The sequence below is a fragment of the Cyprinodon tularosa genome, unplaced genomic scaffold (genome assembly GCF_016077235.1).
Source record: "Cyprinodon tularosa strain WSP-4 unplaced genomic scaffold, ASM1607723v1 ctg63, whole genome shotgun sequence".
NCBI classification, from domain to species: domain Eukaryota; kingdom Metazoa; phylum Chordata; class Actinopteri; order Cyprinodontiformes; family Cyprinodontidae; genus Cyprinodon; species Cyprinodon tularosa.
Genome location: NW_024039374.1, coordinates 1,344,269 through 1,451,850, shown reverse-complemented (window position 1 = coordinate 1,451,850; position 107,582 = coordinate 1,344,269). Strand labels below are relative to the sequence as shown.

General features: G+C 40.1%; 2 protein-coding genes across 10 annotated transcripts; one reads left to right on the top strand and one right to left on the bottom strand.

Annotated features, from left to right (window-relative positions):
- The first annotated feature begins 476 nt into the window (after positions 1-476).
- Positions 477-30,451, top strand: atxn2 (ataxin 2). 8 transcript variants are annotated; one of them, XM_038308101.1, is made up of 26 exons: positions 477-931; positions 4,050-4,080; positions 4,273-4,332; positions 4,684-4,755; positions 7,402-7,552; positions 11,174-11,188; positions 15,422-15,546; positions 16,856-16,947; positions 17,114-17,302; positions 18,433-18,599; positions 20,538-20,786; positions 21,687-21,872; positions 21,975-22,148; positions 22,766-22,873; positions 23,025-23,095; positions 23,186-23,550; positions 24,246-24,309; positions 24,412-24,549; positions 25,109-25,126; positions 25,668-25,734; positions 26,467-26,660; positions 26,749-26,875; positions 27,017-27,208; positions 27,294-27,499; positions 28,693-28,870; positions 29,727-30,451. In XM_038308101.1, exons 1-26 carry the CDS (start codon positions 822-824, stop codon positions 29,753-29,755), a joined length of 3,378 nt encoding a protein of 1,125 aa, XP_038164029.1. In that variant the 5' UTR covers positions 477-821; the 3' UTR covers positions 29,756-30,451. The 8 variants fall into 8 exon arrangements, with proteins under 8 accessions (XP_038164029.1, XP_038164028.1, XP_038164036.1 ...); XM_038308100.1 differs by having other exon boundaries at positions 25,668-25,740; XM_038308108.1 differs by lacking the exon at positions 11,174-11,188.
- A 4,419-nt stretch (positions 30,452-34,870) lies between these two features.
- sh2b3 (SH2B adaptor protein 3) lies at positions 34,871-105,359 on the bottom strand. 2 transcript variants are annotated; one of them, XM_038308071.1, is made up of 8 exons: positions 105,049-105,359; positions 76,658-77,809; positions 47,879-47,980; positions 46,730-46,818; positions 39,268-39,359; positions 38,941-39,155; positions 38,673-38,850; positions 34,871-38,453 (listed from the first exon to the last, which is right to left on the bottom strand). In XM_038308071.1, exons 2-8 carry the CDS (start codon positions 77,777-77,779, stop codon positions 38,095-38,097), a joined length of 2,157 nt encoding a protein of 718 aa, XP_038163999.1. In that variant the 5' UTR covers positions 77,780-77,809; positions 105,049-105,359; the 3' UTR covers positions 34,871-38,094. The 2 variants fall into 2 exon arrangements, with proteins under 2 accessions (XP_038163999.1, XP_038163998.1); XM_038308070.1 differs by having other exon boundaries at positions 76,658-77,806.
- Between the last annotated feature and the right edge of the window lie 2,223 nt (positions 105,360-107,582).

Below are 107,582 nucleotides of genomic sequence, written 5' to 3'. Positions count from 1 at the left end.
TTTAAGTCAATAAAAAAAAAATCATGCCTTTAATTATATTTTCTTCAGTTTTAAATGTTAGTTTCACAACCCTAGTCATAAAGTTGATAAATGATGCCTACATGTCTCTGGTAATTTCATTAAGTGAATAAACCTACTAGCTGTGGGTAGTTGTTCAGTAGTGGCCAAGTAGTACCTGACAGCTGTTCATGCTGTTTATACATCTGGGTTTTGTGCGTTCGTTCGCCGGCTCACGTGGATGCAGCTAAGCAGCCATTTAAGAAAACACGGACTTCCTGAAAATAGTCCCCAGAATGTCTCTAAAATCTTCTGAAAATGTATTATTTATAGCCATATATTGGCTATATATATTCAATTTAAACATGTTTTTAGCTTTATAATAAAAAAGCAGTTCTAGAAGTGCGTGCATAATGAGTTGAATGTTAGGAGTCGTTGCACCTTCCATATATCCCTCCGCTGGTTTTTGTCCCCTTTCAGACTGTTTTGGTCTTTTTGCTGTTAGCAACACGGAAAGGAACCGAGCTAGCTGTAAACTCCAATTTGAAATAATCGATTTTTTTTTTGTTAGGATTTCACATCACATTGACAAGAGGTGTGACGGATGTGTAATTTGGAATGATCCATTGAAGTGTGTCGTTTTAGAAAAAAAAATTGTCCTCTGTTTTAATAAGATTTGTTGAAATTGCTAATTTGGCTAGACACTGTTAACTAGCTAGCCACGTTAGCGAGCTGTCACATAACCGCACGCTGCCGCATTGTTAAGAAGTTTCTGGCCTTCAACTGATTTTTTTTTTTAAGACGTCGACTTTTATGGGATCACCATGTCAATGAAGGCCGGTGGAAATCGAGGCAAGCCCGGTGGGGGCAACGCGGCTGGTGCGGCCGCCTCGGGTGCTGGAGGAAGCGGCGGGGGAAGACAGAATTTGGGCAGGTCTGTATGAGATCTAAAGTGGAGGTAAAAAAAACGCATTGAATAGCGGTGGTTTTGTCGGCATTTCGTACTACGGACACAAATACGTCCCGCAGCGGTAGTTTGAAGAGATGACACTCGTGGTAAGTGGTCCAAAATTAGTACGCGTGTTAAGAACGCTATGCGGGCCGCGAGGCGTTCTGCAGCTTTGCTAGCTAGGCCTGTCTACCAGCACTGGTCAGTAATGTTGCAACTTCAGGATAACGTTTCACCCGAAGCCCGTTAAATAAGAAATGTCATGACCATTTATTACACATTTTAGCCATATCTGGACGAACACAACCACGAACCACATCCTTTCCCATGTGTGTAATGACGGGGTCCGTAAAGTTGCTGATATCAGTTACTGTATCAACCAGGTATTAATTAGCCACCTGACAGCTCGTGGTTTTGTAATTCAGGACACTTGCGTTTTTTTTATTATTATTTTTGTAATATAGCTGACTCCTACGTTACCGCAACATCACTGCAACATTGACACTAAACTGAAATAAAGGGGGGGGAAGGAGTGTGTGTGTGTGTGGGGGGGTGTCATTATGCTGACCGGCTGTCAACCTTGGCGTGGCTTTTCGTGGGAAATTAGTGTCCTTGAAGCATGACTTTCTGTCCACGTGTTGTTCTGTGACGAGGCTTACATACAACCCCTTGATGCTGTGATTTCTATTTTGTTGTAATTTCTGTGGGCGGCTGTTCACCGGTCACTTGGAGCCACTGCCCATTTATGGCGCAGGCTTGCTTTGCTGTAAAGCAATGTTGAGCTATAGAGATGAATGCGGACTACAATTCATTCTGAATTGTGTGGCTCATTAAGCCCAGCAGCATTACTACGTAGGAATGTGTTTTTTTTTCTTCAAATCTAACGGAGCTCTCTATAAAAAAATAAATAAAACAACAACAAAAAAACAACCCTCAGTTGTAAAAGGTGCATTCAGGGACATGGTTGCTAAAACATATCTCCAGCTAATTCCTGTCTGATCAACACAAACAGGCCACTTTATTAGGCACACCTCACGAGTACCAGGATAAACCTACTTTTTTGTGTGTCAAAGAGATAAAGAATGATGGTTTGACACATTCATCTGAGATTATACCCTGGAAGCTAACAGCTTGCACTGCTGTTTCAAGAAAGCATGATGCATTAAGTTTTAGACCCTGCCGTCCAAATGTTGCAGTTTGAAAATGAAGCCCATCCCCAGCCTATGGTCTAGCAATGATAATCTGGGGTGAATTGTCCTTAGCTGACAGGATTAACTTCTGGCTTTGTGTTTATTTTTGCTGCTACCACTTCATCTGCCTCATTGTTGTGATTTCAGTGATGCTACTGCTGGCTTTCTATCCATTTCACACACCTGTCACTCACTGGAGACGGTTGTGTGTGAAAATCCCAGCAGGTCAGCGGTTTCTGAAATACTCAGACCAGGCGTGTTGAAATTCTCCGTCTTCTACATTTGGATGATTTGCTTGAATTTCAGCTGGGTTGTCTGTCCACCTTTGCAGTTGCCCTCCAGCAGTTAATTCATTTCAGGTTATTTATATAGTGCCAATTCGCAACACATGTCATCTCAAGGCACTTTACAGTTCACCAGATCATGCAGTCAAATTGATTCAAAGTTTTCTACTTAGGGAAAACCAATTGATTGCATGGACTCATTGACTCTAAGGCAATTCCTCACACCTACTCACAGTTACTCCGGCTCAGCATACCTGGATCAAATAATGACATACTGATACCCCTTTCACACTTGCCGAAAAACCAGTTTTAACCCTGGAATATTTGGCTTTTAGTGGCAGTGGGAAACCTTCACTGACCGTGTCTACCCAGATCAAATGACTCAGGCGACTCGGCTCTGATCAGCATGCTGTAGGAACATCAGACCCGGGTCAACCCGCTAAAATATGTGATGACTTTGAGCGCAGCGTACGTACGTCACATCAAGTTTGTCACATGTTAAATAACAACCCCAAACAACTGCTTGTATTCAAGAAACATGGCGCATAGCCCTGGCAAGATCAAGAGATTTGTGAGCTGCTTATAACCCACGTAGAAGAGGAGATTCGTTTACATTTAGTGTCCTCAGGACGGACAACATAGGGAAATAGTAGAAGAATATGCTACGTCCCTGTTGCTCTCCATTTTTTACCTCACAGATTTCCATTGCACTGTCGACATGAGCAACGCTCACCCAGCGTGATGCCGTCATCAGACATGCAGTGGTGGGAGACGTGTCCACGCAGCTTGCCAGCAGGGGGTTAGACTCGGCTTTTTGGTCAAAATGGGGAAAAAAGCCAACCGCCAAAAACCTGGGTTTTCCGTTTGAAAGCGGCTTTAGAGGGACTTTGTAGAGCCTGACTGCATGCTATGGAAGTAATTCAGGCATGATGTCCCAGCATCGCATCTAAGTGTTGCAGGACACTTGTCCCCAAAGTCTGGAGTTTGAGCCTCCTGATCTGATGGAACCTCAGGATATGAACTGTAATTTACAGTCAATGACTTCAAAACAAATAAAAAGAGGAGTCATTCATGCTCACCTGCAGTTTTTTTTCTATTTGTAAAGCTGCATTATATATTGAAATTGAAGTGATTGCATCGATACTAAGTAGATTACTGCACTTCTAAATGACTGCAGTGGTTTACTGTCATTAAAACTCTGCTTTGAAATAATTAATTTGGCCTCTTGGATAGACTTGCTTTATCCTTAATAACCAAGAGAGTAAAGCTTCCAGGGAGCGATGGGGACATCATTGTGATTGTAAGAAACAGATTTTATGTTAAAAGCAGTTTTTTTAAGTTTGAGATCCTGACTAGATTGTTTTAGGTCATTCAATTGCTTCAAGCATTAAAAAAAAAGGTAGTTTTATGGCAGGAATTCATCACTCAAACCTTTTTGTTGGTTGAATCATAAATCCAAAATTACGGTTGTCGTTTAGATTAGGTTGAGATAAAACTGGATTAAGGGATTGCTTCTGTAATTGCTATGGTTTTATAGCTCATTTTAAACATTTCAAACAGCTTTGTGTTTGGAAAAATGTTGCAGGTATTTCATTACCTTTTCTTTTTTTTCTCTTTCTTTCTTTTTAGGGGAAGACACAGTGGCAAAGGCCCTGCAGCAGTAAGATAACTCTTCATTTATTTTGAAATTACTACTTTTCTATTTATGTTTATCCTTATAAGCTGTTTTTATAGTAAAGGTAGTTATCCAAAAAATACTGCATTTTCAGAAGTCTGGTTAGGACCAGATAAATGGCATGTGTCCCATTTCAAATCCTCTTCCAGAATCTCAAAAACTGTTTCTGCTCTTTAGGTGATTTTCAATGGTGTGTATGCAAATATGAGGATGGTCCATGTTTTGACTTCAGTGGTGGTAAGTTTAAAGTATACTTATATAAAATATGTAATATTTCTTTCCTTGGTAATGTTACTGGAACTTAAGCAGCTAAAGGTACAAATGAAAAGCTACAGGGCTCATTCTTACTGTAAATGGTTTGAGTCAGCAAAACTGCACTTTCTCTTTTACCACATGCTGGTAGTTCAGAATGTCTACACTGCGGTAAACAACACTCAGGACAGCTTGTACCATAAGGAAGGCATATCAATCATTTGCCTTAAAGCAGATGGGCTCGTTGAACTTGTTATTTCAAAGAGTATATTTACGTTAGCTCTGAGCGAATCATTCTTTTATATTTTGACCGCTGACCAGCTTATTTGTTCCCAGGGGACCAAATGTGAGCTGAAAGTAAAAAATGGAGCAGCATATGAAGGAGTATTTAAGACATATGGTCCAGAGGTAAGGAAAATCACTTTTTTTTTTTTTTTTTTGTGACACTAATGGTCTCTTAACTGGATCTGGACTGGAAGTTGGCGAAAATCTTCTAGGAATTTCTCTAGTTCTCTGTGCTGCCTCTACATCTGTTGTTATAATAGATATATTTCAGTAGTTTTAAAACATGTTTTAAGATTAATCAGGAGACCAACTTTCCAGTGCCTAAAAGCAGCTTTATGGGTAAAGTAGTTTTCTATCTTATTTTTGATAGATACAACTCCATAACATTTGTTTCAGAGTTGTGTTGCAAATATTTGCAGCAATGAGAAAATATTTAATAGAAATAAGCTTAAATCTGAATGATTGTTTACATGTAACTACAGATCCTGAAGTTATGTAAAGAAGTGGAAAACATTGTTGATAACCCTTTTTAATGCAAAACCCACAATGGTCACAGAAATAACTGGAAACTAAATTGTTGCTAAATTAATAATAAATAAAATGGTATGAAAATGGAATGAGTCAGAAATTGGTTTTCAATTATGCTTTGATAGAATAAAAAACAAACAAACTCATGAATGAAAATGATGGATCCTTTATTTTAATATTTTGTTACACAACCTTTTGTGGCAATCACTGCAATTAAATAATTCCTGTGACTGTCATCAGACTTCTATTCCTCTCAGCAGGTATTTCGGTCCACTCCTCATAAGCAAACTGTTTCAGTCATCTCAGGGTTTGCACGGATGCCTTTTCCAGACAGCATATTTTAGCTCCTTCCAAAGATGCTCAATAGGATTTAGATCAGAGTTCGTAGAAGGCCGCTTCAGAATAGTCCAATATTTTTCTGTTAGCCATTCTTGGTTGTTTTTAGCTGAGTTTTTTGGTCATTATCCTTTTGAGTACCCATGACCTATGACTGAGACCAACCTCTGTGACGCTGGGCAGCACATTTCTCTCTAGAATCCCTGATAGTCTTGAGATTTTATTGCACCCTGTAGAGATTCGGACACCCTATGCCAGAAGAAGCAAAGCAGCCCCAGAGCATTACAGAGCCTCCTCCATGTTTATCAGTAGGGACGGTGATATTTTCTTGATATGCTTCATTTTTCCATCTGTGAACATGGAGCGAATGTGCCTTAGTAAAAAGTGCTGTTTTTTCTCCTGTGTCCATAGGACCATTTTCCCAGGAGCTTTGTGGTCTGTCACCATGTAGTTTAGCAAATTCTAATATGGTGTGTTAATGATTTTGTTTTCAACAATGGCGTCCTCCTTGGTTGTCTCCCATTAAATCCACGTTGTCTCGAACAATAAAGGATGGTATGATCTGACATTGATGTTCCTTAAGCTTCAAGTTCACCTTTAATCTATTTAGAAGTTTTTCTGGGCCCTTCTGTTGCCATTCATATTTTCTGTCTCTTTATCTTGTCACTAATCTTTCTTCTGTGGCCACATCCAGGGAGGTTGGCTACAGTCCCACAGATCTAAAATTTCAGAATAATTTGTGCAACTGAAGCCACAGGAACATTAATCTGTTTGGAGATGGTCCTATAGCCTTTAAGTTTACCATGTTTCTCTATCATTTTATTTCTAATCTCCTGAGTGAACTCTCCTTCACTACCTCTGGTCCATGTAGTGTGTGGTACACAACATGGACCAGAGGTAGTGAGTATTTTATAAGAGTGTAATGATTTTTGTCCAGACCTGTTCTTTTATGAGTTTCTTTTGAAATGAGGGTTATCAACTAACGAGGCTTATCAACTATTTTGTCCATGTTTGTATCTAGTATCCCTCAGCCTCTTTAAAAGGTGTATAAGATAAGTAATATTTAATCCCCTAATGGTCTCCTCCTTGGTACTAACATCAGTTTTAACTATTAGATTTTCTCCAGGAAATAATGCAGTAGTCTTGCTTTCCCATATGTTTACAATTTAATTGGTCAGTTTTTCTCATTTTAAGACATTTTTAGATTAGGGTGATGGAAATCCTAAAAAATGGACCAATTTGAAAGTGTTTGGTATTTTTTCTTAACTTGCTAATTTTGAAATTCTTGCTGTCTTATCTTTAAGTTGTTCTATATTCTAGCTATTTGAAACAAATGCGTTCCAAGCAATAAATAAACTATTTAGTATCCCGGAATATGTGAATAATAATTGAAAATAATTTTTTTTCCCAGTATGCAAATATTATAGAAGGAACAATATATAAGACCTGTAGGATCAGGATGCTTCTTCAGCCTCCACAGGGAGTACAAGCCACAAAAGGTTGCTGCTGAAAAGGCTCGCAGAGTCCAAGCATATTAACGGAAAGTTGAGTAAAAGGATAAAAAAAAATGAAGTTTGTTGAGGACTGTGAGCAAAGCCCTTTAAAGAATTTAGGGAGACTTACCAGGCTGTGGCTGGAAGTGGGGCCTCTAGAGGCCCAGTGTCTGAGCAGCTGTCTACCAGGGGTACTTCATCTTTCGTATTGTAGGGGATCCTCATGAGAAATTGTCACCATCTCCAAAAATGCAAAAAAAATGCTGAATTTTAAATTCACTTCCTCAATATAATACGTCTTTGATTCAATTCTAATTTAAGTAGCTACTCCTGTAATTCCCTTTTCATGTTTTTATTTAATTTTTTGTGCTTTATCCTTGATATTTGATTTGATTCGCATTGTCTCTTCTAGTGTGACCTGGTGTTGGACGCAGCCCACAGAAACAGCCCAGAGTCCAACATAGGCCCCAGGAAGGAAGATATTGTAGAAAGCATAATTTTTAAGGCTTCTGATGTTGTAGTGGTCACCTTCAAAGACGTGGACTTGAATTTCGCCAGAAAAGGTATTGAATGTTTTTTGTTTGTTGAATAGATAGCCAAAATTGATCTAATGAGCTTTTATTTACCAAATGTTCAAAATAAGGTCCAATGAATCGCTATTATGACATACACTATATTGCCAAAAGTATTTGCTCACCTGCCTTGACTCACATATGAGCTTAAGTGACATCCCGTTCCTAATCCATAGGGTTCAATATGACGTCGGTCCACCCTTTGCAGCTAGAACAGCTTCAACTCTTCTGGGAAGGCTGTCCACAAGGTTTAGGAGTGTGTTTATGGGAATTTTTGACCATTCTTCCAGAAGCGCATTTGTGAGGTCGCACACTGATGTTGGACGAGAAGGCCTGGCTCTCAGTCTCCGCTCTAATTCATCCCAAAGGTGTTCTATCGGGTTGAGGTCAGGACTCTGTGCAGGCCAGTCAAGTTCATCCACACCAGACTCTGTCATCCATGTCTTTATGGACCTTGCTTTGTGCACTGGTGCACAGTCATGTTGGAAGAGGAAGGGGCCAGCTCCAAACTGTTCCCACAAAGTTGGGAGCATGGAATTGTCCAAAATGTCTTGGTATGCTGAAGCATTCAGAGTTCCTTTCACTGGAACTAAGGGGCCAAGCCCAGCTCCTGAAAAACAACCCCACACCATAATCCCCCCTCCACCAAACTTTACACTTGGCACAATGCAGTCAGACAAGTACCGTTCTCCTGGCAACCGCCAAACCCAGACCCGTCCATCAGATTGCCAGATGGAGAAGCGCGATTCGTCACTCCAGAGAACGCGTCTCCACTGCTCTAGAGTCCAGTGGCGGCGTGCTTTACACCACCGCATCCGACGCTTTGCATTGCACTTGGTGATGTATGGCTTGGATGCAGCTGCTCGACCATGGAAACCCATTCCATGAAGCTCTCTGCGCACTGTTCTTGAGCTAATCTGAAGGCCACATGAAGTTTGGAGGTCTGTAGTGATTGACTCTGCAGAAAGTTGGCGACCTCTTCGCACTATGCGCGTCAGCATCCGCTGACCCCGCTCCGTCAGTTTACGTGGCCTACCACTTCGTGGCTGAGTTGCTGTCGTTCCCAAACACTTCCATTTTCTTATAATACAGCTGACAGTTGACTGTGGAATATTTAGGAGCGAGGAAATTTCACGACTGGATTTGTTGCACAGGTGGCATCCTATCACAGTTCCACGCTGGAATTCACTGAGCTCCTGAGAGCGACCCATTCTTTCACAAATGTTTGTAAAAACAGTCTGCATGCCTAGGTGCTTGAATTTATACACCTGTGGCCATGGAAGTGATTGGAACACCTGATTCCAATAATTTGGATGGGTGAGCAAATACTTTTGGCAATATAGTGTATGAGCAGTGGATTGTTGTCTGTCTTCTCTGCCCTGATGTGACTTTGTCACGAGTTACATCTTGTGTTGCTGCTACTGAATGGCCAGGCATTGCAAACCCATTTGATCTATTGATTTTCTGAAGGTTGTGAGAGTGCATCAAGGACATTCTGGGTTGAACAAGTCTGCTTTTTGTAACTGATCTTATTCCTTAAAATATGCATTTTCAGTGTACCGTATTTTCACGACTATAAGGCGCACTTAAACGTCTTTTTTTCCCCTCAAAATGTGCGGTGCGCCCTTTGGTGCGGTGCGCCTTATGTGTGTTGTAACTGCGACTTTTGAGACCACCCCATTGAGGAGATGATGAAAGAGTGGCTGAATGTAAGGAGACCAGGTGTTTTTTTTCCACTCATCACCATCGCTGTTAATGTGTGACTCCATGCGTGCCCATCTCACAGCTGATGTGAAAAACATGGGGAAACAAATTAACGCTGTGCTCGCTGTTCAACCGCTCGACATCCGGACCCAGCAGGTGCAGCAGAAGCAGCGAGTTTACATGCAAAGTCAATGGTTGACGCGCGTATAGGTGCAGCAAAAGGTCCCGCAGCGCGTTTTGAGCAGCAGCCGCAGCGCCTCCGGAGCGTTAGTATCTGACGCACCGCCAACCCGCTGCTGCTGCTCGAGATGGAAAAATTGAAGTTTTGCTGCTGGACGCACCGCATCAACCAATCAGAGAAGCTGATCTGGGAGCTGACAGCGAGACAGACACAGCGCTCTGATGACATTAACGCAAATGAAAAAGGCTGGATGAATGAGGAGATGATAAAAGGCAGGTGAATGTGAGGAGACCAGGTGCTTTTTTCCACGCATCACCATCGCTGCGTGCCCCTCTCACAGCCGATGTGAAAAAAAAAGGTGAATCAAATGAACGCTGTGCTCGCCGTTATCCCGGGGGTCTGACAGAGGAACTTCAACCGCTCGACATCGGTGTGAAGCGGCCGTTCAAAGTAAGGCTGCGAGCGGCGTGGGAGCGATGGATGACAGATGGAGACCACAGTTTCAGGATAAGAAGGCAGCGCCGGGCAAGTTACGCCACCGTTTGCGGATGGATTGTAGATGCTTGGACTAACGTGTCTGCTGGCTCTATTGTTCAAGCTTTCGCAAAAGCCGGCATTATTTCTGAGGAGCCGCGCTGCACGGAAAGTGACTCTGACAGCGAAGATGGGAAACTGGCATGTCTGATTTAGCGCAGCTGTTTAATTCAGAAACAGTGGATGATGACTTTGATGGGTTTGATTAATACTTTGTAATAAATACATGAATAAAGCACAAACATACTCAGTTTTGCTCCCGCTCTATTTTTCTACCTGAAAACTTAATTCAACAGCAGCCTCTGGGCGGGTCTCCTCCTCTTCACCGCGGTGGCTGGCAGGTGTTTTCTCATCTAAATAATCTAAATCTTGCAGCTATATTTGCTGTGATCAGGGGGAATAAAGTAGTTTTAATATGTTTTTAAGTGAGAAAGGCCACCTGAAAACTTAATTGCAGTCAGTTCATCCAGATTATCTATTTCTGTCGGAGGCGCTCAGACCCCCACATACCAGCGGTGCACCGACAGCAGAAATCCCTTCAACAGCAGCCTCACCGCGGTGGCTGGCAGGTGTTTTTCATCTAAATAATTTAAACTGCAGGCACCAGGATACCGGCAATAAAAGCGAACATATTCCGTCGGCAGGTTTCAGGATTTTAAGTTAATTTAGGAGTGATCACAGCGCTGTGTCATCTGCGATGTGTCTGTCTCATGGCCAGCACGCAGGTTTGATTAATTTGTAATAAATACATGAATAAAGCACAGTCATACTCAGTTTTGGGCCCGCTGTATTTTTAAAATACGCAGTAGAGGTATTTAAAGGTAGTAGAAGACATGTACCTGTATATAAAAAATGCGCCCTATAGTCCGGTGCGCCTTATGTGTGTGTTAAATACAGAAATGGCACACATAACTGAGACTGCGCCTTTTAGTACGGTGCGCCTTATGGTCGTGAAAATACGGTAATATATTGTTTTGATGATTGTAGATTTAAAAGAACAAAGAAAAAGCTTTTTGGTTCCGTAGCATTTTTGTCAGGTAACTATTGATAACAAAAGGAAAACGAGAAGGTTTTCATTTAAAGCTTTGACCCATTGGGTAAGAATCTTGCATGTTAGTCAAGAAACTGTCGGTTTGTCTGTCTTCCATCTTCTGACTCTGTCATTTGTGTGTCTCTTCTTTCCAATGGTCTAGTCTCTGCTGACGCAGGTAATAAAAAGCTTTCCTTCTCTCAGATATTTCTGTTTACACAAACATCCACACATTCAGATCAGACTATGATTAAACATATCAGCTTGGGTACAAATAACACTAGTAGATGCTGTATTTTGAGGTTACTTAATCTGAGAATAAATCAGATTTAACTAAATAGGGAAATCTAATGAATGTCATTCTTGGTGCATTTTCTATCTAAAAACATTTCAGTCTTTGGTTTAGATGTTGCTTTATGTGGCAAAGTCCTGCTTGCCTGACATACCTGTATAAGAAGTGACTCAGGTGCTTGGTTTACTGGTAAATGCTAGAAAATACGAGATGATCTAAATAGTAAAAAAAAAAAATTATTGTGAATTATGGGCTCCAAAAATGTTTGTTTTGAAGGATTGTTTCTTTACTCTTGTTGAAAAAGCAGCTACAAGTATAATGATTGTTTTCATTCGCCTTGTAAATGGCCCTTTAACTCCATTTTAAATTAGGGATTAACTCTGTCTGGGTGGATATTGATATCTGATATCAATTGGCATTATAGCTAATTAGTTTTCTGCTTTATTTAAAAACCCACAGCCCTTTGCTGCATCCCAGTCACTGTCACATGACCAGACAAACCCCTCCCCCTTGAAAAACAAACAGCTGCTAGATGTAAATAAAAATCCGCCTGGTTTTACTGCACTCACCCATTAGTATAAAAATTACCTGAAAGCGACACCTTGAAGCTGGTATTTTGCTCATCTTTTCTTTACAGATGTTTGTTGAAAATATAGCATTGCCTGGATGTGCGATTTGTTTTGAACTCGTAGGTCATAAAATTGACTACAGTGAATGCTTAATTTTATTTCTTTAAACTCTCTGTATTTGCAATCGATCATCAAGTCTTTATAAAAGTATTCACACCTCTATTTATAATTGTTTTTTTGTCACTTGCTCACATTGAAACCACAAACCTCCGTGTATTTTATCGCAATTTTGTATGGTAGGCCCACATAAAGTGCAGTGTTGGCTTCCCACCAACCTGAACGTTTTGATGAAGCCCTGAAAATTAGTGATTCTCTCATCAGACCAGAGAAACTGATTTAGTGTTCACTGGGACCCTGATGTGGCTTGTGGCAAACCTTTTAAAGTTACTTGAACACCAAATATCAGTTCCTCCACGAAGATTCACCACTTTGTTGCTCGATCAAATAACCCCAAACCCCCTGAAAAATAATTTTTTGGCTTGGTTATGATTTAAGGAAATTTTTGTAAGATCTGATTACTTTTTAAAAGTAATGTTTTACACACTTTCCTCAATTTGAAAGAACAAGCCATGCCAGAGCCCTGTAGCACATCACAGCCTGTGAGCTCAGTGTCTATAATGTTTCGTCTTCTCTGAAGTCCTCAATTAACATTGGATGATTTGGGATGTCAAATGTTTATATAGGGGATTCAGGTAGATTGTTCACTTTATGCTCATCTATTGGTTTCTGATTATAGAACAAGAATATAGGGCCAGATTTGGGCTGACATTAGATGAGCTCTCCTTTCAGATTAATTTAGTCTTCGTGTAGAACGGTATAAATACTGAATCGAACTTCATTTCTATTAACAATAAGGTGACTCTCCATTGGGTTGTTTCTACCAGCTTTTTTTTTAAGGCTATGTGAATACCAGTATATTGAAATATCATTAAAAACTTTCTTTGCTTATTACTTTTTTTTTTTTTTTGGAGGAGTTGATAATGTCAATTGTTTTAATTTGTATAATCAAGAACTGCAGGCTTATTAATATGTTTATTTTATATATTTTTATTATATAATAAAAAAAAAATATATATATATATGTATATATATATATATGTATATATATATATATATACATATATATATATATATAAAATCCCATTTGGATGCTAAGATCCTATCCAGATCTGTCTGACATCACTGCTGCCAAGCAAATGTGAATGATACGCGCTGCTCACCTTATCAAGGCTGCTCTTTAAAAATGAATTGTCTAGAAAGCTGTTCTAAACGAAATTTCTTATGTTTACACTTAGTGTTTACCCACATAATGACAAAATAAATCAGTCTATGTACAGGTGCTGGTCATAAAATTAGAATATCATGAAAAAGTAGATTGATTTCAGTAATTCCATTTAAAAAGTGAAACTTGTATATTATATTCATACATTACATACAAACTCATATATTTCAGATGTTTATTTTGTTTAATTTTGATGATTACAAATGACAACAAATGAAAATCTCAAATTCATCATATCAGAAAATTAGAATATTGTGAAAAGGTTCAAAATTGATGGCCCCTGGTGCCACACTCTAATCAGCTAATTAACTCAAACCACCTGCAAAAGCCTTTAAATGGTCTTTCAGTCTAGTTCTATAGGCTACACAATCATGGGGAAGACTGCTGACTTGACAGTTGTCCAAAAGACGACCATCGACACCTTGCACAAGGAGGGCAAGACACAAAAGGTCATCGCTAAAGAGGCTGGCTGTTCACAGAGCTCAGTGTCCAAGCACATTAATAGAGAGGCGAAGGGAAGGAAAAGATGTGGTCGAAAAAAGTGTACAAGCAAGAGAGATAACCGCACCCTGGAGAGGATTGTGAAACAAAACCCATTCAAAAATGTGGGGGAGATTCACAAAGAGTGGACTGCAGCTGGAGTGAGTGCTTCAAGAACCACCACACACAGACGTATGAAAGACATGGGTTTCTGCTGTCGCATTCCTTGTGTCAAGCCACTCTTGAACCACAGACAGCGTCAGAAGCGTCTTGCCTGGGCTAAAGAGAAACAGGACTGGACTGCTGGTGAGTGGTCCAAAGTCATGTTCTCTGATGAAAGTAAATTTTGCATTTCCTTTGGAAATCAAGGTCCCAGAGTCTGGAGGAAAAGAAGAGAGGCACTTCATCCACGTTGCTTGAAGTCCAGTGTAAAGTTTCCACAGTCAGTGATGGTTTGGGGTGCCATGTCATCTGCTGGTGTTGGTCCATTGTGTTTTCTGAGGTCCAGGGTCAACGCAGCCACATACCAGGAAGTTTTAGAGCACTTCATGCTTCCTGCAGCTGACCAACTTTTTGGAGATGCAGATTTCATTTTCCAACAGGACTTGGCACCTGCACACAGTGCCAAAGCTACCAGTACCTGGTTGAAGGACCATGGTATCCCTGTTCTTAATTGGCCAGCAAACTCTCCTGACCTTAACCCCATAAAAAATCTATGGGGTATTGTGAAGAAGAAGATGCAATACACCAGACCCAACTATTCAGAAGAGCTAAAAGCCACTATTAGAGCAACCTGGGCTATCATAACACCTGAGCAGTGCCACAGACTGATCGACTCCATGCCACGCCGCATTGCTGCAGTAATACAGGCCAAAGGAGGCCCAACTAAATACTGAGTGCTGTACATGCTCATACTTTTCATGTTTATACTTTTCAGTTGGCCAACATTTCTATAAATCCTTTGTTTTTATTGGTCTTCAGTAATATTCTAATTTTCTGATATGATGAATTTGAGATTTTCATTTGTTGTCATTTGTAATCATCAAAATTAAACAAAATAAACATCTGAAATATATGAGTTTGTATGTAATGTATGAATATAATATACAAGTTTCACTTTTTAAATGGAATTACTGAAATCAATCTACTTTTTCATGATATTCTAATTTTATGACCAGCACCTGTATGTCCGTGTAGTGTACAGTTTCTGCGCTGTTTGATCGAGGCTTGCTTTGCATGAATGAATGCAGCTGTGTTGCGTGTTCAGGAAGCCAAGGTTTTTTTCTTTTTTCTTTTTTAAATCATGTTGAAATTGATTCTTTCAGATTCACTTTTTTAATTGAGTCACTGTAATAAACCACTTAGAAAAAAAATATGTTATATTAGCTAAGCCTTTATAGTTTGACCTGCCAAGGTCTGTTGTTGTGTCGTAGCTGTGAGGGCTTTATGGCCGAAGCTCTGAAGGCATGACCTCTTTCCTGCTTGTACAATGCGAATGCAAACATTTGATTTTACATTGTCAGGAACTTTGTACCTTGTAGGGCTGCTGAGATCCTAGAAAATAATAATAAAAGCTAGGAAAAAAAAACAACATAAACATAAATGATAACTGATTCATGTTAGAACACTATTTTAGTGTTAACATTATATGCTGAACACTGATTTAGAGTTGTTTTGTGAGCAGTGTTGTCCTGTACGCGCTGTAATTTTGTTCTTTTTGTGTAACAGACAACTTCACCGATGCGGCGGTTAGTGGTCGAATTAATGGCGAACATAAAGAGAAAGACCTGGAGCCCTGGGACGGGGGGGACACTCACAACTCGGACAGCCTTGAGTCCCTGGATACGGATGTGGTGAGATCAATCACACAATTCATCAGAGACGGGTTTCCATCAAACAGTGGTGCTGGAATAGGGGGGTATCGGGAAACTAGCCACCCCGCTTTTCAATCCGTTTAAACATTAATGCAGGGCAACCTGACTAAGCTGGGTTTGAATTTATATAAAGATCTTTCAGGTCCTATCATGATGAAGTTAAAGACCACCACCATTATCACGTGTGTGCTGACACAAACAACAATTTCTTTGGGGGTTTCTTTTAGAAGAAATTGAATTCAACCTGAATTCTACACTTTCAACTTGCTGCTCCTCCATCTTTTCCTCTCTTCTGCATCACTTTTTTTTTTACATACTGCATCTTATATATATCTAATTTATTTATTTTTTTATTTTTGACAGGGACTGTGTACATTAATTAGCATTGCTGCAAATGCATCAGAATTAGCCTAGAGGCTATTTTTCATCTTTTGTCCCTGGACAGATCTTAAAATTGTCTACCTAAAAATACAACAGTAAGAATTGCACTCTGGTGTAGCATAAGGTAGAATCCTGGTGGTTTCATCTTTATATATTGACTTTGTGCCGATGTAGCCTCTATTCCTCCTTTTTTCTGCTCCTTTGCCACCTGTCTACATTTATGGATTGGTTTTGGCCCTTATGAGTAGGAAGAAACTGCAAAAAAGCAGTGATTTAATAACACCAGTGATAAGGTCATAGCGCAAAATAACTCTGCTGTCAAGTCAACACATTTGCATAATGAATATGCTGAACCGGAAGATTCGACAATTCTTTGTGGAAAGTCAGATTTTTCTATAATCCACTAATGCTGCAAATAATTGCTCTGAAACGGCAGCTTGCAGGCTGCAGACATGATGACTATGTCAAGAAGAAAATGGGCCTTCGCTGTCAGTCTGAACATATTTGAAATGACAGAAGAAGAAAATTAAATGGGCTCTATAACCTAAGGTGGGTTGGAGCCAGAAAAACATTGCAGTAACTCCTGGCATCTGGATCCTTCTAACAAACTGTAGCAGACGGCTAAGGTCTGAACATAATGTCTATCAGCCGTTCAGTATCTTTTCACCCAGGATGCAAACCCACCCAGGAAGAGACAATGGGAAGGAGGGTTCTGGCTAAATCCTTCAGATTTTTCCTAGGCCTCAAAACCGTGATAAACTACATATCCAATTCATCGTTTGGTAATTGGTTATGTGGGCCCTAACAGTGGTTCTGATCCACTGGTTCACACATGCACAATGCATTGGAAACAGCTGTCCCATATTTGAATAATGAATTTGCTTCTCTTTCCCACTTTTGTTTCTAGTCAAACGGATGGGACCCGAACGACATGTTCAAATACAACGAAGAGAAATATGGAGTCCTGTCTACTTATGACAGCAGCCTGTCCACATACACGTAAGCATCATTTAGTGCCCAGTAACTCTCACCTAAGATCTCCCAATATTTTAAACAAATAACTGCATCTTCCGCTCTACATTAATCTACATGTCATAGATCTGCTAATCAGATTTGAGTTTCTTTAAGCCCCGCCTTGTTCAGTCATTGTTTCGCCGCTCTACAGGGTCCCCTTGGAGCGGGATGACTCGGAGGAGTTTCAGAAGAGGGAAGCTCGTGCTGCCCAGCTGGCTGAGGAGATAGAGGCCAGCTCTACATATAAGGCCCGGGTGGCTCTGGAAAACGATGAGCGCTCCGAGGAGGAAAAATACACAGCTGTGGTACGAGGGGAGAGGGAGACTCACATGCTCAGCAGGTGAGACGATACACACATGAAGAACTTTGTTTTGTTTTGTCTTTAGCTGCAGTTTTCAGTTTCTTTTCTATTATTCGGTTAATTTTCCTATGCAGTGGGGGACTAAAAATCCCAAGAGATGTGATTTGTAGAGACAGCGACAGTCCTCTGAAACAATGTTGTGACTCAAAATGATTGGAGCCACATGTGAGCAGGTAATAAATCGATTCAGCCTGCAGCAAACAGCTCCGACTTGTTGTAAAATGTGCTACAGTTTTCACCAAAATCAGGGGAGAATTGTTCCCTGTTGTTTTTTTTGTCCTCTGCAACATTAAATTATAAAACAAAAGGCTCAAAATCTATACTAAACTATTTGACCTTTGCCTTCGTCAATTAAATCAGAGAGCTTTTTATCAGGGTTTTTACATTCATGAATGAATCAACTGTTTAGGAAATTTATCCACAAATGAGGAGCAGCAATTCTGTAATTTTTGACTGCAGCATCTTTTCACTGGGCCAAAGGCCACGTTTACTGGGTATACCTGGGGAGATGACGCTAATAAGAGGGATAAACATTTTGTTAAAGGTCAAAGGAAACATTTAGTTTTCCTAAAATAATTCATCCACCAAACATCCAGAGTGATGCAGAATAACAGAATTAATATTGCTGAAAGATTTATGGTTTATAAATCATTTAAATACATTTTAACAGGTTAATAATATATAATTATTCTGGCAGTAAAGGATTCTGCACCAACATCCACAGTGGAATGAAGATGGATAAGAGAGAGATTAAATGCTGCCAGATCCTAGTAGCTCCATGATGGAGCAGAGAAATGGCTTCTTCTCAGAGTTACGTTTGTCAGATTAAAGACAGAAAAACAAAGCAACATAAAAGGCTGAAGATCCTTTATTTTTGAATGTTGCTGCCGACATAAGGTAGCAAAGGGGTTCAGAAACCAGGCAGATGAAGCCGCCTTCCTTCTGGACAGGTTAGATAAATGTTCAGTTGACCGGGCAACGACTGGCAAATCAAGAGTAGGGAAAGCACAACCGCACCGCTTACCGCACCGCATGTTAGGCTTCATAAGCAATCAATTTAAAGAGGATGGCTACAAGTTTAAGTCCTATGTGTGTTTGTGTCTGTTTAGAGAGAACAAGTACATTCCTCCGGGTCAGAGGAACAGGGAGGCCATGTCATGGGGTGCAGGACGGCAGAATTCAACACGTCTGGGTCAGAGCTCAGCTGGAGCGTCAGCCTCTCGGCCGGGACCCCATGACTACAGTCCAAACTCCGACCAGAGGGTGGTGAACGGAGGTACTTGACCACTACGGATTATTCAATGACTGCTCAGAGAGTTTTTAATTTGTGCATCCGAAACATCAAACACCTTTAATTTTTGATAAAACCTCGTTCTGTAGCAGCAGCGGTGAGATTGTAACTCTGAAATAACCAATTTAACAGTATTTGATGAGTTAAACTATTTTAGAAATAAAGTCTATGGGCAGCAGTAAAATAAATTTGTACCACTGATGGCATAATAAACAAGCAATGTTTTTGCTTTTATTAAAACATTGCAGGTTGTTGTCCGCTGGCTATTAAACTTTTCAGAAAACATTTAAAAATGTTTGGATAGAAAAGTCACAGTAAGGCCTACAGTCTGTATCGCTGGTCTCTCTGCCCACCCTTTTTAGAAAAGTGTTTCAAATTTCAATTGCATACCTCACCGTCTTTTCATGTAGTTTAGAAAGTATCTTGGAGTACGAACCATCGGGCATAAATGTCACTCTCCTTGCAAGCACAGAAAGCAGCCATCTTTTTCACCTTGAAGTGTAAAAGGGGCCTTTGACCTTTTTAACCCCAGAAAAAATGTCTGGGTGGAGACATCTGTGACAACCTATTCAGCATTTGGCCCATCGTGACATCTACAGTCACGATGTCTGGGGTCTGAGTCGCTTCAAAATCAGTCATTTTCACAAAATGCAGACACACAAAGACAGGTGATATTAGATACTTATAGAGGGTTACCTGTGCCTGTACCTTTTATATCTTATAAACACAGAATAAATGTAATATCTATATAATGAATTATACGGGCTCAAGTTGCTGGGCTATATATATATATATATATATATGTAGATATATATATATATATATGTAGATATATAGCTATCTTACAAAGAGGGTATGTTATCAAAAGAAGTATTTCATGTTCCTGTGATGATTTGGCTGCTTCTCTCTGAGAAATATAAGATAACTTCTTCCTGGTTTTCTTATACTCTGATATCAACTTTTTTTCCTAGAAAAGTTGTAAATAAATTTCCAAAGTGTTGCCATGTATATCCAGCACTTTAGGTGAGCAATGGCAGCCCCACCTTTCCATCAGGGTTTCTATAGCAACGGGCCCTAGTCTCGCCTCTTTCACTTTGATGGATGTTTGACAGTTTAGAATAATTCATGGTGTGTTTCAGAGCCAGAACAGGAAATGATTTATTAAATATAATTACTTCATAGAATGAAATCATTATATAGAATTGATATAATTAATTAACCCCTCTAAAGAGGTAGTATTTTCATCAGCATTAGTTTGTCTCTGTTTTTAAAAAGTTATGGATCAATTTTGCTGAAACTTTCAGAGGTGGTGTGTATTGTAACTTTTAGGGGAAATTAGCTACTTGAGGAGGTTTTGAGGTCTTTCTGTTTTGCTTTATAGTTTTAATAAATTAATAACACATTTGTATAACTATTTCATAAGGTATTTATTCATTGAATTTTAACACTCAACACCCTCCGTAAATACTATTAATGGCTTTAATTAAAGTTCTTATCTCTAATATTTGAGCACTGTTTATGCAGCTATATGATGCTGTTGGGCCGATGGTGCATTTTTGTTGTTTTTTCATATTAATTATCAATTAAGCCATCTTAAATTAGCACATAGTATAAGGTCACATTGACCTAACAGTTTGATTCAGTGGAAATGCATTTTCAGATGAATGAAAGGTATTACATGTTGTTCTTTGTTTAGAAAAACAGTAGAAATATTTTACCTTTTTTTATCTTGTGATCTGAAAATTTCTGGAATCTTGTTTTTTTTTCCATTAATGGATTATTTTTTTTTTTTGCTTTGGTTTAAATTAAATTCCTATGTTGCTGCTGTCATGTTTATCAACCCCTTTCCTCGCTGTTGCTGCTGTGCATTGGTTTTCTCCCACTTTTTGTCATTCTTGATCATTTTATCCTTGCCTCTTTTAGGTTCATCCCATTGGCCCTCACCTTGTCCGTCTCCCTCCTCCCGTCCCCCCTCTCGTTACCAGTCTGGCTCCTCCTACCTGCCTCCTCGGGCAACCTCGCCCGCCAGGCCACCCTCCAGACCCCCCTCTCGACCTTCCAGACCTTCCTCTCATTCATCCCACCCCTCCTATCCCTCCTCCTCATCCTCATTTCCTCAACACGGGCCCACGTCGATAGCCTCCACTCTGCCCAAACGCATGTCCTCAGAAGGTATCCACATAGGCTGAGGCCATCTGTGCAAAAGCAGGAAATGGAGGTTGAGGGGGCGACTTTAAATTGAATTCGAACTCCAGACCAAATTGTAGAAAGTAAAGATGAAAAATTTAAAAAATCCCTTCATGGATAAATATACCCAGATGTTTTGTGGAACCAAAACATCTGGGAATATTTTTTTTTATTTGGAATTTGATCTAGAGCTTCCATCTAAAGAGTTTGGTAGTAAACTAAGCTGCGTCCTTATCAGTGTGTGAGGCCATTTCACCTCAGCATGTGGTGTTCCGAGGTTTGTGTGTGTGTGCTGGTTTCCTGTTTCTTTACACTATCTCTAAAATTAAAGAACATGTGAGTGAGGCACAAAAAAAGCCAGGAGCTGGTCCTTTAAAAAAAAGCTTCATTTGTTACCAAGATATAAACTTATATTTGACTCCCCTTTATATTTATAAAACAAATACATTTGGACACAATTAGCCCCAAAACCTGTGGATGACTGTGGTGCGTTCAAAGTTATCACCCCCCAGTTTGTTTGTTTTTTTCATTCAGCTTTGAGTTAGTGTTAAAATTGTCAGAGATACAACTTTTTCATTTGCTTTGCTGACTGATCTGTAGTTGCTGGTATTTATATGCACAGCTCTGTTCACATTTTCTCACCTGGTTTCTTTTGAATTAAATGTACTCATGGTTTCGCACTTCTGCTGCTTTCCTCTGGTTTCTCTCCCCATCCCCCACCTCAGTTATCTGGGCTTTAAAATGTTTTGTTGGTGTATTTTTTTTTGTTTTTTTGTCACTTGAAAGTAGTTTTGTTTTTTACTAACATGCATGTCCTTATGGTTTGATGTGACCTTTGTCTTGGGGATCACCATGCAGTCTAACAGGACGTGCCTTTATCTGCAGGTCCTCCGAGGATGTCTCCAAAATCGCAGCGAACCCCTCGTGCTCACAGAGTTCCACCTTCACGAATTAGTTCAGTCTCCACCGGAGTGGACTTGGCTTCCCATAATCCACCGGTGGAGGTTTCAGCAACACCTCCAACCAGGAGTAGCTCCTCTGGAGGGACCTGGTCTTCGGTGGTCAGTGGAGGTACAGAATATTTTTCATGTTGGAGATGAGGACCAACTGATTCCTAATGAAAACTTTGGATTGGGGCCATTTTATTGGAGGATGTTTCTCTTCTCACCTCAGCTCACAGACCTCGGTCTCCACGCCAGAACAATGTGGGTCGAGCCTCTCCCGGCTCCTCCTCCCTCTCCTCACCCCTGCAAGCAGCTCCTGTAGAAAGTGTGACGTCACTGACATCAGCTTCCACTGCTGCTGCTAGCCCCGCCCCCAACACCGCCGCCTCTTCATTAGGAGATGGTGAATACATTTCAAAGATACTTTATTTAAAGAAAAAAAAAATCCAATTGGATCATTTATTTGACTGGGACATTTTAGCATCCTAATAATTAGATGTTCATATAGTTGCTTCAGTCAGAGGCGGCTCCTGAACCGCTGTAAGACGGATGCCTTCAGGAGTCCCTTCCCATCCATCAGCATCAATTTGTGGGAAAAGAAAAACAATGAAATGAGCTGCAGCAGCCTTTTATTTATTCTTTATTCAGGTTCATGCATCTAACTTTCACACCTCTGCTTTAAAAAGCAGCTTACAACAAACAGTCTTCTGCCACAGAGTATTCTTTCAAATGTTTGAGATGAATTAATGCAAGTTGCGATTTTTTTCTTTTAGAAAGAAGAAGAAATTGCTTTCTTCTTGCCACTTTTATGGGGGTGCACAACTAAAAGTTGTCAAATGTATTCAAAAGGGGTTATTTAGGGGTATTGGAGTGATAGGGGACTGATGGAGAGCCACAGTTTTCAAAGGTTGTTTCTTCCTAAAAATGTAAATTTTCAACCTCATGGAAAACTTGAAATATAAATGATTTTACAAACACTGATGTTTTTCTTTGGTTTGGACTTGTTTTTATTCATAATAGCTAAAGAATGTCGTGTCCAGGAGACGAGACAATCATCTCCTTCAGCAAACAATGAGAACATGAAGCCTTTGGACAACTCTCCAAGCATCACAAGACCACTCTGTAAAGGTACAGTGTGCATCGCACGCCTCAGATTAGCCGATTTCAGTCCCTTTATGCTTCATCATTACTAACGTGTTACATTCAGTGTTAGCATGAAGTAATTTAGGCAGCTCTGCTGTTTTCTGAATGTAACTGGAGTTTGTTTCTTCACCTCCAGGACCTCCTTCTATGGCAACTGACCACAGAAAGCAAATAGATAATTTGAAAAGATTTAGTGTGGATTTTAGAGTAAGTATGTTTCTGTGATGCTCAATAAAAAGCTAGTTTTAAGCTACGTTTCCAGATGAAATAAAAGCACCTCTTTTATTTTTTTTTTAGTTGCAACCTAGTTCCAATCCAGACTCTGCCTTGGACCAGATTATGACCAAGACCATCAGAGACCCCTCAGATAAGCCAAAAGATCTCACACTGGACAAAGCCTCTGCAGCGGGACGAGATGGCACTGAGGAGGGGGTTGCGGCGCTCGCTGCTGGCAACTCAGGAGCTGGGCCCGCTTCATCCACTAGTGCCACAATCAGCAGTAAACCGGGCAGCCCTGCAGCGCCTTCCCCGTCTCCCTTAGCTCCTGACCAGAAGCGAGGGGGGCAGGATGTGACATCACAAGGAGTTCAAACGACACCCACATCCACACTGAGTGGATCCAAGCATGAAGAAAAGGAGGAGAAGAAAGAGGCAGTACAGGAGTGAGTGAGACTGAAACCATCTAACAGCCCTGAATGGAGTCCGCTTGCTTATATCCATTATCTGTTTTTTATAAAGCGCCCCCTGCTGGTATAAACCCAGAGCTGCTTCTGGTTGTCCTGCAAAAACCCTAGTGCAGCTTTTTTAGCCCCCCTGTTGTCAGTAGTTTTTACTTACTGTAGGAGCAGATCAGTCACTGCAGAAATCAGGTTTTACTATTTCCAAAGAACGAGATTAGAGCTGAATGGTCTTTAGCATGTTGTGTAAGCAACTATAATGGTTAGTGATCTTACATCACAAAAAATGCTCCATGTTTATGTTCTAGATAATGTAGATCCTCTGATTTCTGAAAGTGTTTTTGGATTGGGGCCCAATTAGGCTTCACTATGTTTACCATTGCTGTTATTTTTTGAAAATTTCTCTGTCTTAGCATCTTGCATCCCGAATTAAATCATAGACACGCTACAGTTTATTAAAAGGAAAATTAACTCTGCTCACTTCATACTTGTAGCTGGTACATATTGATGTGTTCCAGACTGGTTGAAGATAAAAAAAAAATCAAATTGATGAACAGAAAATGCATTTCAATGGAAAAAAAAACCTAAATTCTCTACAGAGCAGCTTTTTGTGTGCAAAACAACCATATTTTTGTTCTAAATGATCTTTTTAATATGAACCTTACTATCTGTTTTTGCAGTCAAGTAAGAAAATCAACCCTGAACCCAAATGCTAATGAATTCAAACCCAGGTTTAATACACAGGTCAGTATGTCTGCATGTAGTAACTTGACCCAGTGACTTCAAAGAAACGCTCCCAAACTTGGATTGAACGGCTTCTTTTCATCTGTTTGTCTCATTCCTCAGCCTAAGCCGGCCAACACCCCAACGCCTCCTCGACCACAAGGCCAACCCAGCCCCTCCATCGTGGTCCAGCAGCCCCCAACGGTCTACGGCTGCTTTCCTCAGATGTACCCGCTGACACCCGTCAGCCCTGGAGTTCAGGTGAGACATGCAGGATCCAAGTACTGTCCATATGGGCAGTGAATGCATTCTTCTGGAGTTGCGTTCACAGCCGGTGGCTCAGAGTTGGTCTATAGATTCAAACCCCCACCTTGCTATTAGGAGCTTAGGTTATATGACTTCATTAGCTAATATATCTGTCTTTATTTTAGTTTGATCAGTGGTCATAATGCGCCTTATCTACAAGAACCAGCCAGGACCAAACTAGCACAGTGAAATATGAAGTTTTAAGACAATGTCCAGGATGCATGATGTTTTAGAATGCATTTAAAATGCTTGTTGTTGGGATTGTTTTCAAAATGATAAAATCATTTTAGAGCTACAGTAAAATAACAGTTATTTATGGGTTTGAGTGTGTTTCTCTCATGTAATGATTATATCCTGTGTTGCTTTAAGAAATACTTGGTGATCCAACATCAGAGAAGTGCAAACAATAACAACTAAAGAGTGGTTCTTTTTCCCTTTTTCTCCTCCTCCTTCTCCCCCTCCTCCTTCTCCTCCTCCTCCTCCTCCTTTCTCTCTTTCTCTCTCGCTCCATTAGAAAAGCATAATATGGAAGGTTTGTGAATTTTTCTAAGATTTCTTCTTTTATTTTTTTTTCAACCCTTGTTTTTGTTAATTTTAAGTTCGATGGATATTTAGATGATTTTGCTTGCTTGTTGAATTAAGGCCATCAGATGTTGGTTTGCCAACTTCTTATTGCAATTCCTTTGAACGGCCATCACAGATGGACCTTTTAACATCATCCCATTTGTGTTGGTTTATTCTGTTGACCACAAACAACAAACAAGGTGGTTCTTGAGCTTCTTTTTTGATGCACTGCTCTTTTTTTTAAAGGAATGCATGATGAATATTTTTTAGATATTGTTCCATGTAGGGAATCAGTTTGTGATGCAGTTTATGATAGAAAATGCATGCCACCAAAGGTAAGAGAAGAGCATATCTGGATGTTATGGATGTTGCCAGGCAACCAGATGGGTTATTGAATATTTTAATTATGTTTCTGTTTAGTTTTTTTTTTTTTGAAAACATAAAAGATAAACTTTTTTTTGTTGTTGTTTTGGTTTGTCTTTGTTCTCCAATTGCCGTCCTCCTTCCAGTCTCCAGCTGTGTACCAGGTCCAAATGCCTCATATGGCCGTGAGCCAGTCTAAACCTTACAGACCAGGTAAAGGTGAGAATATTCTCTGCTTTCTATATATATAGTTTATAGATTTTGTTGTAATTGGAGATATCAAAACCAGATGTAATAATTTTGACATATTATTGTAAATCAGTTTGAAGTTTTACCAATGTTGCTCCGAACATTTTGCATGGTCATTATCTCCAATATGGTGAAGCAGAAAGTTGGTGCAGTGGATCTGATGGTTAGTAGCCTTTTATCACTGGACCCAAAATGGAGAAAATAAGTTGCAAAAATGTTTTGCGCTTGTCATAAAAGTTTTTTTTTTTATTCTTTCTGTTTAGTAGTGTTTTCAGGAAAAGTTGAACCGTCATGTTTTGCTTAATTAAGTAAATTTGTTTAATTTGAGATTTGCATCAGATCATCAAACTTTTATATTTCTGGATATTTAATAGTTAACCCGGTGGATTTTCTAACTTCTAAATAATTCATGGAACTGATTGAGGTCCATTTTCAGACCCTTTAGATCTTTAATATTAGACAGTATATCTGTTCCACTCCTTCAGATGGGAAAGATGCATTAAACTCATTGATCAAGTATTATATCTTTGGTATCTGTGAAATTTTTCCTCCTATTCTTTATCCGTTCATATAAAATCATAAATTGGTAAATTAGTCTCCACATGGGTCACTTTCTTGTGTCTCAGTTGTTCTGGATTAATTTAACCTGGATTATAGGTAATAATCTCTCCATCTAATCTACTGTTGTTACTGTAGTTCCCAACATGCCCCAGCAGAGGTCTGACCAGCACCACCCGCCTGGAACGCCTACAATGATGCACCCAGCGACTGCAGCAGGACCGCCCATCGTAGCACAGAACCCGGCCTACTCTGCGCAGTACTTCACCTGCAGCCCGCAACAGTTCACCAGTCAGCCACTGGTTCAGCAGATGCCACACTACCAGTCACAGGTACGGGTCTCCGCTTCAGGCTGAGGAACTTTTAGAAGTGAGGCTCTTCTCTGGGTGCTGACTGCTTTGAACACCTGTGATGCTCCAGGCCCAGCATATGTTCAGTCCGGTCATGCAGGGCAGTGCCAGGATGATGGGCCCTCCTACGCATGGCCAGCCCGGCCTGGTTTCTTCTTCTACTCCCCAGTATGCAGAGCAGACCCACACCATGTATGGTATGTAGCTATGCTTACTCTAGATATGAGCCCATTGGTGGATCTAGAGTGAAGGCGCCCTGTGGCTCTGCACATAAACTCAGACAACTTAAACCTTTAAAAGTTCAATCAGTAAATATGTCCTGTTCCGTTTGGGTTCAGTTTCTCAAGGGCCGATGCCTCAGCAGTACGCTCACCCCAACGCCACCTTACACCCTCACCCTCAGCACCCCCAGCCCTCCGCCACCCCTACAGGCCAAGCCCAGCAGGGCGGTCCTCCGCAGCATGGGGGTCCTCCCAGCCACCCTGCAGCCAGTCCGGTCCAGCATTCTCAGCACCAGCAGGCAGCAGCAGGTGATCACATCCTCCTAAAAGTAGCTGGATCCTGTCTGAAGACTGCAGCTGTGTTTATACCGTGTTTATACTGTGTGTTTTATAGCGGCGGCAGCAGCCCAGGCCCTCCATCTATCCAACGCCCCCCCACAGCAGCAGATCTACTCAGCCATGGCCCCAACGCCCCCTTCCATGACGCCTAACCCCCAGTCCCCCCAGGCGTCGTTCCCCTCTGCTCAGCAGACTGTGTACATCCACCCTCAGCAGGTGCCGCACGGCTACAACCCCAACCACATGGCACACATGCAGCAGGTAGGCCGCCGTGGGAGAGAGTACTGGCTCACAACCAGAAGGTTCCTTTTATTCTGAGGTTCTGTCCATCCATTCATTCATCCTTCTCACATTTATTCCTTACACTCCCCCCCCCCTCTTTTCTCCTTCCTTCTATCTGTCCTCCTCCCCTCCTTTCTGCTTCTTTCCTCCTCCCTTCTCTCTTCCATTCTTTTCCTCCCTTTTCTCTTACCTCCTCCTTTCTTCCTCTTTCCTTCTCTCTTCCCTTCTTCCTCCCCTCTTTTCTCCTCTTTCCTCCCTTTTCTATTTCATCCTTTGTTCTCTTTCCTCCTTCACTCTTTCCTCCTTCCTTCCATCTGTCGTCCTCCCCTCTTTTCTCCTCTTTCCTCCTCCTTTTTTCCTCTTCCCTTCTCTCTTCCCTCCTTCCTCCCCTTTTCTCCTCTTTCCTCCTTCTTTTCTCCTTTTTTTCCTCCCTTTTCTATTTCATCCTTCGTTCTTTCCTCATTGATTCTCTCCTTCCACTTCACACGTTCCATCTCTTTAGTATCTCCCCTCTTGTCATATCTTAGAATTCACCCCAAGTAGTGAAACTCTGGAAAGTTGAGTGTTAGTAGTTTCTGTTTTTATAGGACAAAGATGGATTAAAGCAGTTAAACATCCTTGAAAGTGTGGATTTGATGCGTCTGAATCCTTTCTGTCCTCTCTGTAGGACATTTAAGAGCTGCGTAGCCTAAGAACCAGCTTTATTTTTTCAGCTCTATTCAGAGTAATGCATATCTGTAACCCTCTGCTGTTGGACTCCAGTCTTTAGGGGACAGATTTCCCCGTCTGATTTCTCTACCGTGAAGAAAGCTCTCAGTGGGAGAACCCTTGTCATGTTCTCTCCAACAGAATACCAAGTGCTTTCTAGTGTTTGTGGAACCTCAGTTCTCACCATCATCTCAGGGTTTCTCTGAGGGTTTGAACTGCCAGCAATAAACAGGCCAGTTAGGAGAGGACAAAAATCCCCATAAACGCTCCTCTACCAGGGTTATTGATCGTGGTGCTAGTCCGCTGTGTGCATTCTGTTAGCTGTGATTGTTTTTGTTCATTCCCATTAATTGTGGTTATTTCTGCTCCTCAGGGCTGCTTGCAGCAGACAGCTGTGAGCTCTGTGGTCCTGAAAGCTCCTTGTTTGTTGGCCTTCAATCCTTCTCTCTCTCCATCTGTCTCAGGCCCATATGCAGTCTGGTATTGTGCAATCTCACCACCCGGCACCCACCCACCCCCCGATGATGCTCATGGCCACGCAAGGTCATCCAGGGGGTCCACAGCCACCGATGCCACAAACTGCCCTGAGCGCCATCCCAGTTTCCTCCACTACGCATTTCTCCTACCTGGCACATCCACAAGGTACTCCTGCAGACACCTGCTGGATTCCTGTCCATTACCTCTGTGTTAAATGCTCCTATCTTTTAACTCTTCTTCTTGCTGTAGCTTTATTAGCATTATAGATAATAGACTAACACAGAGTAGTGGCTGATTATCAAGTGGAACAACAAGGAAAATTTTTTTTACACTAAATAAAATCACATTACATTCAAAAGTCCTTCTGTATGTAATTATGCAACTATAGCAGTTCAGTGACAGAACAACAAAGCAGGTCAAACAAAAAAAAGGAATCTTAACTGAAAACGTCTCCAGAAGAGTCAAAACTAAACCGGGTTGTAAACTTTGCAGACACCCAAAGACCTGTTTTTGTCCTCAGGTAGCTAAAAACAGCTATCACATAGTCATTATGTAAAAGGATCCATTTTTTCCTAATTAAAACCTGTAAAGAACCATTTTTTATGTTTCTTTTCAATTTTGAAATATATACTTTTTTTTTGAATGGATGTTTTTTGTGGAAAATGGGAGGGAGAGATTAGCTCCTAAGAAAATTGTAATTTTTATATGGAAATTTACTGTCAATACTCAATGAAAAAAATGCTAAAACTAACATTTGTGAGAGATTAAAATTTTTGGTTATTGTGTTTTTTTTAACCGAGAGGAGTTGAAGTTTGTGAGCCACTATTTTACACCGACTGGCTGAGCAAAGAGTCCAAAGGAGAGTTGATAGATTTATCTTTATGTTTCACTTGATAAATATCAACAAAATGTAAAATAAAAAAAGATCCAGTGTAAAGATGTTTATCTAGAGACTGAGGTGGTTTTGAAGTTCATGCCTTTGCCTCTGACTCCTCTGCATCGTTGTCTCCCCTTCCTGCAGTTCAGGCTCATCACCAGCAGCAGCTGTAGATGGGAGGGGGCGCCAGTGAGCCCGGGGACCCGCTCTGCTTCCTGCTTTTCAACCAGAGCCTCCATGTCAAGGTGGCAAGGGGAACAAACGCCTCCCCCTTCTTCTCTTCCTTCGCCCGACATGCTTCACTTCAGCGTTTCTCTCCCTTCTCCCTCCCAGTCAGACTAGGCAATAAGTGAATGTTAACAAGTTGATCAGCGACATGTTTTAACAAGTTTTTAAGAACAAGACGTCTCCTGTTCAGACCCGACCCCCGCTATAGAAAGGGTCAACTAGAGTCAGCTTGCTGAGTAAAACATGAGAGCCTTGCTAAGAACTGGAACGTGTTTACTGTCTGCACCTTGTTATGGGAAAGAAATCTTCCAACCTTAGACAGTATTAATCTTACTGTTTATTGCTGCTGCTGCTAAGTGCTGCATTTGTTTCCAAACTACAAGACAAGTTTCTAACCAAACTAAAAACCGAAAAACGACCAGAAACTTCTTTTGAGAGGGAAAAAAAATAAGATAAAGCAGCCCAGAGGACAGGAGAAATATTATTTATAAAACTATGACGGCTGAGGTGATCAGATCCCACTATCTCACCTGACCCTGATGTAACTTTTAAGTTAAAACTTTTACTTTGTAGATAATATAAATAATTTAGAAAAATGAGCAAAAAAACTTAAAAACAATAAAAAAGTTTTAAAAACTGGATGATGTCTCAGTGGTTTGTTTATAGGTCCAACGTAGAGGAGCATCTTTAAATGTTTAATAAGGTTTACGGGCAGAAACAAACTTAAAAACTGGAGCATCTCAGTGGATTTATCTCTTCACCTACATTCTGATTATATATGAATATTTAATGGTGTATTAGAAGACTATTCTGGAAATTTAGGTAATTATACCTTACAGTAAATTGAAACCAAAACCTTAGTTTTTTTTTTTTTTGATCTTAAATTAAACTTTTAATACATAACAATATACACTTCAGGGAAAAGAAGCTAGTTCAATACTTCATCCAGGAATGTTACTGGAAAGTTTAGTGGAAGGAAAATGTGCACCAATCAGTATATTTAAAATCCCGATGGAGTAAAATAAGTCCTGACCTGGTACTGTTTGCAGTACGTTGGCATCCTTTCCTTTCTATTAAGCTGACATTTTTTTATTAACAGGATTGTGTTCTGTCACTTGGAAATGTTAGGTTTTCTTTCACTCTTAACCAAACAGGTCCTTCTCAAAATATAAGCATGTTGTGATAAAGTTCATTATTTTCCATTATGTAATGATAAAACTTGAACATTCATATATTTTAGATTCATTGCACACCAACTCTTTTATTGTCATAATGATTTTGGCATACATTTCAACCCAAAATTCCTATCTCATAAAAAGGAACTCTGAACGAGCTTTGCACCTAATCATCTGAATCAACAAATTAACTCTAAAGATTCCTTCAAAACTCCCAGCCTGGTTCATCACGGAAAACCCCAATCATGGGTAAGACTGCCGACCTGACAGCTGTCCAGAAAGCCACCATTGATACCCTCAAGCAAGAGGGTATGACAGAGAGAGATATCTCTGAACCAATAGCCTGTTCCCAGAGTGCTGTATCAAGGCACCTCAGTGGGAAGGGAAAAGTGTCAGAAAACCCTGCACAACGAGAAGAGGTGACCGGATCCTGAGGAAGATTGTGGAGAAGGGCCGATTTCAGACCTTGGTTGACCTGCGGAAGCAGTGGACTGAGTCTGGAGTAGAAGCATCCAGAGCCACCGTGCACAGGCGTGTGCAGGAAATGGGCTACAGGTGCTGCATTCCCCAGGTCAGGCCACTTTTGAACCAGAAACAGCAGCAGAGGCGCCTGACCTGGACTACAGAGAAGCAGCACTGGACTGTTGCTCAGTTTTGCATGTAATTTGGAAATCAAGGTGCCAGAGTCTGGAGGAAGACTGGGAGAAGGAAATGCCAGAAGTCCAGTGTCGAGTACCCACAGTCGGTGATGGTCTGGGGTGCCATGTCAGCTGTTGGTGTTGGTCCACTGCTTTTTTATCGCAGGCAGGGTCAATACAGCTATCAGGAGATTCTGGAGCACTTCATGCTTCCATCTGCTGAAAAGCTTTATGGAGAGGAAGATTTCATCTTTCAGCACGACCCGTCACCTGCTCACAGTGCCAAAACCACTACTAAATGGTTTACTGACAATGGCCTGCCAACTCTCCTGACCTGAACCCCATAGAGAATCTGTGGGATATTGGAAAGAAAAAGTTGAAGGACGCAAGACCCAACACTAAAGGCCGCTATCGAAGCTTCCTGGGCCTCCATAACACCTCAGCAGCGCCACAGGCTGATTGCCTCCATGCCACGCCGCATTGAAGCAGTCATTTCTGCTAAAGGATTCCCACCCAAGTATTGAGTGCATAACTACATAATTATTTGAAGGTTGACTTTTTTTTGTATTAAGAACACTTTTCTTTTATTGGTTGGATGAAATATGCTAATTTTGTGAGACAGGAATTTAAGGGTTTCATGAGCTGTATGCCAAAATTTACATTTCATTTTTTTTTATTTAACCAGGTAAACCCTGTTGAGATCTGGATCTCATTTTCAAGGGTGACCCGGTTACAAAAAAATAAAACCAATTAATACATATGCACAAATATAAAACAAAAACAATTTAAAAGCAGCAACGCTGTTTCACAGAAGCTTGCCGTCTATCTTTAAGAACCGCTCGAAATAAGTTTCAATGAAATATTGTCTGACATCTTGAGCTCAGACTGGAGCTGATTCCACGCTGTAGGAGCAAACACACTGAATGCTTTCTTTCCTTTATCAGTTCGAACACGAGGAACATGTAGAAGAATAAAATCAGAGCGTAAAAAATTGTGAACTACTAGATCTATGCAAAAGAGAGCTTAAGTATGTTGGTGTTAGTCCAAGGAGAGATTTATATATAAGGATCATCAAATGATTGTTTCGAACACTTAAAGGAGGCCAATCAGCTTTTGCATACAAATCACAATGATGCATCTAATGTCTACCACCAGTTATAAACCTTAAAGCACAATGATAATAAAAAAAATCTTTCATATTAAGACAATAAAAGACCTGAAATATTTCAGTTAGTGTGCAATGAATCTAAAATATATGAATGTTCAAGTTTTATCCTTGCATTATGGAAAATAATTAACTTCATTACAATATGCTAATATTTTGATAAGGACCTGTATTTAATAAAATAAAAAGAAATGTACTGCAGAAATACACCAATCTATCTTCAAATTAATTTGCAGGTTTCTCTTTTTGAATTGAGTTATGGGTATTCTAATCAGCTTCTTTTAAACATTATGTTCCAGTTTATTACAGAAAGGTCTCAAAGGCCTCCGATTAGCATTTCTCTCTGCAGTTTTCCTGCTGACACCATCCTTACTGTGTTGTACGGCGGTGGCAGCATCATGCTGCTGGGGGCACCTTCAAGAAAAAATACAAAGTAGGAAGCAATGGCTCTTCCAACTGGACAATATACATCTGACCAGGGGCGTGCATACATAGACACTAGGTGGTGCTAAAGCACTAGGAAGTTTGCCCTTTATCAAAGAAAATGCCCTTTTGAAACTCGTTTTTTTTAAATTATTATTGTTAATATTATTAAGATTTTACTGAGGTCGGTTTTGAAATGATCTTTTGAAAACCTGAGCCATTAAAAACGACTGAAACAATGCCCCGAAATGAGCCACCTCCTTACGCACACCCGACCAGCCTCTCTCTCTTCCTTTGTCACGTGAACTCGCGCGGTCGCCCACAGGGCATGCCAGATGCGCAGCATCATAGCAGTTCAGTAAGCGTCTTCAGATAGCAGGAACGGTCGCTGACAGGCTGCTTCTCCCGTGCCCCATTAGCCAGGTAATATACAGATCAAGCAAAATCATTTTGTTGTGCATTAAAATGTCTCATTCAGCAGCACCAAACAAGCATTTTGCCGACTGGTCACCTGATAAACTAGTTGTCTCCTTGTAGGATGCTATTTTAATTTCGGTAGAGTTTGCAATTGCAAATCTACGGAAGAGGATTAGGGCCACTGAAGAAAAAAATAAAAAAAATAAATACATTTTATTTCAGTTTAGTATGGGAAAAAAGTCAGAATTCTGACTTTAATCTCAGAATTCTGACTTTAATCACAGAATTCTGACTTTTTGCTCAGTATTCTGACTTTAATCTCAGAATTCTGACTGAATTCTGACAATAAAAAAAGTCAGAATTCTGACTTTATGTCAGAATTTTTTTTCAGTGGCTCTAAGCCTCTTCCGCACAAATCTGTGTTAAGACATTTTCTGTTGTATAGGTTTTGTTAGGCAACATAAATTAACACATTTTGGTCTCTTTATTGTCTTAATTGTATATTGATTTCGTAATTGCAGCACAATGCCAAGAAAGGAGGGTTAATCGTATTGAAAAATCTTAAAAGCTGTTCATATTTTATTTTTCAGTGGTTTGTACAAAATCAGCAGGTATTAAAATAGCTATTATTTTGTAGGCTACCATAAGTCATATCCACGTGACAAGACTTCCAGTCATGTTGCCCTAATAGCCCATTATTTAAACTAATGTGGCAAATTTGTTAAAGCTATTATTATTATTGTCATGATGGTTATTATTAATATATTGTAGCCAGTCACAGCAGGGAAGCTCTATACCATCAACATCTACCAGGACAGGAGATGAGGAAGAGTTCAGGATAGACACAGAGACAGAAAAAGACCAGGATGAGGGAGAACAGATTGGTGAGGGAAAACAGGGAGATGAGCCAGATGAAAGAAGTATGCTTTAGTCTGTTCTGTTGGTGGTGTGACTTTTTTCCATTGAAAACTCACGTTTAGAGAATGTTACAAATAAAAGTCAAATTTCATTCTACATGCGTGTATTTTTTTTTTATAATTAAGTGTTCCACGTGCGCTAAAAAGTGCCCCCCCCCCCTCCTGAGCACCTGCCCCCCAAAATGTCTGTGCACGCCTCTGCATCTGACTAAAGCCAGTAAAATTATTTTTTTTTAGAAAGTAAATCTACAGAATATATAAACCCATGCTTTAGGTATTGCTTTTAATTAAAATAAAATGAGAGAAAAAAACACGTTTTTTTTTGGGTTAGGTTTATTTATAAAAGTCATATATACAGTTGATATATATTTATACTATAACTTAAATGCTCATAATTGAAAGGGATGCTTACCCGACGAGCCGTGTGAGAAGCTGCTGTGGACGGGATGTTGCGTTGATGTGAAAATGTTTACAGTGCGAAGTTAACAGACAGGAGGAACAGTATTCAAAACACATTACATTCATCAACTGGACGCATTCAATTCAACAACACGCGGGGGAGGGGGGAGCTGTTTGGGGCCAATGACCCCATGATAACGCTTCAAGCTTTGCCTCGATGTTTTGCTGCTATATAAATGTAGATGGGTAAAAAAAAAGAATCAAAAATGTGGCAGCTCTTGATTTGTTTTTATTCAAATGTTTTTTTTGGTGTATAAGCGGATTTAAGCACTTGATTCCTCCATTTAGCACGGTGTGAAGCATCTTTCATTTATTGCACGGCACGATCACACCCTGAGCTTTGGAGAAGGGGAAAAAGCAACAGCAGCTTTCTGGCAAAGGCACAGCCACTCTCCCAGGAATAATAATAATAATAAAAAAACAATAAACAAAACGAAGAGTTTTTTTTTTTTTTGTTTCTACCGTTGCTCTGCTTTAGCAGAAATGAAACAATGATGAAGGAATCTAATCAGACATAAAGGCAGGACGACCAACCGTACGTTTGCCAAAAACATCCTTGTTTTTGTTCCCCTCAGCAGATGTCAGTCTAGATCACGATAATACATTAAAGAGGACGCGACAACCATTAGTAAACTAACAAATATTACTTTGGTAGAAAAAAAAACAAATACCCAAAGCAAATTGAATTATTACAATTTAAAATCAGGCTGCAGAGAGACGGCAAATGTTAGGAAAAAGTTGACTGCAAGCAAATCTAAAATAAATCTGCTGACGTAGTGTTAAAGCAACGTTACAAGACATGATTCTCAAAGTCATCCGGCTGTGACGGGAAGGGAAGCTGCTTTTCTTTTCTTCAGAAGGGTTACAGATCATCTTTGTTTTTTTTTGGTTCTCTAAAGTTTGAGATGACATCCTACGGATGGAGAGGAACCACGACAAACTGGATGGAGAACTCCGGGCTTTGGTTATAGGAGTCGCTTCAGCTTTCAGTGACTAAAACCCACACCTGAGTTGTTTTGCTGTGACGGTTCGAAACCTTTTAAAGGCACCTTTTTAACTACCAATGTTAGTGGTTCTGCAACATCCCACGCCACATTTAGACAGCTTCAAAGCTTTGTTTAGAAAACGTTCTCCTCACTTCATAAAAAAATAAAAATCAAGTAGAAAATACATCTAGTGTAAAAACAAAACAAAACTTTTGCAGCCCTTTTGGTTGAAGCTGCTGTGAAGTGAGAGAAAATACAAAGAATTAATGCTATAAGTGTAAAAAGTAAAGCTAAGACAACGCTGCTACCAGAATGTGGAAAAAAAGGTGCCTGATGTGGTGGTAGCGGCTGAGCTGCATCACTTCACAGGTAACTGGACAAATCATGCAGACTGAGTCAAATGTTAACTGGAATTCAGTCCGATCATTGGTTCGGTCTGGAAGCGAAGGCTTTCTGGTGATTCGGAGAATTCCCTCATTTTTTTAATGCCACAAAAGCAATCAACTGGAGTCGCCTTTTTACGGATTAATAATGGATTTTAGTACCTTTTTATTTGTCTGTTTTTGATCAGAGTTCAGCACCATCTTTCAGCTTATCTCAGGGTTAGGTGACTAACCTCGAGTCTAAACAAGATTTTAAATACCTGAAAAAAGGCTGAAAATTGATCCGTTTCTTTTTTTCCTGACAGATCTGGGATTAAATTTATCCAAAGTGATTTCCTGGAAACATTCCTTATTATAGAGACAGATGTTAGCCTCTCTGCTGCACATGCTGGTGAACATCTTCTGTCATCCAGGTTATAGTCTTTCTAAAAAAAAAAAGGTAAAAAAAAAACCAAACCACTGGACTTTGTTTTCCAAGATTCGAGACATTTTACTTTCCATCCAGAAAACTTTTTCCAATTCAAATGCTATAAAGCCTGGAGCTCAACACTAATCCAGACATTTTGAATCGAAAAAGCTTCCTGGATGGGGAGCGAAACATCTTTAAACTTGGAAAATAAAAGTCCGGTGGATTGTTATTTCACTTTTTTGGAAATTCTGATGGACAAACATGTAAAAGTGCTACATTAGAACCTGACTGACGACACGAAGTAGGGAGAAAGACACCAAAAATGAACACATTCCTGCTCTGGTTTGAAGAAATTGGAGGATGTATGTGTCTAAGTGGTAATGGCTTATTTATAAACTCCATTCATATGGGCCTCATTTCTCAGGTTTTTCTGAACAGGAAGTGGTTGGAACTTTTAAAATTATCACCGTCCCTCCAGTTTTTTTTATTTTGTGGCATTTTCTTTGATTTGGATAATTTATTTGGTTGATTAAAAAGAAAATCGAAGCTTATTTATAGACTCCGCTTGACTCGACACAAACCCAGACTGTGAACACAAGCAGACCACAGCGGCGCCGACAATCCCATCCTGAATTTGTGGTTGTTTTTTAAGAGCAATCTGGTTTCTAAAACTACATCTTTCTAGAACTTTTTCTCCTTTTTTTCCCTCTAACTTTTTATTTTATTTTTCTACAAAAGGTTGTGTATAGAAAAAAAATAAACAAAGTGCACTGAAGGTGAGGCGCACTTGATGCTTAAAAAACGCTCAATGAGGAAGAACAGAATCTGATCCCATAGAGAAAAGGAGCGCAGCTTGCTTGTGTTCCAAGGTGGAGGTTTTCGCTCTGCTTGGGGAACTTTTTGTGACTAGTTCATGCCCTAAACATTCCCGAAGGAGCAGACGGCGATTTCCCATCATTTCAGGTTAAGTGCTGAAGAAATGACATCAAGTGCACTTTCAAGAAAAACACAACAACAGGTGTTAGAAAAGGTTTCCTCTTCTGCCTAAGCTCGTTCATTGAAAACAAGACTATTCATCGTTGTTAACACTCTTAAAAAAACTCCTAGAAATACATTCACTGTGGACGCTGGAGGTTCTGAGGGTGGGGCAAACTTGTTTTTGAGTGTGTTTTGCATTTTTTCGGACTTGTTCGGATTCTTTCCCTCGTGTCCGTCGGCTTCTTTCAAGCACGTTTCTGTTCCTGAAGGCGACGCTCTGAATCTGAGCCACCGACGCCATGTCGGAGCGGCCATCTTGTCCTGGCAGGGTGCGTCAGAGCAACATGTACTGGTTGTCTATCGCCCGCTTGCGACTGCGGTCGGGCTCCAGTTCATAATCCGAGTCCCGCTGAGGGATGATGGGAGTGTGAGGGTTGGGGTTGCGCAGCAGAGGCCTCCTCCCCACCGATTCGCTCCGACGCAGATGAGCCGGCGCTGATGGAGCGGGCTCTGGCGCGGCGCGGGCCACCTGGGTGAAGGAGCTGGGACTGGATGTGGAGGTGGTGCTGGTGGTGGAGGAGGAGAATGCAGGGGGCGGACCGGAGCTGCTGGCCAGGCTGCAGCGCGCCAAGCTGGGTTCAGAGCTCCACCGATGGAGGGAGAAAGGGACGAGGAGAGCGCCAGAGAGCTGACCTGAGGAGGGAAGGCAACGCATGAGCAAAGGCAACATTTATTCCCCATATCGTTTTAAAATAACTTCATTCTTGTGGATTTAGAAAAAAAAAAGAAGAAAGAAAATGGACTGGTCATGTCCAGTTGAATGCACTTAGGATTCCTATGTGCTCCTGCGTCATCCACATTCTAGGTGTATGCATCTAGAAAGTGTTGCATCCAGTCAGAGTTCTTTCTCACCGTGTGATGGTGGGATGGAGCCGGCCAGTACGAAGCTGGATAGCGTGACGGCTCCGGCGGCTCCGCACTCCAGCGGGATAGGGTAGAGGCGGAAGTGGCTGAGCATGTCCATGACGGAGGGGAAGCGCAGGTGCTGCACCCTGCATTGACCCCATTCATTTAAAGACAGGCGCAGGTGCTGCATAACAGGGAGATAAAACCAACAAACCTCGGTTTAACACGGAGAACCGGAGTGTTCCCTCAGTGGAGGACATTCAGGTCTGCTCACCTTCGCTTTGCCCTGGTAGTTAAACGTGAGGACGAAGTCTCCCCTTCGCGTCTCACTCTGCCGGACCAGGAACACGCCGTGACCTTCAGGGCCGGAGCTCTGGACAAGATGGGCCGCTTTGACCCGAGAGATGGGCCCGTGAAACCAGGGGAAAGAAACCAGGAAGTCATCGGCTTTCTGGATGACCTGCTCAGGCAGACTGAGGGTGACAGGACCTGGAGAAAGGAAAAAAAACAAGCTTTAAATCCACAAGTATATAAACCTTTGACCTATTGGTGAGCTTTTTATTAAAAAACATCCTGATCATAAGACGCTCCTGCTACTGACCTTGACTTCCTGAATCTGAGCTCCTCCTCTGATTGGCTGGAACAGAGCTGTCAGCTGAGGACAGGGGGGACTCCAGATCCACACTGCCTGGCCTGAGAGGGACAGCATGACTCAGTTTTATCAGTATACATTCTTCTTTTTAAACGATCTACTAAATGATGTTTGGGTTCTGCATCAGATTTAGTTCAATCGATCCATTCTCTTACAGATTTGACAATTCTACTATCCTCCACTCTAATGCACATGCTGGTAGGCTTTGCTAATGGGGAGGAAACAGCAGGCTACAGGAACACAGAAACACTGAGATCAGACAGGAAGTCTGTCCTGTTCACTGGTTCAGCTCGAACTGAAACCCTCTGTTCCTCTGTTTCAACGCTCTCACACACAGTCTGCCTGCTGTGTGTGTTTAGATCTACAGGAGAAAATGGGAATGTTAAAGAGGGAAGTTGGAGAAAATCCTGTTGAAATGCTGACTTGACTTTGTGTTGCTCTGAATAACAGGAAAAGCAGAGTCTCCTTCTGCTTCGCTGAGTGCGTTTGTGTTTTTGTTCTTCTATCTGCGGGACAATCTGCCGGCCATTTCCTGCGTCTCACTGAGGACTTTTCAGGCAGGAGCTCCAGGAACAGAGAAATCCTCTAAGGTTCCCAGAATCCCCCACCTTATAGTCAGTCGTTCTTTACATGGACGACGACCTGAATTTTAACAGCCACATTAAGACAATTACAAAGTCAGCCTATTATCACCTTAAGAATATATCAAGGGTTAAAGGACTTATGTGTCAACAGGACTTGGAAAAACTTGTCCATGCTTTCATCTTCAGTAGACTTGACTACTGTAACGGGGTCTTTACAGGTCTCCCTAAAAAATCAATCAGACAGCTGCAGTTGATTCAGAATGCTGCTGCTCGAGTCCTCACTAAGACCAAGAGACTGGATAACATCACTCCAGTTCTGAAGTCCTTACACTGGCTTCCTGTGTCTTCAAAGTACTTTTTCTAGTTTATAAATCACTAAACGGTTTAGGGCCAAAATACATTTCTGACCTGCTAGTACACCATGACCCCCCCAGACCTCTAAGGTCATCTGGGACAGGTCTACTTTCTGTTCCTAGGGTCAGAACTAAACAGGGGGAAGCAGCTTTCAGTTTCTATGGTCCTCACATCTGGATTAAACTCCCAGAAACCTGCAGGTCCGCTGATACTCTCATTTATTTTAAACCAATGCTGAAGACCTTTCTTTTTGATGTTGCCTTTCTCTAAACGGCGTTCATTTCTTTACTGTTTAATCTCTTATACTGCACTGTCATTTTTATTCTTGTGTTTTATTTTTTTATTTTTAACTGTTTCTTCTGTGTTTTAGTTATTTGTTTAACTGATTTTATGTAAAGCACTTTGTATTGCCCTTTTGCTGAAATGTGCTATACAAATAAAGCTGCCTTGCCTTTACAGGCTTCATATAGAATGGCATCAATCACCTCACCAGCAGCTGCTGATCATCCCATCACTAAAGTCTCTTTGCTTCTCATATAAAGAAGGTCTTAGATGTTCTCCATTAATCAGTAGTGCTGAAGTTTTTTACATTGGTATGAGTAATACGCATGTATGTGTGTATGACAGCAGATTAAAAAGAAAAACATAAATAAAGTGAATAAACTAGGGCTGAAACAATTAATTGGATTAATCACAATCGATTATTGAAATAATCATCAGCTAATTTAGTAATCCATTCATCTTTAACTGGATTATAGAGACTGTAAAACAAGCCTTTAGCTGACAGAGCCAACCACTTATACCAGTAATTATATCAAGATTGTAAAAAAGTATATAAACATTTTGCTTTTAAGATTGTCTATATGCTCTATCCAGAACTCAAGTCGAAAGGTTTTATTTTCACCTGGTTTAATTTCGAAAAACATCTTCTTTAAGGAAACTTTGACTATCTGATTATTAATCGATTAATTGAAAATATAAACAACAGGTGAATCGATTTGTAAAATAATGGTTAGTTTCAGCCCTAAAATAAACCCTTCTTTTCTTCCAGAATCTTAAGATAAGAAAATAAAATGTTGAACAATTAAATAAAAAAGAATTATAAATTAAATAAAAATAAATTAAATAATAAAAAATAAATAGAAAAAAAACAAAAAAAAAACAATATAGTATTTTAAATAGAGTTTAACAGCTTTTAGCTTCTGATTTCATTTTAAGTAAAATGAAATGATGGCAGCAGTCAGTCGCTCCTGTTCACAGCCAGTCGGCAGCATTTAGGCGTGTTTAAAAACAGATGGCCAGCCTTATATGACCCCCCTATAACACAGGTTTTCTCTTTCCTCTCAACATCTTCCTCACCTTCCACTGGGCTCAAATCCGTATCACTAAAAATGAACAGGAAATCACAACTTAAGAAAAACTGAGCAGTTCCTCAGTGTGTCGTCAGAGACTAAGATGGCTGCATGAAATTACATGAAACACATTTTGCTGATGTCATTAAGTAAAAAAAAGTTGTTTAGTTTTAATAATTTTTTTTTTAAATCAGAAAATAAATATATATTTTAACATTTCTTCTTAAAGAACCCAACATTTAGGATTTTCATGGTTCTTTCCCAGCAGCCAAACATTATTTACAAAGCACTTTTCATACAGACAACATGGTTGTCCACATGTTTAGATGTTAAAGGAATAGTACACCCAAAACATGATTAGCCTTCATTTTCTACTCACCTCCATGCTGAACAACACTCTGGAGTACTTTTTTGATATCTCAAATGCATCTGGAGATCTGGGAGGCTTCTTGCTGTCTGCTGACATTCAAATAATGGAGGTCCATGGCGCCCGAGACAGAAAGGTCCATAAAAGTCCACAAAAAACGTGTCAATATTCCTCCATACTGCTCGTCCAATGTATTCCAAGTGTCCTGATTGGGTAGCGTCCATAATTTACTCGAAACGAAGTCATTTAGAATGTTTTTAGAGCATAAACAGTAGTGTATAGGATTTCCTAAAAGCGCGTTCACAAGTCTACTGAAACCGCGGCAGACCAAACCAGATGAAAGTGCGCATTCAGCTCGGCAAAGAACTCATGCTCTTCCTCAACACTGAAGTCCTCAGACATTTTTCTTTCGTTGTTTCTTTCTTTGCACAGGTAAACAGCACATTTCTTCTTCTACGCTTGCATTATCGGCAGAGCAGACGCTGAATGCGCACTTTCGTCTGGTTTGGTCTGCCGCGGTTTCCGTAGACTCGTGAACGCGCTTTTAGGAAATCCTATACACTACTGTTTATGCTCTAAAAACATTCTAAATGACTTCGTTTCGAGTAAATTCTGGATGCTACCCACTCAGGACACTTGGAATACATTGGACGAGCAGTATGGAGGAATATTGACACGTTTTTTGCGGACTTTTATGGACCTTTCTGCCTCGGGCGCCATAGACCTCCATTATTTGAATGTCAGCAGACAGCAAGAAGCCTCCCAGATCTCCAGATGCATTTGAGATATCAAAAAAGTACTCCAGAGGGTTGTTCAGCATGGGGGTGAGTAGAAAATGAAGGCTAATCATGTTTTGGGTGTACTATTCCTTTAAAGCCAGGTTAAAGGCGCTCTATTGTTTCTGTAAATACTGGACCAAATCCAGGAGGCCCAGCTGTCCAGCAGACTATTGCTTTACAGGGATTACCAGATGTCAAATATTGTCTCAGACTAACACCACTCTGGAAAGGTAAACCATAAACTGATGGAATTTTTCCATCACAAAGTTAACAGAAGAACAGGCTGATCAGTCTGCAAAGTGTAAGATGCATCAAAATGGTGAAGCATCCTGGATCTAGATTCAGATATTTTTCCTCAAACACTCTGCAAAGACTGGATATTTCCCACAGACTGGACTAAACTGAGCTTTCCGAATTTCCCACACACCTTAAACAGATTCAGATTACAGCAAATATTGACTTAAAATAAAATAAAAAACTAAATCCAAACTCAGTGATTAGCAGTCATCAAATTAAGAGTTTAAATCTAAACATCTGCAGAAAAAAAGCCTTCAATTCCCAGGTTTCTATAGTTTATGTAAATGAACACACACATGATCTGTCTTTATTCCCCTAAAAAATGCGAGGAAACTACAAGTCATGTAGGGAGTCGGAGCGTTTCTAACAGAATGAAGGAAAAACTTCCTGGATCCTCCCGCAGCTCTCATTTCTGACCCCCCCGCCAATCCAAACCAACATTGTTCCTCTAGTTCAAGTTTAAACAGTCTACTTGTCATTAAAGATACTTTTAAAAGGTTGAAAACTAAATATTACCTGGAGAAATACTCCAAACAGAACCCAGTTTTAACCCGCTCCGGTTTGAAGAGCCACAAATCAAACCGACGCACGAACAAACGGACAGAAGAGCACTCTAAGCAGTCCTCACAAACGCCTTAAAGAGCCCTTTCACTTAACACACACATTTCTCAGCATGAATAAACACCCAGCTCAGCCAGCAGAAGAAAAATAAGTTATTTCTGCTCAGGGTCTCTTTATGCAGAGGAAAAAGCTGCATGAGGACAAACTGGCGTTTAAAGACGATGAACGGAATACTGCTTTAAAAACCACCTCAGGGCAGACATGGGCAATGTGGAGTCAACAAGTCATCTCCATGTCATGTATTTAATCTACCCAGCCAATTAACCAGGTGAGTCCAATCTGCACAGGTTGATTCACGGTGAAGATTGGACTCACCTGCTTCAGTGGCTGAGTAGAACAAATAAATGACATGGAGATGACTTGTTGACTCCACATTGCCCATGTCTGCCTCAGGGCTCCTAATGTCTTCATCTAACAGCTAACCAGCATTCAGTTAGCTTTAATTTATAGATTTTTAAAGCTTTAATGATGCAGCTTTGACAACCAATACCTGTATTTTGAATTAATAAAGTACTATATTATGAAAGTGTACTGATTTCAAAAGTGAAACCTGTGTAGATTTAAGTAACAAAGAGTTCTATAGTTAAAGTATTGATTTGATAATTGATACTTACAGATAATTTACCCAGACAACACAGTTTCTTAGAAAATGTAGGTTCTAAACATCGTCCCCAGTTTTACGTTCAACACCTATAAAGATGCTTCCATGTGTAGATGTATGAATCTTCCCTAGTTGTGACCCATGTCTGTCGTGACCCATACTCCTGTGTGGCGGCCAGGGCCGCTGGAAGTACTTTTGAACGGGGTTCAGTGAAAATGTTTTTGTTTTTTTGGGACAAAAGACCTATGAGCCTATAGGGTCATTGGTAATATTCATAAGAAATACAATAAAATTTAAAAAAGTAAATAGATTGAGATTCACTGCTTTATTGTCATGTGCACTGATGTGTATCAGTTCTCAGGTGAATATATGTGCTATTAAATAAACTTCACAATAACACAGATTCAGTCAGCTGGCGTGAACCGTAGCCACTGTTTTTATGTCACACGAGACTCTATTAGCTCCAAAATCCTTTTACGGAAACCACAAGGAAATAATTACATTATTATAGTATTTAAACGTTATTGAACAGTTCTCCACGTCCATTAGATAAAGAACCCAGAATCAAAATAACACTCTAAAATACTATGGTTACATTTAGCTCTCTTACTCTGAGCTACAGACAGGGTGCAGTGGCGTAAATATCCATAAATATCCGTAAGCAGAGACTGTCACCGTCACTGACACCTGGTGGGCCCCCTATGCAATTGTGGACTAAGATGTCTCTTTGCAGATGCAAAGGTGAGAAAAATTCCTCTTAAACCCAACTGATCCTGAAGTGTCTGACCGCACCGGACTGTACTTATACCCAAACACATGGCAGATTTCAACATGATGGTGAGCCGTTTAAGCACCACACCAATAGCAAAGCAGACAGTGGTACTTTTAATTACCGTAATTTTCGGACTATAAGCCGCGACTTTTTCCCTATTTTTCGACCTTGCGGCTTATATAACAATGCGGCTAATTTATGGACTTTTACAGCTACCATCCACATTTGCTTCAACACACAAGTACGGTAGCCGCGGGCGTGGGAATGCGGAGGTCCTCCAGAAGCAGACTTCTACCGCGAGTGGTACGAGCCAGAACGACAGCGAGAAAGTGAGTAAAGATTGCGACCAGGAGATGAATGGAGAGAGCGTGGGTGAGGAGGGGGGCTGTAAAACTGAAGGTACCCTGATAATACTCATTTTACAGCAGAATATACTAAAGTATATCCGTGTCTAGTGAAGGTGAAGAATGATGAAGTGTGTATTAGAGACTGACACGGGAGTGAATTTTCACTCCTGTCCCGTCCCACTCCCACAGAAAAAAATGGTGTCCCGTCCCGATCCCTGGCCAGAGTAGAAATCTAAATCCTGTCCCGTCCCACTCCTGGTGAAATTACTCCCACTCCCATCCCGCTCCCATTCAGAATGACTCCCGCTCCTGCACCACTCCCATTCTTGTTGTTTTTGAGCGCGGGTGAAAAACTCAGAGCGGAAGTTACTATTGGTTTGCTCCCGCTCCCGTCTGCTCCCGTTAATGTTTAATCCTGTACCGTCCCAATCCCGTGATTGTTACTAATACTGACTCCCATCCCACGGGAATCCCGTGACCCATGGGATTCCCAAAAAAATGTCAGTCTCTAGTGTGTATGTATGGGGCCCACCCAGATAATGTTGCTTACAGGCCTATTGTTGTGTCGTTACGCTTTTGGCAGTGTGCCCTGTGTCTAAATGCTCAGCCGTGGAGATAAAGTCTCTCATCAGCAGAAAAATCGGAAATGCGTTTCTGTGCCTTATTTCCTTTTGTTTCTTTCAGACTATTTACATATGCTAGTCTGCTGCTGAAAGCGGGAGACCACGCTCTATCTTGCTTGACATTACCATGACAACGTAACTTCCATGAACATGGGTTGATTAGGCCTTAAAATGATTAAATTAAAATCCAAATACACGTAATAGTAAAATAAGAAAGTCAAATCATTTCCCAAAATATTCATAAGAAATTAATAACTTGTGCAAAGTATTTTTTTTATACATTTCCCTCGACACTTCCCACAGCCATGGTGGCGGCTGTAGAAAATCAACTTAATACAGTCACAAACTAATGAAATCACTACAAGTGTTTTGCCTCAGACGACCCTGGCTGTACATTTTTTCCCTCCCCTTCACTTTCCCGCTCTCTTTGCTGTGACATTTAGTGCTTCATTACTTCCTGACCAACAGTCCTCCTCATTAATTAGCCAGAAAATAACAATTTTGTATTAAAGGTTGGTACTTCAAATAGGTCTGACGTAAACTATCGTATTTTCTGATAAGCAAAGTACTGGGTTCTTATCAATTGTAATCAATCATCTATCGAAGCAGGGAAAAAACTGGAATCATATTCTGTTAGAATTACATAAAAAACAATTAAATTATAAATAAATCACTCAAATAAAACAACTGTTTCAATTATATGGTGTCTCTTACCTGTTGCTGATGCATTCCTTTAGCTCTGTGGTCCAGGAGCTGACCTGCTGGTCGTTATCCGTCTCAAATATCAGACTCCCTCGATTAACCTGCAGAAACAAAATGTCCTTCATTACTTAGGAAGAGTCAGCTTAATATCTGTTCTCTATTAGGAGACACCTATAGATAAATGTTAACTGACATGAGGCTTCATTCAGATTTTTACTGATTTCAAACATCTTATTTCGCACAAAATTTTATTACAGTAACAAATTCAGACCAAAAGTTGTAGTCTTTGATTTTTGAACGTCTCTCACAGCTTGTGATTTTAGCTGTTTTTAATTCATTTTGTCAGATATTGAGGTGCTTTAATAATCTTTTTGTGTCGTATAGAAAATAAAAAAAAGGGTTTAAAGACTCGATTGCAGAATAGGGACTAAATGTTTTAAAAGTATGAAATATGCATAACTTTCTGTATTAAATATAGACCTGAGAACTTTAGACATATAAACAGAAATGCAACTAAATTTGTCAACTTAAAAAAAATATATATAAATTCAGGTTTTAAACTGAAAAATAAAAATTCAGTTCAACTCACTTTACTTTATTAACGCCAATTCTCATAACATGGTCTCTTCATCATACAGACTCACCCTAGTTAACCATCAGTGCTGTCAAAGTTACGTTTATTTTTCTTTATATCATATATATATATTCTTTATTCTCTAATTGTTCCAATAGTTTGAAAAGTTTTTGAAGGAATGCCAGTAGATTTCACCCCGTTATCGACTTGCAGCGTTTGCTTCTCCTCCACTGGCATGTGGCTCCAGTGGATCAATGAATAACTCACTGTCTTGTGTGGTTACCTGGAAATAGCTAAAAATGATTGCAATACTTTTTCAATCCTGGATGTGTGACCCCTGCGATGTGGGCTGACATCATCTGTAATATCTAAACTATTAATCTGAGCTTACTGATATTTAAAATACAATAAGAGCATTGTGGAAGCAATAGTCTAAATATCAAAAACTGTTGTCACTAGAGCAGCCAATGTATCTTCCAGCTCAGCTGAAGTTATCTGCGTAAAACCACACATTAAATCAGAGGAGGATCCCAGCACCTCTGAAGCTACATCTTAAGTGTGCTGCAGGCTGGAAACTTGTAAGATACCTTTAAAACGAATGTGTTTAAGTTGTCAGGCATCTCCAGTCGGGTGCAGCGACGGACTTCTTGGATATCTGAGCAGTGAGTTGTCAGTTTGGGACTTGAGGCCTGAAAAAAAAAGAACATAACCTTATTAGTCTGCAGCGGATTGGACATTTTTCACACCAGGTGCTGAATCTAAACACAGAGAAACCTCCTCTACTGGGTCAGACGCACATCTCGATGTAAGACAAGTTCATCGAAAGAGAATTCAAAACAAATAATGAACACATTGTTACAGCAATAACCCAGGCAGACATAATCAAACTGATAGTTGCTGCAAAAACAACTTCCATGCATTAAAGAGAAAACAGAGTACCGGTGATAGATATTAGGACAAAGTTGACTGATTAAGCTACAGACACCAAAAGAGGTAGTTTATACTAACCCGTAGCTGGCGTTGAAGCCATTTAGTGTCTCAACACATAATTAATAAGAACCAGATGTTTGCCGCTCAGGCAGTAATACAGAGGCAGTGTCTGTCTAATGTGTTTACTGTGTGAGTCCCTCTAAAGCCTCCCTCAGTCCAAAAACAAAGCAGCCGCTTGTAGTGTAACTGAGTTTGTTGTGGCAGAGCTCCGAGGTTTGATCGCTCAGAACTGTTTGAATAAAAAGATGAGACACGAGGGCTGGTCCAGTTGCCTGGTTCACCTGCAGCGCAAACAGGGATGTTCTGATACTTTAACAGAGTGTGGATGTGAATAAAATGATCAAGGAGATAGATTGACCAAAACGACGGAGGGAAAAGTGTTTTAGCTGACCTATAAATATATTAATAAAATAAATAATTGAACGTTACTGATCTTACATTGGAGAAATTCGCACTCTGCATTTAATCCATCGCCTTGGGGTATGATATAATTATTTGAATGTTTTACTCATAAACTAAAACTGAAAAACAAATACTGGATTAATTTCAAAGCTTCACCAAGAGCTGCACGTTTGGCGTACTTCAAAATATTCACAGCAAATGTTATATTTCAGTCACCATAGTGACTCCCTGCAGGGAAATAGAACAACGATGGATAAACCCTTTTATTCAGAATTCATTACAGTGAATGAATGAGATAACAGGTGGAAAGAAGAACAAAAACATCTGGTAAGTGGGTGACGGCGTGAACGCAAACATGAAGATGTTTTATTGTAGTTTTAATATTTGATTGGCACCTTTTATCGTAGAGTAACAGCTCTATTATCTATTACTGTAGCCTTTGGAAAATATGTTTACCCTTCAGCTCAAGAACAAAAACACTGCTGTGATCGACACTCAGAGTCCAACCTAAATATTAGGAGCTAAATTCCCATTTTTATCCAATTCTTCAATGATTCATATTTAATCAGTCACATCTGTGTTCCCACATTGTTTCATTTAATATGGATAAAACACCCAATAAACGTGGAACCTCCAAACTCTAGTAAAGTATTTTCTTTTTGCCTTTACATACATTTGAAGTTAAGTGACAATTGGTGCTGCATACCGAGTTTAAAGTAACTTTTCAACCTTCATAAAGTATTTTCACAACTTTTGTGATTATAGGTCAACTTACAACTAGATGAATGACACATCTGTCGTAGTAAAAGTTTACTTTCAACATCGGCATATGACATTTTTTTGCTACAGTTCGATTCATCTTTCCAAAAGCCACTGGAAACCGAAATGTCCACTTGAAGGATTTTACCACAGCTATGCGCTGGTCCACATGGGAAATACTGTATTCCTTCAAGTAAAACAATACAGCTGTTGTCCACTGGGTGGAGCCAAATCCACCGGAACTGAAAAAAAAAATCTTTTTTGAAGCACTTTAAGATGAAGTGTGCAGCAACAGCAGCCTTATGTCTTCCAGTACAGCTTTTTATACAGTTTCTAGAAATGTTTAAACATCATAACATCCACCTTTAACAAGGAGCACAGACCGTCCAACAACAGTTTGCTTGCAGAAGCACATTTACACATTTTGGGGTCAGACACTTGTTGGACGATCTCTTTCTCTAACTTAACCTTAAGTGAAGCTTGTGCTGTCCTCTCTGGTGCGTCGTCATTTTGCAACAAGAACTTCTGATATGTTCCCTCAAAGTTGGAGTAACATTATTTATACTTGAGGTTGACCAATACAGTTTTTTAAAGGCCGATGGCGATTATATGACATCAGTCTAACCCAAGCATGTCCAAAGTCGGCCGAGTCCTGCAGGTTTTAGAGGTTTCCCTGCTTAATCACAGCTTATTCTGATGATTGCAGTTCAGCAAAAGCCTGTTAATCAGTAAACAACAGAAAATCAGCTCTGCTGAAGCAGGGAAACCTCTAAAACATACAGGACAGAGGCCCCTGAGGACCAACTTTGGACAGCCCTGGTCTAAGTGATCCTCGTTATGAGCTGCCGATTCTCTGACGACCAATTCTTGAAGCCGATATAACTTTTATTCTTCCTCCTTTTACATGATAAATATGTTATGTAAGTTCCAATTTAAATAAAAAGTGAAAAATATTTTTTTTTTAAATCAAACAAAGTTTTAACAATTAAAAATAAAGGGAGCAGGAATAAAAACGAAATGCAAACATCGGTCAAAGATATCGGCTGACTGATGTATCGGTTTGTTTCTAATCTAAACTATCATTCGTTAATGCTAAAAAAAATAAATAAGCTGAGAAGACCAGACCCTTTTAGTAGAAGAACAACAAGAAAGCAGAAAAAAAAAAGCGTAGAGGATGAGCAGAAGCAGAAGGAAACAGACGAGACAGTGAAGGACACAATGGACAGGAGAGAAGGGGAGAGATGGGGAGCAGAAGTAAGGGCAGGGAGGACAGATTCCAGGGATTTGTGCACCGGATGAGTTTGAGTCTATGTGACAGTGTGTGAGCCTGAGGAATGTCTGTTAATCCTGCACACGCATAAAAAACAGACAGAGGAGGGCTACCTTACTCACATACACACATCAAAAGAACAATTTATGTCCTCGCTCGTAACTTTCAAAGCTCTCTGATTCAACCACAGCGACTAATATTATCAATAAGGGACAAAGTGACACAGAACGGAGAGGGATGTGACTCATTTAGTGATTTCAGCCTGAACCAAAATTGCTGCTACAGCTGTATTTTCTTAGAGAAATACTAAGTTTTGGTTTCAGCAGAATTTTCCGCAGATGTTTTAAAGCAAAGAGAAAGAAAAAAAAGGTAAAATCAACAATACAGTGAAGGAAGGAGGGTGTTATGCTGCTGGAAAAACAGAAGATGTTTAAGTAAAGAGATTTAGTCATTAATTTAGAGACAAAGTTTGGCTCAACCTTGTTGCTTTTAGAAGTTGTGTCATTCATCTTTTATTTTGTGCACAATTAGAGCAGTTCTACTCAATTAGGTCTGCAGAGGGCACCAAGCAAAAATAATGCCATCCTAATGTGGGCTGGTGGTCTACAACTCAGATGAAGGACTAACTGCTGAATCTGAAGTTCGACGGAGTAAATCAGAAGCATAACCTTTAGTCCAAATAACTCATTGAGAAAAAAACCAACAGGTGATTCACAGGTGCAGCTCAATCAACGAACGCAACCAAAAAGCTTCGCTGTCGCAATTGCACCGGATGTGTGACCTCTTATAGGACGCGAAGCCCTGATTCAGACCAATGCTTGCTCTGAATGAGTGACTCATTGAGACGGCTTTACTGTAAGAATGTGAATGACTCTAAGAGCTCCTCAGAGGAACCATTTGAGGCTGTAGAAGGAAGAAAAAGGAAAGCGAGTGAAAAAAAAGAAAGAAAAAACATTCAACAGATGTCTAAGTGGTTGAGCAACAACCGGCCTGATTTCTGTGAATCGGCTTCATCAGGGGAGATGAAGTATACGCTCACAGAACAGTTCCTATTATTGCACGCTGCAGCCTTTAATGGCCCCCCTTGAAAAACGCACACAAACAAAGACTCACGCACTTCAACAGAGGAAGGCAGATCGGGCCTCTGGACGGAGCGGAGCTTGAAATTAGCTTCTTATTTGCAATATAACACTTAAATAAAAAGGGTAACTAGAGACAGAATGATGAAGTTCCACAAACTGATGCAAAGAAGCGGCACAATACAGACAGAATAACAAAGCCATAGGAGGTAGAAAATAAAGTCCAGCAGCATGCAAAGTCTAAAGCCTTGCAATGGAAAAAAATACTGTCAAAAGTTTCCAATAAGCTTTCGTTTCGATGACTTCTGAGTCTATATGGAGTAGCTTTATATAACACTGAGAAACACAACCACAATAGCTAAAAACATGCATGAGAATGATTGCACAAAACTAAGAATCATAAATCGAACGTGACCGATGTTTGTGCAAACTTATTTCAAATTACACAAAATGTCACAAAAAAATATGTAATGCAAGACATGTTGCCCATTTACAGCCAACAATACTGGCAGACAGGCATTGTGAGGGAAACAGATATCCAAGCAGTTCTTGGTGGTAATATACATTGCATATATATGGCAATAATTACTGCAATTTTATTTACTGGACAGTAGAGACGCCCCGATGGCCAAAAAAGTAATTGTGAATCCAACATTACAGATATTTGTGCCTTTTCACTAATTTTCCTAGAGTGTCACCAACAAATAGGATGACGCAAAACCTCTCAAGTCTCTAAACAACCAGGAAACTTTTTATAATTCTCCTAAATAAAAGCTCAGTTTGCTCTCAGCAGATGAACTGTTTACAAACAGAGTTCCAGCCTGAGGTCTTTTCCATTTCCTGCTAGGATTCAGAGGAAATTACTATTGGATTCAGGATTTTGTATTTCAATGTCTTTGATGATTAATTACAGACTTAAATCTGAGAGTCACCGGATTTTTCTCTTGAGGGAACGTTATGTTCCAGAGCTTATCTAAATAGATTTTCTTTTACATTTTTTTTTTTTAATTAGAGAGAAAAATAAGAGTTCTGAAAAAAGAAGAAAAACTGAGATGGTCATTGACATCAGAGCAGAGGAATATCCTGATGGTTTGACTGTTAATGTCATTATATGAACCCTCTCTGACTTCTCAGTTTCCACTCCTGCATCTTTTCACATTGACTCAACTTTCACTACTATGTTTCGTCTTCCAACACAGACGCAGACTAATATCATATCATGTGAAACGCAGATAAGCCGCGGTGACAAACACAGCTTCCATCCCGGCTCATCAACCCCTTCAAATTAAACAACCTGTTAGAAAATAAACAGTTAAGACAATCAGGTATTCCTATCTGTGAACTTCATTGTGTTGAACTTCCATGTTTATTGCTAATGTATTACAATTTACTAACATATATTTTTCCTGTTTTATGCCTTTTTACCAACTTGCATAAAAATGACAGTTGATTTAAATCAATCAGGCTTTTCCTGACCAAAATATCGGTATCCTGCCAATCCTGATTACTTGACCATTTTTTAAAACACAACAGATAAAATAGGTTGTGATATTTTTTTTAATTGAGCTGGTAGTTTTGAAACAAGACGAACAAATGACATCATCCTCCATTTGTGCATCAAAGCAGATTTTTCTGACTTGGATCTGATCTAGAAAGTGCACCAGAAAGTAGATATCTTTGTTGTTGACACGTTTATTAACCATAATAACATTTTTTCAAACATCTTTAATACATTATGTGCTGGTAGTCGACTAAATCTAAAAGTTTTTATTATCAGCTTCAAACTTACAGAGATAAAGAATACAGATCTCAGCTGATTGAAATGCGAAAACAGGCCTTTATCAGATTTAACTGGATGATAAATTGTCCATCCAAACTGTTGCTACGATAAACAATAAAATCTTTATTCGGTTTTAATCTAAAGTGCTTCCACACTGCAGCTGTAGCATTCAGCTAGGAACCAATTTTCATGTCTGATTCAAAATCTCGACTAGCATTTCTCTGACTTGCTAATCCTAAATCACGAGTGTCTCATGCTACACTGTAGTGACACTGATGCACCAGACTGCAACCTTTTCTCATCCAGACTCTTCAGCAGAAAGAGAGGACGACAAATGTGAATTACTGAGCTCATTTCAATTAATCATGCAATAGATTTTTTTATTATTTGATTAATTTGTTTATAGTGACAGGCTTAGTGATGTCTGACCAAAACGAAAGAGAATGAATAAAGGGGAATAAATGTGAAGACTGATTTAAATCCACCACAAAATTAAGATTGACTCCATTTATGCAACATATCACCATTTACTAAAGATTAAAGACTTTATGAACTTTTTTAAAGTTCACTAACGTACATCTTCTTGGCATCTGTTTATAGGCCAAAACAAAGATTTCTGATCTACAGATCTTTAGCTCTGTGATGCATCATTTTGCGCATTTTGACTGATTAATGTTAGATTCTGGAATCTTTTTCTATGAAAAAAAATTATTTGGCCAAAACATTATGAATTATTTACTGCAGTTAATATATTTTATTTATTCTCCAGCAACTAAAATCTTTATCCAGAGAAAAACCCTGAACAAAATAGCGCCCAAGTCTCTGTTTGCAGAATGTGTTTCACACAGGTTTACGTACGAGGCAGCAGCAAGCATAAACATTTGATGACAAATAGAGACACGTCCACAGATGCAGCTATGCAACCTCTCTCACCCACACAGTCACAAACACATCTAGAGGCTGAGCGCACACACCCACACTCGGGTGACACACAGGATGTTTGGAGTCCAAAACCATCTTCCCAGGGTCCCTTTCTCAAGGCCGTATCACAGGCAACTCACTGACACTCAACATTCCTTTATCCCTCCGAGGGTCACCGAAGCCAGCCCTGTCCAGGGTGCACGGTGTGTGTGTGTGTGTTTGTGCTGACATTACACTCCCAACTGATCCCTGGAGACGTTTTGGAAAGAGCATATGCATTTATCCAACACAAATACACACAAACACACAGGAGGAAATGTTAAAGACTACAGAGAGCCACCCATGAGAGAAGGCCCTGACCTCAATTGCAGCAACTAACACATCTGTCTGTACTTCCCCGCTTGCTTTCAGGTTGGGATCATTCAAGCATTGACTTTTTGTTGGTTTGTTGCTCAGTTAAAGATCATAGTGGCTGATTTTCTACTCTGTTCTTATCTAACAATAAATCCACATAAGTAATAAAAAGGTGGCTCACAGTTCAAATTCAACTTGATCTTAAATTACATTACAAGTTCCAATTTTCCTGTGACATTATCTCCATTACAGGCAGCAAATCATATCCCACTGCAGATTAAGCCATTCTGCAGCTCTGCCAACTTGACTCAAATACAGCTAAAATGAAATTAGTGAGACAGGGAGTAAGGCTGCGGTAAATGCATTTCTAGTTAAAAAGATAAAAAGGAGCACTTAGTGGAAGTTTAGTCTTGCTGCTGAAAAAACATTTCAACAATAAACCACAGGAGACAATTTAGAAAAAAATTTGAGGAAAACGTGTAAAAATCAGCTGGTTATTGATTAATTTTATGCATTTATCTTATTTTATTAGCGCAGGCCCACATGGTGTAGGGTGAGAGATGGGATGAGGAACCTACAAACATTCTCACTTAAAGAATAATTTAGAACCGCCAACTAATCCAAAGGTTTTTGGATGGTGGAAGAAGGCAGGATTACCCAGAGAGATCAACACATGCTGAAACACTCTGAGATTCACTCCCATGACCTTCTGGCTTCAAATTAGAACTATTATCCTTCCATGCCACCATAAAACTCCACACACGCATCACCAGGACTGTGCCGTAGCCATCAAAAGCAGTAGCAGTTTTAAAGATTAAGAATTTTAGTGCATGCCTACAATATAAAATCCTAAAAAACACTGAATCTGATGATCCTTTAGCTTGACCTGGAGTTTGCCATTGAATATACATTGTAAAGCTCAGTGAACGTATATTTACTCTGCTAACTTGTTTACTTTATTGAAACAAAAAAGATAAGAGGACAAGAGGGATTATATAACCTAAGTAGATACATTTAAAAAAAGTAGGGGTGGGTATTGCCAAAGAAGTCATGATTCGATTTGAATCACGATTCACATGCCACGATTCAATTCTATCACGATGCATCACGATACTTGAAATAATATATCACAATGCATCGCAATGCATTTGCACTGAACACTGTTAGAAAAAAATACAGCCATTACCAGTGGCTGACTGGCTGTGTATGATCTGGATGGTGTCTTCAATAGATACATAACTGAAAGCAACTGAATTCATACATAGCTTTATTAGTATTTATTGAAACGACTTTTGAAGGTATTGCAATGAAAACAATACTGGACACAAATATTACTATAACTGGAGTGGACACACTGACAAAAAGTGCTTAGGATTTATAAAACTTAAAAGGACAAAATAAGGATGATCAGTGCCGTTTACATGGCCTCAGTGGTCCTTTAAACCAATAAAATCAAAACATTCAAATGTGTGACATTTCCCCTTTTGCAAATATGTGCATCATATCGATTTCGTTCTTACCTTTTTTTGTTTTTAAAGCCAAAACGCATCCAAACATCTGACTTGAAATGTGATGGAGCCGGGCGAATTTTCTCAGTCTACTCCATTTAGGAATGACTCGTCGCAGCATCCCGCAGCCGGAAATGCTTGTGACACAAGGCAGCGGGCGTCAACACATCTGCAGCAACAACTACTCAATCGGAAGTTGTATTCCACTTATTTTTGGCTGATGTGCACCAACCATTCATGCATTTTTCTTATTCCTTTTTTAAAATTAAAATATATTTGGCATCAAGAATCGATGGAGTAGATCACAAAAATTAGAATCGCGATGCATCGTCATGATGATTATTTTGCACACCCCTAAACAATAGTGTCAAAAACATTAAAATAAGGATAACATGACATTTAGTAAATTGAAAGGCCCTCAACCTTCACACTAATCTCTGAAACAAACATAAATATTCCTTTCCTGTAAATAATGGTATTATGTACTTGGTAATCATTGTACTTAATCAAACTTGTATTATATATTTGGTTCAGGCTTTTTGTTCTTGCATAACTTTTTTTTTTTTTTTGTGGTCCAGATGTCTGGAATATATATAGATATCTAATATAGGTAAAAATAATTCCCCAAAAGAAACTAATTCATGTTTATGTACACACTCTCCAATGAACTCTTGGTGCTGGTTTCAATGTTGAGATCTGGACTCCAGTAAGATTTTTTATTTATGTAGAAGAGCCTTTTGAATGGTTTGTTTCAAGGTCATTTTTTATAAACCTGCCTACAGTTTGCTTTGAAAAAAAACAAGCAAAGATACCCCCTTTAGGCATACAAAACTTCTGTGTGCTGAGAAAGTCTCCTACAGCAACCTTTCCTCATCCTAACTTATAGTATGTTTAAGTTGGTGGGGTGTTTGCAGCCTGGAGATCACCTGAGCTGATCACATTCAAAATAAACTCTATCTGTAGCATCATGGAGGATGTGGGAAACACACACACACACGTACACGCGCTCACAGAGCGCACACACACGCAGCACACTACTTGCAAGGTTACCAGGGCTGATAGAGATGAGTGTGTTCTTGGAAATCTGTCAGAAGCTGTCATAGATGCAGCTCTCTCTGATGAAGAAACATGTCACTTATTGAACTGCCCTCCTTCCAAATTTCTCAGAATTACTGATATAGGAGCCAAATATGTTTAACAAAGCAAACTTTAAATTCACAGAAACAGTTGCAGTTTCCCGTAACCGAATTAGCTGTGGCTTTGCACCCCAATTAGCAAACTTGATTAGGCAGGAGAAAAAAGAAAAAAAAACGAAGAATGAAGCTAAGATTGAGAAAAATGTTAAAAATCTAAATGAAATCTTTATATCAAAGAAGAAGAGCTGCAGATATTTACATGTTCATGCAATCAGAAAATATTCTATTGGATTATGTATATTAGTACAAGAAATAATCCAGAAAGTACTTCTAAGAACTAGTTCTGACCCTGTTTGAAGCGTGGCCTATTTTTCTCTGCTTGGTTCAAAAAAACTGTATCACAGGTCGAGCTCATTATCTTATTGACTTCATTTTATGGCGTTTAAGAAACAGGAGGGTGACCAATCCTCTAGATTTTCAATGCAGATGATTAACTGGCAGCAGTGGCCCTGCAGAAACCCTGTGGCTGTCATTGTTTCTGGGTCACTAAATCCTACAGCTAATACAGGGATTCAGGCTGAAATTTGCCTAATTTGCTATTAGTCGCAAAGGTCATGCAGCATAACCATTAGGTTCTGTGTTAAAATAAGTCTTAGATGAAATTCTAAACATTGTTAAATACTTTACAAACATGCCTAAGAAATACATGTTTTAAAAAAGCTTCTAGAAAGCACTATATATGCTTTCTAAATATATACTGCCTGAGAGATAAAAAAAATAAAAATCAGGATGTCTTGGCAGCCTGGCGGTCTGGGATACGGCCACAAGCTTCCAAGCCAGGCTCCCAGAGGGATCTTCCTCTCTTCCCACTCATTTCCTGTCTCATCTGAACTACAACCACCCAATAAAACAAGATATAAGCAAGACTATTTCAAAGGGGTTACAATTGTGCAACCTGTAGACAAATATCTACTAATAAAGGCCGACAACACTGTCAGAAACAATAGTTTGGTTTGGTCTGACAACTGAAGGCGTCTTAAACTACAACCAAACTTAGCGCTGAATTTGAAATATCGAACACAGAAACAGATCAGCTTACTGAGAAACGGAGGAGAGATCATGTGATTGTGAGCAGTGGTGAGAAGAGAATGATGGTTTGCACACGTTTACTTCTGCAGCAGTTTCCAAGAACTTTAACTGATCCATTTCTAGCACTGATGTTTCTATTATCATTGACTCTATAGTTTCACACCCTTTGTATCTCTGCAGCGCTGGAGTTGCTGTCATAATTTCCTTATCACAGAGTTTATGACTTTAAATACACTGTTGGCTACCTTTCTGATTTAGTTTTGCTTTTGCCCTTTTCTCACACTGAAATGGTTTAATAAGGGAGACAAAGCTAAAATCCAACGACAGATCACAATGGTTATAATTACTTTTATAGTTTTAATTAGGGTTGTTAATTATTGATGAATGAATTAATCTTAAATTGATTGATCTTATTGAAGGACTAATCCTTTTTAATTTTTTAAACTACAGTTTTCTCTTGTATCGAGGTTTCTCCTTTGCATGAAGGTCATATTTTTTTTAGAATACGTTGGATTGTATTATAACAATTTTTAGTGCCAACTGTGTTAAACCGACTGAATAAATGATAAAGGCTCCCATACAAAATTAAAGAAGGGATATTTATAGGATAAAGCAACAAAGAATCTGGACTAAACTCTGGATCGGTTCATGATTATGCCCTAGCATGCCTGCACTTTGGCATTGCTTCTCTGGCACCTACAACCCCATCATAGACTCCACACAACAGTAAGAAATTACAACCGTTTTCTGATGTGTCAAAAAGGTCCAAATAGGAGTCTGATCAGCAATGGAATGAGACAGGAGCAGATGTTTTGCAAGCTTTCAACCTCAGAAAACAATACGCTTCTAAACAACAGACCTGAACAGCAGCGGACTGCAGTGGTTTTAAGGCCAATTCAAGACAATCAAATCTGTCTCTGTGCAGGAACACGGCCCCCCGCGCAGAGGTTCTGCAACCGCCGTCGTGCACCTCAAAAAAAATCCTGACTATACGTCAGACGGTCGCAAACCCGCGCAGACCTTAAGCGGATGTTCGCAGACAAAAAGCAGCTGCGATTGGTCCTTGGTATGCCTTTCCGGCTGATTCGGTGCTGGGGCGCACCATTTTGAAAAACCGAGGAACTACAATGGACAACTACGACAAAAGGTTAATCAGTCTTTTTGCCAACTCCATTAACAGAACCTGTTCCTTTTCGATGTCTAGCAACTCTAGATCTGTCCATCTCCGTGATCGTGATATCTTGCAGACACGCCATTGTTTTTTTTGGAAAATAACACTCTCGTCGGCGCCACCAAAGTTCTCATGACCATCCACCAAAGTTTTCGCAAGTTCTTGCATAGGCTCCCCCTTGCGCTTTGGCAGGAAACTGCTGTGCGTCCCTAGAAATTCCAGACTGACGGTGCAGAAGCATACCAGCAAAACTGGTTCACGACCAGACCCAAAAGACATTTGATGTGTGTGGCTGCAGAAGTATAATCTGCCCTTTACTCTTCTCCCGTGCATGTGCAGCACACTGGTGTCATTTCACCTCGTCACCAGAGGGGGCAAACATCTGCAAAAAACTGTAATTTGCACTATGCTAATTTAATCCCAACTGCATATTTTCTCCATGTGGATTATGGCTCGCACTTTTATCCCAAAGTTCCTGAAACGCCTTTAAACCATTCTCACAGATGCGGTGGAAACTTTAGTTGTCTGCATGAAGGATAGGCAGTTATTTGTGTGCATTTATTATACAGCTTGTAGTAGTCAGGTGACTAATCATGATGGGGAGAAAAAAAAAAAAAAAAAGAAGAGTATAGGTCCTTTTGAAATTAAAACCATTTTTATCTTATTTTACACAAACGTTACATTTTAAATATTTCATAAAGCAGCAGCAGACCTGCTTAACAACTCATCCTCACATTAGTCTCCAAAAGATGGTAAAAAGCAGAGATTAGATGCTATTTTTTTAGAAAATGGTATTTATTACGCTCACATGCAGAGCCAAAGTGTCTCACACAATAGGTTAAATAGAAAGCATGTTGGTGTGTGTCTGAACCAGGTGCCTTTTTAACAGTGCATGAAGGCTGCAGTATTGAGAACATTTGTAAATGCAACAGTATTCCTAGAAATTAGGATTAGAATAAACAAGCTTTTTTAAAAACTTTTTTTACCCTTAAAATAACACATTATTCCCATTTCTGAAAATGCACACTACATGGGGGAGTCTGAATATTATGCCGACATGCAGAGCAAGAATGAAGGAAAATTAAAAGGAAAAATAGAAACAAACTGATGCATTAAGATTGCACACACGTCAGTTTTATGATTCAACACAGCATGTGGTTGAAGAGTGCAAGAAACCATGTTTTATGTTTTAAAGGTTTCCAAACACAGGAGACAAAGCCATTTATAAATGGTCAGAAAACTCCAGGAAATCGCCTGATATCTAAATGCATCTTTATGCCTCAAATGAAATACAGAAAGAAAAGCATTTTAGCCATCCTTTAAATTCCCAAACTCTTTGATTTCAAATTAAAGGCGCCTTTTCTCTCCAGCTTTGCACATCAGCAGAACAAACAGTAACAGTTTACATTCTTTAAACATCACCCTCTGCTGGTTAAAGAACAAACTGTATTTCTAGCACACCAGAAATCTAAATACCTTTAAAACCTGCTTTCTGAATCATAGACAAGATTTCTAATTGATAAAACTGAGAAATAGATTTAAAATGAGTCAAGCGTTTTTTTTTTCCTTTCCTCAGATATTTAAATGAACGTCCTTTGACGGTGCACACACTCAATGCAATAGTGCTTACTCAAAACATGACATAATAGTGCTTTGTATTGCGATGTTTGCAGGTAGGTGTGTGTAAGTTTGTGTATTGGGGTGTGCGAGCACAGATGAATAAGATGAAAAGAGGCCAAGAGACAACTGTTGGGCAAGGGTTGCACAGCCTGGGGGCTTTCCATTTGCTACCCAGCAAGGTCATGTGCGCTGGTATTGTGGTTGCAGGTTGTGCGCACACAGACACACACACAGACACGTTATATCCTGCTATCCTTACGGGGTCTTTGCATTGAGTTCCATTCATTTTAGCATCCATTTTATGGCCTAACTCTAAACATTACCAGCTTAAAAATAACCCTAAATTCAACTCACACCCTAGTCCTAAACCTAACCCTCAACCTTAGGGGAGATCTTTTCCTCATGGTACAAAACAGTAAATGTAAGTCCCCACAAAGTAGCATATTCCTGGGAAATTGTCCCCACAAGGTAACAAATACATCGCCACACACACGCAGACTTCATGGAGGCTTGCAAAGAGGTGACGAGAGAGATAAAAGCACACATTTAAATGTTAGTGAGGGGCACATATGCCACATGATGACCAGCACATCTGATCATCTTTTCTTTCTCTTCAACTGCAAACAGAACCATAAAGCACATCAAAAAAAAGAGAAAAAAACTTCTGCAGAGGAAGAAGCTGAACTAGAAAGAGACAGAGCAAGAGATCTGACAAACATCTTGACCACATGACTCTAACCACTCCACTTCCTTTCGATGTTTCTCTTGATTTTTGTCACACTGAAGCATTCACCAGCAAACGCACATCCATTTTCAACCATGTGAATGACATTTTTTCCACTCCGTCTAAAAAAGTTTTCTACTTCCTCCGTGCTTTATCCAAACAAACACAAAACAAAAGCAAAAAACAGGCCATGAAGTCGATTCTAATTTTTGCTGCTTTTCAATAAATTTTCTCTGGTTTTAGCCATTTATTTAACAGTGCATTGAAGGAAAATGCTTTGAATGCAGCCTGCAAACTTAAATCAATTAGACCCCCCCAAAAAAATATTTCCATAAGGGAAAAAAAAACATATGAGTAATATAAAGGGCATCAAAGAGTGCAAATGATGAAAAAAACATGGCTAAATAAGTTGTTCTTGGTTTGTCCGCCCACAGCCATTCAGAGAAGTTGACTAACAGTCAAATATTAATTGATCCACGAGTCACTGCCAACATGAGAGGTTTTCATGCTCAAAGTCTTTAATACTGGCTGCATCAAATGCTTTCCTTAGAAATCTGTGGGTTTCAGCTTGGAAGGATCTCTCTATGACTCATACTATTCCTGACAAGAGTAATTGCGGCTGATTGGTGCTAAATGCCGGCTCTGTAATCAGTCATAATCCCTCATGCCCGCTTTCATGCAAGCATAGTGTTTGAGGACTTTTAATTAGGAAGAAAAAAAAGGAGCTGGATATGGAATCATACTCGATGGAAAAAAAACACTCTGAAATCAACAAGATTATCATCAAAGAGGCTTTACATTACACATGACAGATAGAAGAAAAATAGATTGAAAATGCCTTTATTAGCAGTAAGATTACCTAAATGGGTAAAAGGAGGGTGAACTTTGGTGAAAGTTAACCATGCTTATCTTTGGACATTTAAATTACAGTCCAAATGTTGCTTGTTTTATTTGACTACTTTGCATTTTTATCTCTCATATGATTTCTTTAGCAGCTTTAGGTCTTTAAAAATCTTCCCTTTCAGCTCCCTGCTACCAATAATTGCATGTCTGCTTTTTTCTGAAGAATCTGACCGGCTTTAAACCTTAGCATAAGGGGTTTGCCTCTCAGGAGCAAATCAACACCAGGGCCTGGCATCATACAGCCTTCTGAGAAACAATTAAACAAGCTTTTGAGATATTTTGTGTCTCTTTGGTGCTTCCTTAGAACAGCAACTCTGGGTAGTCGCCATGTGCTTTGACTTTAAAAAGCTATCTGATAAAGAACACTTCATTTTAGTTTACCAGGACTTTATGTATTTAATCAAAACAAAGTGATGCATCAGTGGTGCATGACGCTGACACAGCCGTGTTTCATGAAATATATGACATAATCAGACCCATTAGAAAGTGTCCGCCACATGAAGTGTTCTGATTTTAGTCCAGAAATGTCCATTTTGGTTTTACCAGAGCTCTGTATTCCATATGTTTTCTTGTGTCCCCTGCAGAAATGATTTCAGCTTTCCTTAAACAGCAGCTCTCTTCTTTCGAATTTGCTTTGCATGGCCAACAACTGCTGCAGTTCCTCAAACTCACCATGGGTCTCTTAGCTACTTCTCCAACTAAAGCAGAGTTTGCTAGTGTAGATGGCCAGCATACCATGGTAGGACTGATAAATGCTCCACATCAAAAGGTTAAAATTGTGCTTTACAAACCAACCCTTTTACACTATTTTAACTGCAGAGTAGAGGAGAAGTTCTAGGCAACCTGACATGGACGCTTTTGGAAGGAAAGCAGAGCAAAACTGCACATGTGGTACTCTGGAAATGCCAGACATTAGCATTTTCAGTTGAAGTTCAGATTAATTTCGTCAGTCCTGCAGGTATTCACAGCTTAAGTAAAGGAAGCAACCTGAGCTACTTTGACAAAGACGGAAAAACCTTTCTTTGTCAGCGTTTTTTTTTTCTTTGATGTGAGCGGCAAAGAGGGTCATGGTAGATAACATCCCTGTTCTTGGAATTGATGTGAAATGGTCGATGACTGAGCAGAGTTTAAGCACTGCTTACCAGGAGTACATCACATTTGGTGGTTAAGCTGACAAGTTTTGAGGTTTTTGATAAAGGTGGCAAGCCATCGTTCTCTTTACGATGGCTTGTGGCATTTCTGAAGAGAGTTAAATGTCACCCAGCTTCATGATCAGAGGCACATATGATTAGAGTAGAAATAAAGAGGACTTAACCCAGGTATTACTACTTTAAAGTAACATCAGAGGATTCCAGATCTAGCCAGATCTCTGCATGGCCAAAGCCAGCCACTTTAGGGGCAGAGCCAAACATACAGCAGCTGGCAGAAAGGCCTGTAAATATCTAACTTTCCCTAAAGTCTGTGCAAATTAGAGCAGACAGAGTTAAACCAGAAAAATATAGATAATATGTTTGATGGATTAGAACGCTTTGATCTAACTGGCTGGCAGTGTTTTTCCAAATGTCACACTCTGTTTTCTATAAAATGTTTAGATCACTACAAGGCTGGACAATATCCTCTGAAGGAGAAGCTGGAAAGAGTAAGGGAAACTTTGGATGGATCGGATCAGATCTAAGAGAGAATACCTCTGTGGTAAAGTTGACATAATATTTTGATATTTTGACTCTATACACATGTGGTGAACACACACACTATGCGCACAGTGAATATGGGGCTTAGAATGCATTTGCACCCACACAGTAAATGACTCACTTCAAGGCAGAATTTCTAAGTTTCATGAAACTCATCCCTGGAAAGAGGAAAAGATTAGACGTTGTGGGTGAGATACACAGATTGTTGTGATGTAAAATGAAACTGTCTCAGAAGAAGCAAATCTCTGCTGTGAATGCTGCTATGAGCAGAGTCTTTGGAGATTCCTTAAAGCTCGTAAAAACTGATGCTGAATGAATTAGTCAAGAATTTATTAGAAAGAAAATTTCACAATAAAACCTATATATCAACAGCAAACCAGGGTAGCCTAAATTCAGCTATAAATGCTATTAGCTGGTTTCTTAAATGGATCAGAAATGGAAATTTCACTTTTCTGATCCTTATAAACCTTGTTTTACATTTGTTTTAACTTATACTAACAGAAATAAGACCTCTTTAATCGTATATAGAGCCACAGTAAACTGCTAACCGTGTTGCATTCACTGAACCTGGGAAATTCTACATTTACTCTTTTACTTAGCTTTGCTGTTTACAAATTCGAACAACCTACAGGATAGAAAGACTTTATGGTTTGAATAAAGACAGGGTCCAGATCTATCTTCCATCATCTGTATCAGACTTATTAATTCATGCAGCTATTATTTAAAAGCTGTGATGACATGAACAATGGGGGAGAGAATGTAATGGCTGCTGCAGCTTATGTCTGCCTGCATCATGTGACCTGCTCTGTGCTGCAAATGGATACCTGGAAACTCAGAGAAAATGTAATGAGTCAAACTATTAGGGGTGTAAATAATAATCTTTTTGTATCGATGCATCGATCCAAAAGCCGACGATCCGATGCATCGACACGTCCCCAAGATAATCGATTCATGTTTTTTTTTTCCTCCGGTCTATTTTTATCCATTTGCTCCTGGGCGTAATTCTCCCTCTCGTGCTGCAGTGGCGCTAAACCTATTTTGCCCTCCTATCTCGCTATACTCTTAGAGCAGTGTGTTGCAGTGAGCTTGACACAGACATTTTTAAATTATGCTCAGTATTGAAGCGTGGTCTGTGCTACACACTGTGGGTCTAGATACGGCCGAGGCGGCGAGGAAGTGGGGGCGAGTTTAGTCCCACAAGGAGGGACATGAGGGCCAAAAAGAGCGAAGATCCAGGTGGAAAAAGGGTCCCAGCGTTCTCGCGCACCTCGCTCTTCTAGCGGGTCAAACTTCACGACTTGTTTTCCGCAATTTCGGTCATAAAAACAAAACAAGCCGGCCTCCTGTCTGCGACACTGTTTGCGGTCAGCTACAACTTGGGAGAGGTGCAGTGGAGCGTCTCTCAAGGGGGCGGGACGTCTGGAGCCGAGGTATTTTGCGCAGTATTTTTGCAGTATTTTTTGATGCAACTTCTGTTATTTGCTGTTGTTTCTAAAAAAAAAAAATTCATAACGATATGACAGCTTTCATTGATTTATTTCAAACTTGAAACTTTGTTTAGCCTGTAAGGTGTAAAAAAAAAAAGAAAAAAAAAGTAAAAAAAAAAAAAATGTAACTGATTAATCGATTAATCGAATCGATATCGATTCGAATCGTGGTGTATTCTTGAGTATCGAAAATAATCGAATCGTTGGGTCAGGAAATCGATACTGAATCGAATCGCCATGATGGATGTGATTTACACCCCTACAAACTATCACAGAAGAGAGTATGAAGGCTTCAATCTGGGCAGCTTTAATGATTCTTTAAGTTGAATGGGGATAATTATTTGCTAGTAAAAGTGGAGTTTTAAAACGGCTTCGCTGGATGCTTTAATTTAAACTGGGTTAGCTGTATTTTAAACTGCCCGCCTGGATTGGAAAGACTCCCATTACTTTTCGTATTAGTAGACCTTCAGGTCCACAAGTAAACGTACCTCAGGCAGAGTGGACTGAAGTCAGCTGGAAAGATGAAATCTAGGCTACATTTTATTATTTTGTTAACATAATCATGTTAAAGTTGAACAAAAATATGGACAGATCTTTGATTAAGCCCTCAATAAACACTATCAGCTTGGGGAGAAAGAATTCTTTTTTTTTCTTTTTTTTAGTTTGTACGGCACCCGTGGCTTGTTTTTTGCAACAGTAGGCTGATAGGAAAGGGGATACGAGAGAGAGGGAGAGACATGCTGCAAAGGACCACAGGCAGGATTCGAACCCGGATCGCCGCGTCGAGTACTAAAGGGCTACTCCCCGCAGCAGTGTGTCGCAGTGAGCTCGACGCAGACATTTTTGATTTATGCTCAATTTTGAGCGTGGTCTGCGCAATACGCTGTGGGTCTAGTTACCGCCGAGGCAGTGAGGAAGTGGGGGCAAGTTTGTCCAAAAACGGAGGGGCATAAAAAAACGAAAAAGAGTGGAGATCCAGGTGAAAAAAGGGTCCCAGCGTTCTCGTGCACCTCGATCTTCTAGCTGGTGACGAGTCATTTTCCCCAATTTAGGTCATAAAAATAAAACAAGCCGGCCTCCTGTCTGCGGTCACCTACAATTTGGGAGAGGTGCAGCAGAGTGTCTGTGGAGGGGGCGGGGACGTCTTTTTGTTCACTGCGACACCTACGCAGACAACCTAGTTTCGAAGTATAATTCCTCTGTACGGCCTCTGTACATGGGTTGTGCCACAAACCACTGTGCCACCTGCATGCTATTTATATGACCTATTGGGCCATAAAGGAAATCCATTTTAAACTAAAGAAGGTTCAAAATAACAGAGTTAGAATAAGAGATAATTCATAGGCATATTAAAGGATTTCTATTAGTAACTATTATAATAAAAGGGGGAATTTAAACATAATGATTTGAAAATGCAATCTTTCACCTCTTCGACCAACATGGAGGAAATAAGGTCAACAACCAACCTGAAACCCATGTTACAGGTTTTCCTAGTAACATCTTTAAAGGCAACCAGCAAAAAACTAATAATTAAACAAATATTCTAAGGATTTTTATTTTATTACAATCAAGTCTCCTTGATGTCCACCTGTCCTCCTTTCTTCTTGCCGTCATCTACTACCAGCCAGACCTTTGTCTTTTCATGTCTCCCACATTTTTATTTCCTGTGTTTCTCGGTTGGATCGGTTACGTTTCTTGTTTAGCTGACTGGAGCCCATGTGTTTGAGGCTTCAGTTGTGGTACGCAGCGAGAGCCAAATTAACACCGCCTGCTGCCATATGGGAGCCTGAAGTACAACAAGTAACACAGAACAGATGGATACCAGGGTCTGCTTGTTTTGAAAAGTATTTTCCACTGATGTTCCAAACGCCTCTTGAGATCACACACGGAGAGAAAAAAAAGAGCTTGCACTAGACGAGAAACACAACATAGACCTATAAATATAGATCACAAACGAGTGCATCTTAACTTGTTTTTAACTCAAACTCTGTGGGTGGATTATGGCCCATTTTGAAAGAGACCGTCTGATATAGACAATTCTTGTAGTTTCTTCTTATTAAAGGTAATATTTAAAATTAAAACAGAAAACAACAGAGAAAAACAAACTTAAAGAGCAACGTGAGACATGGTGTAGGCACTGGCACACACCAGCATAAAATGATACCATGTGGGAGAGATTAGGACTGGAGGAGCTGGAACTAACACATGTAATAGTGCACAAACTCGCACACACACACACAGCTGAAGGGAGATGAGAGGTGATTAGGATGAAGGCAACAGGAGGTCTGAGGAAGCATGTCAGACCGTAACCGGCTGTGGGAACTCGTGCTGGAGGACACAATAACGCTACTTTCCTGGCAGGATCAGAACCAGTCAGACAACGCTGACTCCATGTGGAAAAATTCACATTCACATATATTAATCTGGATTTTCATTTGATAAAGCTGCAACACATGGTGCACAACTGTGAAGTAAAGGGAAACGGAAAAGTTATTTCATTTGTATAAAAGCAAAATCTAAACTTCAGCGACCTCAAAAGTCAGCTAAATAATAGCAAACGTCTCAGAGGTCTGCAAGAACAATGTAAGACGGTGTATGACCCTGAAAAAAAGGAAACGTCTTCATGTTAAAACATGATAGTGGCTGCATCATGCTGTGGAAGCTTTCCTTTCTTCAGCAGGATGAGTGAAGTCTGTCAGAAGTGGTATGGAGAAAAATAGGGCAACAGAGGAGACCTGTTAAGAGGCCATAATAGACTCGGAGACATTGGAAAACGGATAAATACAGACATAAGCCCAGTTTACACTACCCTTTGAAAACCGATCAGTACAAAGTTCGGCCTGAGCTTCGATCAGAAAACCGTGCCAAGCTCTGTTCCTAACAACCATTTATACATCAAACTAGCACAGTTCCTCGACTCCTAATTGCTCTCTAGTAGGAAAAATTATGTGATTATATTTTGTTCCGTCAAACATCGCCTGGATAGAGCCCTCCACCCAAATTGCAATAAGAGCCTCAGGCTTGGCGTCATCCCAGATGGCATCACGCTCTTTTAAAGCCATTTTAAAAATGTAGTGTTGAGAAGATTTCGAATGTTGTTTACAGTTCTTCTTCTTCTGTTTTGTGGCAGTTGCAAGCAACTTAAATGTGTTCATTACTGCCAATTACTGGAAGCTGACTGTAAATAGGAGATGATGTGGTCTGCTCATGTGCTCTTTGTCATCAGAGAACCAAGCCTCAAGTGAACCACGCTGAGCCCTACTGTTGATCTAGTACTAGATTTAGCACGGTTTGGTTGTGTCTGGCACAGTCTGGTCAGTTTTGCGTTCCATTTACACTCAACAGTTATCTCGTTTACCAAAAATATCGATGTGACTGTTAAAAACTCCTGTTAGGAGACGGTCCCTGTTCAATGGAAAAAAGTTGGGAGCTTATTTACAAAAATGTGAGTTTCTACACCCACAGAGCTGAGCAAAATGAGGACAGTGGGGATGAATACATACCTTTCCTGTCAGATGGTTATTTACAATTATGTTACCAAATCTCCTTTAGGGCTTCAGCTAATGATTATTTAACTATTGAGATATTCACTTGAGTAATTCAATAAAAAGAAATGGCACATTCTTCAGATTTTCTACTATTTAGCTACTTCAGCAGGTCTTAGGAGTAATAAAAATACTGGGAAAGGAAGTTAGAACTAATTCTGTTCATTATTTGACAGAAAATCAACATTTCACAATAGAGGAACAAAGCCCATCTTTGGTGTTGACTTTAACTTTGGTAGCAAAGGATGCATCTGCAGCTGAAATCGTTCAGCTCTTTCTGGTCGACTTATTTCTATAGTGCCAGCTGCTTCTTCAAATAATTTTTTTTCTTTTTTCAATTTTAAATGATGTCATTTAAAATTAAGAAGAAGAAAAAAAGAGCACAACAGAGCCGGAACCAATCTCTTTCTCCTCCAAATGCACTCTAAGATGGGCAGTTCTGATATGTCTCTGGTCTGTGGTGGAACCAGCTCCTAAAAGTTACTTTCATTTTGCAGTGAAGGTCCTCTGCTTTATTGTTTGCAGAAACCTTTAACCTGCACCTTAAATATTCTTAAACAGTTTTGGTTTATTGTTCCTTAGTGGGCTTGTCCCTGCTGCGAACGGTTTGTTTTCGAGTCACATCAGTTAATGATCATTCAATTCCTAAATTAGTTGATGATTATTTCATTATTTGATATATAATTTAATTTATATTCAATAAGATTAGATAAATCTGCACCAAGGAGGTAAAATTAGATTTCGAAATTAAGCTTGAAGTTCGATAAATGAAGGCATAACAGAGAACTTCAGGATAAACGACCAAACAGAACACAGAAGTTCTGCTCTTTTCAGCTGACAAGACAAGATTTACTTCTGCAATGGAAGAAGAATTGGTTTCGCTCAGATTGAGGATTTCTTTTCTTTTATATCCAAAACAGAATGCAGACATGAAAACAGCCCTTTTAACAACATTTTAAGGAGGACTGAAAGAAAAAAAAACACTAAGTCGTATCCGAGTCTGTTTTGAGTTTGCACCCCCTGTGTCAATTACAGCTTTGCAGATGTTTTCTCTGGAGTTTGGTCGTGTCACTTCAAATGCAAAGAGAAGAACAAAGCAGAAGATTTATAGGCAGCTGCGTGAGCATAAGAGTTACTGACAACTGGATTCTGTAAACGCATGTTCACTTCTGTAGCCCTGGAGAGAGGGATGTTGGCGCTGTGGATTCCAACACCCTACCCCAGCAGGGCAGCTCAGACCTTTATTTGCGCACGTTTTTAATCTAATTCAATCAATAATGCATCTAAATAAGGTTTGCCCTTAAAAAAAAGGAAAAAAAATACTTAAAATGCTGCATCTATCACACATGGAACTCTTCTCTTTTAAATACTGTGCTTTTCTTTAATAAACTCTGAATGCGTGCTAACACTTCAGATAATAAGAAGAAGTGAAACAGACGTGAGTTCCTCTCAACTTTAGGGACGGTACTATAACTTGACAAGATTTTCTCAGAGAGACACTGCCACCTTTTAACATAAAAACATAAAAATAATTTACCGCTGAATTTTCAACTTCAAGATCTCTCTGATAGGAGATCTACTGTTGATCTAGTACTAGATTTAGCACGGTTTGGTTGTGTCTGGCACAGTCTGGTTCAGTTTTGCGTTCCATTTACACTCAACAGTTATCTCGTTTACCAAAAATATCGATGTGACTGTTAAAAACTCCTGTTAGGAGAGGGTCCCTGTTCAATGGGAAAAAGTTGGGAGCTTATTTACAAAAATGTGAGTTTCTACACCCACAGAGCTGAGCAAAATGAGGACAGTGGGGATGAATACATAAAAAAGAAACACACACCAATCAACAGAATTGAACTCTGCATGCATTAGCATGAACTATGACTTCTTTTTTCTTCTTCTTCTTTTTGGGGGAGCCAAACATTGCACACAATGTGAGAACATTTACTTAAAATGTGGCATGTAAAAATATCCCCTTACTATGTGTGAGAAAAAAAATGCATTCACAAAAAAAAAAAAAAAAAAAGAAAGAAAGCAGCTGCAGGAACATACTGATCACAGCAGCACCGCCACGATTCTTTAAATTCTCTGTGAATGTAAAGACGGGAAACATGCTTCTCCATTGCTTTCCTTCCTTTTAAGGCCATTCTTGGGACCTTATCTATCTGTCCTGCCAAGATTAAACACCCAGAGAAAAAAAAAAAAGAGAGGGAGATTTCTCAGAGCGGCACTACACAGCGCAGGGTCAGTTCTGCCAATGCAAAAGCGTACGACTCTGGCTCTATCAACAAGCTAACACGCACATGGTTAGGGCTGCAGCTGCCTGGTGAGCTGAGGGCTGCTAAATATAAAAAGGCTCTGAAACACACATGCGCCCTGAGATGCGCGCGCATGCATGCATGCAACGGCTGTTTTCATGGAGCCCCACCACCACCACCTCAAAGCTGCACGCCCCATGACGAGACTGAGCTGTGCACATTACTCAAACTGACTGCTCTGATTACTGTTTTGAGGATCTAAGGGGACTGGGTGTGCGAGCACATGCAGCCTCATAGCGTCTGGAGGTACGGCAGGCTTTAACCCACTGTGTGGAGTCAGGCAGTTTTTTTAGGGTCTGAGAAGAAGAGAGAGAGAACCTCCTGCTGCGATTTTGGAAGATGATTTGTTTAACAAGAAAATGCATATAGGTCAAAAAGACGATTTATTTAATGTGACTGTTAAATGTTTTTTTAGATTCAGTAGGATTATTAGCTCTGAATTTATAGGTGGAGAGGTTGTGCCTGGCTGAAAACAAACCCCAAACAAACAGGAAAGAGTGTGGGAGGTATATCTACACACCAAAGGGTAAAAGAATGCATAAAGGTTGCAGACTTTTCGATTTAACAGGGCATAGAAATGCTAAAATGGGTGAAAAAAATTAAAAATAAGTGAGATTCATTTTTCATGAAATGGTGTGTTACAAAAACCATGAAGTCAAACAGGCAGCAGTAGCTACAGTCTAAGTTTAACCCTGCCTCCTGACGCCTTTTCACCTAAATTACCTCTTGACTCATTTAAACATTAAATGATTGGGGTTTTAACAGTTGAACCACACCAAACTGTGACTAGACAGGTTTAGAGCAAATGTTCATGGTGCAGTTAAAGCGGCAAATCCTTCACAAGAGGCAAAGTTGCATCGCAAACCACCTGAAAAAAAAAAAAAAAAAAAAAAAAAAAAAAAAAACGAGCATCTTTCTGAGGCAAAGCTAAATGTCATCACGGCTTTGTTTTGTTTGTTTTTTTGTTTTTTTTTTATCATGTGGCAAACCGTGCACCAAAAGACGCCGAGAAGCAGCGTAGCAGCCTTTTCTGAAAAACCAAACAACGGCCAGAGGAAGAGGGTGATGTTTGTAAAAAGGAAGAGGGGGGAAAACACCCTGCAACTAAAACAGCTGGAAACAGGAAATGACTTTTTCTGTCTTCTCAGTGTGTGTGCTTTTGTTTGTGTTTATTTCTCTCTTTTTATTTTTTATTTTTTCCTGGGAGGGGGTGGGGGTACATGCAGCTTTCTCTGGCAAGATTACATTAACAAACCCTTACAGGGTTTCTGCGGGTTTTCCATCCTATTTACACAACCAGATCTGGCAGGTTTATCTCACACAGATATGAAACACAAGATGAGGAACCTGACAGATGCTAAATGGGCTTTGGTGGCATGCACTTCTGAGAAGTACAATGACTTTTGGAGAAATACCAATGCATTATCTGATCAAGCAAAGTCCTGTGAAAAATCTGTACTGAGAAAATCACAATCAATTATCAGATAGAAAGATGGCAAACCCTAAAAGTGGTGTGCTGTTTTTAAACACCTGCATGTTAACCTTAAAACCATGTATAGAGAGCAAAAACAAAATCACCTTTGCATTTAATTTAAAAGGAAATATATATATATATAAATATCTTGTTTCTAAGCTAGTAGGCTAAACCAGAAAAAGGTTGCTAGATGCATTTTTGAGGAAGAAAAACAGCTGGACGACATTTACAAGCAGACTTAATCTCAGAGCGATATTTCGGCTTCATTTCCAAGGAAAAGGAACCAGCTGATTGGTCGTGATCACTCTTGAACAGACGCGTTGGCTTGTTCCACAACTTTTTTCGGAAAAGCTCGAAACCACCTGCAGCAAGTGTGAAAACCCTCAACATGCATTTCAGTAAGAAAACACATCTGATTGTGGAAGTGGGATTTCCTGGCCGTCCCTCATTTTCATAAATGTTTTACTGTAAATTACAAAGTAAAGATTTCACAGTTAGCCAATTGCTGTAGTCTGACCACAGCCCTGAGAGTTTCCACATCTCTTTTTTTTTTCAAAAGAAAACCTTCGAGCTAACAAGATATAGAGAGGACTTCCTTTTTTAATGTAGCATAGAATATTATTTAAAGTTTCACACCTTCCCTAACTTTTTTTAAGTTTCTCTTTTACTCCGTTTACTCAGTTAACCTTAAAACAAGTCCTGTCCTAGTTGGGATGCAAGTTATCAATTAATGACTTAATCTAAAGTTAAAACAGCATTGCACACATAAAACTAAAGTGAATACTATCTCTGTAACTGTATCTGTATGACATCATTGTAAGAAGAAGTGTCAGCATCATTCATCCGATATCCGATCCAAGTCGTAGATCTTATACAATTAATAATTATACTTTACTAATCTCACACTGAAGAAATTGACCTCTGCATTTAACCCAACCCCTTGGGGAGCAGTGGGCTGCCACTGTGCAGCACCCGGGGAGGGTATTGCTCAGGGACCCAGAGTTGAAGTCTGTGGGAGTGGGGCTTGAACTCAGAACCTCTGGATTCCAAGTGCAATGCCCTAACCACTAGGCCGTCCCTACCCAGTTGGGGTCCATCACTAGCTGGTAACAATGCAGAATCTGGACAGATCAACAGCTCAGGTGGAAGAATACAGGTGCTGGTCATAAAATTAGAATATCATGAAAAAGTAGATTGATTTCAGTAATTCCATTTAAAAAGTGAAACTTGTATATTATATTCATACATTACATACAAACTCATATATTTCAGATGTTTATTTTGTTTAATTTTGATGATTACAAATGACAACAAATGAAAATCTCAAATTCATCATATCAGAAAATTAGAATATTACTGAAGACCAATAAAAACAAACGATTTATAGAAATGTTGGCCAACTGAAAAGTATGAACATGAAAAGTATGAGCATGTACAGCACTCAGTATTTAGTTGGGCCTCCTTTGGCCTGTATTACTGCAGCAATGCGGCGTGGCATGGAGTCGATCAGTCTGTGGCACTGCTCAGGTGTTATGATAGCCCAGGTTGCTCTAATAGTGGCTTTTAGCTCTTCTGAATTGTTGGGTCTGGTGTATTGCATCTTCTTCTTCACAATACCCCATAGATTTTCTATGGGGTTAAGGTCAGGAGAGTTTGCTGGCCAATTAAGAACAGGGATACCATGGTCCTTCAACCAGGTACTGGTAGCTTTGGCACTGTGTGCAGGTGCCAAGTCCTGTTGGAAAATGAAATCTGCATCTCCAAAAAGTTGGTCAGCTGCAGGAAGCATGAAGTGCTCTAAAACTTCCTGGTATGTGGCTGCGTTGACCCTGGACCTCAGAAAACACAATGGACCAACACCAGCAGATGACATGGCACCCCAAACCATCACTGACTGTGGAAACTTTACACTGGACTTCAAGCAACGTGGATGAAGTGCCTCTCTTCTTTTCCTCCAGACTCTGGGACCTTGATTTCCAAAGGAAATGCAAAATTTACTTTCATCAGAGAACATGACTTTGGACCACTCACCAGCAGTCCAGTCCTGTTTCTCTTTAGCCCAGGCAAGACGCTTCTGACGCTGTCTGTGGTTCAAGAGTGGCTTGACACAAGGAATGCGACAGCAGAAACCCATGTCTTTCATACGTCTGTGTGTGGTGGTTCTTGAAGCACTCACTCCAGCTGCAGTCCACTCTTTGTGAATCTCCCCCACATTTTTGAATGGGTTTTGTTTCACAATCCAGGGTTATCTCTCTTGCTTGTACACTTTTTTCGACCACATCTTTTCCTTCCCTTCGCCTCTCTATTAATGTGCTTGGACACTGAGCTCTGTGAACAGCCAGCCTCTTTAGCGATGACCTTTTGTGTCTTGCCCTCCTTGTGCAAGGTGTCGATGGTCGTCTTTTGGACAACTGTCAAGTCAGCAGTCTTCCCCATGATTGTGTAGCCTATAGAACTAGACTGAAAGACCATTTAAAGGCTTTTGCAGGTGGTTTGAGTTAATTAGCTGATTAGAGTGTGGCACCAGGGGCCATCAATTTTGAACCTTTTCACAATATTCTAATTTTCTGATATGATGAATTTGAGATTTTCATTTGTTGTCATTTGTAATCATCAAAATTAAACAAAATAAACATCTGAAATATATGAGTTTGTATGTAATGTATGAATATAATATACAAGTTTCACTTTTTAAATGGAATTACTGAAATCAATCTACTTTTTCATGATATTCTAATTTTATGACCAGCACCTGTATGTGGACAAATCTACTATGCAGGAGAATTGCGGACTTTAGAGAATACGGGAAAAAAGAGAGACATTAAAACTGACTGACCATGAACTGTTTTCCATCTCTGAGCTGATAGAGGAACATCCCCAAAGACCTGCAGCTCTACGAGCAGTGCAACATTGTTCCTTAATAAATTGACTAAATTCAAATAATTTCATGTCATACAAAACAAAAAACATGTTTTCTTTACCATTCTAGAGAAAAAAAAGCCAATACCCTACATGGGTTAAATACATTGTACATGGCTGTAAAGTGTCAAATGTAGAAAATTCAAGCAATATAAATCTTAGTTAAAGGGAACATATAACATGTGATGAAGACAGAAGCTGAAAATGTAGCTGGGAATGTAAATCCTACCTTTGGGGGATCGTACAGCTCCAGCTGGTACCTCTCGCTTCCTGCTCTGCCCCCTCCACTTTGAGTGTCTCTGATCCTCCTGACCAGCAGGCGGCAGCGTTGCCAGTGGGGCAGAGAGTCCGAGATAGTGTCATCCACCAGCAGGTACTTGAGTTGGCCCTCCTTGCAGCAGCCGCTCACTTCCGGCCTCCTGAGCCTCATGCTTCTGCTGCGTAACCAACGAAAACCCTCCAGGAGGTGCGAGACCACTCTGGGTCGATGTAAGGCACCCGGGGAGGTTGCTTCCAAGTTCTGTGAGGGGAATGAGTGGGACAAAGAGCATGAGCCTTCCTCCACTCTGTCACCGTTGTTCAGGGTGCTGTTATTGGTGGTGGTGGGGTTGGGGTTGCTAAGAGACAGGTCCTGGGAAGAGCAGGGACTGTGGGAGTGCCGTTTTTGGAAAATCCGTTGTACTGTCTTTTGAATCTGGCTGACAGGGAAATGCGTGATGTCGCTGTGTGCAGAATTTGACGCCAAAGAGTCCGAGGAATGTCGCTCAGGTGGCTGATGGCGATCAGTGGCAGAGATCTCATCGCTGCTGTGGCTTTGGATCAGCAGCGACCCCCCGCTAATACTTCTAGACCCCGAAAAGGAGTTTCTTGCTGCACATCTCAGCGGCTGCTCCTGCTCCCGACTGACCAACACCGGCTCCACTTTTGGCACCACAGATATCGACGCGGCTCCTATGCTCGGCCGCCCCGCCTCCCGGTAATCCTGTGAAAGGGACGAGATCCGCAACTGGCTGATCACAGCATGAGGTGAGGGAGAGGAAGAAGCTGTTGCGGATGCGCTTCCGGAGGCAATCGGGCATGAGCCATGGCCGAGTGGACTGCCATCTTTGTCGACTTCGCAGCAGAAGTGGTGCTGGAAGAGGTCGGTAAAGTGCTTGGAGAAAGTCTCTGGTGGGACCAGCTCATGCTGCGGGCGCTCACTGGCAAAGCTCCGGTAATGTCCAGCCAGCTGTCGGGCTGTTGCGATGGCATGCAGCTCACAGAACTCCCTCCAGCCTCTGGGTGGCGCTGCTACACTTGGACCTCCTCCTGCTGAAGTGGTGTTGGCTGGATGGATAGTGTTACCATTCATTGCAGAAACCAGACTGGCAGAGAATCACTGCTGACAGACAGAACAGGTTGCAGAGAAAAAATAAATGATTTAGTTGAGGGCAGCTTGAGGTCAACTAGAAAAAGGGTTTCAGCCATACAGATTTATCCTATAATTTTACTCTTTTTACAGTAAAATATTGAAGATAGTCAAAGTATTTTCAGAATGGGCACAGATGAACTGAATAAATCCAAACCTTGGTCTTCTAATAATAAAACTTTCCTTTACTTCCCTTCTTTCCCCATATGCTCAAAAGGTGGACATGCTAGTTTCAAATCAGTGCCCTGCTGAATAAGAAGTATGCTGAGGGTTAATGTCACAAACTGATGGGCACCAGTTTCCTTCAAGATTTTCTGCAATGGGTCAGAAATCATGGTCAAATCAACAATGCTGAGGGGTACTTATAACTTTCTATTCCACTCTATTTCTAGGAAGCTAGTTATTACTGGTTCTTTTTGACCCGGCTTAGTTTTCTAATCCTCTGCTGCTGTTTTTCCCCTTCTTTAATTGCAACTGGTCACAATATGATTCTCACAAATTTCAAAGTTCATTTTTAGGAACGGGTATCCTGGGTGCCTTAGTTATCTTTCTTTTTTAACCCCCCAGGGTCAAATGATAGCTCATTAGCAGTTATATGCAGAACTTTGATATGCTGAGGAGGAGAAGAACTAAAACAAGATGGCAGTCCGTAGGTCTGAATTTGGACACCGCTGTTTTAGAGATTAGCATCTGAGGGCAGATATTATTTTATATATTTACTTAAGGCGTAAGTTGTTGCCATTTGTCCAAGTTGTTCAGTAAGAACCGTGTTCATGGCAGAGTAGTTTCTTTGTGGTAATAAATTCAACCGTAAATATGTATTCCATAGTGAACGTGTGAGGAGGATCAAGACTCTCCTGTTTTCTTTTTGGTTTGTTCTTAAATAAAAACAATCCTAAAAATAGCGGTCCTTATTTTTTGTGGCGTTTTTATGCTGAAGTTCTTAACAGATGGTGTAGAAGTTGTAGCAGAGTGGTTCTATGCATCAATATATCAGGTTTAAAAGTTACAAGGTTCTGTAAAATTCCAGAAACTGAATTGGGAATTGCTCAGGGTATCTTTGTCTGATATCAAAATTTGCTGGATATTCTTAAACATTGTGTGACAAGAAAGCAAAAACATCAGGAATCTGATTTTAAAGCATTTTTAAGGCATTCCAACGAAATCAGACAAACGGTAGGTGGTTTACATGACCCAGCACCTAGAAGAAAATTTTTGATTTACATTGAAAGGATTTAGCTTTTAGTGAAAGGCTGCAGGCGGACTTTATCAGCGCTCAGGGCCTGCAAAAAATCTCAGGCAATTACCCCCTCAAAGATCATTTTTGTAGATAAGGATGGCCAAAGTTCATTCAAATCTTAAAGGGCAGTGTGTTACCATTCATTTTCTGGAAAACCGGCTGAATGAATGGAAAACATATAAAAACATTTGGGTACAAGGAAATTAGAAACGTTGAACATGAGATGAAATAATGAGCTCTCAGTGGTTGCCGAATAAAATATTCAAACTATAATTGATGGTGATAGGTCAAACAGAGGGTGATTGAGGCCCTCACTGAGAAAGTACAGTTAAAAAACTTCTTAATCAACCACACTGCACGCAGAACCATCTGTGTTTCTGTATTGACATGTGACCCGTTTCAGTCTTCCTTCTGCTTTTTCACCTCCCAATGTGTCAGCGCTGCCTTACAGCAAGAAAACAGCAAAGCCACGACATGAACTAAAGCTATTTCAACAGTCTGATGTAAACCTTTAAAAAAAAAAAAACATTTTGGGTTCCTTTTTATCAAACAGCAAACAAATGACAAACTATTAAGCTACTACTACAAAGTCTAAATACATTAACTGATTTGTAGAGATAAAAGAAGACCCAATTTGTTCTTGTTTTACTTCTAACTAATTGTAAAAAAACAGAAACAGGTCAGAGAGAGAAGTTATATCTTCCTTTCTACAAAATAATTTACTCCACTTGGACAAATTATCATGTTCTTTAAAAGCTTTTTATACTCTAAACCTTTTTCCCACTTAATGACATTACAAAAATAAACCTTACAGTGGTTCATTTTATGTTCAGGGAGCACTGCATAACACCAGTTTTTTATGCAATGCATTGAATAGAATGCGTGCACCAACAGCGAAGCAATCGTACCATCCTTGCCAGCGCACTTCCTCGCAAACCTTTAAATTTGTGTAACTCAGTACCAACCAAGCGAGGACTTTAAAACAAATAGATAATTACTTCAAGAATTGATGTGATGCCACCCGTTAATCAATCACGGAGGCTCATCAGCGATTAACCAGTCAGTGATCGCAATTTTTCATAAAGAGAAAAACAGCCCTCCCCTTACGGCGCTGCAGCATCTCTCCCTCCATCATCATGCCCATGATTTTGAATTAGGAATGCATAGCAGATATTAAATTACTGTCCAAAAAGACTTCTAAAAAACGCTAATTGCTGTCGGCAGATAATCTTCAATTCAGATATGCATTACTCCAAGTGTTTAGAGGAAAGGAATACAGTTAATTGTATTTCCAAAACTGAAAAAGTGTCTTGGAACATGCAAAACAGCAGAACTAATAAACAGTTTAACCCAAGAGTAATCAATGGGAGCAACAAGCTGTTTGTCTAGACGATGATAAAGAACAATTCTTTGTTTTTTTTTGTCATATTTACATTGGTTGTTTAAGCCGGGCATACACTGTACAATTTTTTGCCCTTTTCAGGCAGATTCTCCCGTCGTGCCAGAATTTTTCGATTGGGCTGAGTTTCAGCCTTATCGTGCATCGTGTAGTGTACAGGGGGCAATGAGAGCCGATTAGCCTCTCACGACCACGTCCCGATCAAAGGTTGTAAGGTCAGGAGAAAATCAAACAGGTTTGAAATTCAGTCAGCTGTCGTAAGATCTCATCAGAGTGTTGGGCAGCAATGTGAAAACATGCATCATGAGCTGTGAACTTTTAAACCCTGCAGTTTTGTCATACAGTTTGAGCTGTAGCTGCGTGCAACGATTGAAAATGTCACACAATGCATGCTTGGCTGTAAATAGCTTGCATTGCACCAAGAGGCACAATTATAACAGCTTTAATTGTGAGGTCCTACCCAAAATACAGCTAACTTATGGTTATTACATCATGGTACCCAGCATGCAAATATCCAAGAACTACTTGGACCCCAATAAATGTTAGGTCAGCGGCATGAACAGAAGGGGTAGTAGCTGGATAGCCATATTCACTACTTAGTATCCATGCTTGCAATACACTTACACTGTTTAAACCAACCCAAAGTAACTTTTCAACCTCTATGTATTTGCATTACTTTTGTGATTTTATGTCGACTTACGGCTAGTTGAATACCACCTCTGTCATGGCCTGAGGGGATCAGGATCACGTTCACTGGCACTAAGTACCTTTGAGGAGGGTGGCAGGAACCCTGCCACAAAAGACAACTACAAACATGCGGACTATTTTAAAGCATATGTCACTTTCCCCTTTCCCCATTTGTTATAAAGATGGAAGTCGATGCGACTAATTTTCCTTGAGAGGCTGTGGCTGTGTCTGTACATCCACCCTAACCCCTACATGGAGCACTATATAGGAATGTCTAGTGGATGAAAAAGCAGTGCACTCAAATTTACCCACATTGCACCTTGAAAAGTGCAACCATGGTCACTAGATGAGCAGATATATCCCAGAATGCTTTGCGAGAGCTCTCCTCTGATCTTAAAACAAAAGTTTTGTAGAACAGCAGCAACTAAAATCAAACTTTTAACTTAATACTCTGAGCTCTATAAGCTGTACCCTGGAAGCTGCTGCTGCTCCCGCAATGCATGCTGGGACAGCTGGTGGAGAATGCACAAGTCTTCTCTGATGCAAGCGCAGTAAAGAGGGAGGGGCCGGAACAACATCTAGGGACTTTGTCCGTTCTCTGTCTTCTGTTCTTGTGACCTGGAAATGTGCTGGAGCTGAGGCTGATGACGTTTCACAAGCCCATGAGAATGCCCAAGTACACATATTGAGAAACAGCACAGGATTTTACCACACTATGGTCTATACCAAGCTGTACCTTATGGGATATGGGGTATTTCTTTATGAAAAATGCAGATGGCCACTCATAACGAGCCTGGTTCTGCTGGAGGTTTCTTCCTGTTAAAAGGGAGTTTTTCCTCTCCACTGTCGCTACAAGCATGCTCAGTGTGAGGGATTGCATCTGAGTCAATGAGTCGATGCAATCAACTGGTTTTCCTTAGATAGGGGTGAAATGTAAAGTGCCTTAAGATGACATGTGTTGTGAATTGGCGCTATATAAATAAACTGAATTGAATGCAAAACAATACAGCTTTATTCCACCAAAATCGACCTAATCTCAAACTCTTTTAGAACTGCTTTAATACTTTTAATTATGCACAGAAAGCTTTTTCTTTATCACAGCATTTGTATCTTCTTAAGTGACAGACAGCTGTACCTTAGGTGCACACGGGAGCAATATTGTAGATCCCTCCTCCCAGACTTTACAACAACCACTGCTCCCATCAAGTTTTTTACATCTCTGCTATGTTGGCAGTCTTTTCATTCTTGAAATTGCCCTAACATATCTAGTCATGATTTTTCTTTCATATCCAGATATGCTTAATTTCATCTAGCTGCTGGGATTAGTGGAATTCCCCACTGAGGAAAAATAAAGAGATATTTTTAGAGAAGATTTGATAATGAACTCCTTCAATAAGCCAGCTAAAAGGTCAATGATAAAGCTGTGGATAACTTTAAACAGGTTTGATCATAAGATAATATCCCAGCTTTTTAACATTACACAGTTCAATCCATTTTGTTTTAAGAAACAGGTAGCTCAACAAGAAATAAACCAACAGGTCGAGTGGAGAAGGTGGCACAATCTGAATGGCAAGAAAAAAGAAAATGGGTTGTAAGAAGGCCACAAGACATTTATAAAACCTATGTAGTGGACATTGCAAACGTGGAAGAATTGGCTTTGATCCTCTGAGAACAGTGTGAAGTTTTTTGTCCAACATGGAAAGAAAACTAACACAGCAGCTCACAATAAGCACATGACTGCGGTAGTATCATGCTGTGGGAAAGCTTCTTGTCACTGGGGACAGAGATCAAGTTAAAAACAGGAAAGGAAATTTGTGGGAGGCTACTAAAGAATCAAAACTGGGGACAGAGGTTTTGCTTCCAGACAGAACAACTTAGTCAAAGGTTTAAACAGAACTTGAGGTAAACCTTTAGTCTCTAGATGTGCGAACTTGTGGCCGAAGGTGGTTCTCTCAAGCATATGTATAAGCACAAAGTGGCTGAGTAAAACGGCAAGTCATACTTGCAAACTTTTTACTCATGAATCATTTTTCTTTCCAGTTTCACAATTATTATTTACTTTCATAATTCCCAACAGAATACATTGGAATGGCAGGAAGTGAAATCATTTGAGTATGAATACTTTGGTAAAGATCTCTCATAGCAATGACCATTTGGACTCTGTTGTCCAGAAAAAAAAAGTATCTGTAAATATTTCAAAATAAGACACATATTACAGAAAGCAGCTTGGTAGGTCGGCAGGAATCCCACTGCAAAAACGTTCTAAAAATGAGCAAAAACGTCTTAAAATAAGTGTTTTTATCCTTAATTTGAATAGTTAAATAAGATAATCTGCCTATGAAATTAGCATTTTTATGCCTAAAATTCATTAATTATTCAATTGAAATAAGAGACTACAGTTGTTGTTTTTTTCTTATTTGTAATGTAAATGGTCTTATTCAATTAGCAAAGTGTCTCACTTACCTGCTTAATCCAAAAAAAGAAAATCACTTATTTTAAGAAAAAAATGCTTAAATTTAAAGTTTTTGCACAGCCCAAACAATTCAGTCGACAAAAAGAAGGCAACATAGATAAATCTGCTGCAATCAGAGACTCAAAATGTTTGTTCTCTCAAAGCTGCTTTTATTAAACCACTTTTTAAGGAGGTAAGTTAGGAGAAAGCCACGCTTTTAAAATATTACAATTGTGAACAAATCTCTACAGATTTTTGTTCTCCGTTCTACATTGTCTACATTTTTCAGCAAACATCAGGCCACATTTGCAACTAAACTGCTGTAACATTAGAAAGTATTTCTAATTCCCCCACTTTAGTGTGTGAGTAACACCATTAGCCTCCAGTAAAGTGGAGAAGGCTGTATTTTAAATACAGGAAGTATTTATGTGTTGTCAACCTAGTGTGAATGAAGGATGATGAAGAAGATGATGATGGGGGGGGGGGGGGGGGGGGGGGAGACTATGGTCCAACGGAATGCAGACACCACAAGAAGCAGGGGGGAGAGAGGGTGAAGGGCTTCTGTGGTAGGAGGAGTGTCGTAGTGGTGAAGAAAAAACATGGACTAAGTTGTCTCGTTATCTTGTGGCAGATCTCTCGGTCTGGCCCGAGCGAAAACATTCACTGACGAAAACTTGCAAAATCTGAGGATTAAATCTTCTGACAACATTTCAAGGTTTTCCTCCATTGGCGCCAAATCCGCCAAGGGGCGCATACGTCAGCGAGGCTGTGCAAACTTGGCATCGTGAAACATTGCGTCACTACTGTTCCTGGATGTGTCCTGTCACAACAACTAATTTCCTTTCTGTAGTTTTAGAGCATGCTTGATGCAATGCCGCCCTACGTGCCCCCCTCCAGCTGGCCTCCCCCCACCTCGCCGGGAGCCTGTTTCTATCTGCCTGGCCAGCCCAGCGATGACTCAGCATAGGCCGACTACAGAACATGCACGCACGCTCATGCACAGACGCACACTTCCTCTTGCTGTATCCCTCAGGGGGGATCGACCCGTCTCTGTTCCCAGGGCTTTCCTTCTCTTTTCATCCTCTCGGTTCTCTGGCACGAGGATCGCCAGATGTGCATGGATCCTCTCTTCTCTTTATTTTTACCTCAACCGAGAGCCACGGGGAGAACAAAGAAGGCTAAGAGGGCTTTGTTATTCTTCCTCCGCTATAACCCAGGAACTCTAACCTTAAACTGCCGCTTTGTTACTGTATTATCGTTTTGAATGGAAAAGAAAACAACATTCAGCTGGAGATGACAAAAAAAAAAACTATATAGGCAAGTTCAAACATACAAAACATGGAAGACGTCCAGCAGGACATGAGTCAATACTTCAGCATTTCTTCCTTTCATTCATCCTCATCTTCTGTAGATCTACGTGCTAAAACACTGATCGTGTGCTTTGTTATTTAAAGAAACATGTTTTCCTGCTGCATGGGCAACATTGACAGCAAGCCTAACAGCAAAATCTCAATCTGACACTACTTCAAGGGCTTGACCTCTTGTTGCATCTGTTCACCTTGATAACCATATCTATGCAACACTATAGTGACTTTAATGCCCTCTTCACAGGTATGGGGGTGTTGAGGTGTGGGGGAAATGGAGGATCCATTTGCATGTTCCCCTAATATCTTGCAGTCTTACTCAAAACAATATGGATAGCAAAAAAATGCATTACTGGCTGCACCATATCTTTTTCTATTTTGACAAAAACTGAATTACTTTATACCACAGTTGCTTGAACAATAATAATTTGCAGTTGAATAAAAATTCTCAGTTTCAACATTTTTGGCCCATTTTTGAGTACACCTCATATATAGCTACCCTTTATTTGTATTTATTACCATTGATCTTGTAAGGATGAGTAACCCCCCCACAAGTCGCTCACTGATTTGTAATAAATTCTTGAATTGGCCTGAAGACTCAGCAGTCTAACATGGTGAGATGCTGCAGCATGATCGGAGCTTATTGTACGCTGGCTCATTAGGGGCGCAGCCTTAAAGCAGCACTGTTTAACTTTTAGCCACTAGGTGAGCTAGACTCGCAACTTCCCAGTTTAGCCTCCCTGAAGGCAACTGTCAACACTGGATCATCACAAAAATGAACCTCAGCCTGCCTTAAAGGCACACTATGCAACATTTTTCAGTTAATTAATGTGTTCCATAACGTTATGGATGATTAAATGAGTCATTTCAGGTTGAACAAAGGTATTCTCGGCCGCCCTGGTGGTCTGTGGGGGAAACACCGCACTTGCAATTGCAGGAGCACCGACCCGCACCCACAGGCTCAGAAGTCTCGTGAGAGTCAGTCTTGCTTTACAGCGAGAACTGCTACACCCCCCAGTTAAAAGCATGCTCGTTGCTAGCACAGTGGCGATCTTTGTGCAGTTATGCTACGTTCACATCGGACGCAGCAAAATCGCGTCTGCTGCTTAATTTTTGCTGCTTGTACCAGTTAGTTCTGACGCGCGGCTGAAGCAGCTTTGCTGCTCTGGCTGCGCGGTGCAAAAGTGTGTCTGACGCGCTTTGGGCGGAGCTTCACTATCCTTTCTCTGCCTTGCAGCTATATTTGCTTTGATCAGTGGGAATAAAGTAGTTTTAATATGTGTTTAAGTGAGAAAATACACCTGAAAACGTAATCAGTGCAGTCAGTTCATTCAGATTATCATCCTGCCTTCAATATTTTTTCTGTCGGAGCCGCTCAGACCCCCACATACCAGCGGTGCGCTGACAGTAGGGATCCCTTCATCAGCAGCCTCTGGCCTGGTCGCCTCCTCGCGGTTCACCACGGCAGCTGGTAGGTGTTTTTCATCTAAATAATCCAAACTGCATATTCTGCCGGCAGATTTCTGCATTTTAAGTTAATTTAGGCGTCAATAAACTGTTTAAGAGGAGTGATCATCAGCGCTGTGTCTCTCTCCCTGCGTCAGATGCTTAAACGCGCCCGATGCGCTGCTTCAGCTGCTCAGACGTGCTGCGCCTGCTGCTCAAAACGCGCCGCAGGACCTTTTGCTGCGCCTTGACGTTACGTTGCATGTAAACTCGCTGCTTCTGTCGCGCCAGCTGCGGTGTGAACGCAGCATTAGTCATTCGTTGCGTTCGCCTGTCTGCTAAGCTCAAAACAACCGCGCCTGGCTTGACGGAGAAACCAGGAGAACAGCTGTGCATATTTACGACAGTGCACTTTTACTTTCGCCCTCTGGGGGGAGCCTCGCTGGAAAATCAACACCGGTTGCATAGTGTACCTTTAAAGCTGCTTTCTGGATCTCAGAGCTCAACTTTTAACTTACATGGGCAGATTTTTGAGACTGTCAGCCCCCATAAAGAGATGCTATAAACAAAAGCCATTCAATATACCTCAAATTAAGCTAATACTAGGGTCAAATGGTATGCAGTGTTGCTTTAACGTTAGCTGAACAAAGAAAAGTAATAAATGAAAGTCTGTAAAGGCAGAGGCTTATACAACACGTAGATAATTATCAGTGTGACTTGTGGAAGCCCAACTGCAGGGAGGTCCTATTTATATCTGCAGAGCCCGGTATCAGCTCTCACACACCACTGTAGGCTCCCTGTCGTCCTCGGTTGGGAAAAGCTTGTTTGATGCAGCAGACGTCCACACACAGACACACTAATGTGGTCTCTGAGCTTGCAGGTCAAATATTCATAGCAGATGAATCAGGGTATGACTGCATGCTGGGTGTCATGCAAAAGCATCTTTTGATGCATTTTTTTAAATATTTTTTTATCATTACTCCAAGATGTTGAGTTTGAAATTGACTGACTGATGGTGTGAAAGCTTAGTTCTGTTCATTTACTATTCTGTTTGTAATGAATTTCTATTGGATTCTCTGTAAGCTACAAAAAAGATGAGCACACCACCGCTAACAGTTCAATAGCTGCCAATGTATCGGATTAAGGGTTAATTTGATCATCCTTTATATCCTATTTCAGCAAAAGGGTAAATGTGTCTGTAAATCTGTAAATATGTCCCATAACTGATTAATTAATCAATGAAATCAAAAAGTAGTCTCACTGGATCACATAACAAAATATTCCTGATTACACCTTTTACGTGTTAAACAAATAGGCAGACAAGGTTACACAGGGCTCCCGTTAAAATCTTAAACAAATTCAACCTTCTAGATGCACTGAAACTAACCCTTTACATTATGGGATTTGATTCTCTGTGTTTTACATGAAAGTGAATAAGAGTAAACATCCTTTTTGAATTTTTTAGGCATGTACACCAAGCAGGCTTTAGTTAGGAATATTTCATAGGGCGTACACCTTGTAAACAGCGCAACGTGCTTGTTCTCACAAATGAAGTTGTCCGTAGGGACATTAGATATTCCACCGTTAACAGCCCATCCACACTCTGTCACGCTGAAATATGACTAATGGGATGCGACTCGCGCTGTTTGCGAGATGTGATCTTAGTGTGAGATTACGCCAGACTAGAAGGGGAATTCAAGATGGCATGGTGAGGACCGGACGGGCTAGTTTTGAACATTTGAGTGAAGTACATCCCAAAAACAGGGCATACAATTTCTAATATTTTTAGTAAAGGGGGTACAATGTACGCCTGTACACATTGCTAGCTAAAAGCCTGACACGAAGTCAGATCAACAACATCTATTTTGTTCAAATCGATTTTTTTAATCATAGTTGGAGATCTTTTTTAGTTTTTTTTTATTTGGGAAAAGTCTTAAATGTTGGAGTTTCAACTGGAACACAAACCAATCCAGTTTAGAAGAACAGGAAAGAATATCCTAGAGTTGGATAAGATTTCAGATATCCTCATGCCAAAGTGTTCACTAAAAGATGCTCTCTTCCCTGAAAAAATTTCAAAGCTTATTCAGATCTGGAAAGTTTTTCAAATAAATTCCAGGTTGTTCCACACATTCCAAGGAATCCAATAAAAATTATGAATTAAAGTAGATAACCAAGGAATCTCTCAGAAAAAGATTTTGTGTACTTTTCTAATTTCCAGTAGTAACTTCATTATAGTTTAAAGTATTTTATTGAGAACAAAATGAGATTTAAATTTAAATCCAGATTTCAAATATAAAACCAGTAGCGATGAATTGACCTATCTATGGATGTATGAATGTTTACCAAGTTTGAAAAATACTTTAAACTTCATACTTTTGCTGATTTCTTAGGAATATTGAGAAAAAAAAAATACTAAACACATTATTACTTAGTTTAAGCATAATACTTTAGGTATTTCCAAACTTTATCAAGTAGTATAACAATTTATTTAGTGTTTTTTTCCCCTCAGTTCAGACAAAAACTAATTGAAAAGACCCCGGTAGCCTCTCAGAGAGGTTGTTCCACACCACATGCACTGTTTGGTGCCTCACTCCTGCCAAAATAGGATGTGCTCCTAATTGAGATTCCTCATTAGGTAAAATGCAATTTACAACAAGCCACATCCGTCTGACCTTTTTATAGCTCCGGCCCAGTTGCAAAGATCGGCCGGATTCAATCTGTTGCATATGATTCAATTAATCTGCATGGCATCAAGGCCCGCTAAGACATCAAAGTCTCCAGTTTTTTCCCGTAAAATCCGGGTAGGAAAAGAAATAATCAATTTGAAAAATGCAGGAACATGTGCATCACAGACTTTGGATGAAAAAGAAATTTTTATTAGCTCCTCTGAATTTCCAGTTTGTGACTTAGGGTATGAATCAAGAGCTATGGATAAATGTAAAGAGGAGGAGGAGATGGCGATTGTGTCAGAGTGCACAAAAAAGGAAAAAGGCTGGAAGGAGAGGGGAATATTAAGCATGTAAAGGAAGAGGAGGAGACGGAGAAACTAAAAATCACAAGGACAGATAGAAATAATGAGAGAGCAGGCAGGAAGGAAGAAAAAAAGGGTAGGCGAGGAGCCAAGAGGAGCAAAGATGGCGCCAAGTTTGCGGGTAAAAGTCCAGGTGGCTGGCGAGAGAGGAACAGAGACTAAAGGATCTCAACTCTACTCTGCCTGGGCAGCAATCACAGAAACAGGAAGCCCTGCCCTGCCCTGGCAAGCAGCAACCAGTGCACACAAGCAGAGGCTCTGTGTGCGCTCCCTCTCCTACAGCAGCACACCAGACTGCGCTGTGGTGTCAGGCCCACAGAGATGATTCAAGAATGAAAGAAGAACCTTTGTGCCTAAAGTTAGAAAAACAAGTACTGCTTGTAAAGTCTTCTTCTCTTACATTAGTTTTATGAAATAATAAAGGGAACATGAAAGCATTTTATATAAAAACAGTAAACTGCTTTCTCTTACAAAGGCCAGAAAAACACCTGTGATTAAACTCAACTAATACTAATTCATTAATATGGAGAATCTGTTTAACCTTAGCATGCAAAGTTTTAAGATTTTTTGCTCAAAACAATGCAGTATGCTTGCTTTGCCATGTTATTTGGAAGAGTTCTAAGATAAATTTTCATGCGCTGCTACAGATATACAACATGTATATATATATATATATATATATATATATATATATATATATATATATATATATATATATATATATATACATAAATTATGTAAATAGTATTGTGTTAAGCTAACTGGCTGCTAAAGGCCCTCAGATTTATGTTGATTCACCTGAAAGCAGAGATTATAATCCTATTGGGTTTGTTCTCCATCTGAAAAACAGGACATTTCTGCACTCTTTTCATTCTTCCTACAATCATCAATGTTATCACTGTTTTGCTTTAGTTTTAGCATCTGGTAACTAAGATCAAAGGCATGGGCATAGAAAGGTGATGTGTTCATCCAACCGGGTGCATAGTGTTACCATGGTGTTAACATCTAAAAACACAGCAGTTCCCCTTTGTTTGCAATTAGGGCTGCAACTAACAATTATTTTGCAAATCGATTAATCTGTCGATTATTTTTTCAATTAATAATCGGATAGGCAAAGGTTCCTTAAAGAGGACTTTTTATTAAATTAAACCAGGTGAAACTAATACTTTTCTACTTAAGGAATTCTGGACAGAGCATATTGACAATTTTTTTTTTAATCTCCTCAATGTGTGTTGTTCTGTCAGCTAAATATATTTTCTAGAGTCTCTATACTCCAGTTAACTATTAATCGATTACTGAACAAGTAGATGATTATTTTAATAGTGGATTAATCACAATTAATCCGAATTGTTTCAGCTCTAGTTGCAATGCTACATAGGTTAAAAATGCAATAATGACCTCTCAATTAAATGAATACAATTTGCACTTATCAGTCAATCTGCATTGTGTCTATCTGTGATGCCCCTCGCCTTAATAGGCAATTTCAAGATGCAAAACAGTAGTTATTCAGCCGCTTCTGTTTAAAATATTGGGAAAAAAATAAATAAAAAGGAATTAGAATGATGCAGTGTTTTTTAATGCCTGGGCCGATTATGATTATTTAGACTATATGTGCTACCAATATGTTTTTTCTTCCTCCATTTACATTATTAAAAATTACACAATAATAAAATGTCAGACAAGTTATAAATGAATCAAAAAATAAACATTTATAAACAAATCAAACAATACATTAAAAATGGATAACAAATGGGGAAACAGGATTGCATGCCTGCTGAATGCAGTAAAGAATCAGCAAACACTTGCACGTATCGTCCACTGCCTATCCAAGAAAAAACAAAATATCTTCCAAACAATGTCTCACCTCTATCTGTAGAATAAAACAGGGGTGCACAGATGGAAGTTTTTTGTCCAGATGCATGAGGTAATGCACTTAAAGGGACAATGTGTAACTTATTTGGCTTTTATTTAAAAAAAAAAATCTGAGTATTGCTTTTATAAATACATGTTTTTCCAAAGTCTAATAAGATCCCATTTTATATTAAGGCAATCCACACACCAGAGGGCGCCCTACTGGGTCTAATCTCTAATTGACTACAGTTCCCGAAACAGGACAAACATGTCAGCCAGCGCGTTTTACATCTACAGTGGGGCAAAAAAGTATTTAGTCAGCCACCAATAGTGCAAGTTCTCCCTAAAAAGATGAGAGAGGCCGGTAATTTTCATCATAGATATACCTCAACTATGAGAGACAAAATGTGAAAAAAAAATCCAGAAAATCACATTGTCTGATTTTTAAAGAATTTATTTGCAAAATATGGTGGAAAATAAGTATTTGGTCAGTTACAAACAAGCAAGATTTCTGGCTCTCACAGACCTGTAACTTCTTCTGTAAGAGGCTCCTCTGTCCTCCACTCGTTACCTTCATTAATGGCACCTGTTTGAACCCGTTATCAGTATGAAAGACACCTGTCCACAACCTCAAACAGTCACACTCTAAACTCCACCATGGCCAAAACTAGAGAGCTGTCAAAGGACGCCCGAAACAAAATTATAGACCTGCACCAGGCTGGGAAGTCTGAATCTGCAATAGGTAAACAGCTTGGTGTGAAGAAATCAACTGTGGGATCAATTATTAGAAAATGGAAAACATACAAGACCACTGATAATCTTCCTCGATCTGGGGCTCCACACAAGATCTCACCCCGTGGGGTCAAAATGATCACAAGAACGGTGAGTAAAAATCCCAGAACCACACGGGGGGGACCTAGTGAATGACCTGCAGAGAGCTGGGACCAAAGTAACAAAGGCTACCATCAGTAACACACTACGCCGCCAGGGACTCAAATCCTGCAGTGCCAGACGTGTCCCCCTGCTTAAGCCAGTACATGTCAAGGCCCGTCTCAAGTTTGCTAGAGAGCATTTGGATGATCCAGACGATGACTGGGAAAATATCATATGGTCAGATGAAACCAAAATAGAACTTTTTGGTAAAAACTCTACTCGTCGTGTTTGGAGGAGAGAGAATGCTGAGTTGCATCCAAAGAACACCATACCTACAGTGAAGCATGGGGGTGGAAACATCATGCTTTGGGGCTGTGTTTCTGCTAAGGGACCAGGACGACTGATCCGTCTGAAGGAAAGAATGAATGGGGCCATGTATTGCCAAATTTTGAGTGAAAACCTCCTTCCATCAGCAAGGGCATTGAAGATGAAACGTGGCTCGGTCTTTCAGCATGACAATGATCCCAGACACACCGCCCGGGTAACGAAGGAGTGGCTTCGTAAGAAGCATGTCATGGTCCTGGAGTGGCCTAGCCAGTCTCCAGATCTCAACCCCATAGAAAATCTTTGGAGGGAGTTGAAAGCCTGTGTTGCCCAGCGACAGCCCCAGAACATCACTGCTCTAGAGGAGATCTGCATGGAGGAATGGGCCAAAATACCAGCAACAGTGTGTGAAAACCTTGTGAAGACTTACAGAAAACGTTTGATCTCTGTCATTGCCAACAAAGGGTATATAACAAAGTATTGAGATGAACTTTTGTTATTGACCAAATACTTATTTTCCACCATATTTTGCAAATAAATTCTTTAAAAATCAGACAATGTGATTTTCTGGATTTTTTTTTCACATTTTGTCTCTCATAGTTGAGGTATATCTATGATGAAAATTACCAGTCTCTCTCATCTTTTTAAGTGGGAGAACTTGCACTATTGGTGGCTGACTAAATACTTTTTTGCCCCACTGTATGTGACGAACCAGGATAAAACAAGAGGCCTACATCAGCATAGCTTTTACCAGGTTGGAGAAAATTTGTGAGCAGACGCAGAAGTTGCAAGCTTTCTGCTGCAAAGTTATGTTAATTCAATAGAACAGTAAAGTTTATTACTGCCTTATAAAAAAGGCTCAGTGGGATCAAGCAACTACCCAGTCTTTCAGGCAGCCGTTTTTACCAAGACTCTCAAGCATTTTATCATTTTAACTCATTAGTCAAATGAGTTTGCAGCTAGTCACAGTGGATCCGCATTTTGGAGGCCAACATGCGCTTATTGTTTACTGCAAGGATCAGCAACTAGCTCTGGCTAACCAGTCAGAGGAACCAAAGCTAGCGGAGTTAACAGTAGATCCCAGACTCTGGTTTAAACATTGATGACTTCCATCTGATCAGAACCCGAAGGATAAGTGATAGTGGATAGAGGAATGGGGTGTGGTTTTTATTAATAAATCCTGGCGTAACTTAGATCAGACTATGGTTACAGAGATTTTGTAGAAAGTCGATTGAACTGCTACTTGTTGTGCTGCAGCCGACATCTTATTATTGTCATCAATAACGTCGTTTCTGACGGGACACTCAAAATTGTGCAGGCGGTTGACATAGTCACATCAATGACACCTCACGGCTTCCATCATAGGTCTCACAGCGAGGTCGTTAGTAATTCTACTAGATAATGTGCCAGTGTCAAAATCTTACAAACTGAACCTTTGAATATAAATTAGAGGGGTTGATTGATCGATGCAATCGCTACAGTAAAGAGCAGCATGGATGGATGATTATACAGGCTTCACCTTGCAAAAATGTGATGGTTTGCAGGTTTTTTTCAGCTTTTTATTGTCATTACACTGCCACAAGTACAGAGCAACAAAATGAACTCTACATTTAAAACATTCCCTTTGGGAGCAGTGGGCTGCCATTGTGTGGCGCCCATGGAGCAGTGTGGAATTAAGGGTTTTTTGCTCAGGGAACCAGATTGGCGGTCTTTGGGAGTTTGGCTCGAAAGTAGAACCTCAGGAATCCATACTATATGCCCTAACCACTAGGCCACCACTCCCCCACTTGTTTGATGATGCTGCCATTTGTATGGCACATGGAAGATGCCATTCTAACCTGATTACCACTAGGAGGCACTGTAACTGAGCTAAGATGAAAACGGATACCAATAAGTTTATCACTAAACAGCTGTTCATGCTGGTCGAGTCTTCCTTACATGAATCAACAGACCTGGATTATCACTTCACAATAGAACAATAGTTTTAATTGCTGAAACAGCAGATATTGTTGAAAACTTTTCTGCATCACATTCTAATGTAACAACTGCACTTTTAATTCATCAAATGTCAGATCAATCTGTTCACATGCCAATCTCATTGGTTTTGAATTATTTGTGTGGCTCCTTGTATTTTTCAGCAGAAAACAACCCTGAGTGAATCCACTGGACTAGATATTTCCCTGCACAAACTAACCTGCACCAAAATCTTAAATTCCTTCATCAGATTTTCACTTATTTAGCTCTGCTAGAGCCTAATGATAAGACATTTATTTAATACAGGATTGTTAGAGGATGCATGCATCTAAAGCCTGAACACCTCTGGGCTAATGCCAAATGTCCAAAATGTTGAATGGAAACTCCGAAAGTCATAATTGCTATTCAGAAAGTCGGAGCAACACAACCATACTCAACTTCAAAACTCAAGATGGTTGCCATTTGCACCGACAACCTGTCCAACGTTCACCATCTCCGCCGAGGAGGTTAGGTTTTCCGCTAGGTTTGTTTGTTGGTTTACTAGCAGGACTTATTGAAAGTAAGGAACAGATTTTAAGGATATTTTTTGAAGAACAATCCATTGATTTTTTTAATGATCGAGATCATAATCCGGATACAGGAATTTTTAAAGGATTCTTTAACATTGTGAGATTGGGACATTTGGTGGAAAATGAAGCAGTGACAATTGATATTTTCAGTATCAATAATAATAATAATGATAATTAAACATCATTGAACTCTCAATGGAGAAATTAACTTCTACATCTTAACCCAGCCCCTTGGGGAGCAGTGGGCTGCCACTGTGCAACGCCTGGGGAGCAACTGGGGGTTAAGGGTCTTGCTCAGGGACCCAGATTGGAGGCTGTGGGGATCAAACAAGGTACTTGCAACCTTCACAGAGCACCAGTACACTGCTCTAACCACTAGGCCCCCACTCGCCAATTTGGACTTAAAAGTGATGATTATAAAAAGGCAAAAAATGCAAAAAAAACATGAAACGGGAGTATTGTACGTTTGTTAGCAGGATTAGTTATGAACAGCTTTCAATGATCATGTGTATGTTTTAGCTGTAGGTGTATGTCTAAATTTGGGGGAAAGGTTGCTACTTGGCAAAGGTTTGCAGTCTCTGATTGCTTTTCTGAACCAGTGACTGTTTTTAGCAGTGCTAAAACAGCAACATTGAGACATTGATAAACCAGACTAAATGTAAGATTAAATGTGTAATTTACTCTGGCCCCGATCAATGATACATTGGAAGATTGTTGATTAGAACAACCCGTTGTTTTTCAAACCATATCTGTGCCTATTGGCGTAATAAGCGCAACAGAAAGCTGGTGGGGGAGTGTAAACAAACAGCCTGTAGGTAAAACTGCGAATACGTCCTTCTTAAAAATGAATGAGCGTAGAGCCTCTTCCTGCTCACGTTTCAACGAAAACCCCAAGTCTAATCCTTCCAAAACTGATTCCAAAGCGGAGTCGAACTAGAACTGTTCAATAGTTGTTGCCATCTTTCTTGTTGTGCTTTCTCCAGCGTCGTGCAACTTTGTCGCCATGCCCTTAAAACCCTGCCCACTTTGCATCCAGAAATTTAAAACACATCTCTGCGTGGTGATTGGCCCGCCAGTTCTAGGACCTGAAGCATTGATCGAGGCTAGATCACTTGCAGGCACAAATGATTTTGGCCGCTGGCTAGTTTACTTGGCTACCATTAAGTCAATCAGACTTCCCAGTTTTAAGTTCCAAAGACCAGTTAAGTGGTTAAATACCTTATTAGGTACTAGTGGGTATATTGCTTCAATATATGAACATCTGTTAATTTTCAACTATCGGCATTATTACATTGCCAATGTCAATATTACACAAATCAAAAAAAGCAAAATAATAATTAACTAAAACAGAAGGATGAAATGTATAATGTGAATAAAATGAATCTTAAAATAATTTGTTTAAATCTTGAAACCGTTTAAAAATGTAATTTTAAAAGACAGCACAAGCATGATGATAATAAAGACCACAGAAACAACAGGGTACTATGCGGTCTGTCCCAACAGTCCAGTTATATTTGAGTTAGTTTTTTTTTCTCAGAAGAAAAATGCCAGGAATCCTCTCCACAACAGTCACTATTCAGCATTGTTTTGTCAGGCTGAACAGCCGGGGCCTCACTGGTAGCCAACAAACCAGTTAACACGAACCGACATGATGTGACCTTTCTCCTCATCCCTATCACTTCATGTTTTATACTTGGGTGGAAAAACGCTGCTGTGCCACAGACAAAAGTGGAACAACCTGACATTAGCTGTATGCGGCTAAGTGTTTTTTCTGTTTTTTTTACAAATCGTTTGGCTGATTGATTGTCCAAAGCAGAGGACGACAGACAAAAGTCCTGCAGTGGTTACAGGCTCTGGATGGGCCTGATGCGTGGCGTGTTCCTGTTTGAGTGAGGTGAGATGTAAAAGAGCTTTGATGGCAAACGGAGCAGAAAGCGAGAAACGCGCCACTTACATAATTCAAGAACATATTGTAAGGGAGCAAGAAGTGCTGAAACATGAGACAACTTTGGGCTACAAGTTCCCACCACGGGAGGAAGGCATCAGCTGATTAAAGTCGCAAAGAGAGCTTCAGTCGGTTTTATATTCAAAGCTTGTAGATCTTAAAAAGAAGAAGTAAAAATTATCTGTTTCAGTGAACCCACTTCTAAAACCAAACATCAGACTAAAAGGATCAACTTGCTACACCTACCCTGAAAAGAGGTCTCCTTAGAAAGCTTCAATCCTTTATTTTGCAGTCTTAATGGACTAAACTTTATAATTTTCTTGCTTTTTAAGGTATCAGACTTAAAAAGCCAAACAATTTTCTTTTTCATTTGGGTCCTGGTCAATTTCGCAGATTTGTTTATGTTCTTGTGGGATGTCTGCTATCAACCAGGAGGATGTTTCCCTCAAGATTTTCGATATTCAACCCAGAATATAACATAAGGAAGATAATTTCCTGGCTCCAACACACAACATCAACCAACATTTAGATAGTAATAGAGAGTAATAAAAAATGTCTTTTTATGACTGTTTTCTCAGCGCACTAGAAAAATATGTCATTTAAATACACAGGTAGGAAATGGCAAAACAAAAGTATGAAGGGAAGGGGTTCAGATTGGGCAAATTGACCCGGATTCTCAGTGTTCCACCTCTGGCTTATTGTTGCATGTATGAACAAAATGCTCCAGCGTACACAGAGCTTTTGTTATGGTTGAAATATTCTCCAGCTCTCTCCTGCATTCCCACAACACCACAATGCAGCTATTCTTAAAGACACGCAGAAATCAAGTCAGAGCCACTCTCTGGTCATTTCCTGTGGCGTGGGAAAGGACGGAGAGGAAACTGTTTAGAAAGGTAGCAGTAGAGCTAAGAAAGTGTTTTTTTTCCATAAATAAGTTACGGTCTCAGTCTGTATGCTGTGCATTATTATGCAGAAACAGAAATTATATAGAAGAAGAAGAGTGTTAGCATAATGATAAAGAAAAGCCAAAAAAGACAGCTTGTAGTGTTGGCTGAAAGAATTTGCTGTTTGAGAAAATTAGAAAATACAGAAAGTTCCCATTTAATGGATTTTGTGCACCTCTGTGTTGATCTGCTCTTACTAAATTCTGACTAAAAGGATAGGGCTCACTGATTACATGATGGTTACCCAAATACACCCAATCTAGAGGCATGATAGAAAAGATCTGTTGGCAGTGAGCAGCATCTTTCATTCATCAACCTTTACATGTTAGTCTGGCATCTTCACTTCCTGTTTTTTAGTGTCACCCGTGTGTTCCCAGCAGCCTCTAGCACTCTGCAAGTCGCACCATTTCCTTACAGCAAGAAGCTTTTTCATTCTTTACCTTCATTTTAATCTCTAATGATAATCCAAAATGGTTTCCCCCATTAAAAGTAAAAAAAAAAAGAAAAAAAAACATAAACGATAGATCGATTCGTTTTTGTAATATGAAAAGAAGCCACAGCTAACCCATACCGGTGAAGAACATGCATCATGCACACAGAAAGACCTCAGTGCAGGATTCAAAGAGAGGCCATGCTGCAAAGCAACAGTGCAGACAACTGCAACAGACTGAAACATGATATCTATTTAATTAGACAAACTATATTAATGTACTTAAACTTATGTACAAAAGACATATTGCTTATTCATTCTCTGTAGTTAAAACACAACTGAAAATGTTGGGAAACTATTTCTTCTACTGCATTTCCTATATCCTTGCAGAGTCACAGGGTGCTTTTTGACACCCTAAAAGACACTTGAAGGAACACATTTTACACCTAGTGGCTATTTAAAGGGATTAGTTCGTCTACAATTCCCTCTGCTGGATCCTGAGAGGCAGCTGCAGTACCCTGTAATAACTCAAGCATGAACCTAGAGAACCTACGCAAACCTTTACGCACAATGAGCCGCCTGAAGTTCAAACCAGAAGCTTCTCTGTACCACTGTGCAGCCAACACACACACATACACACACACAAAAAATCTGATAAATAGCATGAAAACCTTTGAGGTTTAACATTTCCACCATGCAGTAAGGTTCTTCAAGGCAACACACAGGGCAACTATTTGAAAAATAAACACTGCACATTAAACAGACTTCAACTCAGAATAATTAAAAAATTCTTTGCTGCATTTCAACTTAGTTTCTATATGACTAGAGACACTGAAAGCTCTACCCAGCTCCGTACTGGAAATCCTTCATAACACTCTGCTACATTTCTGAGAACCAACAACAACAACTCATCATTCATAACTGGGCTGAGTAAAATCAGCCAATTTCAGACAATTCAAACATTCACGTTTGAGCCAGGAAGAGTGCAACAGGCTTCTCCGTCAGAACTTTATGAATGACTCATCTCCTGCCCGTAATGCCTTTCTGGTTCATTGCGATTTGTGAAATGCACAGCAAGACGCCAAATCTTCGGTGCTGTATTCTGTACGGGAGCGAGCGTGTGACTGTGCGTGTGAAGGGATTTGGCTGAGAGATAATTGACTCCTTCAGTCACTCTGATGTGCTGTGAATCATCTGCAGCCATCTGACTTCCTGGAAGGCTATTTCAGGAGTTCTAAACTTTTCCACATTGGGACTAATGAGGAGCCTTACCGAGCTTTAGCGTTAGCTTTGAGAAAATAACGCAAGGTTCTCGCCTTTCTGCATCGATTGCAAATCCTGTCTTTGAGTAAACGTTTTCTTAACATAATGCAAAGGAGATATTTTTTGCGTGAGAATGAGATCCTGCTTTCACTTCAGCAGAGGCTCTACTCCCATTTCTGCTAAATACAAAAGAAACAGAAGCGGTATCTAATATGTGTGTTCACAGAAAGAAATGATCATGATCATCCGCCAGATACATTACAAACTTAGAAATACACTATATTGCCAAAAGTATTTGCTCACCTGCCTTGACTCACATATGAGCTTAAGTGACATCCCGTTCCTAATCCATAGGGTTCAATATGACGTCGGTCCACCCTTTGCAGCTAGAACAGCTTCAACTCTTCTGGGAAGGCTGTCCACAAGGTTTAGGAGTGTGTTTATGGGAATTTTTGACCATTCTTCCAGAAGCGCATTTGTGAGGTCGCACACTGATGTTGGACGAGAAGGCCTGGCTCTCAGTCTCCGCTCTAATTCATCCCAAAGGTGTTCTATCGGGTTGAGGTCAGGACTCTGTGCAGGCCAGTCAAGTTCATCCACACCAGACTCTGTCATCCATGTCTTTATGGACCTTGCTTTGTGCACTGGTGCACAGTCATGTTGGAAGAGGAAGGGGCCAGCTCCAAACTGTTCCCACAAAGTTGGGAGCATGGAATTGTCCAAAATGTCTTGGTATGCTGAAGCATTCAGAGTTCCTTTCACTGGAACTAAGGGGCCAAGCCCAGCTCCTGAAAAACAACCCCACACCATAATCCCCCCTCCACCAAACTTTACACTTGGCACAATGCAGTCAGACAAGTACCGTTCTCCTGGCAACCGCCAAACCCAGACCCGTCCATCAGATTGCCAGATGGAGAAGCGCGATTCGTCACTCCAGAGAACGCGTCTCCACTGCTCTAGAGTCCAGTGGCGGCGTGCTTTACACCACCGCATCCGACGCTTTGCATTGCACTTGGTGATGTATGGCTTGGATGCAGCTGCTCGACCATGGAAACCCATTCCGTGAAGCTCTCTGCGCACTGTTCTTGAGCTAATCTGAAGGCCACATGAAGTTTGGAGGTCTGTAGTGATTGACTCTGCAGAAAGTTGGCGACCTCTTCGCACTATGCGCGTCAGCATCCGCTGACCCCGCTCCGTCAGTTTACGTGGCCTACCACTTCGTGGCTGAGTTGCTGTCGTTCCCAAACACTTCCATTTTCTTATAATACAGCTGACAGTTGACTGTGGAATATTTAGGAGCGAGGAAATTTCACGACTGGATTTGTTGCACAGGTGGCATCCTATCACAGTTCCACGCTGGAATTCACTGAGCTCCTGAGAGCGACCCATTCTTTCACAAATGTTTGTAAAAACAGTCTGCATGCCTAGGTGCTTGAATTTATACACCTGTGGCCATGGAAGTGATTGGAACACCTGATTCCAATAATTTGGATGGGTGAGCAAATACTTTTGGCAATATAGTGTATAATGTTGATCCACAATCTTGTTGGAAGTTTCAATTGAAACAAAGCGATCAAGTTTCATAGACGTAGAAGTCGTTGAAGCAGGCTGCTTTCTTTTCAGCCGTTCGATTGCACAACCTGAAGGAGGAAACCTGCAGCCTATGAGCATGTTGGACGTTTTTTTTAGCCGCATCCTCGCAGCGCTGCAGCTAGATCCAACCTATAATCAACATTCTTTCAACATAAAGGCAGAGGATCACTGAGAGGAACACATGCCAGGACAACTTAAGAACACTGCTAGCGTAAAAGGCTGAGATATTTGACAGCAATATAAGCCAGATTGTTTGAACACAGGCAGTACAAAAAAAAAATGCATGTTTGAAAGGAAAAGCGTTCTGTCACCAGAAAGAATGTTTTTTTTTTAGATTGTTGCACACATCTGTCTTTTATTTTCTATTTTTTTCCTCTGGAAAATCTGACCTGCATTTGTCTTCCAAGTTATCCCCTAAAGTCAGCTCTAATCTTTCTCCTTTGACTCTTTTTTAATGCTCATATCCCCTCCCTGCAAGGCAACAGTGGGTCAGAATCTTCTCAAGGTCTCACCAGTGGATTTCTTTGAACCCCTGACGAAAACAGCAAAAACTGATTTCTGTGATAACATCTCAGCTAGAGACATTGTCTGATCTACAGCAGAAAGTCGGGGTTACACGTTGGGCCACTTTTTTCTAATCTTTTTTTCTTCTGTAGTGCATATTTTGCCTGTGCATGAATGCAAGTAGAACGAGGCTTAGTAAGACCAAACCTAATAAAACAGAGTTTTAAATTCCAAGAAGATGGATTGTTTTGTTTGTCTATCAATGAATTTCTCTGTGCAGAAACTGGCCAACTATATAATCATGTCAATTTTCAGAAAATCTTGTTAGCAGCGCACTGATCAAGTGTAATGCCACCGTCTGGGGGAAGATCCCAGGATATTTATAGTTGGAAGAATTTCTAACAGAGTTAATATAATTTAGCGCAACATTCAGAGAGGCTTTGATCCAAAGAAAACCCAATTTTATTACATTTTTATCGTTTCTATTCAGAGGGTTTTTGTGTTTCTGTACGGATGGCAGTGGGAGCAGCTCGTTTATAAACAGTAAACTTCAAGAGATTATTCGCCGCGCAACAAATCCAAGACAAGAAGAAGAACATTCTTTGATTAATTTATAACTATAAATCCTAAGTAAGAGCCTTCAGGCTTAAAAAAAAAAAAAAAGAAAGAAAATTACAGACAAGATTTTGTCTAGGGCTGCCTTTTACAAAGAGAGACATGAGAGCAGGTAAAAACCTTGAAAGCATGCTAGCAGACGTTACTTCCCCACCCGAGGGCATGTCTGGCTCTTTTTTTGTTCTCAGTGACTCAAGGAGGGACAGCGGTTGCATCTAAATGACTAAATCACAAAGGCATGTAAACCTCAGGTAGGCGCTGGTATTACTACAGACTGTAAACCTTCCTCTCTTTAAGTGTTTCAAAACACCTGGTTCATCATAAAAGGATTATTGGTCGGAAAATCAGTGTGTTGATAAACAAGACGAAACGTTGACGGAAATTGCTGCATAAATTGCTGTCAATAATACCTAATCTAATTTTGTGGTTTTTTTTGGAGAAAATTTCTCTAAAATGTTCTATTGGAGAAGTTTTACAACCTTGGTATAATAATGGTCAGTTTTCTGAGGTTTTTATTTTATCATAGTTATCAACTGATATTAAGAAATAATGTTGTGATAAAGGTTTGGTGATATGGTCGAGCTACATTTGAATATTTTCAAGGAACGGGCATCAAACACAGATGTGCATTTGCCATTGTCAGAGTCCAAATGTTCTGATGCAAGCATCCCTTCTGCAGGGTTGAAAGAAATAACAACCCAACGACAATCTGGGTTGGATCTCGGTTGCTGTTTCTTGAGGTTAAAAATGTTTTTGCAACATCTTATGAGTCTAGTGCAATAGATGTTCAAAGTTGCATGGGCCAGACTGGTGCAGAGTGATAAGCCTAAACAGCAGTGTCTTAACAGGAGGGCTTCAACTAACCATCATTTTGTTCGTCAATTATTTATTCGATTGATCGATTAATAATCGGATGGCAAACAATTCCTTAAAAGAGATTTTTTTTTTTACAGAATTTAAACAAAGTTGAGCTAAAACTTTTCCCCCTGAGTTCTGGATAGAGGATATTAATGGACGAAAGTTTTTTTTTTTTTTCATCTTAAGTGCAAAATGTTTATATTAGAGCTGCAACTAATGATTATTTTGCAAGTCGATTAATATCTTGATTATTTTTTCCATAAATAATGGGATAGTCAAAGATTTTATTGATTGAGATATTATGAAATTAAACCAGGGGAAACTAAAACTTTTCCACTAGAGTAGTTCTGGCATATTGACAGACGAAAACATCTTTTTTTTATCGTGAATGAATAATGTTTATATATTTTCTACACTTTTGGTACAATTGCTGCACTAATTGTCAGGTAAAGGCGTGTTTTAGAGACTATACACCCCAGTTAACACTTAATCAATTGCTAAATTAGTTGACTACTATGTAAATAATTAATAAATCTGATTAAATGTTTCAAAGTAATTACCCAAATATATTATAAACAACAAATAACATGATTCAATCGATTTTTTTTTAAAGCAGAAAATCAACCATTTTAAAGGCAGCTAAAATATTGCAAAATAGTTATTGTTAGTATATATAATGTTATTAAAAACTTGTGCGAATTGGTTTTGTTACAGACCTAAGCAAAAGTTTGGAATAAGTGTCAATGAATATGTAGCATCTTCCTGCTCTTTGTTTAGTTTTCAGACCACAATAATCATCAAGCAGGAAATTGTAGTAGCGTTCTTTCTTCCAGCTGACAAGCAGTGTGCAGCTGCAGGTCAAGAAGGGAGACATTCTATTAGACTCAACAAAACCAGAGGAAAGGTTCATAAACATTAAGAGTAAAAAAGTAGTCTTTGCATTTTGGTAATGGTAATCTTTTCAATCCTGCAGGGGAAAACAACTAATTAATAAACAATACAAGATTTTCTTTTTTCCTCAGTGCATCACTGTTAATTGACTGTTAAGGACTCAATGAACCAGTTAGTGGACTTTGATTTAATGCAGTCATAAAGCAAAACTTTTAACCTTTCTCCAGGGGGGGGAAAAAAAGTATTGACCTAAATCTGAACTTTGGAAGAGTCCAGTCAAAATGCCAAGGGTCTAAATTTGAACTTGCTAATGACAAAGAAAGACAGACATGGACAGTAAGGACTGCAGTGGACATAATGTTGAAGAATGAAACCAAGTATCTGCTTCCTCAAAAAAAAAAAAAAAAAAAAAAAAAAAAAAAGAGTGAAAAAAAATCCAACTGCATTAAATATATATAAAAAAACAACACATTATTGAGGAGGATCAAACTTGATGCTTAGCTTGACATGAGTGTTGCGTCATCACCATGGTGACAGCACACAATTCTGCGCCAAATTGCAAAAAAAAATTGAAAACAAAAATTTAACAGACTAAAAACTAACAAAGATGTTTCCATATTTAGAGCTGCCGTATAGAGTTTCTTTGCAGATGCTACACTAAAAATAGCTACGTTTTTAACATGCTCTTTTCTCATAGCAGAAATGTAAAATATTTTTGTTTGTTTTTCTTGCTAAAACATCTGCGTAACCAGCTGCGTGCAGGAGGGGAGACCCTTTAAACTGTATAGGCGAGCACATTTCTCTGCGAACTTTGCGAGAGAGAAAAAACATGTGACATTTTCCTCCACTTTAAATAGCGCAGCTACTTGTTTTAAACTTAAAAAAAAAGCTGCAAAACTCCTCATGCAGATTAAAGGGAAGAATGCAGGTTAAAATAAAGGTCTGCGATGCGTACTCACGTTCTCCGTTATCTTGGACGGGCACCCACCGCAGCACGACGACTAACAACCAAGTTGGACTTCGCATAACGGAAATGTGCTGGGAGGCAAGTATGCTAGCATCTAGGCGCTGAGCTGGAGCACAACTAAGTGGACTTGAGAGGGAAAAGTTCGCGTTGAAAAGCCCCTTGCTTTCTCTGTCATTGTGTCCGCATGCGGTTGCTCTTCCACGACAGTAAAAAGAGGAAAAGAAAACTTTCAGCCACGAAGTTGATGCTCATTTCCGCCGCGTGATAAAAAAATGCCGCGGTCCAAAGCGGTGAGGGGAAACAGTCAAGATGGACCAGATGTACGGTACTCATTCCGGAAGCTTTTCAAAATAAAAGAATTAAAGCTTAAAGGAATAGTACACCCAAAAACCGCGGCAGACCAAACCAGATGAAAGTGCGCATTCAGCTCGGCAAAGAACTCGTGCTCTTCCTCAACACTGAATTCCTCAGACATTTTTCTTTCGTTGTTTCTTTCTTTGCACAGGTAAACAGCACATTTTTTCTTCTACGCTTGCATTATCGGCAGAGCAGACGCTGAATGCGCACTTTCGTCTGGTTTGGTCTGCCGCGGCTTCCGTAGACTCGTGAACGCGCTTTTAGGAAATCCTATACACTACTGTTTATGCTCTAAAAACATTCTAAATGAGTTTGTTTCGAGTAAATTCTGGATGCTACCCACTCAGGACACTTGGAATACATTGGACGAGCAGTATGGAGGAATATTGACACGTTTTTTGTGGACTTTTATGGACCTTTCTGCCTCGGGCACCACAGACCTCCATTATTTGAATGTCAGCAGACAGCAAGAAGCCTCCCAGATCTCCAGATGCATTTGAGATATCAAAAAAGTACTCCAGAGTGTAGTTCAGCATGGGGGTGAGTAGAAAATGAAGGCTAATCATGTTTTGGGTGTACTATTCCTTTAAGTCTCATTAGTTAAGGTTAGAGTCATCAGTGTGTGTTTGTCTGTGTCTGAATTTAGCTATATTTGTCTACATATAACTAACTTCAGCGTGTTTGACCATCCGATCCCAGACCCAATTCTATTCAGTTTATTTATATAGTGCCAATTCACAACAGATATCACTTTACAGTTCACCAGATAATACAATCAAATTGATTCAAAGTTTTCTATCTAAGGAAAACCAGATGATTGCATCAACTCGTTGACTCAAATGCAATCCCTCACACTAAGCATGCTTGTAGCGGCAGTGGAGAGGAAAAACTCCCTTTTAACAGGAAGAAACCTCCAGCAGAACCAGGCTCAGTGTGAGCGGCCATCTGCCGAGGCTGACTGGGGTTCAAGGAGACAGAAGCAGAGATACGAAAGGCGACTGTAAAAGGCGGCGCCGTCAAGGAAACACACAGCCAAGAAGAGGGGTTCCGAGCCAGCTTCCATGTCAGAGGATGAAGAGAGCACATCCAGCCAGTCACAGTCAGAGAAACAGGACTACACTGGAAAACAGGCCTGCGATGGGACTGGCGACCTGTCCAGGGTGTACCCTGCCTCTCGCCCATTGACAGCTGGAGATAGGCACTAGCACCCCTCGCGACCCCACTTGGGATTAAACGTGTTCGAAAATGGATGGATGGATGGATGGATGGATGGAAAACAGGCCGATCTCCAACATCTATAAACAAGAGTGTTGATGGCAGCAGCATAGCTGATATTTCTCTCCAGGATGGTGTCACAGACAAACAGGACCAGATGAGGTGAAGCTACTATGAGAAAAAGCAGAGAGAGCAGAACGTTAGAGATTGAACAGATTCTGCAGAGTGGGAGAGTAGAGATAGAATGAAGCAGAATGATGAAATAGGGGTCCCTATGTCCTCCAGAAGTCTTAGCCTATAGCATCATAACTATAGAGATAGCTCAGGATAACCTGAGCCACTCTAACTATAAGCTTTATCGTTAGTGTAAGCTGGTGAGTGTGGCACTCCCAGAGCAGTTGCAAAAAAAAAAAAGTTAAATAAAGTTAGCTTCTCAAGAGTGACAGCGGTGACAGCAAATCACACAAAAAAAGACAATGGGCTAATCAGGACCTTTGGGAGTCAGGGCTCATCTTGAGCTTCAGTTTTCCTCTTGGTCCTAGTGCTCAACGACTGTCTGTGTACTGTAGCGCCACATTGTTTTTGGACAAAACGTGTAGGGGACCAAAACGGACATTTGAAAAAGTACAGGGGACATGTCCCCCTCTGTCCCCCCCAAATAATTACATCCATGTAATCAGCAGTACATTTACACATAAAGAAAAGGTAAAGAAATATACATTGAAGTAACTTTCTACTGCAGTGAAATGAAATGTTAGCAAATAGATGTCAGTGCCTGATTTATGTTGGGGTTTTAATGAAAACAGCTTCAAATGTAGGTATTTCTGGGTTCCAGGTTGGACGTTTGTCATCTTGCTTGGTCTCTTCTGGGGTTCCTGTCTTCAAATTCCAACATGGCTCAAAGAAGGTAGTGGTAGAGCTGTAATTATAAAACAGTTCTTACCAACTGGTGAT

Excerpts from the sequence above, each read along its gene's own strand:
- atxn2 (XM_038308100.1), top strand. The coding sequence starts at position 822 with ATGTCAATGAAGGCCGGTGGAAATCGAGGCAAGCCCGGTGGGGGCAAC. Across the intron at positions 4,333-4,683 it reads ATGTTTTGACTTCAGTGGTG|GGGACCAAATGTGAGCTGAA; the intron begins GTAAGTTTAAAG and ends ATTTGTTCCCAG. Across the intron at positions 22,149-22,765 it reads CGCCTCTTCATTAGGAGATG|CTAAAGAATGTCGTGTCCAG; the intron begins GTGAATACATTT and ends TATTCATAATAG.
- sh2b3 (XM_038308071.1), bottom strand. The coding sequence starts at position 77,779 with ATGAATGGTAACACTATCCATCCAGCCAACACCACTTCAGCAGGAGGA. Across the intron at positions 46,819-47,878 it reads TAAACACATTCGTTTTAAAG|GTTAATCGAGGGAGTCTGAT; the intron begins GTATCTTACAAG and ends TTGTTTCTGCAG. Across the intron at positions 38,454-38,672 it reads CTCCATCCCACCATCACACG|GTCAGCTCTCTGGCGCTCTC; the intron begins GTGAGAAAGAAC and ends TTCCCTCCTCAG.